Source organism: Juglans microcarpa x Juglans regia, chromosome 6S (assembly GCF_004785595.1).
Source record: "Juglans microcarpa x Juglans regia isolate MS1-56 chromosome 6S, Jm3101_v1.0, whole genome shotgun sequence".
In the NCBI taxonomy this organism is placed as follows: Eukaryota; Viridiplantae; Streptophyta; class Magnoliopsida; order Fagales; family Juglandaceae; genus Juglans; species Juglans microcarpa x Juglans regia.
The window spans coordinates 1,414,064-1,531,154 of NC_054605.1; the positions used below are offsets into that span (position 1 = coordinate 1,414,064).

The window sequence follows — 117,091 nt, forward strand, 5'->3', positions numbered from 1 at the left end:
TGTACCACATCATATTTATTGAGATGAAAGTGTGATAATAGTATGATATATAGAATTTTTCATATATTAATGCTATGGATGCAGTAAAAAAAATGCAGTCCATTCCCTTCATATATCACATGAAATAATAAGAGTGTATGTAAAATGGGCAGTCCAAAAAAAGGTCTATACACATGTCATCAAGGCATCTACATATAACATAACTTAAATGGTTACTGAAATTGAAGTGAAAACCGAAGGATTTTTTGGGAAGTGGAACACGGAAGGTACTTTAAAACTTGAAAATCGAAGACTTTTTAGTTATTTCATAACAACAATTTTATGTACAGTCAGTTTTGAATACTCTTTTACGTACAAGCCGGCGTGATTGACTGCAACATTTTTTTCTTAATATAAAAAACTGTCGAGTTTCGTCACATCAGCCGAGTGCACAATGAGTACCTGCAATTGATTGTATATAACGAATTGTTTCAATAATAAGGTGAATGTAACAGATGAATACATATGCAGATGATCGTAAGTTGTAATTTGTAACAACATGGCACAATATATATTAATAGGATCATAATAAAGATTACTAGGCTTTAATGGGACATTTTAGATAAGCCCACAAGCTATAATTTATTGAAATTGATTAAAAATTTTTAATTAGGTCCATAGGGTCAAAAGTTTATTTTAAGACTTGTTGAGATTCAATGAATGACTTTAGATGGTATTAATGGGTCAATGATTTTTTTTACCTAATTAAGGTTATCAGATAATTTTGAATAGTCTACGATCCAAAATTTATTATGGAGGATTTTGGAATTTTACTAGACTCAATAATTAGGTTAAATTTATTTAATATTTATAGTATTTATTAGACAAATTGGACTTACTTCGGACCCAAACTGGGCCCATTAGGACTTATTATTCTACATGACTTACAAAATTGTAGACAAGTCCTAGAATTTAGTTATACCCATTAAATAGTCCAAGCCATTTATTAAGCCCAAACGGACCTTTAAAAGTCCACAAAATAGAGCCGATAGAATCCCTAAAACTATGGGTCATGCCCATAGGAGTGGATCCAACCCATGTGGATGTCTGATGAGCCAAACCAAGTCCCAAGATATAGACCCAACCCAGTTTCATAAGTACCGGCCCGTAATCCACCATAAAACTCGAAACCATAAGCCCAAGCTACGTGCATTTTCATCTTCAAGCTCTAGGGTTGCCGCATCCATTAAACTTCCTGTTGGATATAAAATAAACCATCAAGAATAAATGAAGAGATAAAGCAAAGAGATGTCAAGGAAGAGTTGAAGTAAAAAAAAAAAAAAAAGTTGATTCAGACACAAAATTGTAAAAGTGGCCAGAGAAAAGGACTTAACTACTATAAAGAAAGATAAATTAGAGAAGAATATTTTTACAAATCTAGACACATTCTACGACTTCTCATAGATCCTTCAAATTTTCTCTCTCTAGAAGGAATGCGTCTTCTTCAACCTCCCTCAAAACCCTAATTAATTTCATCTATTACATTAAGAGATATGTGAGCTCATAAATGGATGTAGGAGCTCTCTCTCTCTCTCTCATTTTTTTTTTATGTTTTTTATGTTTTATTTACTATTTATTTCATGGAGGAGCATCCGAGCACCGTATTATCACTCCAGGCCATTATCGTGGGTCATTCAATCATATTATTCGACTCCTGACATGCCGGAAAAATGCATTGACACCCACACTGAACTCCTCCCAAATTGCCATCATTAAACTCGGCTTGAACCCAGTTGCAAAGCGAGTAAGAAACTGCCAACCCTCCTCACACAGTAAACTATGAACCCAAACACAGCAACTCAGCCATGGTTGCCCACAGTCATAGGCAACCTTTATGCAAACCACATTTGCAGCATGTTGACGCCAACCACTAATTAGAGAGGAAGCCAGTTCCTTCCAAAGCCACCACACCAAGGTCACGACTAGAGTGTTGAAATATGAAGAACAAAGAGGTAATTGCCAGCCAGGCTACCAGCTAAGGAAGAAAGATCTGCCTATTCAACAGTGTCAATATGGATTAGAGTCTCTAGAAGGAAGTTGGGATCACAAGAATCGGGAAGAAAAGGAAATGGAAGAACCTTCTAGAATTGACAACTGATTTTTATTTTTTATTTTTTGGTTTTTGTTACGTGTTTTGTACAGCCTGCTAGAGTAAGTTTTGTCATTGATGTAGGATTGGTTAGAATATTCTTTTGTAAATGCTTTGCTAGCAAGGACAATTGTACAGTATATATATTCAGAGAATGAATGAGAATAAATACACAATTCTTCTCCATCACCTTTCTGTTTCATCTTGCTTCTCTCATTTATATAATTCTCGGTCTACAAGTTTTTCTTTTATGGTATCAAGAGCCATGGCTCAGAACAATCCTTCAAACACAAATGCCAATCAAAACCAATCCACCAATACAAATGTCACTGACCCATCACAGCCAAACAATCTATATTTCATTGGAAGTAATAATAGCTCTAGAGCCCTCTTGGTCACGCAAATGCTAGATTTCAACAACTCTTGCTCCTAGGCAAGATCAATGAGAAGGGCCATTTGAATAAAAAATAAATTTGGTTTTGTCGATGGAACTATTTGTGAACCACCAAATACAGATAGTCCATTGACAGAACCATGGCTTCGCTATAATGACATTGTCATCACTTGGCTACAGAACACGATGTCAGCAGATATAAAACCAAGCACCCTTTATGCTGAGATGGCTCATCAATTGTGTCTGGAGCTTGAGCAGCGTTTTGGACAGAAAAATGCACCACGAATTTATGAAGTGAAGCAGGGAATTGAGACCTTGGTACAAAACCAAAACACTATGAGTACATATTTTTCAAAATTGAAAACTCTGCTCAATGAATTAATAAACTGTGAGTCCATTCCTAACTGCACTTGTAGAAGGTTGAAAACTGTTGTGAGTAATCAAGAAAGAGATTGGGTGATGAAATTTCTGATGGGTCTTCATGATTCATATAAGGACATTAAGGCTCAAATTTTACTGATTAAGTCATTTCCAAGTCTCAATGAGGTATATTCAATCATCTAGCAATAAGAGAAGAGAAGGTAGATTTCTGTTGAAGTTCCTACCAGCGAGACAATGGCACTTGCAGCACATGAAAAAGATATGAGAAGGCAAAATGGATTCTCTAAGAATAAATATTACTGCACGTTCTGCAAGATGTTAGGACACTCCATTGTAAGATGTTTCAAGGCAAACCCCAATAAGCCAACATGTACACATTGTCAAATGCCTAGGCATACAGCAGAGAAATGTTTCAAGATACATGGATACATGCCACAAACTTCATGGCAAGAATAGAGGGAATAGAGACTTTGCCAATCAAACTAGCTCTTCTGTCACCTAGACATGAGCAGGTAAGTGACAATAACCAGTTATCCTTGACTCATGGGCAATATGCTCTTCTTATGTCTTTGCTCAAACCTCAACACACTCATGCTTACATTCCTTCAGTTAATCAAGTCCAAACCATCACTCCATCTTAGTCAAACCAGGTTGGAATGCCCAAAATCTCTGGTATCTCTTTATGTGTTTCTATTTATAATACCAAACCCAATGTTGTTTTTTATGTGCCTTGGATTGTAGACATTGGAGCAATATGATTTGTTCAGCTACATTGTTCACAAGCATCCGGGCAGCAATCTCTCACTCAGTGGCACTCCTAAATGGAGTGTTGCTATTGTCACTCATGTTGGAACTGTCAAAGTAACAGAAACCTTGATTTTGGAAGATGTTTTGTGTGTTCCATCCTTTTCTTTCAACTTATTATTTGCTAGAAAATTAACACAAACTTCTAAATGTTGTCTCATTTTCTTCCCTCAATCATGTTTTGTATAAAACCTTTCAACTTGGAAGACGACTGGAATGGGTGAGATGAGGCAATGTCTATATCATCTTTTCCAAAAGAATGTCTCTCCCACAGCCCTGAATGAAGTCTTATCCTCCCTTAGAAATAAAACAAACACTTTGGCTTCGATTGTTAGAAATCATGATGATTTCAGTCTCTGGCATTATAAGTTAGGTCATCCTTCATATTCTAGAATAGACTTAAGGGAGCTTGATTCTGTTCACAAGGCTACCAGTACAAAGGAGCCTTGTTCTATCTGCCCTTTAGCTAAACTCCATAAGCCACCCTTTCTTGTTAGCCAACACAAAACTCAAAAAAGTTCTGAATTGATTCATTGTGATTTATGTGGTCCTTGTAATGAAATTTCTCATGATGGATCAAGATAGTTTCTCACCATTGTAGACGATTTTAGTCGTTGTACTTGGGTTTATTTGCTAAGGCACAAATCAGATGCTAGTAATGCTTTGCAAAACTTTTGTATTATGATTGAGACTCAATTTGGATCCAAAATCAAAGTTGTAAGGAGTGATAATGGGGGTGAGTTTGATATGAAACATTTTTATCTTGAGAAGGGTATCATTTACCAAGAATCATGTGTGGAGACTCCACAACAAAATGCAACATTAGAAAGAAAGCATAAGCACATCTTAAACGTGGCTAGAGCTCTAAAGTTTCAAAGTGGGATCCCTATAAAGTATTGGAGTGATTGTATTCTTCTGGCCGTGTACCTTATAAACAGAACCCCTTCACATCTTCTTCAAAATAAAACACCTTTTGAACTCCTTTTCAAAACCAAGCCAGATTATTCACACCTTAGAGTGTTTGGATACCTAGCTTATGCTTCTATCCTCACTCATAACAGACACAAGCTTGATCCAATGGCTAAGAAGTGTATGTTTCTAGGGTACCCTTTTGGGATTAAGGGTTACAAGTTGTTAGACTTAGAAACCAAAAAGCAATTCATTTCTAGAAATGACATTTTCCATGAAAGCATATTTCCTTATAAGGATACCAATGTTGATATAAGTTATACCATATCAGACCCTCCTCAATTACCTTTTACTAAAACTGTCAACATTGATTTAGACAACTCAAATGGTCAAAATCTTCGATATGAGGCTCAAACTACAGAAGAATCCAACCACTCACTCGAAAAATTTGATCCTGAAGAAGAGATAAAGTCACCTCCAAAGTCTTCCCAAGACGCCACAACCATCTCTCATTTTCCTCGAAGAGCTACTACAAACAGAAAAGCACCCGCACATTTACAAGACTTCATCTGCTAGCAGGCCTCCTCACTTCCTCATTCGCAGGAGTTGAACAAGGACAAGGTGCCTACAAAGTCAGGTAATCCTTCTCCTTTGTGTGCTATATTGTCATTTCATAAATTGCCAAGTAATCATAAAGCATTTGTCACCTCTATTTCAACACATATCGAACCTAATTCATACCAGCAAGCCCAAAAATGTGTTGAGTGGCGAGAAGCCATGAAAACTTAGATAGATGCTTTAGAATTAAACGATACTTGGGTTGTTATGGACTTGCCTCCAGGAAAGGTGGCCATAGGATGTAAGTGGGTTTACAAAATAAAATTCAATGCTGATGGAAGTATTGAGAGGTACAAAGCTAGACTAGTGGCTGAAGAATATATGTAGCAAGAAGGGTTAGATTATCATGAAACCTTCTCCCCTGTTACAAAAGTGGTGACTGTTTGTACTTTACTAGCTGTGGAGCAGCTAAGGGTTGGTTTTTACAACAGTTTGATGTAAATAATGTTTTTTTACATGGTGATTTAGAGGAGGAGGTATACATGGAGATGCCATAAGGGTATTCTAAGGAGGGCCAGTCAAAGGTTTGCAAGCTTAAGAAAAATCTATATGGATTAAAACAAGCTTCACGGCAATGGAACTCCAAGTTGTCTGATTTTATTGTTCGACAATGATTCCAACAGTCCAAGGCAAACTATAGTTTTTTCACAAGAGCCACCAAAGATTCTTTCATTGCAGTTTTAGTTTATGTGGACGACATCATAGTAGCTGGTAATGACATGAACATCATCTCCTCACTCAAAGGTTCTCTCAATGACAGATTTAAAAACAAAGACCTGGGGGTGTTGAAGTATTTTCTCGGTATAGAGGTAGTAACATTAGAGAAAGGGAATTATACTTACCAAAGAAACTAGGCGTTGGACATATTGAAAAATTCTGGAACAATTGGATCCAAACCAACAAAATAACCTCTTGATCAAAACTTCAAGCTTTTGAAGGATGAAGGTTCGCCTATCCTCGATCCTTCAATTTATAGGAGACTTGTTGAAAGATTGTTATATTTGACCATAACCAGACCCGACATTTCATATGTAGTCCAATTTTTGAGTCAATTTATGCAAACTTTTAGGCTCCCACACTTGAATGCTGCTCACAAAGTACTGATGTACATTAAAGAAGCACCAGGGTAGGGATTGTTTTATCCCTCGAGATCTATCATGACCTTAGAGCTTACGGTGATTTAGACTGGGGGGATGCCCAGATATAAGAAGATCAGTGATAGGATATTGCGTTTTCATTGGCTCTACACGATTTCTATGTTCTCAGATGAGGCTGAGTATAGGGCCATGGCCAACGTGTGCTGTGAATTGAGCTGGCTACGACACTTACTTCATGATTTACAAATAAAAGATCCTCAAGCAGCTAAGTTGTTTTGTGATAATAAAGTTGCATTACACATTACAACAAACCCGATTTTTCACGAAAGGACTAAACACATAGAACTTGACTGCCATTTAATACTTGATAAGGTTCAAGATGGGAGTATTGTGACTGAGCATGTGAGCAGTGCCTCTCAAGTTGCTAATATGTTGACCAAGCCCATGTGTTCTACTAATCTTTTCTCTCATTTATCAAAGATGGGAGTAGAAAATATCTACTCTCTATCTTGTGGGGAGCTGTTGAAATATGAAGAACAAATAGGTAATTGCGATCAAGGCTTCCAGCTAAGGAAGAAAGATCTGCCTATTCAGCAGTGTCAACATGGATTAGAGTCTCTAGAAGGAAGTTGGGATCACAAGAATAGGGAAGAAAAAGAAATAGAAGAACCTTCCAGAATTGAAAATTGATTTTTATTTTCTTTCTTTTTATTTTTTGGTTTTTGTTACGTGTTTTATACAGCCTGCTAGAGTCAGTTTTGCCACTGATGTAGGATTGGCTACAATATTCTTTTGTAAATATTTTACTGGTAAGGACAATTGTACAATATATATATTCAGAGAAGGAATGAGAATAAATACACAATTCTTCTCCATCACCTTTTTGTTTCATCTTGTTTCTCTTTTTTACATAATTCTCAATCTACAAGTTTTTCTTTTATAGAGCAACCATAATGACCATCCCCTATTACAACAACATAAAACAGAGCAAAATGAACTCGAGTAGTAACCATGAGCTCAACCCCATGAACCAGCTCCTCTCGTGCCGAATAACACCATAAGCCACCATGCATGCCATGAAGCAAACCCAGCCACCAATTTCACATCCAACCATTATTTCCAGCCACACCAACACCACACTAGGGCACCACCGTATGGTGCCAAGCCGCTGCTACCTTCCATGTCGCGCCATGATGGCACCAAGTCATACAGTGCCATGAACCATCAGCAATGTAGATCCTAATCCTTAGGGCAACCCTATACTTCTTTTTGTTTTGAAAGGAAACTTTAGTGATCATTTCCATTATAACAAATCTGAAATACACAGAGGAGATTCCTCCATAGTAACAACTACATCATAGATGGTTAATGCTTCTTTTGCCAAGATATGTGCTATTACATTGATATTTCTTCCAACATGAAGAACCTCCCACTAGACAAAACTCCTTAGATTTTTGTTGCCTCAGTCACAAACATCCCTGCACTAGTCCAAGCACTATCTTCATTCTTCAAAGCCTTAATGATCTTAAGGGAGTCACCTTCAATTATAACCTTTCCCAGTCACAATTCGAAACAAAAAAATTGTTGCTTGAAGTGCCCCATAAGCTTCAACCAACAGTGGATCTGGGAAAAGGCCCTTGTTCTTTATTATGGTTGCAATAACCTTTCCTTCATAATCTCGAACAACAACTTCTATGCCAATTCTGGTGTGAGCTTTATCTATTACAACATCTGACCCTCTGGTTGAGTGCGCATCGGTAGTGATGAGGGATGTCTGCTTGGCATGTCTAACCGTCTGTCCCTCTCCTACTTTCTCCTGACCTCCCTACCTCCTCGCCCCCTTGTCCTTTCTTCCTTTGTTTTCTAGTGATTGCCCCTTGATGGGCTGAACCTTGAGAATTATTCTGAGCTTGGTGTATTTTACACCCTCACAGTTGCCCGCGATTCTTAAGAGCAATTTGTCCCAAAGAAGACATTGAGAATCTTCACAAGTAAAATACGCAATCGAACTGATTTACCTCCATCCGTGGGGAAATAAATTTCGGGAGCTGGCCCTCGTCATCCGTTCTTCTTGCTCTAAGCAGTAAAGATTTTCGAGCGTGGAATTAAGTGGGAGATGGGTTAGACCGCATAGAGATACGTAGGGTGCAAGCATGTCTTAACGCGATAAGCAGGCATGGAGCGCGAGCATGAAGCTTGGCTGGCGAGGTAAGCGGGAGGTAATCTCGATCGCATGGAGCGTGAGCGCAAAGCCTGGCAGGTAAGGTAAGTGGGAGGTAGGCTTGACTGCATGGACATATAGGATGTGAGCATGTAGCTCGGCTACGACGAGAGATAAGCTCGACCGTATGGAGTGTGTAGGGTGCGAGCACGTAGCTCAGCTATGGCGAGAGATGGGCTCGACTACATAAGATGCTACGAAAGTTGGCCAAACAGTCAAGTGACTTGCCTGCCTATTCAGACACCTGGGAGGCTGGGCGGTCCTTGAACTTTCCCACCTATTGACTTTTTATAAAAATGGTAAAAAGAGTCGAGCAGTTTGTAAGACTGGACTCACCCTAAGTCTTGTTGAAAAGCATAAGTTTTCCTAGCATTTTTATTTTGATGATGCTGGTTAATTTTCCTTTTTCAATGTGAATTGCAATTAATGTTAGAGTATGTTTGTTGTAACCCGTGCGAAGTGGCTAGGGAGCCTGTCGACCCTCTGGGTCCACTTCAGGTAGTTGTGGAGGTCGGAGGCATGTTAACCCTAAAGGCTCGTTCTTGAAGGTAACCCACTGGCAACGATTATGGCATGAGCGCGAACACCCAGTATTTCCTGGTGGACATGCAGTCTCAAAAGTAATGTCGGGCAGTTGAAAGACTGAACCCACACTTTGTTGTGAGGCATGCCGGGCCGCCTTAAGGCTGAACTCGCCTGTTGACCTTCATGGAAAGGTAAATAGAAGATGTCTGACCGGGCTATGCTGTCTCAAAAGTAATATCGTGCAGTCGAAAAACTAAACCCGCACTTTGTCGTGAGGTAGGCCAAGTCGTCTTAAGGCTAGACCCTCATGTTGATCATCATAGGAAGGTAAGTAGAAGATGACCAAGCTATGTTGTCTCGAAAGTAATGCCGAGTAGTCTAGAGACTGAACCCGCACTTCATCATGAGGCAGGCCAAGCCACCCTAAGGCTGGACCCGCCTATTGATCCTCATGGGAAGGTAAGTAGAAGATGTCCGACTGTGTTATGATGTCTCAAAAGTAATGTCGGGCAGTCGAAAGACTAAACCCGCACTTCCCCATGAGGCAGGTCGAGCTACCTTAAGACTGGACATGCTTGTTGACCTTCATGGGAAGGTAAGTAGAAGATGCTATAAAAGTCAAACCTGTTAGTGCAGATATTTTCCAATCATAAGTGTGAAATTTGCGAACCTGAGTTGTCTTGCTGGGGTGCGGTATAGGTTTGTGGCTCTATCTGTTTGGCATTCTGTTGTTGGATATGATAGTTCCATTACAGGAGACTCTGTTGGTGGAGATTTCGTTGGTGGATATTCCATTGGTGGAGATTCCATCAATGAAGATTCCATTGGTGGAGATTTCATCTTCAGGTAGTCGAAAGCTGACCCACACTTCTCTGCGAGAAGGATAGAGCAGCCTTAGGCATTATACTCATCCCTTTCGCCTCGCATGGAGGTAAGTTGTTGATGGAGATTCTGTTGGTGGAGATTCTATCTTCGGGTAGCCGAAGGTTGACCCGCACTCCTTGAGAGGGATAGAGCAACCTTAGGCATTACACTCATCTCTTTTGCCTCACAGAGAGGTAAGTTGTTGACGGAGATTTGTTAATGGAGATTCCGTTGGTGGAAATTCTGTCTTCGGGTAGCCGAAGGCTGACTCTCACTCTTCCGCGAAAGGGATAGAACAACCTTAGGTATAACACTCATCCCTTTCGTCTCGCGGGGAGGTAAGTAGTCAGACAGCGATGTGGTTGGTCTTCTTTTTACCATGTTGTTGATGTCCTCATTCCTTAGTGTAGCATTCGGGTGATCGAAGGGCTCGGCCCGCACTCCATCGAGGAGAAGTCGGGATGCCTTAAGCCAACCTACCCCTTTAGTCCCTCGAGGAGGTAACGTTTTTGGATGGCCGTAGGGCTGGTCTGCTTTTCACCTCGATGAGGTTGGGGTAGGTATTTGGGAAACTCGGAGATTGAACCCACTTTCCTTTGTGGGAGGGACAAGGCAGCCTTTGGCTCGGCCCACCCCTTCTGGTCCCTCTAGGAGGTAGGTTATTCGGGCAATTTGGGACTGAACTTGCTCCTGCCCATTAACGTCATGGGGAAGGTGAGTCTTTGCCTTCGGATATCTGAAGACTGATTTGCACTCCTCCCCAGGAGGGACAAGGCAACCTTTAGGCCTATATTTTCCCTTTAGTACCCTACGGGGGAGGTAACTAGGACAGCGATGTGGCTGGTCCGCTCTTTCGCCGTGATGGGGGTTGAGGTAAGTTTTCGGGCCACTGAGAAAGGGGGGACTGGTCCTGCTCACCTATCATCCTTCGTGAAGAGGTAAGGTGTTCGTACAGTTTGATGTCTCGGAGGCTCGTTAGGGGGCCGTCGATTTTGTAGATTACGCGACTAAAGTGGTGCTATTCCCTCTAGCCTGTCCTGCAACTATTCTGGCACTTGTGTTTAGTCTCAAGGAGCCTTCCAAATACAGAATTCATTAATGGACCAAAATCTAGGGTATAGGTTCTTGATCAGTATCGAGATATTAAGAATAAAGTTTTTGATGAGTCAATTAATGGCATGCTAGCTGTATCATCCCGTCTTTTTAAGGTTAAGGTTAAGAGTAATCTTAATTTTTAACAAATAGAGATATCATAATGTTACTCATTTTATTTTTTAAAAAGCGGTGCTACTCTGTCGCTTGAGTAGGACCGCTCATTGTTACCAATAGTGTGTTTTGTAATTTTTTTATTTTATTTTTCTATTCACTTTTTTAATATTTTTAAATATTTTTAAAAAATAAAAAATATACCAATACACTTAAAATCACTTCCTTAATCACTAAGTAAAAATTAAAAATTAAAAAAAAATTTCCAAGCGGTCACCTAGACCGGTAATCTTTAGGCGGCAAAACAGCTTTTTCCTTTTTTAAATCTCACTTTAAATGTTCCCAGGGATAGTCACACATTAAAATAAAAATGAGTAGAATATTTAATAAGAACTTTTAATTCATATTGTATGTAAACATATAGAAATATAGGTTTTTAATTATGTAATAACATTCAAAGTCGCATTCAATTACATTTAGTCACATTAATATGTATAAATATTTCCCTTGGATTTCTCAATATCTCTATCATATAGTTCAATAATGTCAACTCATTCAATCTCATTTATGCATTTACCGTCTTTCCTATTTTAACCTCAAGGCTAGTACGTGTTATTAAGCCTCATGCTTTAGGGTTAGCGATTCTTGTAGTCTTGGCTCCTCCCAAGACTGTAAAGAGAGAACTCAATCTCTTCAAAAATAGACATCACTAGGTGCACAACTAGTGATGCATTCTAACAATCCGCCCCTAAACCTCTTGGTCTTTATTGTTAAGGACAATTTAAATCTTTACCTCAAACAGTTAACATGCATTTTAGTCCATTTCTTTTTCTTATCTCTTATCGATAGTATATATAGTAAAAATAATGTTATACACCACACTCCCATCTTTTTTTAATTATACTAAGTAATATGTGTCACATTCATCATCATTAGATGATAAATAAATATGTAATAAATGATTATTTAATGGTGATAAATGTGCCACATTATATTTATTGAGATGAAAGTGTGATAGTAGTATGATATATAGAATTTTTCATATATTAATGCTATGGATGCAGTAAAAAAAATATTAAAGCCTATATTTTCCCTTTAGTACCCTACGGGGGGAGGTAACTAGGACAGCGATGTGGCTGGTCCGCTCTTTCGCCGTGATGGGGGTTGAGGTAAGTTTTCGAGCCGCTGAGGAAGGGGGGACTGGTCCTGCTCACCTATCATCCTTCGTGAAGAGGTAAGGTGTTCGTACAGTTTGGGACTGGACCAGCTCCCGCCTGTTGACATCGTAGGGAAGGGCAAGTTTGGGTTAGGCTGGTGCTGAACCCACACTTCGTCGCAACGGAGATCGGGGTAAGCCTTTGGGCCGCCAGGAGGGCTGGACCCACACTCCATTGCGAGAGGGGTAGAGCAACCTTAGGCATTACACTCATCCCTCTGGTCCTGCTGTAGGTATGTTGTTCGGTCAGTCTATCACTGGACCTACTCCTGCCTATTGACACTCATGAGGAAGGTAAGTCTTCATCTTCGGGTAGCCGAGGACTAACCCGCACTTCGCCACAAGTGGGATAAGGCAAGCTTTAGGCCTATCTTTTCCCTATAGTACCCTATGGGGGAGGTAACTCGGACAACGATGTTTCTGGTCTGCTCCTTCGCTGTGATGGAGGTTGGGGTAAGTTTTCGGGTCCTTGGGAGGGCAAGTCCAGCTCTCCCAAACTAGGAGGTTGAGTCGCCTACTCACCTATCATCCTTTGTGGGGAGGTAGGCTGTTCGAGCAGTTTGGGACTGGACCCGCTCCCACCCGTTGACATCGCAAGGAAGGGTAAGTTTGGGTTAGACTGGTGCTGAACCCACACTTTGTCATCGCTGAGGTCAAGGTAAGCCTTTGGGCCGTTGGGGGGAAGAGGGCTGGACCCACACTCCATCGCGGGAGGGTTAGAGCAGCCTTGGCATTAAATCCCTTCATTCCCGCGAGAGGTATGTTGCTCGGGCAGTCTGTTATTGGATTAGCTCCCGCCTATGGACGCTCACAAGGAAGGTAAGTAGTTGACGGAGATTCTGTTTCAGGCCGTACAACTGGTGTTTTGCACCACAGGAAATAGCTATGTTAGTAAAACAGAATTCACATAAGTTTTGAGGAAGACAAACCGAAGTGTTTAGTTGCTACGATTGATTTTTGCCCGCAGCTTGACCAAAATTGCCCGTTGCTGTTTCTCATTTCTTATCTTCCTTGCTCCTTATTTTTATTCCCATTTCCATTTTGTTGCCTATTGTTGTTTGCCCACTACTCAACCGAAATTGCTCGTTGTTGTTTGCCATTTCTTATCTTCCTCGCTCATTTTTATTTCCATTTCTTTTTTTTTCTTTTACAACCTGTACAGATGAAGTGAGTCTGAACAGATGAGGAGTAGGCGGTTGATGAGTATCTTTGACCGAGGAGCATGCATGACCGTGGAGTATGGATGATGAGTCGTCACTATTTGAGGAGATCTCTGGCCGTGGCATTGGCTGAGGAGACTGGCTGTGATCACGTGATGGCCGAGGAGACTGAGCAACTAGTCGTGTCCATGGAGGGGAGGAGCCCTGCCCATGGTGCATGGCCGACATGTAATGGTCATGTAGTCCTGCCCACTAAGCATGGCCGACGTGTAGTGGTTGTGGAGTCTTGCCCGCTGAGCATTGCCGATGTGTAGTGGCTGTGGAGTCCTACCCATTGAGCATGGCTGATGTGAAGTGGCCGTGAAGGGCCGAGGAGACCTCGGCCGTGAGCTAGCCGAGGAGTCCAGTGCACTGGGTGCATGGCCGAGGGGCCACCAGGGTCAACCGTGGTGGTCGGGGACCACCCTTTAGACAGTAGAGGATGCTGACGGTCCAAGTGGTGACCGCTGGCGGGATCAAGAGGCTCATGACGGTTTGCCATGAGCTTGCTACGTGCACGAAGTACATGGCCTAAGGCCATTGTTGCTTGTCGTGCATCAAGGCGTGCTGAAGGCACTCAGAACGGGACAGACTAAGCCGGAGGTACACCTAGCGGTGGCAGATAGCTGCCTATTGACTTGTTGGAGCCACGAGAGATGGGGCTCCCTTCGGGGCACACGAGGAATGTGCACCCTTGGCCCACCGTGCACGGCGTGCGCTATCTTCCTGGCAAGTGAACTTTTTGGCTGTGGTAGAACATGTCGGAGGCCCTCACAGTGGCCACTGGTCTCCGCAACTGAGCCCACGGACAGTGGGCCATAGGCTCCTTGAGCGCACGGGGACGTGCAGCCACGCACCGACGTGATCATAGCTTCCATGTCGTGACAGCCGGTGGTGGAGACAGAAACCGTCGGCGATCCATGTGGTGACCGCTAACAGGTTAGTGGGTCTCGCAGTGAGGTGCCACGAGGCTCCTAGGTGCACGGTGACGTGCACCCGTTGCGCACTGTGCATGGCACTGTGTGTGCCATGCACAATTTGAACATGCATGGGCACTGTGCACTTAAGTGTACAGTGCCCTCCCTCTATGTACGTGCATGCACCCAGTGTATATTCGTGAGTGGTCTTTACACTGCTTATTTAAATCTAATATCTACTTAAAAGCACAGGGAGTGGTGGGCGCTATTTAAGCTCAAGTGGATGGGGCATTTGGGACCCCGACCCTACATGCTGGATGTATAAAAAGTGCAGTGCACTTTTAATCGCCCCTTTATTGCAGTAGTGCTTTTCATAAAAATAAAAGTGGAAAGACTGAAGATACTTATCTGGAAAACTTTCATCTGCTCCTTCGGAGATTATTTAGTGCCCTGAGAAATCGTCATTCTTCCTCTTCCGGTACAAAAACAATCTTGATCCCACAGACGGCGTAGCTGTTAACTCCCACAAACGGTGCAACCCGGAAGGGAATAAAGATCTATTCTCGGGATGCGCTGAGGTGGGCTGGGTCTCGATCCGTGTTGTTTAGAGCCCCTAACAGTGGTTCGGTGGGGCTGTACGGTGTTAGTGAACAATAATTAAATGTAGAGAAAATAAGAAGAGATGAATACACAGATTTACGTGGTTCGGCACTAGGCCTATGCCCAAAGGGGTTTGGGGAGGGGAGACTCTACTATAATATGTTTGTTTATAGTCTCTCATAGCCTCTCATTTATCACTGTACAATGGGAGCTATAGATCTACTGGCTGGAGAATAGGTTCTCTATGGAGCTCTCAAGTTGAAGAAGAAGTCGAAGTCAAAAGAAAAGTCCCTCAGACCGTAGGCTCCCTGTCCCTTTTATCTAACCCTCTACTTATGTATACCTCAGTAGTGTTGAGGGATGTCTGCTTAGTATGTCTGATTGTCTCTCCCTTTTCTACTTTCTCCTAACTCCTCTCTGCCTCCTGACAACCTTACCTTCTTGTCCCCTTTCCCTCTTTCTTCATTTGTCTTCTAGTGATGACCCATTGATGGGCTGAACCTCGAGAATCATTCTAGGCCTAGTGTATTTTATCCCCTCACACAATAAACTAATAATAATATTAAAATAAATAAGAAAATGCTTAGGTTGCTATATGAGAGCAAAGAAAATACTTCAAAAATTATATCGGTGATAAATAGAAACCTAAATGTAAATGAAGCGTTAAGGTGTGAACTAAGATGAGATAGCATTAGAGGAGAAAGTTAGGGGTGAGTATTGACTTAGTTGGGGTTGGTAGATTCTCTTAAATCTGACTCCGAAGAGAATCTGCCGACTCTAATTTGTGTAGGTTTCGATCCGACTCCGACTTCAACTTGTCGGAGTGGAGTCGAATTTGAGCTTTCAGCTTTGGTTTCTTCTTTTTTTTGTTTCATATTTTGCCCATTTAAAAAAGATTTTTTTATAGGCTTTCAAGTATCAGTTTTTTGAAAAAATTAAAAATGAAAAATAAATCATTCACTGCTAATTTACTTCCATATTAATATCTAATTTGTTTTTATACTAGACTTATACTATAGTGTCGAATTTCGTGTTATAATACCATAATATTACATGATGTTATTTTTAGCGTCTAGTTATTATACTATAATATTGTATTTTATTATATTATACTAGTGTCTAACTTATTTAGAACTTATTTCTACACTAGACTTATTTCTAGTGTCTTCTATACAAGACTTGTACTATAATGTCTAATTACATGTTATTATACATTAGTATTACATGTTAGTATACTAATGTCTAACTTATTTCTAACTTAATTATATTCTAGATTTTCTTGTGTCTAATTATATGTTGTTATATTTTAGGAAATTAGTATGTGTTATTAACTTATTATATTAGATTTATTTAAATACTAGTGTCTAACTTATTTCTATACTTGATTATGTATGGTAGCAATACTATGATGTTTACATATGCTAAACTATCATTAATCTATTTATATTATAGCATACGCATGTTCTTTTATAATAATTAGTTCATACTAGTATATTATTGAATTTAACTATACAACTTCTAGTTATATAACTATATAACTATACTAGTTATATAATAAATATATAGATAAATACATATTTTTATAACATATATACAATACCAGAGTCAGATTTAGAGTTGAAATTAGAGTAGGATTGCAAAGCCAAAATCAAAACATAAAGTCGTAGTTGGAGTCAGTTCAACGACACCTCTGACTTCAATTGAAAAACTAAAAAAGATATCTGACTTCGAGTCCATTTTGTCGATATTGGAGTGGAGCCAAATTTGGAGTTGGATTTCCGGATTTTTGCTCAACCCAAGAGAAAGCAAGAGATTGATAGTTTCGAAATTGAAAGGAATAGAAAACCAAAGATCTTTTGTCAATAAAAGCACGAAGTAATTAAATGTTTGCAATTATAGAAAATAATGCTTTTATGACAATATTAAATGATAAACTAATTAGAGGAATTATGTGATGTGAATTTTTGTTTTTGTTTTTTATAAGTGGTAATGTGAATTAATAGAAATCAAAGAAAATGCTTTGAAAATTATACAGGCAATGGATTATGTTGGAGTGATGAAAAACTTCATGAATTACATGCACATTTTATACCTTTATTAACTCAAAATTTGACACCATCATTGGTGCCCGCAGCTCTACATAGCTCATGTCTCTGTTTCCATTACCTTTCTAGACTACCAAAGGCCAGCATCGGCCAACTTTACAAAAGAAAAACCCTATATCTAAGAAAGCTTTGCAAACTTAACCTCTGATTAGCCAAGTCATCATAAAGCACTGGGCCTGCAGATCACGTTCTATACAGTCAAACAACCTTCTGGTGAAAGCAAAGAGGAAGTGTAGCTTTGGGTTCTCAACATTCTGGTTTGCCGTTAGAAGGCTACATTTTTTTCTAGCTGCCTTATCTTGTCTCGCAATTCTAGGATAGTATGATTTGCATCCTACAGGGACGGGGGGGTAAAGGAATATCAGACACTCAGAAGTACAGGCATACAAGAAAGAAAATGAGGATAGAAGCAGGGTGGTGAGAGTATTGAACCTGTAGCTTCTTTTTCAGACTTTTCTCCTCGTTCTCTCTTCGATCCCTCTCCTCAGCAAATATGTCAATTAGACTTTCTTGTTCATTGTTCAATTCCTCGATCTTTTCAAGCACAGTTCGGAGCTAATCAAAGAGCATGGAGTTATTTAAATTAGAAGTAATAAGATAACCGATTATTACATAACAGCTTTGAGCAATTAACTGCTGTTGGGGTACAGAATCTATAGATCTCACATAACCTTCCACAATTATTTCACGCCATTTAGAATCTCACTTCTAGTTCTATCTTCCATTCATTTAACAACAGGCAGTTATAAAGCACTGATCCTAATTAAACAAAAGTGTACAATAAAATATATTAATGAGTATCTGAACAAAACAGAATCATCATCACTTTAAAAAAGTTGGTTTTTCATCATCCAGCATAGGAACCAGAGAGGCAAGGTAAATGTGCGCACCTGAGTTTCCAGAGATTTACACTTGTCTCTTTCATGCTGCAAATCACTTAGCAGTTCGCCCAAAACCTCTCCCTCCTTTTTCTCTAATCTACACCGCAAGGGGAAAAAGGGGGAAAGTGATAAATATAATTTGCAAGAATGCCGCAGATAGCAGTAAATATGTACTGTTTTAGAGAGACAAAACGGGTACCTTTCCCTCAACTCATGATTCTCCTCTTTCAACAGCTCTAGAGTGCGTAAATCAGAGTCTGAAAGTGAATGTGCACTAGAATTACCATCCCCTCCCTGCCAGTTCAACAAATCCATTAGTAATGCAATACTGGCAAAGCTTAGTATCATGTGAACATCAACGCTGAATGCTAGTAGCAATTCATACAATGAGGAGTTGAGCAACTATTATGGGGCTGCACAAACTATAGGAGCAATACTGAAACATTAAACATGCAGAGATTCTGTTCAATTGGCTTATCTAATACAAGATGGACATTCATAGCTTTTCTTGAGCAGGATTAACTGCATTTTATATGTTTTAGGCCTCGTTTGTTTTCAGGAAACATTTCATCTCATCTCACTTCATCATTACAATTTTTTCAAATCCCCACACAAAATAAAATAAACAATTTAATTTTTTCAAATCCCAAAACAAAAATAATATTAAAAAATATATTCTAACAATATTTTATTTAACTTTTTAACTTTAATCTCATCTCATCTCATCTCATCTCTGAAAACAAACGAGCCCTTAGATATATTTACTTATGGTGACAGAACTTCTTTTCTTTTTGTTGGCACCGGGTGTCCAGAAAAAAAGTCCTTTTCCACTTTACAGTGTAAAAGAAAATGATCCACTGTTTCTCCAATGCCTTTACACATAAAGCACCACTCCATTATTAGGAATCCTCGCTTTCTTAGCTTATCAATAGTCAATATTTTCCCATGTGAGGCCAGCAAGCTGAAAAAAGCAACCTTAAGTGGAGCATGACCCCGCCAAATACTTTTCCAAGGGAAGTCAATAGAGGAATGTGGTGACAGAACATTGTAGAAGGATCTGGCCGCGAATTTGTTGTTCCCGTTGTGCTTCCAACACAGCCCGTCTTCCCCTTCAGCTTTTAGATTCAGCACGTATAGTGTCCTGTAAAGTTCTCAAATGTCTCCCACCTCCCATATCCTGGCCAGCTTGAGTAAATCTCACCAACCACTGAAAGGAACCAGCAGAAGTGACCATGTTATCAGCCACTGAAACCTTGTCCAACGCGATCGTATAGAGCAAAGGGAAAGCATTCTTCAAGATTCTTCAAGGCTATATCACCACACCATATGTCAAACCAGAATCTGGTTCATGTTCCCCTTCCCACCTGAATTCTGAAATTGTTGGAGAAATCTACCATCCGTTCCTGATACATTTCCAAACTCCCACTCCGTATGCTCCTCTTACTTCATGAGAGCACCATCCTCCCCAAATGCTCCCGTATTTTGCTTCAATGACATTTCTCCAAAGAGCGTCTCCTTCCCAATAGTACCGCCATAGCCATTTCCCTTATAGAGTAGAATTGAAGATTCTCAACTTTCTAATCCCCAAGCCACCCATACGGTAGAGGGGTGCAGATTTACTCCCACTTGACTAAGTGGAATTTTTTCTCGTCTTCTAGGCCTCCCCACAGAAATTATTTGCACCCAAACGTTCAAATTTTAGACCTGGAGGAAGCATACCAGCAAGATCAAAGCTCTTACAGCTTGAGCCAACCCCGAGGGGTTAACACTTGCAGAAATTAGGTATATTAACTAACCTATACAGAAGATGACCAATTATTACTCAAAACCCCAAAGCTATAATGCTATATAGTAGAAACAATGTCCCAGCACTTATATTAAGATGGTATTCATATGCTACAAAGCTTCAGTGTGTTGAAGATCACTTCATGATTCTGCTCTTGCTTAAAATAAATCTTAAGAAAAAGTGATCATAATAGAAGGGAACTGGCAAAGGCAAAAATAGATATTTCTGCCTTAGAGAAAGCTCCAGAAATCCAACAAATTGCTATTTGTTCAAGCATCATTGAAATTTCTTTAACCAACTAACTCAAAATAACAACAACAATGAGAAGGGCAAGAAAATCACCTTTAAGGGGGATTGTGTAGAGGGAGAAGATTTTCTTCCACCTGATGCAGAATCAAGCTGAGATTCAGTATCCTTCATGCATGAAGATGACCTAGTCGTACACAAACCATCTTTGCTAAAAGATCTCATGGCATTGAATGTCTTATGGCCACTGCCATTTGCTTGTTTCTCAGGTAGTATATGCATGTCCTCATCACTCAGATCTTCTGCAGAAGATGCGTATGAAGGCTCAGAAGAAATCCGCCTTTTTCCAGACTTTGTACAGGTCTTTGTTCTATTTCTATCTTTATCTGACCAATGTCCATTTCCGTATCCCTGAAATCTTTCCAATTCTTTTCCTCTATGCTTCTGATTTAGCTTTGAAGAGTTCTTCTCTGATACTGAATGTGGGGTCTTGCTAGACTTTTTTGAATGTGAAGTTTCTACAAAACCAGACATTTGCAAAACAGATGATAAGGTTGTCTTAAGATAATTATTTCACAGTGAGATAAGAACTAAAGCAAGCAGCCTGTTTGGTGCATAAATCAATAGAAAAGAAAACCAAAGAATGAGAATTCCCATAATACCTCCCTTTGCAGCTTCATCTCCAAGTTTATTACCAAGATGTGATTGATAACCAATTCTGTGACAGTTAGACAACCTAAATAGAACAGAATAGCCATTAGTCACGACTATAGTAAATCAGCTTTCCCAGTAAAATTTCAAGAGGCAATAATAACAAACCAGTAATTCTTTTGCACTTGTATTAATCGTGCCTCAAGTCTTGCGAGGACCGTTGTACGCTCAAATCCCTGCTTATCATGAGCTGGTTCAACAAAATTAGCTTCCAATACACCTGCAAGCAGAAATGAAGTTCATCCGAAGTGAGCTCAAGTAAATACAAAAACTTCAACACAAAGATGATACCTATTACTCCACGACCCTGACTTCCTGGAGTATTCCAAAGCCTCCAGAATGGCTGACAAACAACAAGCACTTATTTCAGAAGGAATTCAAAGAAGATGACGTGTCAAACAGACTCATCTAAGAAATAGCAACTCTCAGAATATATAAAGACAGAAAAACAAAAAAAGACAATATATATAGAGCTGTTTAGGATTGGGAATTGATGAAGTTTGAGCTTTCTTCAGCCTTTGATACTCTTTGAGGCTTGATGGTAATGATGGGATAGGATGTTGTGGAAGTCCAAGAGGCGTAAAAAGTTCACTGTTAATTCTTATTATAAGCTGTTGACCTTTCTGAATAGTCTTCCTTTTCTTTTGGAAGTACATTTGGAGGTCTCATCTGCCTTCCAAAGTTGTTTTTTTTCTCATATGGACTGCTTCTCTAGGGAAAATTTTGACGTTGGACAATTTATTGAAGTGTTGTATTATAATTATGGATTGGTGGTATTATCGTGCCCAGTTAGGAAAGGATGTCCTTTAGTTCTATAGCCATTGAATCAAAGGTGTTTGAGGTAAGAAGAGATGGGGGCATGGTGTGCATTACGGAGAAAGGGTGGAAAGGTGCGAGTTGGTTGAGGCTAGGGTTAGATACCATCCGATGGGTGGTAAATACTCTGGAGGAATGTCTGAAGGTAGGGAGGAAAGGGTACTATTCTGCCTGTAGGGAAGGTGACAGAGGTTTCACTACCCATAAATGCTTTAATCCTCGTGGCTCATACTTGACTTTGGTGGAGTATGGAAGGGGAGGTCGAAGTAGCTTCATCTTCATACCTAAGAATAGGGCTGGAATGAGGTGGAGGAAGCTGGTGGTGGTGCTGAAGAATATGGGTAGAGGAGGTGGGCACCGATGGCGGTAGCTGTGCCATCGAGATCGTACAAGGAGGCCCTAGTGATACCTCGAGCCACGCAGCAACTAGGCGTGGCAGATTTGCAGAAGCAATGTTATCCATTTTCGGAAGTTGATCAGAGTCGAGGGGGAGAGGGCATGGGGTTGTCTGGGCAGAAAAAGGAAAAAATCATGCAAGACCTGCGTGATATGCAATCTTGGTTGGGCGAGCTTAGTGATAAAGTCATTGGTCTAATACAGTACGTTGAGAGGATTGTTGAGGTGGGCTTGGGTGTGGATGGAGTAACGGGCCCAGGTGAGTTAAAGAAAGGGACGGGTAAAGAGAAGGAAATTGCTACTAGGCTTAGGCCCAAGGTGAGGCCCGCGAAGAAGGGAGGCCCTTTCTGGAGGAAGATTTCTAGTGTCGGCCCGCGTCATCGCCGCCGGCGATACCTCAGACGACCTCGCTAAATGTCGCAGAAGCTCTGGCGGAGGTCCCGGCGCCGGAGTTTGTTATATCGGAGGTTGGAGGAGGGCTTATTACTACATCGCGGGTCCATGATGACTTGATACCTGATCAGAACACATTGTCAGAGCCCGTCGATGCACAGACAACTGCGATGAGGCCAGAGAAGGTGTCTATGAGCAACGGCAAGGCTGTTGTTCCTGAGCCTGCTTCGGTCTGTTCCCACGATGTTGTTTCGGCCATGGTTTCCAAGTCTCTAGTTTCACCTCAAGGACAGATAGTCCAGACAGCTTCAGAGGAGGTCTTAGGAGGTCATGGAGGAAGGGCAAATTGTGGAAGAGGAGAGGTCAGTGGATGAGGGGAGGGACTAGCCAGTGGAAGCAATCCTTGATTTTTGAAGACAGTGAGGAGGAGGAGATGGGTAGTATGTCTCCTTTATAGACACTTCCTCCTCAGATTGCACCGAGAGTACCAGATTGGGTGTTAAAAATAGTTGGGGAGCTTCAAGGTAGGGTGGGACTAACATGCGATGGATATGAAGAACAATTCATGGCTCTCCTAATAGCCATTGAAGCCGGCCGCTCCACGGCCATGAAGAGAAAGGAGAGAGAGCTGAAATGATTGCAATGCTCTATTAATTATGATAACAAGAAGGGAACTTCAGGGAGAGATAGAACAAAAGGGAAGGACTCTACTTTTGTTAATGAAGCCTAAAATACTATCTTGGAATGTAAGAGGGATCAACGATGTGAATAAGTGCATTCACATTAGATCTCTTCTTTGTAGTTGGAAAGTTGATATTGTTTGCCTACAAGAGACTAAATTGTGTGATGTTGATAGAAATATAATTCGCAATTTGTGGAGTGGTGTTACTTAGCTTCGTCGAGAGCTTCAGGAGGTGTGTTGGTGATGTGGGACATAAGAGTGGTGGGGATGGTAGAGGATTGCATCGGGTCCTTTTCTATGGCTGTTTCTTTTAGGAATACGGAGGATGGGTGGAGATGGGCTCTTGCGGGTGTGTATGGGCCCAAAGTGGATAGTGATAGAAGCTTCTTATGGGAGGAATTGGCGGGTCTATATTATTTATGGGCTTTACCCTAGATTTTTTGTGGTGATTTCAACATTGTTCGGTTCCCTAGTGAGAGGGCGGGGACATCTATGTCGACGAGCAATGGAAAATTTTTCAGAGTTGATTTTTGAGTTGAATCTTATGGATCTTCCTTTGGTGGGGGGGCCTACACTTGGTCCAACAGTCGAGGGTGGTCAAGATTGGATAGATTTCTAGTATCCCCTTCATGGGAGTCGTACTTTCCGGACCTATGCCAAAAAAGGTTGCCACGGGTATGTTCTGACTATTTTCCAATTTTGCTTGATTGTGGTGGTATTCATGGGGGTAAGGCATCCTTTCAAATTTGAGAATATGTTGTTGGAAGTTGATGGATTTGTGGAGAAGGTAAGGGCTTGATGGGAAGCTTATTCTTTTGATGGAACACCTAGTTTCATAGTGGCGGGCAAACTTAAAGCTCTAAAGGTTGACTAAAGAAGTGGATTGAAGAAGTTTTTTGACATACGGAAGTGCAGAAAAATATTCTTTAGGATGAGTCGCAAGTATTGGAGGAAAGGGAGGCGAATGAGGACTCTTTGTCAAGAAAGAGTGAGGTGGTAACCGAAATTAAGAAAGTTTTGTTGACGGAGGAAATATCTTGGAGGCAAAAATCAAGGGCGTTGTGGTCGAAGGAGGGAGATAAATGCACTAAGTTCTTCCACAAGGTTGCCAATTCTCATAGGCGCCACAACGCTATTGAAGTCCTTCATTCAGGCTCAAATGTGTTACAGTCTCCCGAACAGATCCAAGACCATATAATGCAGTACTATGAGGAGCTCCGAGCTGAAAAAGTTGAGTGGAGTCCCAAACTTGATGGTTTAATTTTTGATCAACTCGATTTGGAGGTAGCAAGTTGGTTGGAGAGGCCGTTTGTCGAAGAGGAGGTGCATCTAGTAGTGAGAAGTATGTCCAAAAATAAAGCCTCAGGCCCAGATGGTTTTTCTATAGCTTTCTTCCAAGAGTGTTGGGAGATAGTGAAGGAGGAAGTGATGCAGATTTTCCATGCTTTTCATTCTAATCTTAAGTTTGAAAAGTCTTTAAAATGCTACTTTCATTGCTCTTATTCCAAAGATGGTACCAATTATTTGAAAGACTTCCGGCCCATTAGCTTGGTAGGTGGGATTTACAAGATCATATCAAAGGTATTAGCTAATCATATGAGTATGGTGATGGACAAACTCATTTCCAAACCTAGAAATTCTTTCGTTCGGGATCGGCAAATTTTGGACTCTGTTTTGATAGCGAATGAGTGCTTGGATAGCCGATTAAGAGAAGGCACACCAGGGGTCCTTTGCAAGTTAGACATGGAAAAAGCTTATCATCATGTGTTGGGATTTCCTATTCTATATGTTGAGAAGATGTGGTTTTGGAAACAGGTGGTGCGAATGGATTAAACATTGTGTTTCGACCGCTCAGTTTTCGATTTTAGTCAACAAAAAATCTTGTGGTTTTTTTCAACCTTCAAGAGGATCCACTATCACCTTTCTTCTTTGTTTTAGTTATGGAGGCTTTGAGCCACATGGTGGAGGCTGCCGTTAGGGGGGGATTTATCTCTGGTTTTTTGGTGGATAACAATAGCAATGGTGTTAGCTCCATTTCTCACTTATTAGTGACCAAATTCAAGCTCTAAGGGCGGTTTTGTTGTGCTTTGAAGCAGTATCAGGACTTAAGGTGAACTTGGGGAAGTCAGAACTGGTACCAGTGGGGGTTGAGTAATATTGTCTCTTTAGCAAAGTTGTTGGATTGTAAAATTGCTTCACTCCCCATAAAATATCTTGGACTTCCCTTGGGAGGGCATCATTTAAAGCAAAGAGCATTTGAGATGGGTGGTAGAGAAGATTGAGAAAAGATTATCGAGATGGAAGCGACTACCTTTCCCTCTTTCCATTACCAGTGGGAGTGGCTAATCGTATTGAAAAGTTGTTTAGAACTTTCTTGTGGGGTGGCATGGGGGAGGAAACCAAATTTCACCTAGTAATTTGGCAAAGAGTATGTTGTTCAATCGTGAATGGGGGATTAGGGGTGCGAAACTTGAGCATCTTCAATAAAGACCTTCTTGACAAGTGGTTGTGGAGGTATCACATAGAAGGGAACTGGTTGTGGAGAGAGGTAATTGATCACAAGTATGGTAGTGAGTGGGGGGAATGATGTTCTAAGAAGGGTAGGGGGTCATATGGAGTAAGCCTATAGAAATTTATTAGAAAGGGATGGACCACCTTTGCAAAACATATTAGGTTTGGTGTGGGTGATGGAGCAAGACTTCGCTTTTGGTTTGATGCTTGGAGTGGGAAGAGCCCTCTTTCCATTCCCTTTCCAGTCGCATTTAACATGGCTGGAAATCAGTAAGCAGCAGTTTCAGATTTGTTATGTTGTGTCAATGGGACAGTAACTTGGAATGTCACTTTTGCTAGAAATGCTCAGGATTGAGAACTTGATGAGATGGCAGCCTTTTATAGCTACTTGTATTCAGCAAAGGTAGGAGGAAATGGGGGTGACCGTATGTTATGGATTCACACAGGGAGAAAAAAGTTTACTGTTAAATCCTTTTATAAGGTTTTGACAATACAACAGCCCACTTCCTTCCTTTGGAAGAGCATTTGGAAGGTACTAGCTCCACCTAAAGTTGCATTTTTCACTTGGACAGCTGCGCTTGGAAAGATTTTGACGGATAATAATTTAAGGAAGCGGGGTATGGTGGTCATGGAGTGGTGCTACATGTGCAAAAAGAATGGAGAATCAATCGATCACTTGCTTTTACATTGTGAGGTGGCGGAGGAATTATGGGCTGGTATCCTTGACCGAGCCGGACTGAGTTGGGTATAAGAGAGTGGCGAAATTACTAGTGTGTTGGAACAGGAGGCATTTCAGTGCACAATTGGCAGCAGTGTGGCATATGATACCTTTGTACTTAATGTGGTGTCTATGGTCGGAAAAGAATGAGAGGTGCTTTAACAACAAGGAGAGTGCAGTGGGGGAAATTTGGAATTTTTTTTATGTTCTCTCTTTTACAGTGGTTTTCTGCTTTTGTTTTGAAGGGTGGGAATGTCCATGAGTTTCTATCTTCTTTTCAGCTTACTAGAATGTAATTAGATGTCTCACTTTGTATACTTCCAGTGTACTTGGACATTGCCTAGTTTCATTCTATTCAATAAAGCTACTTATTTACTTATCAAAATAAATTATGGATTGTGTTTCATGCGTAGAGGAAACCGTGGATCATTTACTTTTGCATTGTGAGGTGGTATTATAGTTAAGGATTGGCTTTTCATGCGTAAGAAGTATGGGGAAATCATAGATCATTTACTTTTGCATTGTGAGGTGGCAAGGGCTTTGTGGGATGGAACTTTCGTAGAATTGGCTTGGCTTGAGTGATGCCTTTGAGAGTGATTGATCTTCTTGCGTGTTGGAATAGGCTTCATGATTGTTCTCAAGTGGATGCGGCTTGGATGATGGTTACTTTGTCTTATGTAATGCATTTGGATGGAAATGAATTAGCATTGTTTTAATGTTAAGGAGCATACTGTGGAGCAACTCCAGAACTTTTTTGTGCACTCTTTATTGCTTTCGTTTTCTGCTTTAGTGATTAACAGATCTTTTGCTCATGATTGTCTGTTGTTGCTTTTTATTTCTGTATTTAGGTGTTTTCTTTTGAATGCTTCTTGTGTACATGGGTTTTGCCTATACATTCATTTCTAATAAAATTACTTGTAAAACAAAAAAGGGCAAGTTTTAATGATTTTATCGTCTCTTTTTATTTCTAGTTAGGCATTCATCTTGTATACTTCCAATGTACTAGGCTATAACTTTTTTCATTTTCTAATAAATTCTTCAATTACTTATAAAAAGACAATCCAGACGCTACTATCTTCATATCTACCCCATATTTTTGACATATTCTCATCTTTGATCTTCTATTTCCAAGATCATTTTGCTTGATGCATCAATATGAGCATTCTAAAAGTTGAGATGACAAGAAGGGGGTGGGGGTGGGCGTGGGTAGAGCCAAAGAACGATTCAATATGACAATAACAGGATTGCAAAATTAAAATCGTAGAAGCAAATCATACCTTAATAAGCCGATTTTTGTGATAAACATTGAATCCTTGAACATCAATATGATGTTTTGCATCCTTGACGAATCCAATGGTTACAACAGCAATCATCTGATGACGATAGTCGCATGGCATCAGAATACATATACTGCAGCAGACGAGAATATATAATAAAAGAAACCAATTTTTGAGTGTTACATTCAAATTGTTTGAGCCCACATCAGAACCAGGATTTGGTCGGTACGTAACCTCCTGAGACAGCATCATGTCATTAACTATATTGTGGTGCTCCACATCTTTCCCACGAAGAATAATTCGAAAGCCTGGAGGAATCCTTAGATAGAGTATTGAAGCATAACTCTGGAAAATTAAATTTGAGTAATATAGTTAAAAATAGAACTGAAAAAGAAGAAATAAAGAGAGCATGAGAGAATTAAAGACATTCTGACTTATTAAAAAAATTAAAGACATTCTGGGTCTTCAAGCAAGCCATGATATCTCCTTAAATCCTTTTTCACATGTCCCATTGTCATATTTCCCATTGTCATATTTTCTTTCAGATTCTTGGGATAAGTACGGCAAGTCTTACTTTTTCCTTTGAAGAAGAAACAAGACACATAATATCTTCAAGTAACAAATCAATCTCATCCCACTTAAGGATTTCCACACCTTAAGATGTTCAAGTTCCTTATAAACCTCCTCTATAACAGATTCAGGAATTTTGACTTTTGTACTAACCAGATTTCTCCTCGATATACCAGATTTTGAAGAATTGACCTTTTTCTTAACAATTTTTTCTCTTTTTTCCACATCAATCTTCTGGTAATAATCCACATTCCAATAGAAATAGCACAAGTAAAATTTATTACGTAAGCAATGAATTACAATTTAGTAAGCATCAGAATACACATTTATTTAATACACAAAAATTGAACCTTTAATTAGAAACTGTCAGTACGACTTATCTGTAACAATGCACTAAACTTTATCTGACAATCTAGGGAAAATTAGAGTTATCCATACTTTTCACCTTTCCATGTCCATTTTTCAACCTCTTTAAACACCACTTTCCTTATTCTAGCATAGCACATAGTATTCCATGTGAAAATTTTTGTAGGGATATGCTTAAAGTAGACCTGAAGGCTTACAACTACAATTTTAGAATGATGAAACCATAGTGAATAGTTCTTGTGAGATCTTCATCAAGGCCAATAAGACATAAAAATAAGATAAAATCTAAACCAATTATATCATTAAAAAGTCTAGCATTACTCTTAATGAATGTCGATACGTGAGAAAATGTCTAGAGTTGGGAAAAAGTTCTGCCATTTGTATCTTCTTCTCATCTCGGTTGACGCCTCTGATCTGAATGTCCTGCAAACAATTGATATACCACAAAAAGTTATGAATCCTAGAAAGAAAATCATGCTCAAATAGCACCATAAGAAAGAAAGAAAGAAAGAAAGAAAGAAAGAAAAGATTTCCAAAAATAGATGCAGGACATCAAGCACATACATCAGGATCAGCATCAAAATCAAGTTCCAACAGTCCTTGGTCATCCTCCCAAAGATTGTAGATAATTATCCGTGTACCACAATCTCTCATCAGGTTAAACTACGAAGAAAGATTACAGTTAATTGCAGTGTCAATTTATAACTTAAGTTCCCAATAAGAATTTTTGATTACAAAAAAAAAAAAAAAAAAAACATAAAAAAATTTGAGAGAACAGATAAGATAAAATGGAAACTTTAAGGCCTGGTTTACTTTCAAGACTAAAACTTTGAAAACCTCTCATCTCATCATTACAATTTTTCCAAATTCCCACACAAAATAAACAATTCAACTTTTTCAAATCCCAAAACAAAAATAATATTAAAAAATATATTCTAACAATATTTTATTCAACTTTTTAACTTTAATCTCAACTCATCTCATCTCATTTCATCTCATATCTAAAAACAAACGAGACCTTAGTCTGTATCAACTAAATTCAAATCAATAGTGTTACCACAATATAACCATAAGACTGCAGCTGATGGCCTATTCCATGATAACTTGGGTGAAAGAAAACTGGAAAATTACTGTAAAATACAAGAAAATTTGAAATATATAACCTAGCCACAACTTGCATATGATTTCTCTCCAGCAAGAAAATTCCCCAACTAGATTATGTGCCCACAGATAACTTCAATGTGCATGCATCGGGCTAAACAAACTTAAAAGGCATGTGTCATGTCCCAACTAGTGGTTGAGAGGATTTAGTTGTGACATAAGTTTTGCCTCAGTCATGGAGACTTCGAAACTTTGGCAAAAGAAATCCTGATTTTTCAAAATAGGAACCTTAGAATAAAGCTATCAATGGCCACTTCAATGTAGATCTCGATCGTTTACACTTTTAAGGCTTCAAAACACCACATTGAATTCTCTTGCTGCTGACTAAAGAGATATTTCATATTCAGCAGGAAAATACTGATGATACATTCAGGGGGAAAACACAGCAGAATAATGGATATAATGCCAAGCCTTTCCATTCCTGCACATGAAGTATAAGAGTCACCTGACGCAGAAGATCTGTTTCACTGGAAAATGGGGACCATTGAACTATTGTTTCCACATTTGTACTCCAATCACAAGGAGAAGACCGAATAATTTTGTTCCAGTCTTGTCCCCCCCTCTTGCATAGTCAAGCTTCATATTCAGTCCACAAAACAATTTGATTAGAAGTGCAAATAAGTAATGGTAATAAAATCATATGCACGATATATATATATATATATGTATTTATATATATCAACACATTATCAATACGTTTAAAGAACAGTGATTATCAGTGTCACATAGTTCCTATGGTGACCAGTGACATATTCCTTAATGGCAGTACATGGTGTTTGTAAAAATCCCATTATATAGCTATATCAATCCACCTACAGTTCCATGTTGATATAATGTTTTTTCAAGTAGGTCCATGTTGATATATTGTCAACAGCAGTTACAAGACAATTGACATCTGCAAAGTCCATAAAATAATAAAAAGAAAATAAAGACAATTACCATGGGAACTACAATATCTTCCTTCCTTGTGCTCCTCAAGAAAGTATAAGACAGTAACCCAATGCTCTGCGTAGGCCTAGAAGCAACATCAAGAAAACTACATTAGCTAATTGTGTGTACTCGTGTTTGTGTGAGTATAAAGAAAACAAGTGCAGCGAATGTAAAAATAAAGAGTATCATGAAAATGATGCACAAGAAAAAGAGGATAAAATTGCAAAGGAAAACGCAATTTCATCAACTTTCCACTCCCCAAAAAGCCATAGACAAAGTATGTTGTATTTGCTTTCTAAATAAGCTAAATAAACCTAACATTCACATACATACTTGGAAAGGTAACAAGAAAGTAAAATACAGAGTACACCTTTTTCCATCTTTCCCACAACCGCGTGAGAAGACAATTACATCTGCCCCAAGCCTCATGGTACTTGTCTTAAAACCATTTCCATCTGGGAAAACAAACATAAAGTTATCCTTCTTCAAAGGAGAAATATGCAACCAAAATCATATTTGTGTGTACTTCCAGAACCAGAGGTTTACATTGTCCAATAGAATTTGCTACTTTGCTTTTGGCAGAATACCCCAATGACATGCATTGTCGCATTTTATCTGGATCCATCCCACCACCATTATCTGCAACATAGTCTAATAGATTGAGATTCTGGACATAATTATCGTGTTATGGCAATACAAAGGCCAGATCTCCTCATACAAGATTTTGTTTTGGGGAGAAAGAGAGAGAGAGAGAGAGAGAGAGACCTAAATCCAGCAGCAAAAAATAACACTTGAGATGAAAACAAAATACCTTCAATCAACAACATTTTGCTCCCATCTTTCTTATTTACAAGCATATCTATATTAACAGATGTAGCACCATTGCAGACCTGACATCAAAATGAAGAAGTTAGGAAAAGCGAGAAATGCATGCATGTGTTGTATAATTTAGAATACATTACATGCAAGATACCTCATCCAATGAATTGTCCAGAAGCTCTGCAAAAGCTGCAGACAGGAATTCAATAAGCAACTTAACGAACTAGAAACTCCATGTGAACTAAAGAAAAAGACTCGTACTACCATGAATTATTGTGAAGAAACACAATCGTATCTATCAATCAATAAACAAAAAAAATAAACCGATAAATAAAAAGAAAGAAGCACAACTGTATCTGAAAAACTGGCTGAACAACTTTACCTCCAAGAGCCCACTTATGACTTGTCGCATTAGAATGTAGAAATTTAGGATGAACCCTGACATGATCCATGCCAACTGAAGATTTCAACAGAAACATTAGATAGGGATTTGCATTGCCAAGTATGAAAGATAAACTAATAACCTCAGAATTTGGCAGCCATTCATTCAGCGTACATATTGGTGAGCAGACAGAATAAATGAACTCAAAATCAAATGTTTCAATTACATAAACTCTTCGTTTTTTGCCTTTTCTGGTGGCAGTGCCAGGGGATGGAGCAAGGGGTTTGCTCAAGAGGATGCATGCATTCATGAGTAATGAATAAAATATAAAAATGAACTTTCAAAAAGTCAAAAGTAGCCTCAATCATCCATAACCAAGGCCCCAAAAAAATAAATAAATAAAAACAAATGCACTAAATGCTGACCAATAATTAGTTCTAACTGGAAGCTCAGCATTTTGTCATCCACTGCCAGAAAATATATGTACTTTCCAATCTTTAAGAACACTATATACCTCCTTAAATTCCCCATCACAGGCTTAATAGAAGAAATGTGATAACCTGGCATGATTTTTTTAGCACAACTGATGCTCTCCCCTTCCCCACCCTTTCTTTTCATGGGGGCATTATATGTTACTTTCTAACTTGAACCATTGAAATTTTCTTTTATAAGTATGAAAGAATATAACTGACCGATAGTTTTACCATGGCTTTCTTTTTTATTGGCACCTGGTGTTCAGGAACAGTATCCTAACTAATCCCAGGGGTGCACAAGCCCTCGACAAAGAGTTTCCCGCAAGTGCACATCGGGTAATTTAAGAGAAAAATATCCTAGTCCGATAGCTCCTAGAAATCGTTTGCACCCAGTGGTATTCGAACCTTGAACCTTGGAGGAAGCATACCACCAAGACCAAGACCTTTACCACTTGAGCCAACCCCTAGGGGTTACCGTGGCTTTCTTTCAAACCTGTTGGAACGTTGTTAAAGATGATATTATAGGAGTTTTCAAGAGCTTCAATCAAGCTAAAGGATTCAAAAAGCCTCAACGCAAGCTTTATAGCACTCATTCCTAAAATACCTGGCGTAGGGAAGGTAAAAAAATTATCATCTTATTAGTCTTGTAAATGGGGCGTATAAAAGTCTATCCAAAGTCTTGGTGAATAGATTGACCACGGTAATGGATAATATCATATGCAAGAGAAAAAATGCATTCGTAAGAGATAGACACTCAAGTGGTTGGCTCAAGTGGTAAAGGCCTTAGGCTTGAGGGTATGCTCCCCCTAGGTCTAAGGTTTAAATCCCCTTAGGTGCAAACAATCTTTAGGGACCATCGAATTGGGAGATTTTTCCCTTGAATGACCCTAGGTGCACTTGCAGGAAACTCCTTGCCGAGGGCTTGTGCATCCCCGGAATTAGTTGGGATGTTGTTTCCGGACACCCGATGCCAATATACACAAAAAAAAAAAAAAAAAAAAAAAAAAAAAAGAGGAAAGAAAAGAAGAAGAAGAAGAAAGAAAAGAGGTAGACACTTAATTTGGTGCTTATAGCTAATGAATGCTTGGATAAGGAGAAGGCCTATGATCGTGCTAATTGCAAATTACTTGTGAGATGTGGGTTAAAGGAGAAATGGTGTCCTTGGATAGCACATTGTATCTCAATAGTGTGCTTCTCTATAACGATGAATGGTACACCGAAATAGCTCTAGAGGTTTAAGACAATGGTAGTTGGGATGGTGTAATCAAACATATAAAGCACAGATTGGCTAGTTGGAAGAATATGTACTTATCCAAAGCCGGTAGACCACCCTGATCAAAAGTACTCTATTCAACTTACCAGCAAATTTCTTGTCCTTATATTTCCAATCCCCACTATGGTGGAAATTACAATGCGATTTGTTATGGGCAGGGATGGATGATGAGTTCAAATTTCACTTACTGAATTAACAAAGATATGTACTCCGATCTTAGGGAGAGGTTGAGAGCTTGCAACTTGCTTGTTTTCAACCAAACCCTATTGAGGAAATGGTTATGGTGACACCAACAAGAAAGAGAGGCTTTGTGGAAGGCTGTAATTGACTCAATAGGTTGCTGAGGCTTGAGATGGATGGTGCTCTGATGAAGTGTAAGGATATAATGGACTAAGTGTCCACGATTTTCTTGAATCAGTTGTCAACCTTTCTTAGGTGCCCCACTTGTATGCGTCCCGTGTAAATGGGCTATATCTATTATTTTCACAAATAAAATCATTCATTACTCCTTTATCTCTTTAAGCCTCAACCACAACACCAATTAGCTTCCCATATTAAAGTCCAAATAATTTTAGATACATGATTCTTTAAAAATGTGTTATAACATCTTTTAAGTCCCAAATGTTTTAAATTAAATCGAATACACCAAAAAATGGGGGTTAAAAATTTATTCCAATTGGGGTAAGCAGAACGCAGAAGGCAAAGGCAAGATGGAAATTCGACAAGAAAAGAAAAGCCAGTGGCGTGACGGAAGCAGTGGTTAAATCAAGATGATTTTCCCATTTGCGCTCTCCCGCTATCTATAAAAAGAAATCAATGCGGTCTCCCAAACCAACAAGAAATTACCAAGTGAAGCCTACTTCCTTGCAACATAACAACGCCAGCAGACATTTCAAAGAAATACTTCTTTGTATCTTTTCATTAACATTCTCTGCAACCAAAAAGGAAACTCCGTAAACAGAAAGAATGTTACTATGGGCAGAGAGACGGAGAGATTACCCGTGGACGAACCCCAGTCACTAGAAGGAGCGCCCTCATAGTCTCCAGCTTTCCAGAACTGCTTGCATGAGCTCTGCCCACTCGCAGCGCGCACTCCAAAACATACGTCCAATGTCTGACTCGCAAGCGCCGAGACCGCTTCCGACGGAGGAAGCACTCGGAGAAACCCGGGCTGCACAACCAACCCCAATCCGTCTAGTTCCATCATCTTCGTCGTCTTCTCCGAAACCTTAACTTTCTTCCTCGGAACGGCGTCTGAATCGGAGTCGGAGCCGCTGCTACTGAGTTCGATGACCGGGACAGGTCCCCTCGGCTCGGCGCCGTTTCTTGCACTGGAAGCCTCCGGTAACTCTTTCTTTACGCTAGTCTCCATAGCCTTTCCGAAGAAACCGAAAACAGAGAGTGACAAAGAGACAGCGAAATAGCAGCAGGTTAGCAACTTCGTAAACCGAGGCCCGAGATTATCTCGTACTATTATTATAATTTTTTTAAATTTTTACTTAAGATATATTAAATAATTCAAATTTTTTAAAAATAATTTTACATACAATTATAAAATATATAAATATCACATAATCACTTTAAAAAATAGTAGAATTTATTGTTAAAAAATTAATTTTTTATATAAATTTTATATTTTATTCATTTTTTTTAAAACGATTACGCGACGGTTGCATAATTCACAATTACAAATATTTTTTTCTTTTTTAATCTCAATTTTTTAAAATTTTAAAACAATAATAATATTAAAAACTAATATTTTAAACTTTCATTTAATACCAAAAGTTCTCATCTCATTATCCAAACTTATCTAAAAAAAATTGATATCTCAGAATTTTTATAAAATTTTTAAAAGATAAAATTAAAAGTTAAATAAAATAGTATTAAAATATTATTTTTTAATATTATTTTTATTTTAAAAAATTAAATTATTTATTATATTTTATATAAAAATTTTAAAAAAATTATAATAATTATATAATATAAAATAAAATGAGTTTCATCTTATGTTGATAACAAAATAGGCTTAAAAGTGAAGGAAAGAGATAAATATGGAATGTGCATAGTATTCATCGAGCATTTTTTTTTTTTTTATGAAAATAGTCTCATTTCATTAATAAACCGAAATTATAATTGTGACTTATCAATATATAGAAAAATCTAAACTATAAGCCAACTACGCATAAGCTCTGGGACTTCCCCACACATAAATTTCTTTGTGGCGGATATTGTTTTTAACTCTTCAATAAACTCTCTCGTAACAGAGAAAACATTATGTAAATAGAACATGAAGACCCCTCTATCCTCCTAGGGAGGAAAAGTACGGGACACTGCTATGGACACTAAATCCAATAGCCTATTTCTATTTTATTAAAAACTAAAATAACAAGAAAACAAATAAAACGCATTAACAACTAACAACTACTAACTAACAAATAAAATACTCCCCTTCTCTCTAAACACTCTAAAACTTCAGATCGAACGAAAGGGGGTGGGAGCTTCGGCTCCTCCCCCTCTTTCTCCTTCCCCTCCCCCTTCTCGTCTGTCCATGTCATTTTCTGTGTAGTGTTTTTTGAGTTTTTTTTTTTTTTGTTTTTCAGGCCGAATAAGGGAGGATTGCCGTTCAGGTCTTTGCAGCCGTCACCCTCCTACACACGCCCCACCGGGTTGAAACCCAACCGCCGATCTTCAAGACCACCAAATTTGGCGTTCATCAGAGTGGAGGGTTGCCCGCACGCGCGGGACAAAGCTTTATTCTGACAGCTACAAATATTATAATTGCATTAACTTAGATTCGAAAACACAGTTCGATTTTAGATTGATTCATTGAATCAATTTAAAATTAAATTGATTTTAATGAATTTTTTAAATCATTCACCGAACCAATTTAATTGATTAATTCAAACTGAATTTTTATTACATCTACTAACTGGTTTTTTTTTTTTATTTATTTCTTGTACAGATAGGATGGAGTGAGTAAGTGACTTTTACATCTTTTATTGAAAGTTTAACATGTATGGATTCTATAAGAAGAATAATGAACTTGCACCTAAACAAACAAATCTCACTCTCTTTTTCCTCTCTTTCCCCCCCCTCTCTCTCTCTCTCTCTCTCTCTCTCTCTCTCCCTCCTCTCTTCTCCCCTCTCTCCCTCTCTCTTTGCTTTGTTGTGCTCTCTCTCTACTGGACAACCCTTGAACTTGACCAAACAAAATGAGATGACATCACATCGGAGTATGTGAACAAAAAACACAACCTTGTTGGAGGTTTTTTTTTACAATCAAAACACAACCCTGCAAAACAAGCAAAAACCCGCATTAAGAGAACCACAAAAGGTTCAACTTTTTAGTAAGCATTTGACAACTGCATTCCTAATTTCTCATAGCCTTCAAAATTAATGCACCAAAAATTGGGAGAGTAAAAAGACTCTTATTTTATACAAAACCTAACCTGGGGAGAGTAAAATAGAGCCATAATATCATAAACACTTCATTTAGAGAAAAGATAAAAGACTCAAATTGCAAAAATGAACGTAAAGCCATTGGACTTTATATCCAACTTGTCACAACCAAATTTGCTACATTGATCTTATGATCCCATCATGATGTGATGTCGTTTGCTAGAGGATGTGTGGGCATGCAATGCAGTGTTTTGGGGTCCGTATTTACTTGTTGTTTCGGTCTTTTATTTACTTGTCATTTGAGTCCTTGTAGTGGTCTATTTTCATAAATCTATTATTTTACACACTTGTTGTTTGGTTATTTGTCTACTCGTCACCCCTGCAAGGATATGGAAAAAGAGGACACTGAGTAAGGAATCTGGAAAGTTTATTGAAAAGTCATAATGTATGGAGGTGCAGAGATTCCCTTGAAGAACCCCATTATCAATACAAGCTTGTGACTCATTGAGTCCTTTTTACAAACACTTCTCATTTCTCTATTATTTCTCATTTGTATTTCCAGTTACCATTTCCATGCAACCATATGATTACATCCACTCTGAGAACAGTAACCTAACAATTGGTATCTAGAGCCACCGATTCTTTATGGAGGAGTAAGCTTCAACAACCAACAAGCAAATTTGTTGTTGATGGGAAAGATTTTCGGCAAGATGCTGTATATCACAGATTTAGTCGACTGATTGCATGAAAATCATAAGGTTTTCACACAACAAGTATAGGAAATCTTCTTGGTCTGGGAAGACCAAGTTGCGAAGGTGGGCATAGAAAGGGCAGTAGAGGTGGAGGAATTTGTGGCGGTGCCCATGGAAGCTATTCTCAAAGAGATCCCCAAAGAAATCACTCCTTCAACTAAACTCTGAAATTAATTCCTAACCTCTCAGAAAAAAACGAGTTGTCCAGTCCAACATTGTCCAATCTCGTCTGATTCCTGATGGAGAAATTATTAAGTGCGAAGACAACATTGTCCAATCCCGTCTCAAAATTGGCATTTACAAATCTAGGGGTAATGTTCATCGAGATGGTGATTACCTTCGAGTTATTCATATGTGAATTTTTGCTGAAACTAATCAAGTTTCCTATTCTGGGTTTTGGATTTTTGACCTAGGCAGTCGCACTTTCTCTCAGAATCGTAGGGTATGGAACAACGTAGAGGAAGCTCCTCCTCAGTCTCTACTCAAGGCATATTCAGAGCTCAGTCTCACTCTTTATGCTACATTGAAGCTCAACGGCAATGGCTCCATCATTCTCGTTTCCACCTATGTAAACCTAGTCGTGGCAAAAGGGAAGATCCCTAACGGTACACAGAGGGTTGTACTCTTTGAATCTGAACCTGAAACAGAGGCTCCTCTCCTCAGCGGGCTCACGAATCCAATCTTTGAACTACTCTCTACATGTCTTGTATGGCACCTTCTGTAAAGATCCTTTTAGATCCTCACTGCCAATCACTCAGAATCACACAAGGAAGAGGAATCAATGAACACAAGAACTCAGATAGAATGATCAAGATTCCATGATGAATCTTGCAGAGAATCTTAGAGAGATTCTCAACCTCTAGAAAATGATTTCACTTAATTCTTCAATTCCAATTACATGAGCCCTCTTGCTTTTATAGAAGCAGTCGTGAAGCAGAAACAATGTAATGTTCTAATACCCAAAATGCAAACTACAAAAAGCTAAACTCAAAACAGGAATGAAACAAAGATGAAACACACCGTTTTACTTATTCCTTACAAGAAACCAAAACGCACCGTTTCACTAATGAACTTCATTTTGTTTTTTCAGTTACTCTCAAGCTGTTAATTCCGTTATCCCTCTTCTACCCAGTCTGTACTCCAATTCTTTCCTTCCCTCTTCAAGGCCTCCCTCGCCCACTGCACCTGTGACAATCCCCACCTCTTCAAGGCCTTGCCCACAAGGCACCCGTGACACATTACAGAATTGTGCCCACCAAATGGGGATATGAAGATTTAAGGTCCCAAAGCAATTCCCATGAACTATCTTCAATGGCAGCCCCTACCTGTTTGACAAGCACTTCAGTAAAGGCATGGTCCCCAACTTTCCTCACCCTTCTCTCCAAAATTGCTTCTGGTTCAGGCTGTACACTACCTTCTTTGTCAACTGGAGGCAAAGTAGACAATGAAAAAATCTGATCACCGAGCTTCTTCTTTAAAAAGGAGACATGGAAGACAGGATGAATTTTTTAGGAGGAGGGCAGATTCAACTTATAAGCTACCAACCCAATCACCTGCTGCAAACACCCTCTCAGATTTTTTCTTATCAGCAAACAACTTCATTCTTTCCTGAGCCTGCTTCAAATTCTGCTTCAACAATGACAATATCTCATCTCTCGACTTCAAGTGTTGATCTACTGCTGCATTAGCAGTAGTGCCTGGAACATATGTCAACAACTTGGGAGCAGGAAACCCATATAAAGCCTGGAATGGTGAAAAACCAGTAGAGGAATGTACAGTGGTGTTATAACACCATTCTGCCATTGGTAGCTACGTGCACCAACTCTTAGGCTTTGATCCCACATAGGATCTCAAGTAACCCTCCACACACTTATTTAATGCCTCAGCTTGACCATCAGATTGAGGATGGTAAGCTGAGCTATAAGCCAAAGTAATCCCTTGCATCTTGAACAACTCTTTCCAGAATAAACTGGTAAAAATCTCATCTCTGTCAGACACAATTGTTTTAGGTAACCCATGGAGTCTGAATACACCATTAAAGAAAACCTCAGCCACCTTACTAGCTGTATAAAGGTGAGCCATTGGGAAGAAATGGCCAAATTTAGTTAACATGTCCACGACAGTTAGAATTACTGACATACCACCTGAACTTGGAAGACCCTCAATATAATCCATGCCAATGTCAAGCCAAGGACTTTGAGGAATAGGTAGGGGTTGAAGTAACCCTGCTGGCAGCATAGTCTCATGCTTATTCATCTGGTAGATTTGGCACTCCCTTACTAACTTCCTTATGTCCTTCCTCATTCCTTGCCAGTAAAAATCCAATATAGCCTTCTTAGAGTTTTGTGATACCCAAGATGGCTTGCTTCAGGATTATGAATATGCTGTAACACCTTTTGATGAAATGGTGAAGAAGGAACTAACAACAATTTCCCTTTTCTGAAAATGAGACCTTGGTGAAGAGAAAATTCCTTAGAGACTTGCTTCCCTTGCTGTAAATCAGCCAAAAGATTAGCAATATTAACAGAGAATGCATAGCTTTGCTTAAGCTCTTCTAACCATACATGAGTGGGAAATGAAATAAGAGCTAATGTGGCTGACTCTTCCTCCTCTTTCCTGGAAAGTGCATCAGCAACTTTGTTGTCTCTACCTCTCTTGTACTCAACAGTAAAATCATACCCCATGAGTTTTGAGATCCACTTGTGTTAAGCCTCAGTAGCCACCTTTTGCCCTAATAAATGTTTCAGAGCCTGTTGATCAATTTTGATCTTGAATGTCTGACCCAACAGATATGGCCTCCACTTGCCCACTGCACACACCAGTGCTAAGAACTCCTTTTCATAAGTTGACAAGGACAATGCCTTGCCCTTCAAAGCCTTGCTAAAAAAAGCAATTGGCTGGTTATCCTACATTAACACAGCTCCTAGCCCCACCCCCGAAGCATCACACTCAATTGTAAATGCTTTAGAAAATTCTGGCAACTTCAAGACAGGAGGCTTTACAACAGCAGCCTTCAAATGATTAAAGGCTTCTTCAGCTTTTCTACAAACCAAATAAAGGAATTCTTTTTCAATAACAATGTTAATGGGGCAGCAATGGATCCATAACCTTTGATGAACTTTTTGTAGTAACCAGTAAGGCCTAAAAACCCTCTTAGTGCCTTCACTGTTTTTGGTATAGGCCAATCAAGCATGGAAGAAATTTTTGTTGGATCTGCCATTACCCCCTTCCCAAAAATAATATGCCGGAGATAATCAACTTCAGTAACTGCAAACTTGCATTTTGATCTTTTTGCAAATAAGGACTGCTGCTGTAAAACAGATAATACTGTTTTCAAGTGTGCAAGGTGTTCTACCATGTTATGGCTGTAAATCAAGATATCATCAAAAAAACTAACACAAATTTTTGAAGATAAGGCTTGAATACATGGTTCATCAAACTCTGAAAGGTGGCAGGTGCATTGGTAAGCCCAAATGGCATTACCAAGAACTCATAGTGGCCTTCATGAGTTCTAAATGTAGTTTTTGGTATGTCATTTTCTTTTACCCTTATTTGATGATAGCCTGATCTGAGATCAAGCTTGGAAAACAATTTTGCACCATGAAGTTCATCAAGCAGCTCATCAATGACTGGAATTGGGAACTTGTCTTTGACAATTGCTTGATTGAGTGCTCGATAATCCATACACATTCTCCAAGTCCCATCAGCTTTTTTAACAAGCAGAACATGAGATGAAAATGGATTTTGACTAGGTCTTATAACCCCATTCTTCAACAAGTCTTGCACAATCTTCTCTATCTTAGATTTCTGGTAGTGGGGATATTAATAAGGCCTTACTGAAATTGGTGTAATGCCTTCCTTCAATAGAATCTGGTGATCAAAGGCTCTAACTGGTGGCAACCCCACTTGTTCCTCAAATACTGACCCAAATTGTTGCAACACTTCCTCTACTTCAGCTTGCAACTCAACCTTTTCCAGCCTTGGTTCCACTGCCACCAATTGCAATAACCACCCTTGCTTCCTAAGAAAAGAAGACTTCAACAGATTAGCTCCAGCTTCCCATTATGTCACATCAGAATTAATACCATGTAATGACAACTTCCTGCCCTTAACTTTAAACTGCATAGACATATTCGTGAAATCCCATTGAATGGGACCTAATGTCTTCAGCCATTAAACTCCTAACACAATGTCACAACCACCAAGAGTGAGGACATGAAATGGAATTCTAAATTTAGTACCTTGAATACTAATCATCTCTTCACCTGTACCCTGACTGAATATTTTAGTTCCATTTGCCACTCTAACTTGCAAACCGCCATCCTCTATCACCTTCAACTTCGCAGATTCTACTATCAAAGGATCCAGAAAATTATGAGTGGAACCTAAGTCTACAAGAATTTCAACAGACATGGAACCAATCTTCCCCAGTAACTTCATAGCATTACTATTAATGCAACCTGAGATAGCATGTAATGAGACCTCAAGCTCTTCATTGCCCTTCTTCCCTTCTACATCAGATGTAGTCAACAATTCTCCTTCACTACTGTCAACCCCGTCATGCTCAACACTAGTTTCCCTATGCAAAAAATACACTTTTCAGGCTTTGCAAATATGGTTAGGACTCCATTTGTCATTACAATGATAACAAATGCCTTTTTTCCTTTTTTCATCCATTTGAGTAGAAGTAATTTTCCTTACAGGAACCATGCTCTTCTATCCTTTAATAGATAGATCACCCCCATGGTCAATAGGCGACTTATCACTATAATGCCCAATTTGTCTCCAAGGTTTCCTCGAGGACAACACATACTCCTCCTGCATTTTGGCTAAACCAAAAGCAGCTCCAAGATTTAGTGGATTAAACATCTTTATAGGCAGTCTTATCTCATCTTTCAATCCACTAACAAAGCAACTCAACTTATGTTTTTCAGACAAGTCTTTCAATCTATTTGACAATACTTCAAATTGAGATTTATACAAACTAACACAAGTTGATTGTTTAAGTTTGGCTAATACTTCCATCGGATCATCATAAGTAGATGGTCCAAATCTGACTTCATTGCTACCACTAAAGATTCCCAAGAATTGAACTGCCCCGAGTCCAAAGCATCTTGGTACCACACCAATGCTTCTCCTTCCATATGATATGAAGCCACCATTAATTTTTGATGGAAATGTACTTGATAAAAATCAAAGTACTGGTTGGCCTTAAAGACTCAACCCGCAAGATCAATACCAGCAAATCTTGGAAAATCTAATCAAAAATTCCTCTGAAACACAGGCCTATCCTCTTGACCTCAGAGTTCATTAGAAACCTCTCTATCACGACGAGAGTTTTCATTAACATTTTCAACTAAGGAACGCAACATGTCAGAAAATTGTTCTAACCTTTCTACCATACCATGGATGGCTTGCTGATGGTTCTCCAACTGCTTCTGAACCATTTCTTGCTGTTTCTGATAACCGTCTTGCTGACCTTTCATGGCGGCAGGAGTACCATCTGCCATCACCACCTCCTCAAGATCGACTACTACTGATACCACTTGTAAGGATCCTTTAGATCCTCACTGCCAATCACTCAGAATCACACAAGGGAGAGGAATTAATGAACACAAGAATTCAGATAGAATGATCAAGATTCCATGATGAATCTTGTAGAGAATCTTCGAGGGATTCTCAGCCTCCAAAAAATGATCTCACTTAATTCTTCAATTTCAATTACATGAGCCCTCCTGCTTTTATAGAAGCAGTTGTGAAGCAGAAACGATGTAATGTTCTAATACCCAAAACGCAAACTACAGAAAGCTAAACGCAAAACAAGAATGTAACAAAGATGAAACGTGCCGTTTTACTTATTCCTTACAAGAAACCAAAATGCACCGTTTCACTAATGAACTTCATTTTGTTATTTCAGTTACTCTCAAGCTGTTAATTCTGTTATCCCTCTTCTACCCAGTCTGTACTCCAATTCTTCCCTTCCCTCTTCAAGGCCTCGCCCACTGCACCCGTGACACCTTCCTTGGAAGGCCCACACCCTTTTGATTTCCAAGATTAGAGTGGAACACCCAGACCGCATGATGCCCAATCAGAGATGCATCAACTACAATAATTTGGGTCCTATATATGTTTTTACAGATTTTTGGAGTTTCATTTATATGACTTGTAGTGGGAGACCTCGTGAATTTACACATCGTGTGAAGTTTGTCTCCATGGTGAAGTTTACTTCTCAAGAAGTTGAAGCACTTTAAAATGGTGGTAACCAGTGTGCAAGGGAGTAGTTTGATAAAATGCTTGAAGAAATCCTTGCTGACGGGGACTCAAATTCTAAGTTCTGGAAGTGGGGAAATGATGCTGAAGAGTTGGGCAGTACTCTTAGTGGTGAGCAGATGTTTCCTCTCTATTTTTAGTTCCTATCGAGATTTGAGTGGAGGACATTTTTGAGATATTTGAAGCCCTTCTTTTTCTCTTGTAACCCTTGGTGGAGGACCATGGAAAAATACCACATTGGAGTTTGCTGAGAATTTTAAGGGGGTTGCATTTAGCAAACATTTGATGCACTTGCATTCTTACAATGGGTCAAATGATCAACGACAGCTTTCAGAGAGTGATGCTCATGTTGGTGGTGTGAATGACTTAGCACTCTCACACCCAAACAACCAACTGTGTGTGGTAACTTGTGGAGTTGAGAAATTAATAAAGGTTTGGGATTTTTTGGAAGAAGACTTTAACTTTGAAGGTCATGAAGCACCTATTTATTCCATTTATCCTCACCAAAAAGAAAATATTTAGTTTATAATTTCAACTGTTGTTGATGGGAAAATTAAGGCTTAGTTGTACGATCATATGGGCTCTAGGGTTGACCATGATGCACTTACTAAGATAGGGGTGCACTAAAATGCTCTATAGTGCTAATGGAAGCAGACTATTCTCTTATGGAACAAGTAAAGATGGTGACTCTTTCCTAGTTGAATGGAATGAAACTTAAAGAGCACTAAAGAGAACATATTTTGGACTTAGAAAGATATTTGCTATTAAATACATTTCTTATGAGAAATTTGAAGAAAACATGGTATATGATGATATTGGCATGCTCGAAGAACAAGAAAGCTTGGCGATAGAAGAAGAAAATGAGATGAAACCTTCCCCCATCCGACATGGACTAGTGAACGTGGGAGCAAGGTTCTTGTGAATATGGATAGCTTTGGTGCTGTTGGAGATGGAGTTTCTGATGATATCCAGGCTTTCTTAAAAGCATGGGACATTGCTTGCTTTAATCCAAAATCAATCCTTTCGGTTCCTCAAGGACGACTTTATCTTGTTAATGGAACAAGATTTAAAGGGCCATGCTTAGAAAAATTAGTGATCCAGATTGATGGAACAATTCCAAAACACTCGAAAGCAAGGTATGAGGAAATTATTTAGGACAACTCCTTGATTAATTTGGTAGTGCATGAATTACCACTGATTTGCCTCACAAGTACCCTTCAAAAGTTCATCTTATTCATATTTTATGAAGTCAGCGTACTGTTTTACAAAGAGTTGGTTTTGCAACTGCAGATTTTGTATTGTTACCATTGAATTATTCGAGCAGTTCAAGAGGTGACGCCTTAATAAGTCCATTGGAAGATTGTCGCTGTGACGCCCCAACCTCCGCTTGGGATGGAACGAAGATTTAGAGTGTCGGGACATGCAACACAAGGTTATATATCCCCATTCGTGATAGTTAATATGCAATGCGTCCTAGTTTGCAACTAGCAGTATGCAATAATCACAACGGATAGAAGGGTGAAGATAGAACTTATGCTAGAATAACTAAAACATCCCAACTTCATTAGAAATCATCAAGTTCAAAATGCCAACATAGCTTAGACTTTGGTACAAAGTTAAATCGTTCTCTTCATGAAGGATGATAAATATGAAGTGTATGAAATGCAGAAAAATGTGCTGTGTCTCCCATCTAGATTCCTCAACATTTTTAGAAAAATATTGATGCGCATTAACTTTCAAATAACATTTTCATTTTCTCATTCCAAAAATATGACATTTCGAAATAGCACATTTCATACGTCATCGCTTTAAAAAATCATAACGTTTTATCGTTTATTAAAGCCATCATTAACATACGTTTAGTAGCAATATAGTTCCTCATATGCACCATAAGCACATGTCGGTGACCGTAGCACAACTCATGTTAGCACTACGTCATTATCTACAGACATCATTCTCAATGCATTGGTAATATAACATAACATCATCATAACATCATAGCATATACACCCATCAGCATTAGGTGTCATAACATATTATTTCGCTCCGGCATTCTTTAAAAAGAATCCATTCGAAGCCCGTTGACTCTTTTTCGTCAACCCAGAGGTTACCACTCCATTTTTACTCACTCCAGAGTGGACAAATGAGTTTCACTAGGATAATTCACCATACTAGTTTTTGGAGAAGTGATGAAAATTATTTTCATGTTAAGTTAGAAAAATGTGTTCTATGACATGTGCATATATAATAAGCTTTTTATATGAAATGATATTTATAGATGCAATATGCTAAAAAGGTAGAAATATCACATGTCATGTAAATATACACTCAATGTATCATATAACATGATATTTTATACTTAAAGTGATAATTGAAACATGAATAAGGCATTTACTAATAAATCATAAATAATTTGTCAAAGCGTCAGTTAGAGGCCAACTTACAAACTTCTGGAATAATTGAAAATAATGTCGTAGTTGCGTAAATCAAGTGCATACTAAGTTAGGATTAGTACTTCTATGGGTGTGGTCCAAAATCAAAGGCTTCAAATATGGATATTTAGAAAAATACCACTAGACCCTCAAAAATTGATATTAAGGTCCTAAAATTTCACTAATTGCAAAAGAACTCTAAATTTAATAAAAATTCATAGACTTTATATTTTTGGTATTCTAAAACCATCTATACCCTTGAATTTTCAAAAATCAAAGTGAAACTTGTTCGCATAAAACTATATCTGCAAGTGTATAAAATCGTAACAACTAGTAAAGTGTTTTAAAGAAAACGATTATCGAAACCACAAGGAATAATTATGCTATTAAGTATTAAAACTGATTAAATTAATTACTATTTGAAAAACCGAAATTTGAAGAATGGTTTATCTAAATTAAACTGAAGAAAATAACATTAAAATTAAGATTTTAAAAATAATGAGAATAGATCTAGAGCGTTTGACTTCACTTAGCAAATCTCACACAGTTTATTCTTCCTTATTATAGAATCTCAACTATCCCAATTTGATGATAAAAATTCCTTAATTATTCAATATTTTCTCTCAAAAAATATCAAAAATATCTTCAACTAATAACTCCATATCTCTATGTGAATTTAACTATATAAAAACTCATTAAGTTCTTTGGAGTTTTCTTAAAAATCACACTAGTCGCGGTAAAGCATCTCACCTAGCTTAACTAATGGTGTTTAATCCTAGAATTTTAATCACAATTCACCTCTCAGACTCATTGCAATTCAAAAGATCGAACAATAGTTAGCTACAAAATTGTAAGTATTAAAAATAAGGAATAAACACTCAATTATGAAAATATTGAAAATAAAATAATTTGGAATATAAATTGTGTGTTCAGTGCTAGGCTACAACAAAGTTCTAGAAAATAGAATTAATTCATAATAAAATTAAAAAGAAAAAGAATAAAATTGATATTCTTTGTTGAAGTCGGTTGATGAAACATTCGGCTCTCGCCTTTGCCCATCAGTTCCACATTCTCGAAAGAACACTTCAAATTTAAAAACTAGAACTCTAAACCTAAACTCAAACTCTCTAAAACTCAAAATTCTCAACTCTCCGATTTAGAACTTTGACCTCCATCCCACAAGATGGCTACCATCTCGCCTAAAAATCTAGAAAATAATCTCTAAAGATAGATGTTAACATAAAAGGAAATATCCTAAGAATAACGAGATTATCTAAAATGAAAGATTCAATGATATGCGGTTTGATTTGCGGATTCGGGAGGATTTGGTCGCCAATAGATTAATTTCGGAACTCAGATTTGGTGGTCAACAACAAATTGATCTCGATCAGGATGAATTATCTCATTGAGTAGATGCCGTGTGCACTGAATATAACTGGAATGAAGGTCACAAATGAATGGGCATAGAGGTCACAAATGAGCGGGTGTGGAGGTCACAAAGACCACATTGCCTTCTCTTCGCCTACCAAGTAGAAAGACTCCTGACCGGGATGAAAGACTCATCTCACTTTTTCTAGTTGTTGTCCACGATATCGTTTAGATTGGTCTTTTAAGTTAGTCGTTTATACGAGTCGCCCAATCTAATTGCCTAGAGCCTAGTCGCCAAGTCTTCGCACCTTCAAGGCATGCCTCCTGGTTGTGAGTCTCCTCTCCTACCAAGAGGTAAACCTTCTTATCTTTGGGCAAAAGAAACCTCTTTGCTACCCATGAGACAAGGTTCCTCGCCCCAATCTCATCGACTCTCTTCAGATACCGTTGTCTGTCATCGGTCTAGATCCGTAGTCTCTTCTTTGTACCAAAATGCTCTCGTTTTTTGGATTAAATCTTCTCATTCCTTCAAAACTAAAAAACTAATAAAAATATATAGAAATAAAATAAAATAAAATAAATTGTATTGGAGGGAAAATGACACTTTTAATAAATAAAAGAATGATAAAAATCACATAAAATTAGCATTTATCAAATACCTATAAACTTAAGTTTTGCTCGCCCTCGTGTAAAGTAAAAAAGAAAAGATAATTAAAATAAGCATTATTTTGATTCACAAAATTTATTACCTCAAAAATTGTCTAAAGTCTATAATTCAAAAGAATCACTCAAGATCAATCAGGTCCAAAAGTTAATTCAAAACTCAATTCCACCGTATTATCGATCCCACATTCATGCATACCCATCATTCTCACTTCCTCATTAGCTCCCCGGATAGTTTTATGCAAACAAGTAAATAAATAATGGATCTTTAAAAACTCCATAGTCTTGCTTTTCAAATCACTCTCCGCTAACGTAGAACAAAAACTATGATCAATAGGTCTTTATTAAGCTTGTAATGCAAGGCTAGAGTTAGGGCTACAAAGAAGATGTAGGATTCAAACAAAGCAAGAAAATTTAAATTTGAACACTAACATAATAAATAGAGCATTCTCACTTCTAACACAAACATCTCTTCTCAATCTTTGTAAATCTGTCAACATACATCTCTTTATTTCACTTTCAAATATCTTTGTCTTTACCCCTTTATTCGGTAGGTTAAATTTTTTTCTTTCATTTTTTTTTTTTGGAAATATTCCATCATTTTTCGACTGCCTTTGTGGATGACTCTCGTCAGCCTTTTCTTGTTGACCACACGGTAGATGAGTTGACTCTTCACACCCCCAAACTTATGATTTTGATAATATTGCTATAAATATTTCACTTGTAGACCTTCTACCTCTCTTGTCTTTCATGCTCTTGTGAATCTTTGATTTTTTGTAAACTTAACTCTTTTGAAATGTAAGGAAATTAGTGTTTAAGCTCAAATAAGGTAGTGAATATGAGGTTTACAAGAAAGAAAAATATAAGGCCAAAATATATTTCAATAAAGTTCAAAAGGGCAACTAGAGATAAAGAAAATAAACAAGTAAGCTTGAAAGACTCAATCGGTCCAAAGAATATCTTAATCATGTCCCCAGCAATATTATGTCTAGGATTTCACCTCGAGTGTAATCAAACAAGTTCTAGTGTAAGTTGAGACCTTATAAATTCACAAAATTCACATAAAATTTCTCTAGGTACTTACAACAATTAATGATCATAAGAAGCATTCATTGAACAAAGAAAATATTAAATTAAGTAAGATCAAGTAAAGAATTAATAACTAGACTTAAGCAATTAAAAATGATAATCAATTTTAATCATATTCTTATCATTGGCTTTTTATTCATCAAACCATACTGTTTTTATCATCATCATTATTATTGTTATTATTAATTTTTTTTTAGAAAATAATATCTTTTCCCCCAAACTTAAATATCACATTGTCTTCAATGGGAAAAAAAAAAAGAAAGAAACTAAAATAGAGAATGAGAGAAGGTAAGGGATGCCCCCTGATTTTATCAAATTCTATCATTTGAATATTTTCCTTGAAGGTGCAGCCGTATACTCCTTGGAGATCTCCTCGCCTTTTCGAAAGAAAAATGAATAATAATAAGTAAAAATAAAAATAAATAAAATAAATAAATAAATAAATCTTAGGTTGCCTCCAAAAGTGCTTTATTTAAAGTCTGTAGCTAGATATTGTCCGCTCAGCATTTATTACTGGCGAGATCGATGGAGCACTTTTTCGAGTTAAAAGTCTCCATCCATACAGGGTTTTAATCTCTGTCCATTTACTTGAAATGTGCCTTTTGTATCGTGATGGACTTCAACCGCCCCATAGGGGAAAGACACGAGTTACCACAAATGGTCCTGACCACCAAGAGCGCAACTTTTCAGAGAAGAGTCAAAGTCTTGAGTTAAATAATAGAACTTTCTGCCCGACTTTGAATTCCCTTCTCAGAATATGCTTATCATGTCATCTTTTAGTTTTATTTTTGTAAATCCGAGCATTCTCATAAGCATCATTGTAGAACTCATCCATCTCATTGATCTGTAGTATTCGCGTCAGCCGCTTGTAAATCAAAGTTCAGTATCCTCGTCGCCCAATAGGCTCTGTGTTCTAGCTCTACGGGTAGATGACAGACTTTTCCATAAACGAGCAGATAAGGTGACATACCAATCGGTGTTTTGAATGTTGTCTGATAGGCCCATAGCACATCATCTAACCTTCTTGCCTAGGCTATTCGAGAGACAATCACGATCTTCTCCAGTATGCGCTTTAGCTCTCGATTAGACTCCTCGACCTGGCCACTCATTTAAGGATGGTATGGTGTCGCCATGTGATGGGTAACTCCATACTTAGTAACGCTTCAAATTGACGATTGCAAAAATACTTTCTACCATCACTGATTATGAGCCTCGAAGTACCAAATTGGGAAACGATATTCTTCTGCAGGAAATTCACCACGACCCTCGCATCATTGGTTGGCAAGGCGACCGCTTCCACCCATTTGAAGACATGATTTACAGCCACTAGAATAAATTTATTAGAATATGAGGATGGAAAATGACCCATGAAATCTATACTCCAAACATCAAATAATTCAATCACTAAAATATTGTTTATAGACATCTCATATTTCCTAGAAATGTTGCCAACCCTTTGAAAATGATCACATAAATTAACAAAATTAAAAGTCTTTAAAAATAGTCAGCCAATAAAAGCTGTATTGTAAAACTTTTGTTACTGTTTTTGCTCCACCAAAGTGGCCGCCCGCTTCCAAAGAGTGGCAGTGTCTGAGTATATTCTCTATCTCTTTCTCGGGCACACATCTTCTCATTATCTAATCCGTGCAGTGACAGTATAGAAAAGGTTCCTTCTAAAAATCGTATTTCAAGTTGGAGAATAACTACTTCTTTTGTTGATATGTCATCTCAGTCGGGAGAATTTTGGACACCAAATAATTACCATGTCGGCATACCATGGAATAACTTGTATAGCCATTAATTGCTCGTCCAAGAATGTCTCATTAATTGGAAAATTCTCCTCGCCAGCCGCCTCTTTAAGCTTAAGGCGAGATAAGTGGTCGGCCTCTGTATTCTTGGTACCTTTCTTATCTCTTATTTCCAAATCAAACTCTTGTAGTAGCAGAATCCATTGTAACAATCTTAGTTTGGCATCCCTCTTCAACAACAGGTATTTAAGAGCTGAGTGATCGGTGTAGATGACCACATTTGAACCTATCAAATAAGAATGAAATTTGTCAATGGCAAACACAACTGCCAACAATTATTTTTCATAGTAGCATAATTCAGTTGAACTCCTGTTAAGGTCTAACTTGTTTAATAAATAACATGAAAATTTTTATCTTTTCTCTGCCACAAAACGGCCCCTATAGTATAATCACTAGCATCACACATTAATTCAAAATGTAAATTTCAATCTGGTGATACAATGATAGGTGCTAAAATTAATTTATTTTACAATGTTTCAAAAGCATGCAAGCATTCAACAAAAAATTCAAACCGATTATCTTTAATCAACAGGGTGTAGAGAGGTTTAGTAATTTGAGAGAAATCCTTGATAAACCGACGATAAAACCTAGCGTGACCTAAGAAGCTCCTCATGTCTTTCACATTGGTCGGTGGTGGGAGTTTATCAATAACTTCTATCGTTGCTCAGTCAACCTTAATTCCCTTGAAGCAAATGTAGTGGCTGAGCACATTTCTCTCTTTGACCTTGAAGTGATATTTTTTTCCAATTTAAAACAAGATTTGTCTCCTTGCATCTTTACAAAACCAAAGATAAATTATATAAGCAATTATCAAAAGAGTGACAAAAAACCAAGAAGTCATCCATGAAGACTTCTAAAAAATTTTCCACCATGTCAGAGAAAATGGACATCATGCATCTTTGAAAAGTGGTTGGCGCATTACAAAGACCAAAAAGCATGCGCCTATATGCAAAAATGGTATAAGGATAGGTGAAAGTGGTCTTCTCTTGATCCTCGGGTGCAATGGCTATTTGATGGTCAGCCTTAACCATGTCTCGGTTGCTTATTTGAAAACAAGAAAATACCTCGGACTAGAATTCCATTGATTTAAATACGTCAAACGTGACTTGCTCCTTGTCGACCCTTAAAACGAGTTTCCATTTCTTGACATCAATTAAAATTCTCCCCGTTGCAAGGAAAGGTCGGCCCAGTATCAAAGGGATCTCCTCGTCCTCCTGCATATCAAGTAAAATGAAGTCGGTGGGAAAGATGAACTTATCAACTTTCACCAGTACATCCTCAATGAGTCATCTCGAGTATTTGATAGATTTGTCAGCCAACTGTAGAGAGATGGTGGTCGGCTTTACTTCTCCAAGACCCAGCTTCCTGAAAATAGAGAGAGGCATTAGATTAATACTTTCCCCTAAGTCACATAAAGTTTTATCAAAATAGAAATTTCCTATAGTATAAGGTATCATGAAACTCTCCGGATCTTTTAACTTAAGCGGCAATTTCTTTTGTAAATTGCACTGCTCTCCTTGGTTAGTATCACAGTCTCATGCTCCTCCAACTTTTACTTGTTTGATAATATATCCTTCAAAGATTTTGCATATTTAGGCATTTTCTCTAAGACTTCAATAAGAGGAATATTAATATGCAATTGTTTAAATATACTCAAAAATTTAGAGAACTGATTATCAATTTTATTTTTCTTTAATATTTGCGGAAAAGAAATTGGTGGATCATAAATTGAAAGAGAAAAAGGTTCAAAAGTAAACTCTCTGGATTTCTTGGATTTTGCAGCCCCTTTATTGTCTCTAGTCTTCTCAACTTGCTGGTCGGTTACCTCCCAATCGGTTTCTTTCACTTCATCCTCGGTTTCCTTTTTCTCAGTCTCCACATTTTCAGTCTGCATCTCACTTGGTACTTATTGTTTGTGGCTAGCCATATGTCCACCTACTTCGCAATGCTATGGCTTTGACATGCTTCTTTGGATTGGTCACAATGTTGTCCTCTCGGTAAGCATGTTAGAAAGCTAACGGATTTGCACCTCAAGATTGCGGATGGATGCCATGTTGTTTTGGATCACCATATCAGTTTTTTGCATGACTGCATGAACATATCCTCAAGTGTCATCTTCTTCTCTTGCTGTGGAAACTGTTGAGGTGGTCTAACCGGCCTTGGTTATTACTCCATGAAAAGTTAGGTAATTTCTCCATCTAGGATTGAACATGTTTGAATAAGGATTGTTTTGACGTTGGAAATTGGACACGTAATGGGCTTGTTCTTGACTTAGTTGGACAAAAGGATTCCTCACTTGGCAATTAACACTTGAATGATTTCCTGTGCAATGATCACAAGTAACATTAGTTTGAATAGTATTAACGTTCATCTTACCTAGTTGTTGTGAAAGATTTTCCATCTGCACCGCCAGTGTGGTAATAGAATCAAGTTCAAAAACTCCAGCCCATTGATAATTGTTGGAAGCCATTTCTTCTGGAAGTCCATAGGCGACTTCATGGGTCTTACTCATTAATGCTCCTTCAATGGCCGCATCAACCATAGATCGATTTATGGGTCCCAAACTATAGTAGAATGTCCGTACTTGAAGCCAGGCGGGAAGGTCGTGATGTGGACACTTGCGCAATAAGTCTTTGTATCTTTCCCACACCCCATACAATGATTCACCCTCAAATTGGGAGAAGGTAGTAATATCATTCCTCAATTTCGCTGTCTTGGTCGGAGGCAAATACTTTACAAAAAATTTTTATGCCAACTCCTCCCAGGTGGTGATGATGTCGAGCATCAAAGAATTTAACCAAACTTTTGCTTTTTCCCTAAGTGAAAAAGGAAAAAGTCTCAATCAGATTGCATCATCTATCACTCCGTTAAAAGTATCATGTGTTTAAAAGTATCACAAATTTCTAGAAAATTCACAATATGGACATTAGGATCCTCTTGTGACAGCTCCCCAAATTGGACGGTTTGTTGGATCATTTAAATGATGGTCGTATTGATCTCGAAATTATTGGCTTGTAATACTGGTCGCCTTGTATTAGACGTCGCCCCAGTGACCAAGGGCATCACATAGTGTCTTAACGCTTTGTGCTCCTGGTCGACCATATTAACTTTATAGGCGGCGACCTATTTCTTTTTCTCTTTATTGATCCAACGTAAGGTCATCTCAATCTCGGGATCGAAAAGCGTATGCTCTAACGATTTAGATCGGTGTATGCACTTTTGATTCCTGAAAAGAAAAAGATCAAACTGAGATCAAATTAAATATTTTTTTTAAATAAAATAAAATGCAAAGTAGTAAAAATCTAGCAGGTATCAATATCAAACCCACAGGGAATAAAGTGTTTTAAAGAAAAAGGTTATCGAACCCACAGGGAATAATTATACTATTAAGTATTGAAATTGACTAAATTAATTACTATTTGAAAAACTGAAATTTGAAGAATAGTTTATCTAAATTAAACTGAAGAAAAGAACATTAAGATTAAGATTTTAATAATAATGAGAATAGATCTAGAGCGTTTGACTTCACCTAGCAAATCCCACACAGTTTGTTCTTTGTTATTATAGAATCTCAATTATCCCAAGTTGATGGTAAAAATCCCTTAACTATTCAATATTTTTTCTCAAACAATATCAAAAAATCTCCAACTATAATAACTCCACATCTCTATGTCAATTTAACTATTTGGAAACTCATTAAGTTTTTTAGATTTTTCTTGAAAATCACATTAGACGCGTTAAAGCATCTCTGCTTTCGCTCAACTAAGAGTGTTTAAACCTAGAACTTTAATCACAAATCACATCTCGGTCTCATTACAATCCAAAAGATTGAATAATAGTTAGTTAGAAAATTGTAACATTAAGAATAAGGAATAAACACTCAATCATGAAAATATTGAAAATAAAATAACTTGGAATATAAACTGTGTATTCAGTGCTAGAATATATCAAAACTCTAGAAAATAGAATTAGTTCATAATGAAATTAAAAATAAAAAGAATAAAATTGGTATTCTTTGTTGAAGTCGGTTGATGAAGCATTCGACTCTCACCTCTACCCTCCAGTTCTACCTTCTTGTAAGAACACATCAAATTTAAAAAGTGGAACTCTAAACCTAAACTCAAACTCTCTAAAGCTTAAATTCTCAACTCTCTGATTCAGAACTCCGACTTCCATCCCACAAGACAGGATTAAATAGATGTTGAAATTCAAATCTGGCAACAAGATAACTGCGGCTACCATCTCGCCTAAAAATCTGGAAAATAATCTCTAAATATAGATGCTAACATAAAAGGAAATATACCAAGAATAACGAGATTATCTAAAATAGAAGATTCAATGATATGTGGCTTGATTTGCGGATTTGGGAGGATTTGGTCACCAATAGATTGATTTCGAAACTCAGATTTGGTGGTCAGCAGCATACTGATCTCGGTCGAGATGAATTATCCTATTGAGTAGATACCGTGTGCGCTGAATATAATTGGCGTGGAGGTCTCAAAGACCACACTGCCCTCTCCTCGCCTACTAAGTAGAAACACTCTCGACTGGGATCAAAGACTCATCTTACCTTTTCTAATTGTTGCCCATAATGTCATTAAGGTTGGTCTTTTACGTTGGTCATTTATACTAGTCACCCAATCTAACCGCCTAGATCTTGGTCGCCTAGTCTTCGCGCCTTCAAGTCGAACCTTCTGGTCGCGAGTCTCCTCACTTACCGAGATGTAAGCCTTTTCACCTTTGGGCAAGCGAAACCTTTTTGCTGCCCATGGGACAAGGTTCCTCACCCTAATCTCATCAGCTCTCTTCAGATATCAATGCCTCTCATCGGTCTGGATCGGTAGTCTCTTCTTTTGTACCAAAATGCTCATTTTGTACTAAATCTTCTTATTCTTTCAAAACCAAGAAAATAAATAAAAATATTTAAAAATAAAATAAAATCAATAGTATTGGAGGGAAAATGACACTTTTCATAAATAAAAGAGTGAAAAAAATCACATAAAAATAGCACTTATCAAAACTTGCCCAAATGGTCCCAACTCGCGGTATGTACTTTAGTTGATGCCTAAGTGTATTTTCAACTATTAGTCCTTATAGTTACATGCACATGAGATATTCTTAATCACAAATAATCACTAACATTTTTTATGACATAGTAAAGACTAATTCTTGGATAAAAGAGTTCATCCCCACTTATTCATGGTTAAGATATCCTTAATCTCTACTTCATTCAAAACTGATTTCACTCCTATGGTTGTTACTTTACTCCTATGGGGGTTGGCCAAGTCGTGGGGTAGAGGAGAGGGAAGAAAAATCATCAAAACCACCCAAGGGGGCTGACGGGTTCAGCTGGTTTTTCCCTTGCCAGATTTTGATTATTGTTTTGTCTAATCCCATTGAACCATCATGAAGGTGCAGCCCGAAATAAGGTGATAGGATGGAGGTGTCCTGCTGAAATCCCAAACTGCCTTCTACAGTTTAAGTCCTTTTGAGCAAGGGAATAGTGGCCTGAAACCACCATGACTTCTTCCCTACTATGGCTACAATGGTCTTATAGTGGTGGCCAGGACGTGGGGTGATAAGTGTATTTTATGTGATTTTCATTCTGATCGATGAAAGGCAGCGAGAATTGAAGAGAGCCAACGAGATTTGGGTGAGGAGCCTTTCCCGTTGCAGCAAGGAAATTTCTCTTGCCCAAAGGTGAGAAGGCTTACCTCTCGGTAGGCGAGGAGATTCGCGGCTAGAGGGCAACAACCTAGGCGCGAAGACTTAGTGACAAGGTTCTGGGCGAGAAGACTTGGTAGCAATATATATTTTTACCATCTGGGTGAGATGACTTGGCGACAAGGTTATGGGGGAGAAGACTTGGGAGACTCGTCTAACCGACCAACCTTAAAGTCCAACCTAACCGACATCGAGGGTAACAACTAGAAAAGGCAAGAGGAGTTTTCATTCTAGTCAGGAGTCTTTCCACCAAGTAGGCGGGAAGAGTCTTTCTTCCTAGTCAGGAGTCTATCCACTCGGTAGGTGAAAGGAGTCTTTCATCCCTAATAAGAGTCTTTCCACTCGGTAGGCGAGAATAGGGTTGTGTGGTCTTTGTGACCACCCCGCCCGTTCATTTTCAATGCACACTGCATCTACCTGGTGGGATAATTCATCTTGATTGGGATCAATCTGCTGGCGACCAAAACCTCTGAGCTTAACAAATCAAGCCACATTTCACTTCGATTTAGATAATCCTGTTTAATTAAGCAGGGTGTTACATTCTCCCCCCTTAAAACAAGATTTCATCCTTGAAATTGGGGGTAAAACAAAACATACAATACGAAAAAGTTGAGTGTGACTCACTAACCATGCTACTGCTCAGGGCTCGATGGGGGCCTCTCGCCGCCATCCTCTGATGTCTCATCTTGGCTATTATAAAAGTACTCATCCTCAGCTAAATTGTAAAAGGTGTTACCTCTCTCCTCGTGGCATCTCCACTGCCTATCCTCCTCGTCCTCAAGCCAGGGGAACGGATGCAACTCGGGGAAGAGTCAGAAATATCAGATGTGTCGAGGGGAGTGGGGTCAGGAATGAGCGGATCCCACTCAAACAAATACTGTTCTGCTGCTTGGTTCAACTGAGGTTGATTTGGTGCAGTTGAGAAGGTCGATCTTATACGGCGTCTAAGCCATCTGGCCCTAGTCTCTCCCATCCATTGGATGGGATCATAAGGCTGACGTTCCTCATGCGGCTGGGCTCTCCTTGGATGAATATGGCCTCTCCCATCATGGTCGAGGATGTGAGTCCTATGGTACTCCAGGCTCTCCTACTGGGCTAAAATGCTTCGGCCATACGATCTAATCATCTTCGTCGTTGCTCAGCTCTCAGCCTTTGAAGTCGACTGCTGGTCATATACATTTGTTGGACAATCCTACCATTACCAGCCATGGTGCAACTGAAAATGATGGGAAAGAATGCGGATCACACAGGTGAAATGACGACAGATGCCATGCATGAATGGATGCCAATGTGATGTCAAACAATGCAAAACAAGTAGGGATATTTGCTCCTCATATTGGATTCTTTTTCCCACGTGGCTTCCTCAATATTGCGATTTCGTCATAGAACCTTAACCAAAGGAATTTTTTTATTCCGAAGTTCCTTATCCTTTCAATCTGTGATCTGAATAGGAATCTCTTCATAAGTTAGGTCAGGTTGGAATGAAATATCCCTTATATCAACAATTGCTGGTATCTGTCTCTCAAAACTCTTCTTAAGGGAAGATACATGAAAGACATTGTGAATTTCTTGAAAGTCAGCGGGAAGATCCAGTCTATAAGCAATTGCTCCTACTCTTTCTAGTATCTGAAGGGGTCCTACATATCTTGGACTTAGCTTCCCTTTCTTTCCATATCGAAAGACTCCTTTCATGGGCAATACTTTGAGGTAGACCCAGTCGCCAACTTTGAATTCGAGGGTCCTTCTTTGTTGGTCAACATAGCTCTTCTGCCTATCTTGGGCAGTCTTCATCCTTTCCCATATTAGCTGGATTTTATCCTTCATTTCTTGAAGAAGCTCTACACCATAAATCTTCCTTTCTCCTACCTCATCCCAGTATAAGGGAGATCTACATTTCCTTCCGTATAAAATTTCCTAGGGTGCCATCTGAATGGTGGCATAAAAGCTATTGTTATAGGCAAACTCAATTAATGGTAAGAGCTTCTCCCAATTGCCCTTTTCTTGCAGAACACACGCTCTCAGCATGTCCTTTGGGGTCTGAATGGTCCGTTCAGTTTGCCCATTAGTCTGAGGGTGATAGGCACTACTAAATTTCAACTTGGTGTCTAGTGTCCTGAAGGCTTTGCTAAAAACGAGGAGAAAAACGTGTATCCCTATTAGATACAATTGTTTTTGGTACTCCATGTAGTCACTGTATTTTCAAAACAAAAAGCCGAGTTAAATTCTCCATGGGGTCGGTATTTCATTGATAAAAAGTGAACACTTTTTGTTAAGTAATCGATCACGACCCAAATAGAGTTGTTTCCTTTTGGAGTTGTTGGTAATCCAATCACAAAATCCATGGATATGTCCTCCCATTTCCATTCTGGGATTGGAAGTGGTTGTAAATCCCCAGCGGATCTTTGATGTTCTGCTTTGAGTGTTCTACAAATCGAGCATCTATTAACATACCCTGTTACATCCTTCTTTAAACCTTCCCACCAAAAGTGTTATTTCAAATCTTGATACATCTTTGTGCTACTTGGGTGAGCCGTGTATGGAGTTTGATGTGCTTTTCTTAATATCTTATCCTTGATTTCCTGAATAGCTAGAATAACTTTCCAGTCCTTATAGTACAACAACCCATCATTCTTGAGGGTGAAACCTTCTGGTCCCTCATTCTTTTCTACCTTCTGTCTGATTTTTGCCCATTTGGGATCTTCCATCTGGTGCTTTTTCACCTCTTCATATTCCATTGGTACAATCTCTTGTATTGCGATTAGGGATGCTTTGGCAAGAAGATTCTTGATCAGCAAACTCCTCTTGATGTGTAGAAGGGACTCTACTTCCAAGACGGGGCTTTGGGATAATAATTTTGCGTCTTTCGACTCAGTGCATTTGCTACTATATTAGCCTTGTCAGGCTGATACTTGATTTCACACTGGTAGTCACTAATAGTTTCTAACCACCTTCTCTGCCTCATATTTAAATTCTACTGACTGAATAAGTACTTGAGACTCTTGTCATCGGTGTAGATTTTGCATTTTGTGCCATACAAGTAATGCCTCCATATCTTCAAAGGGAAAACTATGGCAGCTAGTTCCAAGTCATAGGTGGGGTAATTCTACTCATGATTATTTAGTTGTTGTGAAACGTAGGCGACAACCCACTCTTCTTGCATGAGCACACACCAAAGTCCTGACTTGCATCACTGAAAACCACATAGGGCTTGTGGGGTTCTAGTAGGGCTAGTACTGGCACGGTTGTGAGTCTTTCCTTGAGTTCCATGAAACTCTGCTCACACTTCTTTGTCCAAATATACTTAGAGTATTTTTCTTGGTTAGGGCTGTAAGTAGTCCTAACAACTTAGAGAATCCTTTTACGAAACGTCGATAATAACTAGCAATCCTAGGAAACTTCAAATTTCGTGTACATTAGCCAGATGCTTCCAATCTACCACAGCTTCGATCTTGCTGGGATCAACTGATACTCCTTGACTTGAGATTACGTGCCCTAAAATTTCACCTCCTTGAGCCAAAACTCACATTTGTTGAGTTTGGCATACAACTGATGTTCTTTTAGCCTTTCTAGTGCCAAACGGAGATGCTGCTTGTGATCTTCTTTGTTCTTCGAGTATATCAATATATCATTGATGAATATGATGACAAAGCTATCCAAGTAGGGTCTAAATACTCTATTCATCATATCCATGAATGCAGTGGGGGCATTGGTGAGACCAAAGGACAATTCATAGTGTCCGTATCTAGTTTGAAAAGTTGTTTTAAGGATATCCTTCTCCCTAATCTTGAGCTGATGATAACCAGATCTTAAGTCTATCTTTGAGAACACTGATGCTCCTTGCAATTGATCTAACAGGTCATCGATACGCGGTAACGGGTACTTGTTTTTAACCGTTACTTTGTTCAATTCCCTATAGTCAATGCACATCCTTAATGATCCATCCTTCTTCTTAACGAACAGAACTGGCGCACATCAAGGTGATGAACTAGGTCGAATAAAGCCCTTCTCCAGTAGCTTTTCTATTTGCTCCTTTAGTTCTTTTAGTTTTAGAAGGGCCGTACAATAAGGGGCTTTATGGATAGGGGTTGCAGCGAGCTCTAACTTTATAGTGAATTATGTTTCTCTGTCGGGGGGTAATCCCAGCAGATGGTCGATGAAAACCTCGGGATACTCCTCAACTATTGGTATCCCTTGGATCTCCTTATTACTACCATAATTCTCCATTATGAATGCTAGGTAGGCTGTGGCACCATTAACGATGCACTTCCTTCCCTGCAAAGTAGAAATTAGAGAGGGAGTAGCCTTCACAGTACCTCCCGTATGATGGATTTGCCCACCTAAGGGTGAATCAAAGATAATTTCCTTGCCTCGACAATCTATCCTAGCATAGTGTTTGGATAGCCAGTCCATTCCTAGTATAACGTCGAACTCTAGTTGGCCGAAGATGATTAAGTCGGCTTCCATCAAATTTTCCTTCTAGGTTAAAGGGCAGTTTTTCAATATGCGTGCATAGGTAATCATGCTTCCATCAGGAATTGACACTCCTATAGCTTGAGGTAACGTCTGAGTTGGCAAGTTACACGTGCGTGCAAATGCTGTAGATACAAAGGACCTTGTAGTGCTAGAGTCGAATAAAGCGCAAGTTGATGTTTGTATAATGTGATTTTACCTAAGGTGTAATCAACTACTGAGTACTAAGCAACTATTGTAAAAACTGATTTTCTAAAAAGAAAGGGGTATTTTAAGGAAAAATACCAGTAATGACTTCCGTCTCTTCCTCCTTGGTTACCTCCTCGTTGATTTCGCCAGGGGTGATGGCATACACATGAGCTTGAACAGGTGGCCTCTGATTGGGCCGATTGCTAAGAGCATTCTTTCCACCTTGTGCATTCTAAGGGCACTCTCGGATCATATGTCCCGATTGACTGCATTGAAAACATACTCCTAAACCCATTCGACATTCTCCACCATGATTCTTTCAACACTTTTTTGTAGGTAGCAGGTGGAGCTGTCATAATTCCTTTGCCCTTATTGGCTCCTTGAATAATCATTCTTTTGGCATTATTCCCTCAGAAGGGGAAGGAATGAGCCCTTTTTCGATCCAGGTTAAACTGGGCTGCCACACTTCATTGCTCTACTTCAGATATTGCAGCCAGGTTAACCAACTCCTAGAAATTGTTTATGCGAAACCCAGCTACGAATCCTGGGTTGCAGTCCTCCTTGGAATTTCTGAGCCTGCATCCTTTCAGTGGCGATTAGATGTGGAGCAAATCTTCCTAGCTCCATAAACTTGTAATCATACTACTCAACGGTCAGATTGCCTTGTACCAATATGGCAAATTCTTGGGCCTTTTGAGCCTTTATTGACTCTGGAAAGAATTGATTGTCAAATTCCTCCTTGAACCTATCACAGGTCAAAATGGTGATATTTTCCAATTCTCTAATCAAAAGCTATCTCTTGGTGTCCCACCAAATTTTGGCTTCTCCTTGAAGTAGGTGCCCCACGTATTGTACTTTCTGTTCCTCAATACAACCGCTGATCTCGAAGGTCCTGTTGAGATCCAATAGTCACTTATTGGCTTTCATGAGTCTCTCAGTTTCCATGAAATTGGGGTATCTATAAATCAGGAACTTCTTGTAAGAACACCCTCGGTTCTCAACCTATGGGCGTGGCTGGATCTGCCTTAGGATTACTTCCTGCTGCTGCCTCATAGTCTTCGTCATCTGGCAAATTATGTCTGCCAAATTGCTTCCTCCATTGACGCAATGATCCTATTCTCTGCGGGTGTTAGAACCTTCAGCATCCATTTCTTGCCTTCCATGTGTCATCTTGGCTTAATCCTCCCAACTCCTGCACTGCATGCATATCAAACTGAGCTCTACTTCAGGATTCAAGCTTATGCAAAATTGATGATTAAAACCTATATTCTGGCATAAAATTTCTAAGGACATGTTGGTTTACCCAAAGACATAATTGCTTTGATACCACCCTGTGATGCCTCCAACTTCCGCTTGGGATGGAACGAAGACTTAGAGCGTTGGACATGTAACACAAGGTTACAAATCCCCATTTATGATAGTTAGTATGCAATACATCCTAGTATGCAACTCGCAGCATGCAATAATCGCAACAGATAGAAGGGTGAAGAAAGAACATATGCCAGAATGACTAAAACATCTCAATTTCATTAGAAATCATCAAGTTCAAAATAGCAATATAGCATAGACTTAGGTACAAAGTTAAATCATTCTCTTCATGCGATCTAAGGCATGAAAGACTAAGGCTATAAACATGATAATCAAATCTAGTCTCTTCTCGAGATTAGGCTCCTCCTTAATCAGTTAGACCTAGTGCTCCATCTAGTGTGTCCCCTCCTTGATCAGTTGGAATGATAGTGGGTCCCCAAAGGGTGAGATTTATATAAAATCTTAGTAAGTTAACAACCAACTTGCAACAAGATAAATTATGCAAAGGATGATAAATATGAAGTGTATGAAATGCAGAAAAATGAGCATGTGTCTCCTATCTAGATTCCTCAACATTTTTAGAAAAGCCTTGATGCGCTTTCACTTTCAGAAAAACATTTTCACTTTCTTATTCCAAAAACATGACATTTCGTACATTGAAAGAGCACATTTCATACGACATCGCTTTCAAAAATCATAATATTTCATCGTTTATTAAAGCCATCATTAACATACGTTTCATAACAACATGGTTCCTCATATGCATCATGAGCACCTGTCGGTGATTGTGGCACAACTCATGTTGGCACTACGTCATTGTCTATAGATATCGTTCTCAATAAATTAGTAATATAACATAACATCATAACATATACACCAACCAGCATTAGGTGTCATAACATATGACTTCGCTCCAGCGTTCTTTAAATAGAACCCATTTGAAGCCCGTTGACAATTTTTCGTCAATCCAAGGGTCACTACTCCTTTTTCACTCACTTAAGAGTGGACAGAGGAGTTCCACTAGGATAATTCCCCATCCTAGCCGTTGGGACTGTGACAAAAATTATTTTCATATTAAGTTATAAAAATGTGTTCTATGACATGTGTATATATAGCAAGATTTGTATGTGAAATGACATTTATAGACGCAATATGTTAAAATGGTAGATTTGTATCATATAACATGATATTTTATGCTCAAAGTGATAATTGAAACATGAATGAAGTATTTATCAATAAATCATAAATAATCTGTCAATGTGTAAGTTAGAGGCTAACTTACAAACTTCCAGAGTAATTGAAAATAATGTCATAGCTACGTAAATCAAGTGCATACTAAGTTTGGATTAATACTTCTATAGGTGAGGTCCAAAACCAAAGGATTAAAAAATGGTGATTTACAAAAATACCCCTAGACGGTAGACCCTAAAAAATTGCCGTTAAGGTCCTAAATTTTCACTAATTGCAAACGAACTCCAAATTTTAAAAATCATGGACTTCATATTTTTGGCATTCTAAGACCATCTATGCTCTTTGATTTTTAAAAATGGAACTTGCCCAAATGGCCCCAACCCGTGGCATGTGCTTTAGTTGATGCCTAAGTGTATTTTCAACTATTGGTCTCTATGGTTACATGCATATGAGATTTTCTTTAATCACAAATGATCACTAACATCTTTGATGACATATTAAAGACTAATTCTTGGATAATAGAGTTCATCCCAACACTTATTCATGGTTAAGATATCTTTAATTTCTACTTCCTTCAAAACTGATTCATACTAAATGATCAAAACAAGATAGATTCAAAACCTACCATGACATGCTTCTAACCACAATTTAAACCTTCCATAATTATGATAAGACAATAATAAATCATATCAAATCATGCTTAAGACATGCCATAGCTAAATTTCCACTTAAAATCATTTAATTATCCAACCATCCCTTAATTGACCCGGTTTTGATTTAAGAGTGAAAACCTTCCCAAAACTTATCCAAATTTTGTACCAACACATGGAAACAAAGCTTGACATGCTAACTAAGATAAAAAATAAGAAAAATTACAAATTTTGTGGCCTTCCAAGCACTCTAGACAACCTTACACAAGAACACTCAAGAACTCATCCGGTTTCACTCCTTTGATTTTTAAGAGGGGGAAGTGCTCTTCAAGGCTCAAGAGAAAGCTTGGAGCTAAGGTGTGGAGGAAAGGAGAGGGTGAGGGGGCCTTTTATAGGTAGCTAAGGGGAAGGGGACATTGGCTTTGGTCAAGAGAAATGATGGAAGATGGTGTATGAATATGAAATTTCCAGATTTGCACTCCATCGCCTGTGTCATTTTATACAAGTCAAAACAGTGCCCTAAACCACCATGATTTCACTCATGTGGTTGCTACATTACTCTTATGGGGGCTGGCCAAGTCGTGGGTAGAGGAGAGGGAAGAAAAATCATCAAAACCATCCGAGGGGGCTGACGGGTTCAGTTGGTTTTTCCCATGGCAGATTTTGATTATTGTTTTGTCTAATCCCATTGAACCATCATGAAGGTGCAACCGAAACAAGGTGATGGGATGGAGATATCTTGCTAAAATCTCAGATTGCCTTCTACAGTTTGCGTTCTTTTGAGCAGGGGAATAGTGGCCTGTAACCACCATGATTTTTTCCATACTGTGGCTACAATGGTCTTACAATGGTGGCCAAGTCGTGGGGTAATAAGTGTGATTTTATACGATTCTCGTCCTGACCGATGAGAGGCAGCGAGAATTGAAGATAGCCAATCAGATTTGGGTGAGGAGCCTTGTCCCGTGGCAGCAAGGAGATTTCTCTTGCCCAAAGGCGAGAAGTTTTACCTATTGGCAGGCGAGGAGATTCGCGACTAGAGGGCGAATACCTAGGCGTGAAGACTTGGCGACAAGGTTCTGGGTGAGAAGACTTGGGCGACTAGTCTAATTGACCAACCTTAAAGTCCAACCTAAAAGACATCTCAGGCAAGAACTAGAAAACGCGAGAGGAGTTTTTCATCCTGGTTAGGAGTCTTTCCACTAGGTAGGCGAGAAGAGTCTTTCATTCTGGTCGGGAGTCTTTCTACTCAGTAGGGGAGATGAGTCTTTCATCCCGATCGGGAGTCTTTCCACTCTGTAGGCAAGAAAAGGGCCGTGTGGTCTTTGTGACCACCATGCCTATTCATTTTCAATGCACACCGAATCTACTCTATGGGATAATTTATCATGACTGGGATCAATTTGCTGTCAACCAAAACCTCCGAGCTTCACAAATCAAGCCACATATCACTTCCGTTTAATTAAGCGGGGTGTTACAGTCGCCTACTTGTGGTGCTTGTACTCATTCATTATCATAAATGTGTTGTGAGAAATGAGTCCATAACCGATTTGAGTGTTGATGGTCATACTTCAGATTATCTTCTGAAGGAAAATAAGTATTTTTTTTACAACCCTTATTGCAAGGCCTTAGAGAATGCAACAGATTTTGAAAGTGATTGTATAGTTGTTGAGTGGCAAGAGTCGCTTTCAAATAGTGGTGTTAAATTGGATGAAAGGGAATATTGCACCTCAATTGCTTAAGATATTGCCACTTAAGGATGTTCTGGGGTGGTATGGAATAAAATTGCTAAAACTCTGGGAATACTATTGGATAAAGAAATTAATCTTATGGCCCTCTGATAGAGGAAAGAGAAAAGAAACTATAGAAATATTGGATGCTAGATTCACTCTTGGCTTCTCAACACTCGAGACCAAGGTATTTGCAATACGTGATGCTCCACATGCCAGCTGATCTAGAAACTATCAATACGCTAAACCTTGATGTCAAGGTTCTTTAAGGGAAATGGATTGTTATGATCCCGTCGTGATATGATGTCATTTGCTGAAGGATGTGTGGGCATGCAATGCAACATTTTGGGGTCCGTATTTACTTGTTGTTTGGGTCTTATTTACTTGTCGTTTGAGTCTTTGTAGTAGTTTATTTTCATAGAGTCTGTTATTTTACTTTACATATGTTGTTTGGTTATTTGTCTAGTCTGTTATCCCTGCAAGGATATGAGGAAAAGAGGACACTAAGTGAAGAAATTTGGAAAGTTTATTGAAAAGTCTGAATGTATGGAGGTTTAAGGATTCCCTCGAAGAACCCTATTATTAATACAAGCTTGTGACTCATTGAGTCCTTTTTAAAACCACTTCTCATTCCCTCTATTATTTCTCATTTGTATTTTGAGTTACCATTTCCACGCATGCATCTGATTACATCCACTCCCAGAACAATAACCTAACAACTGCTGCTATCCAATGGATAGGTATATAGATATACATTTCAATCTCTCATTCCAGCAACATTTTCAAGTTCAAAAACTTCCAATAATCATTAGAGAGTTTCGGGATTACGATGGGAGAGAATGAAGAGAGAGAGAGAACAACCAAGCAAAGAGAAGGGAGAAAGAGAGTGGGGAGAAGGAGAGAGAGCGATGGGAGGTGTGTTTGTATGGAATTTACTTGTTTGTGTAATATACTATTATTCTCCTCTTAAAATATAAACGTGTCAAAATTTTATTGGATGTCAAAAACTCCTTATTCATTGTGTCCGGCCCCTAGCCTATCCCTTCGAAGAAACTAAAAATAGAGAGAGTCATAGAGAGACACCAAAACAGCAGAAGGTTCTGCAACATTTAAACCGAGGCCTGAGATTTAAAGGAAACAAATTGATATCTCAGAGTTTTTTTTATACAATCTTAAGAGTGAATGAAAGAGATAGATATGAAATGTGCAACTTAGTATTTATCAAACATTTACTTGGACAACCATAAATATTATAAATGTATTAACGTAGATTTGAAAAGATAGTTCGAGTTTTGATTGATTCATTGAGTCGATTTAAAATCAAATTGATTTTAATGATTATTTTGAATTGTTCACCTGTAACACCCAGACCTAGCGCCAAGCCTTTTTTTTTTTTTAATTTTTTTTTAATTTTTTTAATTTTTATGGACCATAAAGCCCAAGCCCGTGTTACCTTATTTTCAGACTCCATGTTCTACACAATTTTACATCAATTTTATCCCTATGCATGCACGCCACTCCCTCAACTAAGATTGATATTCAAGTCCGTTTCTCCATGGCATGAAAGTTCCTATCCCTCAACATTCACAACAAGAGTTGTGTAATAGATATACATATATATACTCACGTTTAGCAGTTCATCAATTTGATAAACTAGGGTTGCCGCTTACACTTTTCTTTCCCCAACAAGTTGCGGCCTATCTCTCCGACTTCACACTCCTTTTCACCATAGAAACAACCCCTAACAGGAAGCCTCTGCCTTCCTACATTGCGGAACGTGCACTGCGTTGCATGTCTTGTGAAACCCAACAGACGCAACTTGCACCCCATACCAAGAGTCACTCCACGAAAGCCAGCCATACCCCCTTTCTCTTTTACTCACCACAACCATCAGCCGCTTAAATCTCTGCCCTTCACCTTCGTGCCCAGCCTACGTGAGATCGACAGCCACCTACATAGAGAACTGAAGACCCCTGTTTTTGCTCATCAAAACAGAGCACATCGTTTCGCCCACCGTGAGCTGCGACTTTGCCACCCAGCCGCCGATGTTGCCACTATCCACCACCCAGCTCTTTGCACAACTCCTTCTCGCACGTATGACGCTGCCTGGACAACCACCTCCTTCTCCGCATCACACACAGCTCCTCCATTCACGGTGAGTTTCCATTCTCTCTTTCTCTGTCTATCCCTCACTCTCTATCTCCCTCACCGTGTTGTTCTCTCTCTCTCTCTCTCTCTCTCTCTCTCTCTCTCTCTCTCTCAGTGTGTCGTCGCAATCACCACCCACCACCACCCAGCTCTTCATCCGTCGCAACTTGCTCTCTGCCAGTGAGTGTTCGTAGCATAACTTTGGTGAATTCTGGGTTACGTAAGACTCCTATAAGAAGAAGAGGAAGAAAAAATAAAATAAAATAAAAGAGTTTCAATATTACAACTTTTCCATTAAGGCCCACGGGCTTAACTTATGTTGGACTTTTTCAGATGGTTTTGTGTTTTAAAAATACTATGGGCTAGATTTTACTTTTACATAAATTATTCTAGTTATTTTGGGTTTGGTTTAAATGGGTTATGTTTTTAATAAATGGTCTTGGTTTAATTTTACTTAAGAAAATACATGATTTTATAATGATAAGAATAACGATTTGTAATATGGTATTAGTATTATTATATTTTTTAATATATTTTTAGAAGTACAATGTAGTGCAAGACTTTTATTTTGAACTCTTTAAAGGGAGACTAATTAAGTCTATTTTAATTAAATGGTATTTTTGCTTTGTCTACTTTAATAGTTTTTTTGATATAATTATGTTATACAATTTTATTATTTTATAATTTGATCTCATTAGTAAATAAGTTAGATTTTGTGTTTTGTTCGGACTAATTATTGGGACATTGATGAATTTAAAAAATGTGACGATATTTTAGGATTACGTGAAGTTATGTTTTTTAAGAATTAAAATAGGTCATTTTAGCATCTTAGGCTTAAATATTGAAATATGCATTGGATTGGAAATTTATGAAAATTGCGTTATTATATTATAGGTAGCGATTAATTATTGTTCAAAATTTTTGAGAAAAATTCTAAAAAAACTAAGAAGTCCAGGTAAGCGGGATTCCTATGCTAGACTTTGCATTAAAATAAAATGAGTTGAGGTTGATTTTTGAAAAACATACATATTTGTTTATGAAAAGAAATTTGAACTACCTCAGTTATTTATTCTGTATTACTCATGAGATTCTATTTAAGAAGAAAGTATTTTCTGTCATGACTGGTGTAGACATGAGCTTATTTTTTACATTCTGTTTCTGAACTTTGAAAAAGAAAGCGAATATGAAATTTTATGCATAAATTATGTTTTTGTGATCTGATTTTGTTTTATTCTGAAGATTTTTGTACTCTTATATGATATGATGTGATTTCTGAAAACCTCTGACATAACATTCTGTTTCTATTTCTGTTTCGTTCTGACCTTACCACGGGTGTAAAACTGTGGCCTCTGTTCAGGTTGGTACCAACTTTTCTGTTTCTGGTGCACCCCCTTTGAAAACAAAGTGGTTTTCTGCGTGATCTTTCCTATGTGCATACTCGGGGCTCCGAGAATGAATAAGGGGAAGATTCACATTCTGTTTCTGTTCGGTTAGCTACCCGAGTTTGCACAACCCTACCACAAGGGTTAAACATGGTGTTTGTTGTGATATGATAAGATAAGATGTGATGTTTTCAGTTTATGTTATGCCAAAGGGATTTTGATTATGAATATTTTTAAACTTTCGTTATGATATTTTTGATAACATGTTCTGATGCTGCATTTTGAAAACAATATTCTGATTTTGCATTCTGAAAGAAAATATTTTGTTCTGCATTCTGAACTTTGTAAATGCTCATGTTTACACACTAGTATATGTCATCTGCTTACTGAGTTGTTGATAACTCACCCTTTATCTCCATATATTTTTCAGATAATTTTGATGGTCCAGATGGAGAACAAGAGTAGAAAGTTTTAGTAAGGTGTGATGATCGTAGTGAAATAAGTGTCTGAGGGTACAAGGGCTTATTTGAGAGTTGTAGTTAGTGAACTGATTTATTTTTCGGCTATTTTGAATGGATGAGTTAAGGATAATTTCGAGTTTTAGAGAGTCTTTAATTTATGTTATTGAGAATTTCTTTGTTGTCCCCATAGAGGAACATAGATATTTGGGTGGATTAAATGTATTAACATTTTATGGAGTTTTCTGAATTTTATAGTTGTGTTATTGAAGTTGATATTAAGTATTGAGAGCTAACTCTCCGAACCTTCGGGATCAGGGCGTTACATCACCGATCCACTTTAATTGGTTAATTCATATCAATTTTAATCAATTTCAGTCAAATTTAAACCAATTCTAATCAATTTAAAATTTGTATTTATTTTTTAGTTATGTCTAATTATTATTTTTTATTTCTATAAAAATACCATAGAGCTAAACTTATATAAACCTTTTTTTTTTAATCATCTTTTTTTTTTTTTTTTTTTGTAGTTGAACAGAAGAAATTAAGAAATGGATGATTATTTTGTACTAAATTTGTGGTCATGTACAAAATACTACATTTACCTTGTGCTTATAACTTTAGTCCTTAACTTATTCCTATATGTGGCAAAAAAGTGGACAATTGATATTAAATGCATTAATTATATTTTTATTGAAGCTAGTTGAGTTTTTATCATGTTTTCGGTGAAATAGTAAAATAAAGTTAATATTTTATACTTTTTTTTATACATAATATTAAATGTTTAAATGCATTATATATTATTTTCAACTTTTTATCAACGCCCGAAATAATTGATTCAAGTTTTGTCACGAATCTACTGATTTGTTAAATCGGTCGTACGTTATCCAATTTGGATTTTTCGAACCCTCACTCGTCGACTCTCTAACGAAGGTAGAAAACATATATTTTATTCAGCCGATACATGGCTTTTATGTAATTTCCTTGGAATGTTTTAGAGAAAACCTTAGAAACGGTCCGTCTAACATTACCCAATTAACAACCTGCCAATAGTTAATGACACGTAGGCTTCCCACCACAACTATCATCTACATGCACAACATTGGATTCTCAAATTTACAGAAAGGCTCTCAGTGTTTTCGTCTACCCCTTCGCACCGGTCAGCCCCACTCTCAGCCCCTTTGCTTCCATCTCGCACGGCTGAGCCTTCACATGGCTTCGTCCCCTCTAGTGACACAAAGACTAATGCCCACCCTCTACCGCCTCCACTGTTTGGTTAAGAAGCTTGAGCCCATCAACAAGCTTTTCCTTCAAATAATCAAAAGCAATGGTTGCCCCACTACTCTCCATTTCTAGAACTTTACTTGCGTTCTCACTAGTAGGTGTCTCCGATAGCTTCTCGACCGCAATTTTGTGATGGTCTAGAACAACAACTCTGAAGAATCGAACACACTCACAAACATAGATACTTACTCAGTCACATGAAAAAAGAAAGAAAGAAAGAGAAACGAAGACCGAGAAAATTAAAGGGATGATTCCATTACACCGAACCGGTAGTAGCACAACCAAAGATTCCATTGCAGGGATGATTGTTCGGGGCTACAAAGAGTGAATTCCCTTGACCCTTTGGGATTTCATCAATATGCAATGCAACGACTATATATAAATTATGGCTTATGCTCGAATCTCTTAGATCTTGGTTATGATTTTTGCTGGGCCCCTTCGAAATTTGTGGGTGAAGGACTAAGATAGTGGGCAACACCAAGGTAGGCAAAATCAGTTATCGTGCTGGTGAAATCGAGCTTTTCTGCAAATGAGGGTTATACTACTGTATAAATGAGACTATTGTGTATTTTGTGAGATTTATGACGTGGCACCTGATGAAATGGAGGTGGTTATACTTGTAATGTCGGTCGGACCGCTTAGAAGCGGAACTCAATGTTTTATTATATTATATTGTGTTTTTTTTTTTTTTGAAAAAACCAATCGGTTTTATTGCTCAAGAATGACTTACATCATTTCATTAATATTGTGTAGTAGTTATGTGGAGATTCTTATTGATGTTATTAAATTTGCAGAAAATGATGTTTAACAATAAAATAAGAGTAATGATATACACATAATACATTACAGAACATATTATACAACAATGTTATAAAATAAAGATATTTTTATAAAATGATATTACTTTTATAAGATATTTTACAAAAATTTTCCTCATATAAGGCATAATTGTGTAAATTGTTGTGAAAATTATTGTGTAAATCATTTTCTGTGAATCAATCTTGGAGATGACTTCAGCTTCCTGTAACTGGCTGAAAAAATCTTTAGCCTGGGCAGGATACCTATTCTTAACTATCATTTTGTTAAATTCCTTGTAGTCTATGTAGAGTTGCATTGATCCATCATTCTTGTTCACAAACAACACTGAATCACTAATTGAGCTGAATTATTGTATACTTTATACATCTAGAATCAATATATTTTAATTATTTCATGATACTTTTATTAGTTTTAGATGGATAAATAGTTAAGAGACATAAATCTAAATTATGATTTAAATTGATTGATAGCATAGTTTATGCTTAATTTTCTAACTTGTGATTTAGTTAGATAATATTTTATTCACATGCAAAACACACCTTTAATATGTTATTATGACAAATGTTATTTATAATTAAGAAAAATTTACTTCTACACATGTCAATTATTGATATGTTAAAAATTATAAAATTTAAAATTTAAAGTTTGAATTTAAATATAAAACTGATAAAATGAGTTTTACAAATAAAAATATAAGTAAAAATTATAAGTATATATAAAAGTATTCTTTTATTATTCCTTCTAATTTTTTTGATTGGTCAAAAACATCCACTGCTACGAGAGAAGGAAGAATAGAACGGTAAAGAAAAAATCTATTTATTATTTTAATTTTTATTATCTTTTTATTATTTTATAATGTGATATTAGATAATAATTTTATAAATAAAATATAATAAATAATTTTTAATTATTTAATATCATATTATTAGATAATAAAAAGATAATAAAAATTATGATGATAAGTACTATTCATCAGCCAAACAAAAGTAAGCAAAAGAAATAAAATAAAAACACGCGGGACCCAGCTGGGTGGAGGCAAGAGGGGACACTTGAAAAGCTAGGGGACAAAAAGTTGGCGGGTAGTTAGAAGCCATCATGCGGAAAGAAGAAATAAAAAAAACTAAGGAAGGTGTTGCTTTCAGCCTTTTATTGCGCGAGAGAAGTGAAAAGAAGGAAGACACTCACGCGGAAAAGAAGGAACACTCGCAGAATGCGAAAACAATAAAAGGACAGCAAGACGCGGAGAACCAAGAAATAAAAACAAAAAAGGAAGTGCGCGCTGTGGAGGAAGACACGGACTAGTGGCCAGCGACGCAAGACACAGAAGAAGAAAAGAATGAAAGAATTTGAGTGCTGGGCAACTCACGCGGAAGAAAAAAATATAAGAGAGAAAGGGGCCAGCGAGGACGTGGGAAGACATGGAGTTCTATATAAAGGGCTGACGAAGAGGGGGAAAATTATCAGAGTTCATTTCATTTTTCTGCAGTTCATTTTCTTTGTAAAGTCTTTCGGAGAAGTGAGATTTTCGGCTTCTTTGAGTTCCTCGAGGGAACAGTTTCTTTAGAGTTCATTTTATTTGGGAGTTAATTTATTTTCTTCAAGTTTGTTTTGTAATATTTGGTTTTGTGCTTTATTTTAGTTTTCTTACGGAAATTTTTTCTTGGAATTCCATGGCTCTTGCGATGAACATGGTTGGCTAAATTTTCGTGCTAAGGTTAGAGATGAAGTCTAATGAGTTAGATATTGTTTTGTATCAATAATAGAGTTTATATTGTGAGTTTGATCGATTGAATGGTGTTATTATTGAATTATTTGCTTATCTATATATTTATCTTGATTCATTGTGATTTTTGAATATATTGGATACTTGAAAAATTCCTGTGATGTTCAAATGGATTTGTAAATATTTCTACATCAATTGTCCAAACTTAATTTTTAACGATTAGTTTTCTTGGGCTTAACTATTAAATTTTCCATACGAAATCATCATTCTAGTTTAACTAAGCTAAATTGATTAGAAACAATATTCTAAATTATTAGACGGATCCTCAAAACTTTAGTCGTTCTCCATATTGATTTATTTTGTCATTTCAGTTATATTTTGTTATTTTAAAAATCCTCATCTCAATAATTCCCTCCTCTATTTGATTTCATGTTCCTTTTAATAATTTGTTTTCATTGTTTAATTTTATTCTCTTTGTCATATAAGTCAATTTCTATGGATTCGACCTTGTTAAGTACTACAACACTTGTATACTTGCATGTAAAACTGTTTTGAATTTTTGGTTCACTATTTTGAGTCGAAGTTTAGACGTAACAAGCACCCCAATGGGAAACACTGAGACGAATGTACTCCCTTGTCCAAGAGCACTTGCAACTCTTCCTTCAACTCTTTCAGTTCCACTAATGCCATTTCATTCTGTATGAGGAGGGGTTGAAGGAGGAAGGTGAATCTACATGCATGAGAGGGATATATATATATATATATATATATATATATATATAGGTAGATAGAAACCCTAGAGAAGGAAATAGGAGAAAGAAACGTGCATGAGATGTTGAGTAGCTAGGCTTGGGTTTTTAGGCATACAATTTGGGCTTCTTCCTGTCAGTTATGGGTCTCGACTCGATCTCTAAGAAAATTTTAATAATACAATTTCTCCCATTAATTTTCGGGCCAATTCCCATTTGGTCTGCTAAAAATTCTTTTAACCTAATTATCAAGCCCAATTCAAATTTATATTCCATTGTATTAAACTTTTAGGCCTGATGCCTAATCTTAAAATCACTCGTTAAATTCCAAGTAGGTCTTTCATCCATATAAAATAAAATATAAAAAATTCGCACGCAAGCTTCGTATTGGGTGGGTGTTACAGTTTTGAGATAGGAGCTATACCAGGAAACATATCAATGGAAAACTCAATCTGTCTATCTGGTGACAATCTTGGTAACTCTTCTAGGAAGATGTCTAGAAACTCTTTCATCATTGAGATGTCTTCTAGTTTAGGCCCATCACTTTGATCTGCAACTACACTAGCCAGAAATCCCAAGCAATCCTTATGCAACATTTTAGAAGCACGCAATCTTGACTCAATATTGAGAAGGAATGTCTTATATGTTCAACACCTCCTTATGTGATACTCCAAACATGCATAATATTAGGCCCACCAGTCTACAAGCAAAATCACATCAAACCATGTTGTGTCAAAGATCACTAAATTTGTAGGGTGGTGTCGCTACTGAATTTCCACCCGAGGACCCTTGGGAACAGACCAACATACAACATGATCTCCTAATGGTGTAGCAACACACAACAAATAATCAAGGGTCTTAAGAACCCTATCACACCTACATGCATACGCACGTGAAATAAAAGAGTGCACAAGAATCAAATAACACCAAAGCCCAGAAAGAGAATAGTGGTACCTATGACCACATCATTGGATGCATTAGCATTGTCAAAAGTTAGTGCAAAAACTCGAGTAGTGGCTATGTTCTTCTTTCCCCAGTAGTGGCCTGAGTGGTAGCATTGCGAAGTTGAGGACGGTCTCGTGACATGTGGTTGGGCTTTCCACCCTTGAAACACGTGTCAGATCCAAACAGACATCTACCCATATGCATCTTGCCAAAGTTTTGATAAATTGAGTGGTTGCCTTGTAAGAGTTTTATTTAAACTCAGTGTCCCACACACCCATTTTGATAGAGTTTGAAATAGTTTAAAACTTATTAGTTAATAGATGAGTTATAATGGGATAAGAAAACTCCTAATAGATAAGATTAACTCTATATCTCTAATCACAGTCAAACACAAAGTCTTAGATTTCTTGATAGTCAGAAGTCTATAAATAGCACTGAGGGATTAAAGGGTTCTCACCTACAACATCAGAGTGCCTCTAGCCATCGAGAGACACTAGTGAGGCTAAGTTGCTAGGGTGATCCTTCTCTCATAGTCAGATCAAATTCTTCATCAAACAGATGGAGAAAGGTACGTATTTAATTATCATTGTTTTATTATTGTAGATCATAAAAAATCAAAGATCCAATTATTAATGTTCATGTTAAAATATTTAACATGTGATATCAGAGCTTTAGGTTGTAGATATTTTATGATCTCAATAAAACATACAACGAATAAATATTTAGTTTTATATGTGATTTCGTATATGTGATTTTATCACACTGAGAAAGACTTAAAATACTGTCCTTTCTATCTAGAAAATAAATTTACGATGGTGATTTTAAACATCTATTTTGTGTTTCTTATGAAGAACTACGCAATGATGTATTTCGGTTTGAGTTTTCTTATTTCCTCTCTTGCTGTCTTGTTTACACTGTGTTAGTGGAGGAAGGAGGTTGAGGAACCGCTGTGTAGCCGCTGTGTATGGGTAGAGTACCGTGTGTGGTGGCTGATGTCACAGTGCCGGTGGCTCAACACGTACGGCGGCGTAAAGGGGCAGCGTAAGGGGCTGTAAAGCCCGAGTATTGCCGTTAGTGGTTTTCCTCGTTTTTCATCTCGATTTGGACGAGACAAAAACAGGAGGGTTTTTGGCATTTAGAGGAGGCTGAGAACCTCCTCCACGACGTTTCTGTGGCAGTGGCGCAGAGAGCTTTAAAGCCCAGTGGCCGCTGCAGTGAGGTTGAAACAACAACAAAAAAAAAAAAAAAGGGAGGGGAAACCGTGAGTGGAGGTGGACCTCGGGGGTGGGAGGAGGCTAGGGACGTCATGCCATCTCTTCCTCACACGTGATGTTCACCGTTGTGCTGAATTGAGAGGAGTTTATTTTTTTCATGCTTCCACTGTTGCGGCGCTGTGAAGTTGAAAGGTAGAAGAAGAAGAAACCCTTAGGGTTTAGGGTTTCTTCTGACTTATAAAGGGCCTGGGCCCAGTCCGAGAGAAAGTTAACAGGCCACTGTTGTGGCCCAACCCTAAAAAGAATTAAAAAAAAAAATACAAAATCAAATTGGGCCGTAGGCCTTGTACCGTAGGCCCGAACCAAGGTTTGTGTTGACCGGCCTCACCACTGAACCGGGTTTCGGCCCAGATTACTGGACCGGACCAATCCAGACCCGGACTAGATTATATTATAATAATATTACTTTAATATTATTTATTTATTAAAAAAAATCTACTATTTTATTTTATATGCATGTTATTATTGTGAAATACATGTATTAAATTTTATTAAATTCTCCATACATGTTATTATTGGTATATACATGTATTAAATTAAATTTTATGCATGTTATTATTGTTAAAGACATGTATTAAATTTTATTAAATTTTTCTATACATGTTATTATTGGTATATACATGTATTAAAATAAATTTTATGCATGTTATCATAGTTAAATACATGTATTAAATTTTATTAAATGTCATATTCATGTAATTATTGTTAAATACATGTATTAAATCTCATGTACATGTTATTATTAAATACATGTATGAATTGTTTATTTTGGCTCTCATCATCATACCATGTATATTTGTTTATCTAATATGGGGCAAATGATTTACATCAAAATTAAAGAAAATATTGGTTGCCCAAAGGTACAAGATTTTCTTAAATTTTGGTGAAAAATCATTAAACTCCATAGTAAGGTGGATAAAGTTGGAGTGAACAATTTGTGTGTCAAGATCTACTCCTAAAGGAGGGTCTTGATGACATTACTAGTTCATCCATTAAAGTAAAAGTTGAGGTGAACAATTTGTATGCTAGAGGTTACTCCCAAATGAGAATTTTGGTGATACAGCTAGTTCATCCACATAATTTAAGGTTGGAGTGAACACTTTGTATGTCAGAGTTTACTCCCAAAGAAGAATCCTGGTGATACAGCTAGTTCATCCATATAATTTAAAGTTGGAAGGAACAATGTGTATGCCAAAGTTTACTCCCAAAGGATAATTCCGGTGATACAGCTAGTTCATCCATATAATTTAAAGTTAGAGGGAATACTTTGTATGTCAGAGTGTACTCCCAAAGGATAATTCTGATGATACAACTAGTTCATCTATAGAATTTAATACTGGTGAGAACACTTTGTGTATCAAGATCTACTCCCAAAGGAGGGTCTTGATGACACTACTAGTTCATCCATAATTGATTAAATTCTGATTATTGTTTCTGAGTGTCAATCTCAAAGTATTAATGTGATTAAATTATTTTTCTTGCAGTAAGTATACGAATATCTTTACAAGGTTTTTTGTACAGAATTGACTCTAGTATAGATAAATATGAGCATGTCAAATTTACACTAAGAGTTTTAGACCATGATTTATCCATTTTAAGTCTTAACATCAATTATTATTGAGAATAGTGATAAGGATCAGAAAAGTACAATGCTTTAGAATATTGGATTAATTACTACATATCAAACTATAGGAATTTCTTAGTTTTGTACATAATGGTTTACTTCAGATGCATTGTTATTTCATTAAAATAATGAGATATGAAAAAGTTGATAGCATGATTGTTAGTTGATACAAATTTATTTTGCTAATTTTTATGAAAAATCATTTGTATCTTTTGAGAAAGGAATGAAATGATGGTGAAGAAAATATAAAAATTGTGTCAATTAAAAGAAACAATGACACATGGAGGTTTATGTGTCATAAGCATGAGACATGATTCAAAGGGAAGGGTAAGCATTTTTCTGTATAAGTTTTGAATAAGATTTTATACATGTTTATACATTCTTTTATATTAAACTTGAGTGCAAATGTTCATATGTATAAGTTTCAAATCAAACTCTATAAATGTTGATATTTATTTTAGTGGTTGAACTCGAGCACAAATGTTCAAATTGTTTCAAAATGCCAATAACGTTTGTTCCAATATTTCTTCCAATAAAATTTGTATTTATCATGCCTTCGTATTAGTATTTTTGTTAAAAGTTTTTCATTTTCACTCATGAGGCGTGTATTGGAACCAAATGAAAAATGATTTATGAAAATTCTTTTACAATTTATGGCATAGGATTTGAAACATAATTTGTGACATAAAAGTTTGGAGAATATCTCCAAGAAAAGTTGTAGAGATTAGTAAATAAAATATTTTCCGCATTTAAATGTTTCTAATCTTAGGATGTGTATTGATTTGTATAAAAGGAAAATAAATCAAACATATCAAGAAAAGATGGTCCAAGGAATAGAAAGTTTCTTGAGATAATGCATATAGACACATGTAAATCTTTTCTCTATAATTTTGATAGATATAAGTATTTCATTACTTTTATAGATGATTTTCATGGTATGAAAGTATCTACCTTCTACATGAGAAGTCTCAAGCCATTAGTAATTCTTGAGGCACTTCTCATGGGGAGGAAATGCAGTTAGGTAGAAATGTGAAAATCATCGAATTGGATTGAAGTAGTGAGTGCCAGAAAAAAAAAATATTATAAGTCAGGTTATAACCTTGACCTATTTTGGTAATTTCTTGAAAAGATGTGTAGTAAAATTATTAAAGCCAATGGTATATATCTTAAATTGTGTTCCTAGTAAGTAGTCTAAAAAACTTTTGAGTTGTGGAACTTGATTTAAGGCTTATACATGTATGAATAGTCAATTTAAAGTAAGGCTTTACAATCTAAATGAAAGAAAGTTGGATCGTATAATAGTTAATGGGTACATTATTGATTATTCATGGAGACCCAAATGATTTAGGTTGTATTGTCTCTATTCATAATTTGAATTTTGAGGAAATTAAAATATCAGATTCCTTATGGTTGGCAAAATCAGTGGGAGTATAGAAACTACAGATGTGATTGTTGTGAAGTACATTCTTGTACTTTAAAAATGCTTATAATTTATTTTATGATTATCTTAATAATAACATGGAACAACAAGCAAATAATCATCTACCACATCAGAGAAACACCACTGAAGAATTGGCTATGGAAACATCAGAATAGGAAACCTCATATGATCTTCTTGATTTGATTTTTGGTAAGGTTGCGTGGTATATTTTTAAAAATTTGAATTTGACCTAGAAATAAATGAAGGTTCGTATATGTTTTATAGAAATAAGTGATTTTATAAAAGACTGATGCATAAAAGAGTGATTGAAATCTATGAATTAACGTAAAGTCTGTAATTTCGTCTAAATTGTCTGAAATGTATAAAAGTCGAATGTTATCAAGGATTTTACTCAGAAATGAGCATTGATTAGAAAGAGATTTCTAATAAATTTGAAAGAACTCATTAAGAATCACTATGGCATGAGTAGCTTATTATGGTCTAGAGTTACATCAAAGAGATGTGAAAATAATTGTAGAGTGAAAGTCTGATGTCTACAAGAAAAGAATAAAATGATTACTTAAAAGAGGTAACCAATTTTATGAAAAATTGGTATTTGAAATTTGATAATACCATTATTGTTTTGGAATTAAGAAAAATATTGTTAATGTAGATAGTTGTAAGTCAGTGGGAGTATATTTGTATTTATGGTCATACATGTATATGACTTTTAGCAAGTATGAATTATGATTTGTAGTATGACATTAAAGTTATGTCTCTAAGGAACTTTAAAAATGAAATTATGAATGAGACATCCTTCGTAATTGGGATTGAATCTTAATATCAAGACGATGACTGTTAGGATTGTCTCAATATAGTTGTATAGAGTTTTGAAAGATTTTACATGAAGAATTGTTGTTTAATAGATGCTTTAAAAATAAAATGTGACATTCTCAGTATTTTACAGTGTCCTCGAAACGATTAGGTTGTTAAGGAAATTTTGTATATGATTGTTATAATAAATCTGATGATTGCACAAACCTGTATAAGGTTGAAGGTCAGTTTTTCAGTTGACATTCTTGGTTGCTGCCAAAGTAACCCAATACTGTTTGACCCAAAAGCTATAAAAAGAGTGCAATGTTATTTGTAAGAAATTAAAGACTATATTGTTGTTTTAAGAAGACCTGATAATCTTAAGGTAGTAGATATTCAGATCTTTTTTTTTATGGAATTACTGTAATAATGGAAAATACAGTTATGATTATGTATTTTCTATCTAGTAGAGTTATTTTATAGAAAAGTATGAGGCAAATCTCTTGCTGCTTCATGTGCAATACAGGCTGAGTTTGTGGTATGCTTTGAGGCCACAATGTATGGTATCTGGCTGAGGAAATTTATCTTAGGACTTGGAATTATCGACTTATAGCGAAGTCGCTAAGAAAGTATTGTAAGAATTTCTCAGAATGATAAGTATTTAATGAAAATTTAAATACATAAGTATTAAGGAGAAAGTACAGAAATAAATATGTCCATAACAATATTGTATTAATCATTATACTTTAAGGGGTATACTGAAAAGATTGGTCATATGCTTATATCTATGATGTGAATATGTTAAAGAGATCATTGATATGCTGAGTATTTTGTTACTAGAAATTGAAAGATATATATTATGGTTGTTTCTGTTTTCTTGTTTTTTCACTTTATATGTACATTGAATGGTATGGATGAATGATGACAAGATAATGTCTACGATAGACATGAATTGGAACCCAAGGTATTACAGTATTAGTCTTAATTGTCCCAATTAAAGATCGTGTTAAATTAAGTTACTGGTGTTGTGGTACATGGAAGGGAATTTGTTGATCATATAACAGAGGACCATCATGACTCGCATTGGTAGCTGGTTTGACATTGATATTACGGAACTCATGAAATGTATTTTGAGCTATGAAAATTTCAGGAAATGAACTTGCGCAGTATGGTTAATTTCCTATTATAAACTCATGAACGGAAAATATTATTTTATGGGTGTATGGGCCAAGTGGGAGAATGTAAGAGTTTTATTTAAACTCAGTGTCCCACACGCCCATCTCGGTAGAGTTTGGAATAGTTCAAAACTTATCAGTTAATAGATGAGTTATAATGGGATAAGAAAACTCATAAAAGATAAGATTAACTTTATATCTCTAATCATAGTCAAACACAAAATCTTAGATTTCTTGATGGTCAGAAGTCTATAAATAGCACTGAGGGGTTAAAGGGTTCTCACCTACAACATCAGAGGGCCTCTAGCCATCGAGAGACACTAGTGAAGCTAAGTTGCTAGGGTGATCATTCTCTCATAGTCAGATCAAATTCTTCATCAAACAAATGGAGAAAGGTACATGTTTAATTATCATTGTTTTATTATTGTGGATCATAGAAAATCAAAGATCCAATTATTAATGTTCATGTTAAAATATTTAACATGTCTGCCCCGTTCCGTGGTGATCTAATACCCTGAGTACTGTTCAGGCATCTTGTTCTGAGGTGGTGTCTGTCTCGGAAGCTGCTGCTACTGGCACTTCCTCTGATTGCTAGCCTTAATAATCTCACCAACGTCCTCTTCCACGACAATGGCCCTAGTGACCAACTCATAAAATTCTTAGATCCTCAAAGGTATCAGATGACTATGGGTTCTTAGGTTCAACCCATGCTCAAAATTCTCAGCCTTCTTTTCTTCGTCCAAAATTTAGTACTCAGCAAAGTGGGACAAAAAAAAAAAAAAAAAAAAAAACTGTTAGTGTACTCATTCAGGTACATGTTACCTTGCATTAGGTCAAAAATTTGTCTTGCCTTAGTCTCTCGAAGGGTCTGTGTTACCTTGCACTCCCAAGGAATAAGAACTCCCGCCCCGTGCTCCTTTTGGAGAAGACCCCTAGTAACCCTCCACTTTTCTGCCATGTCCACTAGTGTATATAGAAAAGTGCTATGAAGATCTTCTTGAGCCTCTCTATCTAGTTTTTTGCATCTACTACTTCTGATTTGCCTTCAAACAATTTGCCTTCAAACATGGCATTGGCAAGTGAACTACTCTAGTGTGCACCCCACTTGTGGGGCTTTGGTTCTCAGCATTCATCCCTCTACCATGTTTGAAAGAACCTTGTTGTCGCAGAAACAAGCCACTAGGGCTCTCATCTTGACCACAAACTCCCTCCCTGTGCTCCTACTGGAGGAGTCCCTTAGTAGCCCTCCACCACTTGTTTGCCATGCCCACTAGTGTGCAAGTGGAAAACTCTAACTTATGCTCTTCGATACAAAAAAGTGCCCTGAAGATCTTCTCGAGCCTCTTTATCCAATTTTCTCCATCCATCTCTTGATTTGCAATCGAAGGTAGGCTTCTTGCAGGTAAACTACTCTAGAGTGCACTCCACTTGTGGGGCTTTGGGTCCCACCATTTGTCCCTCTACCTTGTTTGAAAAAACCTTATTGCAGCAACAACAAGCACCTAAGTGCCTTGATGCCTCAAGCCTTGATTCATGCCACTTAATAGCATCAAGTCCTACAACATCCTCATAAACCTCGCCAAGGTTTGTAAAAACATAAAAATGCAAAAATGAGTTGGATACTGAATAAGAACTACATTTTGCAATACATATAATAACAGTCTAGGCTTTGGTCAAACATTAACATTCTCAAGTAATGTGGTGTCCCCGATCCTTGGTAGTTCTCTGGCGAGGTACTGTGGTGCTAGGATGTGTACCGATCGATTGTATCCCTTTTGTTTGGGTGAGGGTTGTGTGCCCATATGCAAAGTATAAGTGTATAATAAGAATCATAGTGAAAATAATAAAAGGGACTAGCCGAAGACTAATCTAGTAGTACCAGAGAAGTGTATAAGCATTCATTTAATAATAATAATATACATGTCACTATCACTTCATCCCATATATAATTACAAACCATCGTAAGTTCATCACTGATACCAAATTATATTGAACCATAAAGAGTTTGTCGCTTAACTACAATAAAAATATATAATTACAAAAGCATAAAACTAAATGTAGACAAGCCTTCTTGGCTATTCCTTAAGCTGGCTTGGTCTTTCTTCCTTGGGGTAACCTTTTTGGGCTATATTTGCATCACAGTCTATGATTCCGAGGAGTGAAACAATATTTGGCTACCTCAATGTGATTTCAATGAAACCGTAGTAAGTTAACATCTATAACAATACCAATAATAAGAGACAATGACAATAAATATGCATGCACAAGTCCATATAAAAAAAACTAAGAATACACATATTTTGAGCATGGTGAGGAATCACCCTCTGAGCCAAACACATGTATTCTTAAGCATGGTGACGAATCACCCAATGACCAAAACACATATCCAGGAACCATAATAAGAACACCAAATAAGGAGAATCACTCCACCTAGTTGACTCGGAGAATCTCTCTACCAGTCAACACGTGAAACACATTTACCAAAATACAACAGGAATCACTCCACCCGTCTAACACAGAGAATCTTTGTACCTAGTCAACACAAGGAACTCCTACACCAAATCATCATAGAGAACCCTCCACCTAATTAACATGGGGACTCTCTGTACCTATGATGTCATGTTAAGCCATATGGAAATTCCCTAAGTCGGTCATCATGGGGTATCCCTTACCCATATGAAATTCATGGTAACATGCTATTTAGGAGTAGTACGGGGAACCTTTAACTCAATCCCATGAATATAGAGCACATTGAAAGCACATCACTTTAAAGCAAAATGTCTTGAATTCACATTATTAAAGCTAATCAGTAAATATAGTGGAAAATGTATGCACTTTCATGAGAGAAAGAGCTGAGAAGTAGAATATGCAAATCCTGAACATACTCAGAAACATTTATGGCTGGTTTGAATTCAGAGATGAGATTAGATGGTTTTAGAAGAAAGATGAAAGTTGAAAAAAATATTGTTAGAACATTATTTTGGAATATTATTATTATTTTGGAATTTGAAAAAAATTGAATTGAATTGGAAAAAATTGAATTGTTTATTATCTTTTGTATGAGAATTTGATAAAGTTGTAATGATGAGATGAGATGAAATGAGATGAAACACTTTCTGAATCCAAACGTGGCCTTACCCCACATTTTCAGTATAGTCGTAGGAGTGAACCTACTTGAATAATATTTCTAATACTAAGGTTGCACTAGTGCCGATTCCTTGATTGATGAAGTCCCTGAGTCTTCTGCTTCCTCAAAGTCTTTGAATATAAGGAGAAAGAAAAGAGAAAACACTTAACAATCTTAAAAGTGAGATGTTAACTATTGTCCATTATCTTTTATATTGCAGAACTACTAGTTACAATCTTGATGAATCTTGATCGTCTCCTCTGACCTTTGTTTTGCTTGAATGAGAGACCTTCGATCTTAGTCATCCATTTGTCCTCTAGACTTGAAGAATGGTAGAGACCGAGTGACTAATGGGACAAGGCACTCATGTCTCCGCAGCTTGCCTTGAGACTAATTAGCAGTCCTTCTCCTTATGACAATCATCCATGTGATGTTACGCCATACTTTTGAGGTAAAACTATATGGCTTGTAGTGTATTCTATCTTCCCAAGTGTACTCCTGTTGTGATGTTCTTGATGGAGCACGAGCCTGTAAGGCAAGCATTCCTTTGTCTCCTTGTGCTGTCCCACATATGCCAGTCTTTCACCTTACTTCCCCTACACCTGCACATTGCCTGCCCGACTGCTTCCTCGACACCAGCATTTTACCCGTGTGAGAGAATTCCTTCACTAGTTTTGGCACAGTCTGCACAAGTAACATCAACCTCATAGTAGAAATAATGTTAACCTTACATCATAAAAGTCAAAACATTCATTCCCTAACCGCATATCCTTCATGGCCGTTTCACACTATTACCCTCGTGTGTTAGGTTTAGCGATTTTTGCGGTCGTGGCTCTTTTTGTGATGAGCAGATAAGAACCTATTTTACTCAAGAATGAGTCATCACTAGGGGCACCAACGATGATGCATTCTAATGGTGCAATCTGCCCCTAACCTTATGGTACAATTCTCACTGTCATGGCTGAATCATTTACGTCAACAATCACATGCAAACATATCTTTTCATTTTATTTTTTTCCCTTTACCTTACCTTACCTTACCTTACCTTTCATTTAAACTATATAGTCGTATTATATAATATTTAGGCCTAATTTGGTTCACAAACCTTTGAAAGCATCTCATCTCATCTCAACATCCAAATACCATTCAAATACAAATATTTTTTAATTTCAAATTTTTGAATTTTTAACTTTTTCATCTAATCATTACAACTTTTTGATAGTTCCAAACAAAACACAAAAAATAATTCAACATTTTCAAATCTTGAAATAAAATAATATTAAAAAGTTATATTCTAACCATTTCCCAAAATTCCATAAAAATCTTAACTCAAACCATTTCACCACTATTCACAAATTACCTCATTACTATTCACATATTTTTCATCTAATCTTATCTTATCTGTGCAACCAAACGAGACTTTAGCCACATCATCTTTCATGAGATTTCATAGTCACATACAATTATCCTCATCATAGATTGGGATTCATGAATTGGGGCACCAAAAAGACTCATACATACATATACTTTTATAAACATGTACTATACTATATTGTTATAAAACATCCTTTTAGTTTACATAAAATGAAGCAAAAGGAATGCGAGAACTACGTCGAAGCAAGGAAAGAAACTCATTCCCGCATGCAAGGTAGATGCGACAATGGTCAAGCAGAGTGTAGCTAGTCCAAAGGATAGGACGAGCCACACTATGTAGAAAACTTGGCAGAGACAGTTTAGAACCAAACAACAGGCGAAAGAAAGGCAATTGAGCAGACAATGTGTTGCCAAACAATGAGTAAGGCGACCAACACATTGTAGAAAGCCTGGCTGACACATCTAAACACCCGGTAATGAAGGACTTTTCACCTTGTGCTAGGAGAGCAAGTACTATGCTAACCATACAAAGGTGATAATGAAGAGCTGAAGAAGCTAGTATTTCTGTAAAAGGACAGCTTGGAGTAAAAGAGCGAGCAACAGTCAAGGACAAGAACGATTGGACGAAAGGCCTCTCCAGGATAATGAGGAGATGTTCAGAAGATGGCTGGTGTTGTATGTAGAGATCTATACTTCACCTAAAAGGTCACATTTGGGGTGAGTCTATAGAAAAAAGATTATGACTCTATAGGCCATATCATCTGAACTCAAAGGTAGCACCATGTGGGAGACCCTTATTTGGGGAATGATTATTGATTGGACTCAAGACAAGCCACAAGAATGTGCTTGCCTTGTCCCACCATTCAATCACTATCATCCTAAAGATAGACGACTAAGATCAAAGGACTCCTATTCAAGCATATCTGGAGTTATATGAACATCAAAAGGACACATGATAGTCTTGCCTGTAGAAGGCTATGGACATGGGACAAAATCTTAATTTGAGCTAGTAAAGTGATTGATCTTCTTTAGAGTCAGAGTCTTCAAAGAAAGCTAGTAATTGCGAAGGAAGTGATGGGCAGAGCAGTGCCAGCATCGTCGTAGTATTTTAAATATTGTTCACATAGGTTAGCTTCTAAGACCAGATTGAAATGTTGGGTGAATGTTGGTGGGTATGATGGTAAGGATAGACTTTGCATATTCTGTATCTCTTTCCTCCTTTCTACATGAAAAGTAATAAATATTTTCTTCATTATATTTATAGATTTATATAGCAATTTTGAGATGATGATTTAAATGTTGTGGATTGGTGATAATTATGATTTTCGGGTGCGTGTGTCTTATCGTATGTCGATCATCATAGACGGGTAGAGTGATTCCCTGCATTGTTGTTATGATGCATTGCCAAGAGTTTTATATAGGTAGAGGGAGTCCTCGTAATGCTCGGTGTGGAACGTTTTCATATTGGCTTCACTTGATAGAAGAATAGAGAGATTCTCTAGGCGTATCATGTGTGGTGTCTTTGAATAAGTTTGACTGGATAGAGTGATTTCTCAGATTGATCACGTGTGTTGTCTTCAAGTCTGTGGACTGGGTTTAGCGATTTTATGTGTCGATTCATTTGAATCTAGTGAATCAGCTTGCACATTGACCAGGTAGAGAGAGTTCCCACATCAAACGATGGAGTAATTTCTTACTTGACATTTATATGATGAGATATGATGAGTTTTTACTAGTTTTGATAAGAGAGTAGTTCCTCGTCTTAGTGGTAACTACATATACTTGAGATTTACTTAGAGTGTGATTCCTCACCATGTTTATGTACTTATGTTTTATTCAGATGGTGATTCCTCACCATGCGTGAATATATGTGTTCATAAATCATTTACATGAAAACAATGCATACACCTTGACTTGCATTGTCTCTCATTAGTAGAGTATTGTTGTAATTGTTTAACCTACCTATGATTTCGTTCATTGGAACCATAGGCTTTGATGCAAACATAGTCCGAGGGGAGGTTCCCAGAGAGGAAGAACCGAACCCATCTGATCAACTTCAAAAAATTTTAAGTCGCTGCATTTTCGACAAAATTAAAATGCCATTTATGACCAATTTCAATGATACGCAAAAATCGTCACAAACTACTATTTCTAGCAATTTTTTTTTCCGTCGTTTCTCCAAAAAATCGATGGAAATAACCTTTATGTTTACCATTAAAATCGCTGAGAAAAGTCAGTTGCTACGATATAGTTCGTTGCAAAAGGTTAAAAAAAGGTCGTAAATAACTCAATATTTTTTCCAGCGATTTTGAATTATTGTCACTATTATGTGTTTCTAGCAGGTAAGTTTCGCCTAAAAAGTCTTTTTGCGTCGATCTTATATCGCCGCAAATATGTTTATGTGATGAAAAAATTATTTCTGGTGAATTTTACTTTCCAGAAAAGGTGTTTCAGAAAATAAAAAATGCACAAAACAAAATACAGAAAAAATATAAAACACATCCAAATTATATGTTCTTACTGAAAAAAAAACAATTGCACAAGTAGGAAGCATAAAACCAAACTTACAATAATCTAAAAACCAATGACTCTTCTCCAGCCTAGGGAAATCGTGTGAATAAAGATAAAAATTAAAAAAATATGTTAAAGTAGCAAAAGAAACAAAAAGAAAAGAATGAACTAACCCTCTTAACTTTAAGAACTTTCTCCCTTCTGGTAGGTTCTATTCCTAATCCTGTGCATCAAACTAAGACAAAGTCTGTTTCTTGCCCAGTCTGCAGGACATCAGTTATCATATTAAAAAAAAATGAAAATATATCTATAAGTCATTCTTCTAATATGAAGATAGCACAGAAAGTTATGTGCATCATTTATTATCATGTTACTGACATATCTTTTACCCTCTGTTCCTTTTGTCCTATTGTGCGAATTTGGAATGTGGGGATTGTGCATGTCATGCTAATCAATATGGACAAAAAGCTCCCATTGCAACTGATTCTTTTGAGAGATTTCACAAATATGGCTAAACACATCCTCAGCTCATGACAAATGGTATATGAGCCAGCTTAATAACTCCATGTGGCTCAGGATGCACACTGCATATTCACTTGAATATGTGTTAAGAAAAACTAATTATGAAAAAGGCAAAGGGTGGGTCTTTTTTTAATTTATGAAAAAATGGATTTTATAAAATATTTTATCATATAACTTATCACTTATGACCCTAGATTCTTAGATAATGATGTCCTAGTAAAAGTTATATGCAGAACATATTGAAAATGAAGAAGTTACGAGAAGTAATAGATATAAGATCCAAGAAAATCACAACCTGTATTCATGCAAGATAATGATTCAAGTTTTGAACCATCAAAATGAAGCAAATCCCACCCCTGTAATATCATCAAGTGCAATAAATCACTTTGGTTCACTTTAAGTCTGGAATGAGGGGCCTGGATTCTGCGAAAGGAGAACCAAGTGGCTAACGAGGCTGCAACAGTATGGAATCTGGAGCTCCTAAATCGCCGTGTGCAAACTGGAGGGGGGTGTTTTATAGGTAGACGAAAATGGAGGTTGAATAAGGAAATTTTGAAGGGTTTGGCAATCGGGATTCTAAAACAAGGGGAAGTGAAGAGGGTGGGGGGAAATACAAATTTTTTCTTGCATTTGGAGCCCAAGAACTCAATACCGACGCAAAACCCACCATCTCAACACATTATTTCCTATTGCGACAATTCATTTCGTCGCCATATATTGTAAAATCGCTTCAAAAAAAAATGGACCAAGTGCTAGTTGAGGTTAAAAGTGAGCGGCGATATCAAATTCGTTGCAAATAACGACTTATTGCAACGATTTTATTTGCAACGATAATAAAATCGCCACAATAGACTCTTTTTCTTGTAGTGACTCACACTTAGCCTTACTCTCTCACTCTCTCATGTTCATAGAACCATAACCCCTAAGTTGCATAATCTGGAACATGAACCTCTCCTTCTCATTTATGCAAACACTCCCAATTAGAATAACATTCGTGGAGTATTAAAGATCATGGCATAACTATGCCCTACCATCATCAATTCACCAATGCACATGAAGGTTACACGCATGCTACATTCCAATCACTCATGCACCTCTTTGGTTTGTCCCTAGCTCACGTGCAATATATCCATTCGGTTTCCTCTACCGTGCTATGCTATGTTTATGGATGCATTACAAAAAAAAAAAAAAAAAAGAAGGGAAAGAGTGAGAAGGAGGCTGAGAAGACTAGGAGTTTTTGGAACCCTAATTCGTGCGGCTTGTTAGGTGGTGGCGAGGCAACTCCAAAGGATATTTGATGGTTATGGCATGGAGTGTAAAATATGAGGAGGACGAATTAAATAGGTGGTGAAGGATGGTAGGGCCGTGTGTGATTATGCAAGTGTGCGCGCGGCAGTTCAAAACTAAGTGAGGTCTGTAGTGTGCTTGTATGTGGCAGCGTGGGGCCTTTTGGTGGCAAGGGGTGTCGTACAACATGGCAGCAAGTGGTGGCGTAGTGTGATGAGATGTGCTGCTTGGAGTAGGAGCTGCGACAACCCTAGTGCTCTGACATCCCAAAAGAAAACTAGATCGAATGAATTTCTTCAAATTTTGAATATATTGATCTAATATTGTAAAAACATAGAAAATTTTATGGATTAAACTAGTTAAAAACTTTATTTCAAGAGCAAATCAATTTATGATCCTTAAGATAATCCAAAATTTCTTTGATATAATTGAGTTACTTAGGATCATAATTAGGCAAAATGGATTTACAGCATTAGTTTAGTTGGAGTTTTTAGAAATTGATGGTGCAATACTTTTTTGTAATTTTCGAATGCCAAGTGACCTACAGGAGATTGCAGCCTCACCCATCTGACTTCCCATTGTTTGTAAAGCCTCTTATAGCTGGAAAGCATATGGCAGCAGCTTACAACATGCGGGCTCAATTCTCACCATCCAATTGATCTAGATTTGTACACTTGTCAATAAAATTAGATTTTTGTTTAGTAAAGAAGTAGCTTTAGCTAAGTATCACTCTCATTTTTCTTCATTTTTCTGATCTACTACCGAGAGCTTTTATCTCGAGTCTTCTGCTTCCTCTTCTTCTCACTCGCATAAGCTTAAGCCATACTACATGTCAAAGATCAACACAATCACATAATTAGAATCCAAGAGAGAGTTGAAGCCTTCAGCTGAGCATCACTTACCTCTCTTTTGCAATTTCTTTAGGTTCACACTGAAAGCAAGCCGTTAAGCACTACACCATTTCCTTGCATTAACCAAGATAGAGTGACAGTGAGGGTTTAGTGAGAAAACCGAATCTTAGCCTCAAGATTTCCAGCTTAGTACGTTACTCTCTCTTTAATTTCAGTATGTGTTAAATAGTTATGTTAGTGATGAGTTAATGGAAGATTTTTCTTGAAGAAAATAGTAGATTTGTGAAGTATATGATGGCTTGAGGTCTCAGTTAGCATGTTTTCTTCATAAATGTTGGATTTTATGAATGATATAATGTTTAGGGGTTCAGATTAGGTTTATAAATATTTTCATGGTTCAGATCGAAAATGGGAATCGTTCAATTCAAAGCATAAGCCTGCTATATGATTAAAAGTATCCAAGTATATTTTCGGTGTGGCCTTAATTTGTATATATGGTTTTCTTTCAAAATGTGTTTTGGTTTACTTGTTATTGGAAGTTTGTATCTTCAAGAAGTGATTTTGATCTTGTTTAGGCTTGAGACTTAGTACCTTTGATGATTCAAACATTAAAAACTCAATAAGAGCAAGAATCCCTAAGTGAGGTCACGGTTTGATGTTGGGATTTTCATAGTTGTACGTGTAAGTTATCATCTCTTTTGCAAATTTTATCCTAATAAGTGAATGAACAAGCTTTGAACTATATTTTAGAATATGAACAAAGGATAATCTCTTTTAAATGGTTGCAAGCGTAAGTTTAGGCTTAAATCTCAAATAGTGAAATGTTTATACTTAAGGAGTTCGGTGTTGGCATTATTCTTTGGTATGATATATGAAAGCGACATATGCAAGGTTAAAAATGGATTGAGATGGACAATTTTATTAGGTTTCTGATGTTTGGTGAAACTAGGGGTCGAATTGCAATTATTATAAGTTTAGGAGTTAATATGCAATTTTCAAGAGTAAAAGGGGTTAAAGTGCAAATTAGCTAAGTTTTGGAAGTCTAGAATATTGTGATCCTTTATATTTCATTCGAGGATTTCTCTAACCATAGTTTATATGTTTATTTATTTCAACCTTTAGAGATTATCTGTATTAAGCTAAGGAGTCTAATATTAATTGGCTTCTAACTTACTCATAGGTAATATTTATATATATTTATAATAAATGCTACTCATTGATGTTTATTCACGTACAAACTTTTTGAATGATATCTCGATGTTCATAACATGATTATATGGTCATCTCTCATGAAGCATATGTTCATGTCACAAAGCATAAGTCAAGCATAAAAATATTTTTGTCACGACCCAAGATAGGATGAGAGATTATTCTAGTGAAACTCTTCTGTCCACTTAAAAATAGAGTGAGTCCCCCTGATTGATTAGTAACAGTCAATGACCTCAAATGAGATAGTAACGATCCCAGGGTGAAGGTAAAGAGCATTTTCACAGGTGGGTGTGCTAGAGTACTCACGGTGACAGTCATTACGCGCTGCCTGAGTATTCTTGAAACGAAGCCACAGGCAGCATTGCTCGTCGTCTAGTGAAAGATAACCAATAGGAGCATGTGGTCTAATGGGGAACTGTGAGGTGCCATATGTATGAACAAGAAAAGATGCTAGATGTTTTATGAAGGAAGCATGCCATGAAAGTATGATGTTCTGATGATGTTATGATCTTACTCTATTTTGCAAAGGAATATGGATGAAAGAAAAATACAGATTTATGAAATGCAATTTCATGTCATGCATGCATACTCATGTTTATTGTAAGTCATGTTTATATTATATGTGTTATTAGTTATGTGACTTAGATTTGTAAAAATTTCATTGTGGTAGTCTTAACTATCATTCCCATCCCAAAACGGTAGAATCTATGACAGGATATGAGGAGTTAGGTCTTAATCAAGAAGAGACGACAAGATTGAATGAAGTTGACTGACAAGAATCTTTGCTTGTATTGAGGAATGCTATTGTATATGTGTTATCAGTTACTTGTGGTTTATGGTATTAAGTCTGTATTATAGAAATAATGTGACGGTTCAAGTTTGTAATGAAGGAGCATGCTACTCCAAGACAGAATATCGTGTTCTTTTTGTTGGTATATTGTATTGACTAATTGCTCGTACAAGGTATATTTGGGATTTTAGTTTATTCTGATACAAATAATAGGTTGAATTAAATTTTTTATTATTGCATATTATTAGAAGCATGCTAGGTGTATTGTATTTTTTCTGTCATCTATGGGGTATGTAACCATATATTGCATGTCCCCACCCAACCTGTCTCTTGTTTAAAATCATTTTTTAATATTTTAACATCTTTATATTCTTTGTTTATTTCTTTTAGAAATGTTTTTTTTTTAATTATGAAAAAAAAAAACCCGCATGGCAATCTATAACGTATTTCTTTTGTTAGGATAGATAAGAATAGTAACTGAGATAATCTCAAACTTATCGTAACACAAGGACTATTTCTAAAAAAATTGCACAATGAGGGAATCTCAATGGAGGCAAAATACAAGGGGTATTCGATAAGATTTTCCTATAAATAATTGCTTTTCAAAACAAAGTAGCTCGTGAGCAAATTTCTTGAAGTTGTTCAAAAAATAAATGAGTTACTTTTACACATAAAATACAACTCGAGCTCGATTCAATGCTTGAATAAAAATCAAACAAACAGAAGTTGACCATCCACTACCTGGAAACCACATGAGATGCATAATACTTGAATCTGACAAATCTCTCAAATAGGTATGATATATTAAATATATAAGAATAAAATAAAAACAATTCACGAATTAGTAACCTTGTTGTTGGGTGTTAATGTATATTAATGATCAGTAATGTATATTAATGATTGGTAACCTTTTTTTTTTTTTTTTTTTTTACTGGAGATAATAATAATCAGTACAAATTCTTGATTGATGAAATTTATGTTATAAAAAGATTTAATTTTCATATTTATTAAGAGATTTACCTTATCTCTTCATATGATTTCTCCATAAATATAAATATTAAATTTACTTAAAAAATAACAACATAGAGACCACTAACTAGTTTTTATGCCAATCTTGTGATTGCCAAAAGATCAGAGAGCAGGAGTTTACTTACAGGTTTAAAGCTATAACATTGCCGGGATGTGTATGGGGGGATGTGAGGATTTGACCAACGAAAGAGGATAGATCACCATCAAGGAGCAAACAAAAGGTGAACAAGAGAGCCTTGTTGAGTGGAAGGCAAAAGATGATCTTCCGTCAATTTGGTAGAAAATGTGGTAGCGGTGGTCTGTATAGTGCAACTAGTCTAATGGAAGGATGAGAAAGCACCTAGACGAGAATGAAGAGTTGAGTAGGCTTGTAGTTCTAGAAAGGTTTCATTCGTACAAAGGTGAAGAACGAGCTTAAGTTGAGCAACAGTCAAGGATAAGACCCTTGCTGATGTACGAGCTTTTTGAGATTACATGGAAACAGTTAGAAGGTGGCAGTGTCATACGCAGAAGCTCACACTTCATCTGAAAAGTCACATCCAAAGTGGGCATGCAAAATAGATTACGACTCGACAGATCATATTGTCTGAACTATTACTGACGTACGAGCTTTACAAGATTACATGGAAACACTTAGAAGGTGGCAATGTCTTACGCAAAAATTGACACTCCATCTGCAGAGTTAGATCCGGAATCGGCATCCAAAATAGATTATGACTTAGTAGATCATATTGTCCAAACCCCGAGGTATCGTCCAATACCATGTGGGAGACCCTTACTCGAAGAGTGACTAAGGATTGGACATAACGCAAACTGTAAGGACGTGTGAACCATGCCCTGCCAGTCTGTCTCTGTCATCCTACAATAGGATGATCGAGACTAAAGGACTCTTATTCAAGCACATCTAGAGTCAAAATGACATATGACAAAAATCTCACTTTTTAGATCATAAACACCTAAGAGCCTTTGAGTTGGATTCTTCGAAGAGAGCAAGTGACATCAAAGGAGACAAAGAAAGAAGCAACATAATGTCATAATGCTAAGGCAGTGAGGTAGGTTAACTTCTAAGACACTGCTGAGGAATGAGAGGTAAACATTTTGTGAGGATATTATGATTTTGGCATATGCATACTCTGTAATCTCCCCCTTTTTGATAATGAAATAACAAATGTTTTTTCCACTATGTTTATGAATATCTTTACTTCGGGTTTTCTAAGATTTGAATGCATTTGTTTTTGATCATCATGGACGAGAAGGAGAATTCTCTGGACCATGGTGCGTTGCCACAAGCTTTTCATATGAGTAGAGAGAGTTCAGTGATGATTCTCTTTACTTTGGGTTTTCTAAGATTTGAATGTATTTATTTTAGATCATCATGGACAAGAAGGAGAATTCTTCGCACCATTTCTATGGTGCGTTGCCACGAGCTTCATATGAGTAGAGAGAGTCCCATGATGATTGGGGTGGTGTGATATCGTGTTGGCCTTGTGGCACTTTATTCCTCTATAAAAAACCAGGCGAAGATCCGTGGTACCAAGGTGCCAACCAAATGGCAACACCTAAGGGTTTAAGTCAGGCTAAGCATGCAAAGAAAAGTTATATGGTTTGGAGCAGAAAATAAGGATTCACCTAAAGTCTAAATAATATAATACCAAAAATCTAAAAGAAATCAGAATCTCATTCTCATAATATCCATCTTGTCACATCATTCCTTAAATATTTACACTCATGTTTAATCTTATCTCATCTCCAAAATAAGGTTGATTGAATACACATGGTCGTATACCTAACAGTTACAAACACTACTTCAATAATTGACAAATCCTACAATGGGTATTACTCCTTGGACTGGGTAGGCTCTTTCTCCTCAGGTATTACTCATGGATCTACCTCTACATCAAAGTCTTTGGCTCCGATACAAAAACCATAGGCAAGTTAGGTAGTTATGACAAAACCACTAATGAGAAACAATGGCTGTGAATATGAGATGAACACTTTTATGCAATGAAAGCAAAGGCGGATGCATGTATTATTGTGTGGCAAGGAAACACCCTCTTAGGCAATAACACATGTATTCTAAACATGACAAGGATTCACCCTCTGAAGAATTACCCTCTCGTGCAAAACTCAATATACTTATATGTAGTCATGCATGTTGCCAAGGAGATGAATCACCATCTTCTCAAGCACATAAAGCCCATAACACCAGTCACACATTCATTCACAATTATCATATAGATATTTTTCATACAAACATATCTCGCCTAATGGGCCTACATGGATGAACTACTCCACCTTTCGAAATTGGGGAATCTCTCCCACTGGATCAACATGGTGCAAGTCAATTCGCCTATCCCCAATACAGGTCGACTCTCACACATAGACATACGTGTTGCACCAGAGAACATCTACCCAACCAACCAACTCAAAAACACCAACACGTGATACGGCCGGGATATTCTTCATCTTGTCTATCAGGTGAGGCCAACAAGATAGCTCCCCACCCCAATCATCATAGAGACTCTCTATCGGTATGAAACTCATGAAGATGTCTCGCACGAATGATTTGGGGAATTATCCATCCCGTCCCATGATGATCGACACATTGTACACATATTCACACAAATATATATATATACTCACACAGAGATTTCACTGAAAAACAAATGCATACAAATCTCAAAAAACACGATGTAAAGATATTTGTAAACATAATGGAAAAACATTTACTATTTTGTGATTAGAAATGGGGAGATTACAGAGTATGCATGAACCAAAACTCCATAACATCCTCACACAACATTTACCCCCATCCCTCGATGTTGTCTTAGAAGCTAACCTACCTCATAGACTTATAGTTAGGGTGGCTTTGTGCTACTCCTCTCTTTGTCTCATTTGAAGTCTCAGTCTCTATCAATCCGAGGGTCTCCCATGTGGCATTAGACCATACCTCAGAATGGAAAGCTCGTACATGACAACAAGAGTCTGGTGCACGATGTTGCTCGCCTTGCAATCGTTCTTTGCCTTGTATTGTTAGGTGGCTTTTCCAAAACTAGGAGGCTCTTTAACTCCTTGTTCTCATCTAGGTGCTTGCTCGACCTCTTGTTGGACTAGCTACATTCTGTAGACCACCGCTATCTCATTTGTCACCCAAATCGGGGAAGGATCATCATTGCCTTTCACTCGACAAAGAAAAGCTCTCTTCTTTGCCTCCCCTTTTGTTTCTAGGTGGCAGTTTGCCCTTTTTCATTGGCGTGGTACACACAGGCCTCACTTGATAGACGAGATGAAGAATCTCCTAGGTATATCATGTGTGGTGTCTTTGAGTTGGATGATCCAGAAGACGTTTTTCCAATGCAACATGTATATCTCTATGTGAGAGTTGACTTATGTTAGGGATAGGCGAGTCGGCTTACATGTTGGTCGAGTGGGAGTGATTCCCCTATTTTGAACGGTGGAGCAGCTGGATCATCAAGCGATGAATGTTTGTGTGATGGATATCTATGTGATAATTTTGAACAATTATGTGATTAATGTGACGAGTTTTATGTGTATGAGAAGAGGATGATTCCTCGCTATGCTATTACATGCGTCGCCCATTTCATTACCTTAAACTTTTCATTGCATATTCACAAGCATTACTTCTCATTACCGATTTTGTCATAGCTGCCTAATCTACCAATGGTTTGATAATAGAACTATGGACTTTGATGCAGAGGTAGATCCAAGAGTGGTACCCAAGGAGGAAGAGCCAACCCAGCCTGAGCAATAGGCGTGTAATGTTGTTTCTGTTGTAGAACCTATCCACTTATGGGAGTTGTATTTATAATTACCAGTCAGGCGACTATATGTGTTTGGTTGGCCTTGTTTTGGGTGTACTAAACAAACAGTTAGATGTGTATAATTATTTAAGGAATGAAGTGATTTGTGGATATTGTAAGAATGTATCTATTTAGTCCTGGTTTTTAGGCCTTGTTTGGATGTTGAGATGATAAATCTATGAATTGTAGTGAAATAGTAATGAAATGGTTTGAGTTAAGATATTTTATGAGATTTTGGGAAAGGAGAGAAAAAATGTTTGATAAAAAAAATTATGAAGTTAAAATATTATTAGAATATAATCTTTTTAATATAATTTTTGTTTTGGGATTTGAAATTTTGAATTATTTTTTATATTTTGTTTGGAAGTTTAAGAAAGTTGTAATGATTAGGTAATGATTAGATGAAAATGTTAAAAATTTGAAATTGAAAAGTATTTGTATTTGAGTGGTATTTAGATGTTAAGATGAGAGTAGATGAGATGAGATGCGTTGATGCCATGTCAACATCCAAACAGGGTCTTAGACTTTTGGTACTACAACGTTTAGCCTTCAAACTAAACCTTTACTTTTCCGTTGCAAACCATATATCTATTTCCTTACACGTGCACTTCCTAGTGAATATTTCACACGTATGCCGATTCGAATCTTGGGTGTTGCCGACAAACTGGCACCCTTGGCACCAAGGAGCCTCCCAAGTCTTTTACCGAGAAATGGGGCTCCACAACTTAGTATTAGAGTGTGATTATACGGCTCTGAGTAAATCCACATTGTCACATAGGAAAAGTACCAGAGATATGGGAGCTGATATTAAGCATCACAAGCTTGAATCTTAGAGCATGATAGACTTAATCTGTGTTTAGTGATTGGAAGTTAAAGTAAAAAGTGATAGGTTTGGGTTATGTGGCAGGGTCTGAGCATGGTGTGACCGAAAGTTTTGCGAAGTGAGCAATTAATGTGACGTCCCCAAACTCCGCTTGTAATTTGACCGAATTTGAAGCGTTAGGACATACAACACAATGTCATATACCCTCATTTATGACAGTTAAAAATGCAGTGTACCTAGCATGCATATAACATTATTGAATAATCACTTTTTTTTACCAATACACAATGTACCATAACAATATTTTTCAAAACATAATCATAATTCCATCATATTCATATAAACCAATAATCACATAATTCGTTCTAAAGATTAAGTTACATCATTCATAAACAAAAGTATGGTCCTTAAAACATGGGCCACTTAAACCTCAAAAGATAAAAATACTTAGTGTGACACCCCTACCTCTGCTTGGGAAGGAATGGAGACTTAGAGCATTGAGTAATGTAACACGAGCCTATATACCCCCGTTTATGATAGATAATATGCAATGCATCCTAGCATGTAATAATTCACAGCTGAAAAGGTGCCTCGTAAAATTCTTGTGCCAGAATGAACTAAACATCCCAACATTTGATTAAAGCAAATATAAATCCTTACTTAGCAGAGGTCCAAACATGAAGGCATCAGTTAAACATTATTATGGAGATTAGGGGTGTAAACGGTCCGGTCCGGTCCGGTTTTGGACAAAATCTAAGACCAAACCGGTATGTACCGGTTTTGTATTTTCTAAAACCGATTACGTACTGGTTACCCTCCTAAACCGGTACTTCTGGTTTTACCAGTTTCCGGTCCGGTTTTCCAGTTTTTTTAAAATGTAAGTTTCACAGTTTGTCATTAAAAATTTGTTTATAAAAAAAAAAAAAAAAAAAAAAAAAAAAAAAAAAAAAACTGATTTAAAAAAATCTGTTTTATACTTTTATTAAAAAAAATCTGTTTTAACTTAATTGATAAACATTTGTTTATCAACCCCAATTGATAAACATTAATTTTAGGCCACACTACACAGATATTATTCAAGTAGAAAAATTACAAAACCATATCAATGTAATTTACTAATTTCACAAACCTAATTTCAGATTTAAAAAACCCTAATATCACAAATACTATCTATCATAATTTCAAACTAATTTCACAAACCCAATCACAAAATCTTAATATCACAAACACAATAATAAACACAATCACAAAAAATCCTAAATTTCGGATTCAAAAACCCTAATATCACAAAACTGAAATTCCAATCATAGATTCACAAAAATCTCAATATCACAAAACCCAATCACAAAAATCCTAATATCACAAAATCCAATCACAAAAATCTTAATATAATAATATGTAATTTAAAAAAAAAAAACTTACCGAGGGGGCAGATTCGGCAGAGAGACTGGCTGACTCCGAGAGAGTTGAGAGAAGAAAGGGTGAGAGACGACAGACGAGAGAGTGAGACACGGGAGAGTTGAGAGACAAGAGAGTGACTCAGTGAGAGACGGGAGAGTTGAGAGACAAGAGAGTGACTCAGTGAGAGACGGGAGAGTTGAGAGTGAGAGACGACTCAGATGAGAGAGTTGAGAACTTGAGAGACGAAAGAGTGAGAGGCGGCCAGGCGGGAGAGTTGAGAGCAGAGAGCGACTGAGTGAGAGACGACTCAGACGAGAGAGTTGAGAACTTGAGAGACGAAAGAGTGAGAGACGGCCAGACGAGAGAGTTAAGAGCAGAGAGCGACTGAGTGAGAGACGAGAGCGTGAGCTGCGTGAGAGACGACAGACGAGGGACTGGAGGCTGGAGCAAACGAGGGACGATTTTAGTTTTTAGGGTTTAAGTGTTTAACTGTTTAATTTTCATGAAAACGGCGCCGTTTGGCTTTTCTATTTAATTAATATTTGATTATTTTCAATGTGTTTTTTTTTAAATGATATTATTTTCAATGTAATACATTTAATAGACTATAGTGATTTAATATAACTATATATAAATATTTGTAATACATTTAATATACTATAGTCTAATAGTATTAATATTAGTCTATTAGTATAATTATATATTAGTATTAGTTAAATAGTTATAGACTTATATATTAGTATAGGTATATAATATATTAGACTAGTCTAATAGTATTAATATTAGCCTACTAGTATAGTTATATATTAGTATTAGTTATAGTGATTTAGTATAACTATATTCTTATAACTATAACTATAGTCTATATTAAACTATTAATATTAGTTAAATAGTTATAGACTTATATATTAGTATAGCTATATAATATACTAGACTATATAATAGATTAATAGTATTAATATTAGTCTATTAGTATAGTTATATTATATATATTAGTATTAGTTATAGTGATTTAGTATAACTATATTAGTATAAGTATGACTATAGTCTATATTAAACTATTAGTATTAGATTATTAGTTAAATAGTTATAGACTTGTATATTAGTATAGCTATATAATATATTAGACTATATAATACTATTAATATTAGCCTATTAATATTAGCCTATTAGTATTAGTTATAAACTTTTAGTTGTAACACCCCGTATTTTTTTAGTATATTTTTTTTTAATTGAATGATTATTTGTTATTAATTTAAAAATTTATTCTCTTGTTTTAAAATTGTTGGTTTTTTAGTGGGTTTATTTTTATGATTTTAATTTTGTGAAATTTATTTTTGAAGTGCTTTCTTTAAAATAATTATTGTTATGTGTTTAAATTTCTTCTCGAATTAAATTAACTTCTTGTTGGGTTTAATTATTTATTTTCATTTTAATTACTATGTTTGAATTATTTTATTTCACTTGCTGTTTTAAAACCGTTTCCGTTGAATCATTTTTTTTTTGTGACCCAAGTTGTGAATTTTGGACCTCATTTCTTTTCCCTCTAATTTTTTTTTCTTTTCCTTTTCTTTTTCTTTTCTTCTTTTTTTTCTTTTTTTTTTCTTTCTCCCTGAGTTCCCTTCCCGCGCAGACGTCTCTCTCTCTCTCTCTCTCTCTCTCTCTCTCGCCGTGCAACCGTCCCTCACCCAGCCCGCCGCCGTCGCACCGCCGTGCGCGACACCGCCCACCCCATCGTGCTCCCCACCGGCCGGCGACCTCACCCCTTCAATTTCAGCCCTCCTCGCGCCGCCGTTAGCCCCCACGCACCACACCAAGCCGCGGCACTCCTTGCGCCGCTGCGCCGCCGTCGCGCCACCTCTGGCCACCATCTTCTCACCACATCATCCTCGACCTCTTGCCAACCCATTGGACCCAACCCCACCTCCGATCCGTCACCGGTGAAGCACATTCATCAACATTTCCGATTTGGGTATTTTGGCCTTCTACCGCCTTTTGCGCCGCCACCCACGGCCAACCACCACCACCATTAGCTTCACCGACATCCCTAAGCCCTACCCTATCAATCTCGGGTCTTCGTTTGCACCCGTTCAAAAGTGGGTTTTTGAGACCCACGGCCACAGTGCATTTGGCACTGTTTTGTTGCTGCGTTGCCGCTTCTAGCACCTCCGTGATCTTTCAAAAATTATATTATAGCGTTGTAAGTATTTTTCTCGAAGAACTTTTGAGATTTAAATGTATTTTTGCGCTAATTTATATTTACTGTGAATTTGCTGTTTGTGCCGGACTGAGTCCGAGGAGTAAAGGGGTCGGTTGGATTGGATGATGGAGTTGTTTGTGTGATTGGTTTATGCTATGAAATTTGTTCGCTGTTTCGGATTTAAATATTGGTGTTTTGAATTTGACGTTGGTCATGGTGGATATTGGTGATTTTTTTAGGAAGTGGTGATATATTTTGGGATTATGAGGGTTGTAAGTTTTGAAAAATTAAGATAGATTATTTTAGAAGCTTAGGCTTAAATATGGAAATCCGTGATTGATTGAAAACTTACGGAAATTGTGTGATTATTTTTATAGGTGACGATTTATAGTCGACTCGACATTTTTGAGGAAATTTCTGAAAAGCTAAGTTGCCCAGGTAAGCGGGGTTCATATACTAGTTTTGCAAATAAATAAAAAAAGGAGGTTGACTTTGAGAATAAATGTGTTTATTTTCTTTTGAAAGAGATGATCTGAAAACAACCTCAGATGTTTATTCTGCATATGCATAAATTCTATATAAGAGAAAGTGTTTTTCTGTCATGACTGGTGTAGACATGAGCTAGTTTTGTGCACTTTATTTCTGAACTATGTAAAAGAACGAATAAGGAATTCTAAAAGTTTTGTTATAAACAAATGAGAATGTTTTGTTTATGTTTATCTCGAACATGTGAAATGATCTGAAGCTTTTCAGTGTTTTGTTTTGATGTGATGTGTCATCTGAAAACATTGGCATGAAGTTCTGATTCTGTATATGATTGTAATCGGATTTTCGATGAAATCCGTTCTGTTTCTGTTAAGGCCCAGCCACGGGTATAATGGTGGTTTATAACCCTACCACGGGGGTGAAACATGGTATACGGCCCAGCCACGGGTATAATGGTGGTTTATAACCCTACCACGGGGGTGAAACATGGAAAATGGCTCAGCCACAGGTATAATGGTGGTTTATAACCCTACCACGGGGGTTAAACATGGTATTGTCCCGATGTGATATTAAACGATGATAAGATTATAATGTTTCAGTTTAGAAATGCCAACGGATGTTCTTTTTGGAATAAGTTTATTTTTCTGAAAATTTCGCTCTAATGTTTTTGTACAAGTTTTGTTTCCGCATTCTGAAAGTAAATGTTTTGTTCGGCTTATCGAATGTTATAAATGCTCATGTTTACATGCTAGTATATGCTCTCTGCTTGCTGAGTTGTCGATAACTCACCCCGTTAATCTTCATAATATTTCAGATGACATCGATGGCTCAGCTGAAGATCAGTATTAGAATCTATGGAGAAGATTAGCATTGATTTTGTTGTTGGGTATCTCATAATATTAGTGTTGGTGTTGGAGGTTAATTATCTTTCTTAAGTTTGCTTCAATGGATTTAGACGGTTTATGGAAACTATGTTAATATTTTTATTATTTTTAGTTGTTATTTGAGACATGAAGAAGAGTTGATTTTATTTGGGTTATTGGATTGAATATTGGATAAATGAGTTTATTTGATTTATTTAATTGAAGTATTTACGTTCGATTTGAGGTTTGAAAAATAGATATATTCTTGAATTTGGAAGTACTCTAGCCTTGTTAGAGCTGATTATCAGGTTTTATGAGTTAACTCTCCGGACCCTCGGGGTCGGGGCGTTACATTAGTGATTTAGTATAGCTATATTAATATAAGTATAACTATAGTCTATATTAGACTATTAGTATTAGACTATTAGTTAAATAGTTATAGACTTATATATTAGTATAGTTAAATAATATATTAGACTATATAATAGTATTAATATTAGACTATTAGTATAGCTCTATATTAGTATTAGTTATATATTAGTATTAGTTTTAGTGATTTAGTATAACTCTATTAGTATAAGTATAACTATAGTCTATATTAGATTATAAGTATAACTATAGCTATAGTGAGTTTGTTAATTGTTATATTAGTATTTGTTAATTGTTATAGTGAGTTTAATTTATTATAACTACAATATTGATAGTATTATCGTGATAATATTAGTATAGTAATTTATTATAGTGATAGTATTAGTATAGTAATTTATTATAGTGATAGTATTAGTATAATAATTTAATTAATATTAATTAATTACTATATCATTATTTTATATGTGATTATTTAGTATAGTGATTATTTAGCTATATATAATATATCAGTATAATTAGTTATATATTAGTATAGCTATAAATAAAATGTTATTAATAATTTAAATATATATTTTATGTTTAAAGCATATGATAAATTAAATTTTCACATTTAAGGTTAAAATTTTATTTTATAAATTATAATAACATTATCTTATATATAATTATATTAATAATATATGATCAAACAAATTACAAATGTTCATATTTAAGATTAACATTTTATGTTATAATTTTTAAATTATAATATGAAATTATTTCATATATAATTATATATTATATATAAAACTTATATATAAGAAATATTTTGTGTAATATTAATTTTGTATAAAACTTATATATATATAATTTTTATTTTTTTATTTTTTATTTTTCAACCGGGCCGGTCCAGTCCGGTCCAGTCTTGGAAACCATGGAACCGGAACTGGACTGGGTCTGGCCGGTTTTATGATTACAAGAACCGGTCCTGGACCGGACTGGTTCAAAACCGGTCCAACCGGTCTGGTCCGGACCGGTCCGGTTTTTCGATCTAAACTTACACCCCTAATGGAGACTACATCTTCTTATTACAGACTAGGTTCATAAGGGAGTTTTAAAACAAAAAATTCTTAAAGCATCTCTCTAATGTGCTTTATGGTATACAAAACCATTTCCAGGAAAGCCACTATCAACTCCAACTTGCAGCTAGGGTCTGGATCATTTTCAATCATCATTAGCCAAGTTTAGGGTTCATCACCATCTTTTACTTCTAGTCCTGTTTCAACTCCTACCATTCGTAGTTTGGACTATCGGAGTGAGATTTCTTGAAATTTCAATAAGTTAACAACCAACATACACATAGATAATATAAACACGACAGATAATAAACATGCAATGCATGCATGATATGCAGAAACTGTATTTGTCTCCCATCTAGATTCCTCACCATTTTTCAGGAAACTATGATGCACATTTTCTTACAAAGAACATTTCTTTCTTCATCATTTCTCAAAAATTAACATTTATTTCATTAAAGCCATCATTAACATATGGTAAAATCATGGCTCCCCATGTGCACTGTGAGTACCTACCAGTGACTGTAGCACAACTTTAGTTGAGAGTACATCATCAAAGTTGCATAGATATAACTTTCAATGCATTGATCATAAACATTTCATAACTTATGCATCCACCAGCTTTAGATTCCATACTTGACTTTGCCTAGAATACTTTAAAGAGGAACCAGTTGAAGCTTATTGATTATTCTTCTTCAACTTAGGGTTTACTACTTCATTTTTAATCACTCTAGAATGGATAGAGTTCCACTAGAATATTCTCTCATCCTAGCATTAGGTCGTCATAAAATATTTTGTATTCTATGCTCATGACAAAAACATATCTTATGTGTCATTCCTTTTCATAACATGTGATATGCCTCATGCAAACTTGATATATTTTCATGTATCAATGCTCAGTAATAAATGTTCATGCTTAGGAAAACAAAAAACAAATAACCAACACGTCATCATGTAATGTAAGTGACCGAATGCTTATTATGTATCATGACATTTCATGATAAAAAAACATAACATTTTTAATATGAATGCGGTGTTGATACAAAGCCATATAGACATTATCCAAGAGTAAGATAGAGACTAACTTACAAACTCTTTGAGTTCTAAGGGTGGTGTAGTTGAAATAAGAGATATGCTTAAAGTTATAATTTACAAAATTATTACACAAAAGATATTTCAAATTTGCCCACACTTTGCCAAAAATTGCACTTCTAGCCCTAAACTCTTATTATTAGCATTCAGGCCCCAACGTTCATCAAATTACACCAACTTCATGTATTTCAAATCCTAACTCAATTCATGACTTTAACATCACATGAATAAAGTATTAACCATGAGAAAACTTATCAACCCAAGGAATGTATATCATCAAATTTCTTGTATGTGTGATTTAAGCCTATGGCTGAGACTTACTACTTAAACCATTACTAAAACAGAACTTATTATCATGCTACTACCTTAAATTCATGTCAATAACAACATCTTATCACCATATCATCAAACTAATAAAATCACAAAGATAGCTTTGCGTGGCCGAGACTTATCGTGATGCATATGGCTTCTACTTTGCATATGAACACTAAGAACCTTAAAGAGTCATATATTCATTTTTCTAACATGCTAGGAACATGCCTCTAGATAATACTAAACATGTTTTGAGGAACTTAATCAAGATCTCACAAGATAAGCTTTAATCATGTAGAACCGGAAACATGCTTGATGATCAATCCAAGATATCAACTCCTAATTATCAACATAAGACCTTAGCTAAGTTTATCGCTTCATATCAAAGCATGTCATGAACATAATTTAAGATTAACACAAGCCTATTCAACCAAACATCAAATCTACACCAAGTTTGCTTCCCAACGACTTGTCATTACCATACTCAAACCAAAACTCAATTTCATAGAATGAATCAAAGCTTAACATGTTAATCCATCTTCCAATAAAGATTCATGGTAGAATCACTTACCAATCCAAAGCTTGTGGGCCACTCAACACCATCTCTCTTCCAAGGGTTCTCAGTTTCACTCTTCCTTTAGTGCTATGGAGGTTTTCTCTTACAATGCTCAAGTATTATTGAAAGTAACATAGAGGGAGACGAGGGATTAAGGGTGCTATTTATAGTACTCATGTGAAGAAGAAAATCATGTAAGAGATCAACTATCACACAATTTAGCTGAAGTTGAGAGGAAAAGTTCTTCTTAATGTAATTGGCTATAGTGCTATGATGGTGCTTCATTTTGTCTTCTCATGTGCAGCCAGGTGAACCTCTTTGTCTCCTTATGGATGAAGACTAACTAAGTGTGTGGGGGTGTAGGTGCTTCAGATTTTTCAGAAATGATTAAGTTCTAATGGAATCGGCTATATTTGCAAGATTTCTTCTCAAACCGTCACCGTCACCGTCACCTTTACCACTTGGTTTTTAACCATTTCAGCTCTATGGGTCCAAGTAAGGTGCAAAGGTATTATTTTCTTTTGAATGAGAGGGATAAAGAGGAAGGACACTTGGCCTAAATTTGTGAAAGAAATGGAAGAAGGTTAGAGGCATGCATCAGTCGAGAAGGCCATTTGGTTTTTCCCATCTTCCTTAATCACTTCTTTCAATCTTTGGGGCCAAGCAAAATGTGTGTGGGTCAAGTAAGGATCTAAGCATCTAAGAACTCTAATTTGTGCTTTAGGTCAAAGCTTGGGTCATGTGAATAGGGCTGGTTTTGTTGCTAATAGTTGGAAGATCATGATGATGCTCAGCTAGCCTTATTTGATTCTCTAGGTGCACTATTCAGCCTTTGAATGCATAAGAAGTGCAGCTCTTCTCCCTACATTAGGTCTGAGGTTCCATATTTGATTCTTGAGAGAGAGATCTATTTTATGCAGAAAATAATGTTAGTTTGACTAGGGAAAATCTAATGGTACACAATGGAAGGAATCCAATTGACCTTGGTGACTTGTTGGTGAAGTTGCACGGCTATAGCATGTCCCATATGTTCATGACATGTAGAGGCATCGCTACCTAGCCTAGGTCTCCAAATATTGGTTCTAGTTTAAGGACAGATAAGCTTGGTTTCAGAAGAATTTCAACAGAAGTGAGGTTTGAAGTCATTCGGTCCAGACATGGCATCTAAGCTATGGTACCTTTTTTTGTCCTATAGTGCCAAACCTTATTCAGAAACTATACTCTTGAATCATGATGGAAGGTGAAGCTTGGCAGCCAAGAAGTTTTGGGGCGCCACTTGGTTTGGTCAAGGCAAATTTTAGATTACCAGTTGGCTCAATATCAAAGGCAAGAGTGATGAGCAAGGCTTCTAAGCTTGGTCTCCAAGTTGGGTTGTGCTTAGGCCCCAAGTTTTTGTTAGGCTAGACTTAGTTTTGGGTCTTGGGTTGGGCCTTCCTATTCGGCCTTAGGTCCAACTTGGTCTCAACTTTGGGCCTTACATTGGGCTTTATGTGGGGCTTTACCTTGGGCCCATCTTTGGTCTCTTTCTTCAAAAGTTTGATCCAAAGTTTAACTAAAGCTTGAGTTCTCTTCATATCCATCTAAGATCCATAACATGCTATAGATCTATCTCCAAGCCCATTGATCCAAGAATCTCCAAAAATCCTAACTAGAGTAATAGAAGTCATTTGGCTACATCATAACCCTAAATAGCCAGAAAGTTCAATTCACCTAAAAGACCATATGTTCACTTAGCTTAATTCTTAAGTCATCATTGCCAAAATCTCAATGTCCTCCTGATCCCTTTGTATGGTTGGTAGGTGTTACACTTAGTACAGATTATGAGATCCTATACTTTCCAAAATTTCCACAATCTCATTCAATAATGTTGAATTTGCTTCCATAAAATGAAGGGCTAAAACGAAGCAATTCTCAAGGGTGAGAAACTTTTCGCGAAAAGGCACCCATAGGGGCTCAGGATTTCCCTCCAAAATTTCCTCGATACCCCTCACAAGCAGTATAATAATATCCATGCAACATTTTATCAACTGGAAACGGTCGTCTATAGTAAACTCAGTGCAAATCGATTTTGGCCACATTAACTTTAGCCTAGTCCAGTTTGGTTTCATCGATCCCTATCATGGCTTCTACTATTCCAAGGAGAATGGTAGTTGGGACTACAAAGTGAGATTTATAAAATATCAACAAGTGAAACTCCTAATCTACCAACAGTATGAATAGGCATGCATGACAGTAAATGACATGTATGCTTCATGATATGGACTTGAATACGCATGACATGACTTAAAAATAACATGGCAAGAACTTGACTTGAAAATAACATAATTTGACATGAACATGAGTCCTTGTTAACTTATACGTGTTTGATTAAAAGGTGAATTGTAGATACTTCACGACTTTGTAGATACTTCACGACTCCCCTAGGGTAGTGTGCTCCTGCTTGAGAAGATTTAGTGTAAAAGGAAAGCATTTTGGTACAAAAGAAGAGACTATGGATCCAGACTGATAAGCAGCAGCGAGATCTGAAGAGAGCCGATGAGATTTGGGTGAGGAGCTTTGTCCCGTGGGCAGCAAAGAGATTTCTCTTGCTCATAGGCGAGAAGGCCCAAGCTTGACCAAAAGGCGACCAGAATTGGCGACAAGAATTAGGTGATAAGCGAGATATTTTACCTTCTGGGCGAGAAGACTTGGTACAAGGCTCCTGGCGATTAGATTGGGCGAGTAGTCTAAATGATCAACCTAAACGACATCGTGGGCAACAACTAACAAAGAGGAGCAGTTTTACCGCTCAATAGGTTGGCGAGAGGGTTCTATCATCACGATCGAGAGTGTTTACCGCAATCAATCTGTTGACTGCCAAATCCTCTTGAACTCCGTAAATTAAGCCGCATATCACTAAATCTTCCATTTTAGATAATTCTATTATTCTTGGGATAATTTCTTTTATGTTAACTTTTATCTTTAGAAACTATTTTTCAGATCTTTAGGCTAGATTGTAGCTCGATTTATATTGTTTGTGGATTTGAATTTTGACATATATTTAATCCTGTCTTGTGGGATGAATAGAGAGTTAGAGTTTTCAGGGTTCTTAGTTTTTTTTTTTTTTTAGAGAGTCTAAGTTTTAGATTTCAATAATTCAGAGTTTATCATTTGAATTTCTTTCATGGAGACGAATCTGGGGAGCAAAGGCGAGAGCCGCATGCTTTATCAACTAACTCCAATGAAAAACACTAGTTTTATTGTTTTTGTTTTCAGTTTTATTATAAACTAATTCTATTTTCTAGAGTTTTGATGTACTCTAGCATTGAACACACAATGTATATTCTAAGTTATTTTATTTTAATATTTCCATGATTGAGCGTTTATTCCTTGTTCTTAATGCTTGCAATTTTCTAGCTAATTATTGTTCGATTTATTGAATCATAGTAACACCGAGAGATGATTTGTGATTAAAGCTCTAGGAGTAAGCGATTAGTGTGATTTTTAAGAAAAATCCAAAGAAATTAATGAGTCTCCAATTAGTTAAAATTCACATAGAGATATGGAGTTATTAGTTGGAGATATTTTTTGTCTTTTTCGAGAAAAAATATTGAATAGTTAGGGGATTTTTATCATCTTGTGATAATTAGAATTCTATGACAAGGAAAAATAAATTGTGTGAAATTTGTTAGGTGAAATCAAACGCTCTAGATCTATTCTTATTATCTTTAAAAATCTTAATTTTAATGTTTTTGTCTTCAGTTTAATTTAGATAATTCATTCTTCAAATTTCAATTTTTCTAAATAGTAATTAATTTAGTCAATTTCAATACTCAATAGCATAATTATTCTATATGGGTTCAATATCCATTTTCTTTAAAACATTTTATTACTTGTTACAATTCCGTGCACTTGCAAATTTATTTTTAACACAACAAATGGGACTATTTGGAGAATTGGCAATGGTAAAACATCAAGGATATGGATAGACAAGTGGATCCCTCAGGTAACATCATTCAAGCCTCTAAGTGCAGTTAGAATACTAGATGCAAATGCTAAATTAGCTACCAAATTGATGCAGGCACAAAGCAATGGAACCTTAGACTGCTTAAGGAGGTTTTCTCGTTTGTTGAAGCAGAGACTATTTATAGCATTTCCATAAGCCATTGCAATAGGCCTAGTCAGCTAATATGGAAGTGCACTGCAAATAGAGTTTTTTTAATATGAGGTCCATACCATCTTCAAGGAGAATTACAAGGCAGGTCACAAGGTCAACCATACAGTAGCAATACTAAGAGTAAACTAGGATTTGGAAGCTAGCAATCCCAAATGTATAAAAAGGTTTTCTTATGGAGAGCTTGTCTGACTAAACTTTCCACTGAGTTAAGCTAGCTCAAGAAGAAAGTAGTAGACGATCCAAATTGTTCTTCCTGCTTACAAGAACCAAAACCAATTGAAAATAATTTAAGGGAATGTATTGCAACAAGAGATGTTTGGAGGCAATATTTGAAAATGATTCAGAAGAGCAGAGTTATAAATCAAAGTTTTAAGGACACTATGGAAGCAATGGTAGAGAAGCTTGACAAGGAGGAATTGGAAAAAATGGCAATAGTGTTATGGATTGGAGGAGGAATGATTATCTTTAAGGGTGTTTTACTCACTTTAATGCTCTAATGAAGCAATCAACCCAACTACTACAAGATGTAAAAGAAATGGCCTCCAATGTTACAAACCAGGCTGAAAACTCTGCTAATCAAAATGGTGAATGGGAGCCTCCCAAACTGGGAAAGAAATTCTGCTACTTTGCTATTGGAGATAAATCAACTTTTTCGGAATTTTTTCGAAGAGCTTTTTGCTACAAGAGTTCATTGCAACAGAAATTCAAGCAGCTCTTTTCCAAGTGAATCCTTTAAGCTATCCTGGCTCTGATAGTTTTCCAGTAGCTTTCTTCCAAAACCATTGGAACACAGTGGGTCAAGATATCTGTGCAACAATACTAAAAGCCTTGAATTCTAATATTTGATAGATGACATAAATGAGACTTATGTAGCTCTGATTCCAAACATCAAAACTCCTACAAAAATCTTTCAGTTCAGGCCTATAGGCCTCTACAAGGTGATAAACAAGATAATACCAAAAGCTTTGGCATATCGCTTGAAGTCCATCCTACCAATGGTAGAGAAGCTTGATAAGGAGGAACTGGAAAAATGGCAGTAGTGTTATGGAAGATCTAGGAGAGGAGGAAAGATTATGTTTTTTGTTTTTACTCACTTTAGTACTCTGATGAAGTAATCAACCCCGCTACTACAAGATATAAAAGTGTGACGATCCAAGATTTTTGCCAAAATCTTCACTTATTGTTTAATTACTTTTATTTAGTTATTTGTCGAATTGATCTTCAACTCGTACTTTGACTAGCTAAAATGTGTTGGACTCATGAGGGATTTCACTTGGGCCTATCAGCTAAGGTGTCAAAGCCCAAGGGAGGCCCAATTTGGCCAAGTAGTAATCGACCACTACGGGGCAATTAGGGGATAAAATCCTAACTAGGGTTTTGGGTTGAAGAATGGTGCCCCATGGGAAAGAGACCTTTTACTTTCCCCTAGAACTTCATCATTTGAAATATAGGGAAAGCGCACTCTTGGTTAGCACGAGGTTGCCACTTGGAAGCCATGCAAGAGAGCTTCTAGAAGAAGCGAGGAAATAAGGAAGGATGAAGGGTTCAACACCCTAGGGCACATGCTTCACCTACCCACATGCCACATGTCTCACATGCACATATCACCCATTGATACATTGAACCTGAATGTAAACATTGATGAGAGAAGTGAGGGGACATAGGAGTTTCGATAACCCCAATAGACTACACACGTCACCCACAAGATTTTGGTGAGTTCCAAAGAGTTGTCCACGCCAACCATGATAAGGCCACCTACTTTTTACACTTGTCACACATAGAGGAGGTGTGGGAGTTTCTAGAAGAAACCAATCATGGGTAATAGGAAGGGATGCCTAGAATCAAAACAACACCTAGTCCCTAGATTCCTAGGCCAATGCCCCTACCACACACAATCACCCTTTTTCCTTTGCTACTTGTCATGCATTGAGAGTTTCTAGAAAGAGAAGCATGGGGAAAAAGAAGGGGCACATAGGGAAGGTACATGCTCACACTCACAAGGTTCTAGAAGGATCTTTGTGAAAGGAAGAGCAAGAGGTGGGCAGCTAGGGTTAAGACCCACTTACGCACCACTTGCCACATCGCAAGCATGTACATGTCTACAAGGCTCAAGGCTAGGTTTAGGATTTATCAAATGACGATTATGCTTTGGAGATTCATTGAACCTGGACCACAAGGATAGCATGCCCAAGGAGCCTTCTAGGGTTTTAGATTTTTGACAAGATACCACACCACATGTCATTCATGTAGAGGATCTTTTGAACTTCCCAAGGAGAGGCAATCATGAGGAAGAAAGGGAAGGGTTTTGGCCAGGGCTAGAAAGAGGGTGACACTTGGCAACCATTCAGACAAACCTTTGAGATTCTCTATGTCCTAGGGAAGAGGGACTAGCATGGAACTCGGGGAACTATATAAGGAAACCAAAGGGTTGGGGAACTATATAAGGAAACCAAAGGGCTGGCACCCAAGGGACACGAAGGGGGGGACACTACCATTTTCATTTCTTAGTTTTCATCTCTCTCTCTCTCTTTCTCTCTCTCTCTTGCACGACTATCCAAAGAGGAGGTCAACTCCATCTTTTTCTCACCTTTTCTCACCAACCAAACACCATGTATGCCTCACCCATCTTTGTCTAACCAACCACAAGAGTGGAAGGACATGGCCGAGAATCTATCCAAGGGAGAGGAGCTCGCATTGTGAGAATTGCTTGAACTCTTACTTCCACCATTCCACCGACACGGATAACACAAACGACCACTTGAAATGAAGGGTGATGGAAGACTCAAGTAAAAAAAGTTACCTGTGACTTGGAGAAGGCACAAAAGTCAATTCATGCTTTGGCATACACGAAGTGACATCTAGGAAACTAGGGTTCATCCTCAAGAGGAGAAATCGAACCATCCTATTAGGGTTTTGAGTTAGGCTTTCTTTTGATAAGAGTTTCAGTTAAGGGAAAGATGAGCACCATGCATGGCTTGCACCACACATGCACACACACCATGCACTCCACACAAACCGAACCGTAGTAAAAATGAAGGGACACTCGGTCTAAGGCAATCCCTCAATACCGAACACAAGGAAATCTATAAAACACGACGCACGCACACACTCTCAAGTTATATATGGTCCATAGCCTAATGATGTCTAATATAGATTTTCAGCTTGCTTATTGATTCGCCCTTCAAACTTTTGTAAGTAGACTCTTAACCTACTCTCAGATAATGTTCATATATATTGTGTAAACTTTGCGTCTATATGTTATTGTGTGATCTTATATTTTTTTATCGGAATCTCTTGCCTTATTATGCTTCGTAATCTAATTCACATGATGGTTGCCATGTTTATATGCTCTTAATGATTTGATCATGCTTAGATATTGTGATTGAGAAATCGTATCTTGTGTATCATGCTTTGTAATCAGTTATACACAATGATTGTCATGATTATATGCTCTTATTGAATCGGTCATGCATAGCCATTGGACTTAAGACACTATTTCTTGCCTTGGTATGTACCGAATGATATTGCCTATGTTTTTCTATCAAGTAAACCACATGTTCTAATAATTTCAAGCCGTAACGTGAAATGTTTTATGTGTCCCATGATATCGTAACATGTTTACATAGTCCATGGAATCTACATGTTCATATGGTCCATGAAAAGAAAAGGAGTTACAAGTTCATGTCGCATGCATTTCAGATTGTGTTATGTTTTTCAAAGGTAAAGGTTGTTTTGTTTTATCACTACCCCAAATGCTAGGACGGGCAAATGTCCTGGTGGAACTCTTCTGTCCACTCTGGAGTGCATAAATTGAAGTGGTAGCCCTTGGGTCAACGAAGCACAACTGGCAAACCTCGTATGGATCCTTTCGAAAGGGTTCCAGAGCGGGATAGTAACTAAAGCTAGTGGGTGCTACATGTGTTAAATGCGGTGAAAGCAAAAATGGTGAACTATCGCATAAGAAAAGGACTCTGGCGTAGTCACCCCAGTCAAGTGGGTCGATTAGGTGATGTGGTGACTAGCGGGGATGCCACGATGTGTAGGGGAGCTGTGAGGTGTCTAATTATATGTTACAAGTAGTAAAAAGGCAACAAGAGAAGATTGTAAAATGAATTGTTCAGTGTGAAAATGAAAAATATGTTTTACCGAAATGTCAAAAGATTTCTAACAAGTCAAATTGCATAAGTTAAGTTTTTGAGTCAAGTACATGTCCATACATTCATCTCATAATTTGACCTATATGCTAATATTATTTGTTTATATGTTGCTTGTTTACTTATTGAGATTTTTTTGAAATCTCAATGTGGTAGTTTCCACTATCATTCCAATCCCGTAATGGTAGAAGCTGTGAAAGGTACTCAAGACCTTGAGCCAGAATAATGAGTTGAATGACTTAGTAGAGGATGAGTTCACCGTTGAAGCCCGCTGTTATTATATTGATATTTGTTTGAAAACCACTACTCAGTACCTCAAGGACATCCAAGAAGCCCTAAATAAGGATCGCGATGAGCCAGGGCCATCCGAGCCAAAGGAAGCCCTCTCTTTAAGTGATCAAATGAACTTTGTGACTGGTTACCTAAAGCAAACCAGGAGGTACATCGTAGAAGCCAAAAGGGTTGCTTTAAGTTTGGGACTCCAGCAGCCCGAACCCCCATAGAGGGAAGGAATCTTTTTGTGCATCTCCAATGAGAGAGCTCTTGGAATACTACAATTCTTGATGTGAACAGTTATATAAGGATTTTGGTTTTGTTTTGGAAATCCCTAAATGTTTTTAGGAGACAACAAAACTTATGTTTATTTTGCGATTTTACATTTTTATATGGTACCATGA

The 117,091-nt window shown here is 37.1% G+C and overlaps 1 protein-coding gene and 1 non-coding gene across 2 annotated transcripts; one reads left to right on the forward strand and one right to left on the reverse strand.

Annotated features, from left to right (window-relative positions):
- Positions 1–17,102: 17,102 nt before the first annotated feature.
- On the reverse strand, positions 17,103–35,016 carry LOC121237912 (protein MICRORCHIDIA 7-like). The gene is given in 21 exon segments (XM_041134844.1): positions 17,103–17,518; positions 17,617–17,739; positions 18,075–18,162; positions 18,265–18,359; positions 20,194–20,615; positions 20,760–20,833; positions 20,917–21,028; positions 21,100–21,151; positions 27,602–27,697; positions 27,785–27,946; positions 28,859–28,960; positions 29,102–29,200; positions 30,144–30,239; positions 30,242–30,274; positions 30,638–30,713; positions 30,999–31,083; positions 31,175–31,267; positions 31,440–31,518; positions 31,602–31,636; positions 31,830–31,904; positions 34,575–35,016. Coding segments are annotated over 21 exon segments (2,439 nt in total). The 5' UTR covers positions 34,948–35,016; the 3' UTR covers positions 17,103–17,449.
- An 18,940-nt stretch (positions 35,017–53,956) lies between these two features.
- On the forward strand, positions 53,957–54,063 carry LOC121238005. Its single transcript, XR_005935051.1, has one exon. It is a non-coding gene; the product is annotated as a small nucleolar RNA R71 (small nucleolar RNA).
- Positions 54,064–117,091: the final 63,028 nt, after the last annotated feature.